The sequence below is a fragment of the Onychomys torridus genome, chromosome 13, assembly GCF_903995425.1.
Source record: "Onychomys torridus chromosome 13, mOncTor1.1, whole genome shotgun sequence".
Lineage (NCBI taxonomy): Eukaryota > Metazoa > Chordata > Mammalia > Rodentia > Cricetidae > Onychomys > Onychomys torridus.
In genome coordinates this window covers 48,978,413-49,119,992 of record NC_050455.1, presented here as the reverse complement: position 1 = coordinate 49,119,992, position 141,580 = coordinate 48,978,413, and the positions used below count along the sequence as shown (strand labels likewise).

Below are 141,580 nucleotides of genomic sequence, written 5' to 3'. Positions count from 1 at the left end.
ACCTAGTTTACAGTGAGTTCCAGAGTTCCAGGCCAGTCAGGAACTATATAGTGAGATCCTGCCTAAAAAAAATAAAAATAAGGGGGCTTGGAGAGATGGCTCAGTGGTTAAGGGTACCAACTTCTCTTCCAGAGGACACAGATTTGATCCCCAGCACTCACTCACGTGACAGCTCACAAGTATCTGTAACACCACTCCCAGGAGATCTCCTTAGCCCTCCACGGACACTGCATGCGTGTGGTGCACAGGTACACTTGCAGACAAATACTCATACACATAAAAGTAAATAAAATCTAAAGAATTTTATTTATTTATTATGTATACAATGTTCTGCCTGCATGTATCCCTGCAGGCCAGAAGAGGGCGCCAGATCTCATTACAGATGGTTGTGAGCCACCCTGTGGTTGCTGGGAATTGAACTCAGGACCTCAGGAAAAGCAGCCATTGCTGTTAACCTCGAAGCCATCTCTCCAGCCCCTAAAGAAGAATGTTTAAATGTGTGTGTCTGTGTATGTATGAGAAGGACTGAAGGCTTAGTGGTGTGCCTGGTGCCTGTGAAAGTCAGAAGGGGGGGGGGGCACAGCCCATGGAACTGGAGTTATGAAGGGCTGTGAGCCAACTGAACTGGGTCCTCTGCTGGAGCTAGAGCAAGAGCAAGAGCAAGAGCAAGAGCAAGAGCAAGAGCAAGAGCAAGAGCAAGAGCAAGAGCAAGAGCAAGAGCAAGAGCAAGAGCAAGAGCAAGAGCAAGAGCAAGAGCAGTAAGTGCTCTTAACCACTGAGCATCTCTCTAGTCCCCCAGCCTGAGAATTTTAACACAGACTTAAACCAAGCTAATAGAAAGCTAGGAGTTCAGGGAAATGGAACACAGCCAGTAGATGTGTGGCTTCTCGGGAGTCAGCCCTTTGTTTTGCTTGTTTGTATGTCTTAAGTAGGGGAAGCTGGTCCTGAACTCCCCATCATCCTCCAGCCGGCTCCAAGGGTTGTAATTACAGGTATGTGCTGCCTTGTGTAGCTGAGACCTCTCTTGAAGGATGGGTTTGTCTTTTTGCATCTTTTCCACGAACTGTTCATATTCTTTAAAGATTAGGAGTCTTTGGCTCTCGGGTAGCTCAGTAGAGGGAGTATGTTAGCGGAGATGAGGGCTATGAAGTGAGTTCCTGCTTCGAGTCTAGACTGTATGAAACAATGCTGTGTGCCTCTGGGAGGGAAGGCTCCATGGAGGGAGCAGGGATGAAGGCAGCCTACACAGTCACCCGAGCTGGGATTACATGCACGCACCACTATCCTTGGCCCTTAACCTCTTACCTACAAATCTTCCCATCTTCCCTGCTGAAGCCACCTGCTCTCATGTTGTTACCAGGGCCTGTGAGTCTCCCCAGCCACTGTCTCAGTCTCAGGCCCTAGATGACCCTGATCAAAACCAACAGGTGCGGGCGGTGGTAGCACACGCCTTTAATCCCAGCACTCGGGAGGCAGAGGCAGGCGGATCTCTGTAAGTTCGAGGCCAGCCTGGTCTACAGAGTGAGATCCAGGACAGGCACCAAAACTACACGGAGAAACCCTGTCTCGAAAAAGAAAAGAAAACAAAACAAAAGATGGCTTAAAACCAACAGGCGGCGTGTGGACTTTAACCATCCCTTGGTGAATATTCCATTTGAACGCTTAACCCATTGCCCCACCATCTCCATGCTGTCCCCCATGCTCTGGACATTCCTCCAGCTGTCCGGCTTCAAGGACACGCTCAGTCACAACCACCATTCTTTACTCTGGAGAAAAATCACAGCGTCTAACATCTGCGCAGTTGAGGAGAGGTCTGAGGGGGAAGAGACGGCAGAGGGGCCTCCAGCGCCCACTCCCCCATCCCCCGGGACTAACATGTACCACGGGACTAGTGAGTGTGTCCAGTGGGTAGCAGTGGGAGCTGTCCCAACCCTCATTGTGACCAGTGACTCATCTAACCCAGCTTTCCCAGTCACCAGATGAGGCAGGTTTTTTTTCATTCCTCTCGTTTTGCAAACTAAGGCACAAATAAAATGCTGCAACGCTGTTGTTGTTGTGGCCCAGGCTTTTGGTCCAAGTGCTTGGAAGTCTGAGGCCAGTCTACTCTACACCGTGACCTCCAGGCTAGTCAGAACGACACAGCAAGACCCCTGTCAGAACAATAAAAAGAAGTGTCCCGGACTCTCTGTGTGCTGCTGATTAAATATCGTGACAGAAGCCACTTGAGGAGGAAGGTTTATGTCGGTCCACCATCCAAGGTCTAGTCCACAGAGGTGTGGAAGTCACAGCCACAGGAACTTGGTTGAAGCCACTGGCCACATCACATCTATTATCAGGAAACAGAGAGCAATAAATGAACGCATGTTACTGCTCAGCCGCCCTCTGTACTGATCCAGCCCAAGGTCCCCAAGCCCAGAGAATAGTGCCACCCCAGTGAGAAGGTCTTCCTAATTCCTGAGAGTCAGAGGCTGGTGGATCTCTGTGAGTTCGAGGCCAGCGTGGTCTACAGAGTGAGTTCCAGGACAGGCTCTAAAGCTACACAGAGAAACCCTGTCTTGGAAAAAAAAAAAACAAAAACAAAAAACCAACAACAAACAAACATAAAAGAAATCTCTCATAGCCAGGTCTGGTCATGCAGGTCTGTAATTCCAGCACTTAGGAGAGGCAGACAGATCTCTAACAGTTCAAGGCCAGCCTGGTCTACATGATGAGTTTTAGGTCAGCTAGAGCTATATAGTGAGAGCCTGTCTTTAAAAGGAAAGAAATCCTTAACAGACACACTCAGAGGCCCTTCTCAGGTGATTCCAGGTGGTGTCAAATTGATGATTAAAACTAGCCATCTTAACTCCACCCCTTATCAACCTGACACACACATATCACTTTAAACTATTGCCCCTGGTCCCCATAAACTCATGGTCACCTTATAATCCAAAGTACACTAGGCAAACTTTTAAAGTTCAATACCACAGTCATTAAAAGTATCACCATTTTAAAAGTCCAAAGGCTCTTGGTTCCTATAAAATAAAACACAAGTTTCACCCTTCCAACATGGAATGGTACAGAGTACAAATTCCTGCTCCACAGCAGAAGAACCAGGATGTAGGAGGGAATGTTAACACCAGAGCAAACCCGAGTCTGTGAGGCAGATGCCAAGTCCTGCAGCTCTGTCTTCTGGATCTGGGGCTTGGAATATAATCACCTGGGCTCCAAAAAGGCTTGCATTGTCTCGCCCTCCATCTCTTTTATACATAGATTCTCTCCCGGGTTAGGGCCATCACATGCAGCTCTCAGTGTGTGGTCCAGGGGTCCTGGCATCTCCAATATTGTAGGGTTGCTGCTGCGGCTTTAGGCTTCCCTTGACAGCTTCCCACAATAGCTTAAGGCTTCTCACCAGAGCCTCAATACCCACCCCCAAATCTTGCAGCTTTCATGCCTTCAAAACCAAGAACACCTGGATATCAGATCTAGCACAGTCCCCTTGGACCATAGCTGACCCCAAGGAAACACTTTCTTGTCCCAGTACAGAGCACCAGGTTTTTCCTTAAGAAAAAAAAAAATTACATAGAGGATGGGCATGGTGGCGCACACCTTTAATCTCAATTCTCAGAAGGCAGTGGCAGAAGGGTCTCTGTGAGTTTGAGGCCAGCCTGATCTTCCTTTTTTTTTTTTTTTAAATCCTGGCATGATTGGATACTGGACAGCTTGGGAATTGAACCAGGCTCCTTTAGGAACATCAGTCAGTGCTCTTTTTTTTTTTTTTTTTTTTAAGATTTATTGGGCTGGAGAGATGGCTCAGAGGTTAAGAGCACCAACTGCTCTTCCAGAGGTCCTGAGTTCTATTCCCAGCAACCACATGGTGGCTCACAACCATCTGTAATGAGATCTAGTGCCCTCTTCTGACCTGTAGTCATACATGTTGTATACATAATAAATAAGTCTTTAAAAATAAATAAATAAAATAAATCTTTAAAAAAGATTTAATTTATGTATGCAGGAGAGGGTTCGAGATCTCATTACAGATGGTTGTGAGCCACCATGTGGGTGCTGGGAATTGAACTCAGGACCTCTGGAAGAGCAGTTGGTGCTTTTAACCTCTAAGCCATCTCTCCAGCCCCAGGTTTTTTTGTTTTTTTTTTTGTTTGTTTGTTTGTTTTTTGCCAGAGCTGAGGATCGAACCCAGGACCTTGCACTTGCTAGGCAAGCACTCTACCACTGAGCTTAATCCCCAACCCCCAGTCAGTGCCCTTTACCACTGAGCCATCTCTCTCCTCCAGCCTGGTCTTGATAACAAGCTCAAGGACAACAAATACTACACCGAGAGACCCTATCTAAAAAAATGACATTAAATTGATATGTGTGTGCACGCGTGTGTGCATGTGCATGCAGATACTGTCATGGATATGTGGTGATTAGAGGACAGAGGTGCTGGTTTAGTTCTCTCTTTTCACCATGTGGGTCTCAGGAACTGAATTAAGATCGTCTGGCAGAAAGATTAGATGTTATCTCAAGATGGAGAAGAAAGGAATATAGAGCAATGATTTCCTAGGTACAGAATCTCTGTTTTGTGTGATGAAAAAGCTCCACAAATGGACAGTAGTATCAGGACATAATATCATGAGTATAATAAATCAGTAAATTGATATAATTAATGAATATCATAAATATAGTTATTGAATGAATACTGCCAATGTAATCAATAAATACCACAAATATAATTAATATCATGAGTGTAATTATTGAATATCATGAGTGTAATAAAAAATAAATAAAGGGGAAAAAAAGATAGTCTGGCTTTGGCATTACTCCCACTGAGCTGTCCTGCCAGCCCTAGATTTCTCTCTAATGATGCTAATCTCCCTCTCTCTTTCCTCACCCCTCTTTGAGACAGACACTTACTATGTATCCCTGTCTGTCCTTGAACTTGCTATGTAGATCAGGCCAACCTCAAATCTACTGAGATCCACCTGTCTCCGCCTCTCAAGTTGGGATTAAAGGCATGCACCACCATGCTCAGCTAATTTTATTTTATTATTTTTTCATATAAGATCTTTATTGACAGATAATTCACATAGTATATAATTTGCCTGTTTGCACAATTTGATAGACTTTAGTCCAGCATCCTCATAGGCCCATTACACCATCACCATTTCCTGTTTTAGAACATCTCAGTTAATTTTCTATTTAATAGTTACAGCTCTTTTGTTGCCTCCATTTTCCTTGTCTGAAACTTTGAATTTACCTATGCCCTCCTTTTGTTGAACAAATTAGTTTATTATATTTATGTATTTGGTTTTTCGAGACTCTACGTAACCCTGGGTGTCCTGAAGCTCGATCTGTAGACCAGACTGGCCTCAAACTCAGAAATCTGCCTGCCTGTTGGGATTGAAGGGGTGTGCCACAATCCACCCATCAGTTCATCATCTTTGTATTCAACTTTACTCAGTTTCTCAGGACATGGGCAAAATGAAGTCAGATTCTTTCCTAAAACATCACACAATATTGCCTCTCACTTGGTTCCTGATACCATCCCTGTGCTCCTCTGAAACGGAACCAGGAGCCCACCATCCAAACTTACGTCAGCATTCTTTTGTTTTGTTTTTTTTTTAATGTGTATTGGTGTTTTGCCTGCATGTATATCTGTACGAGGGTGTAACTGCCATTACAGAGAGTTGTGAACTGCCATGTGGATGTTGGGATTTGAACTCGGGACCTCTGGAAGAGCAGCCAGTGTTTTTTGTTTGTTTGTTTGTTTGTTTGAGACAAGGTTTCTCTGTGTAGATTTTGGTGCCTGTCCTGGATCTCTCTCTGTAGACCAGGCTGGCCTCAAACTCACAGATATCTGCCTGGATCTGCCTCCCGAGTGCTGGGATTAAAGGTGTGCGCCACCACTGCCCAGCAGCAACCAGTGCTTTTAACCACTGAGTCATCTCTCCAGCCCTCTGTCAGCATTCTTTTTCTTTCTTTCTTTCTTTTTTTTTCCCCCAGACAGGGATTCTGTATAGACTTGGCTGTCCTGGAACTAGCTCTGTAGACCAGGCTGGCCTCGAACTTATGGAGATCCACCTGCCTCTGTCTCCTGAGTGCTGGGATTAAAGTCGTGCACTACCACTGCCTGGCCTCTGTTAGTATTCTTACCTTCCAGGCTCCCACCAGAATGGCCAATCAATCTCTGCTTCTAGCATCAATTGCTTTTCTAGTCCAGTGTTCCAAACTGCTCCTCATTCCTCCCCAAAACAGCTCCAAAGGCCTCAAAGCCCTATGGTCAGGTTTATCCCAGCACCCACTGCTAGTACCAATTTCTTAGTTTCTTTTCTAGTTGCCGTAATTAAAATACCCTGGCCAAAGCACCTTACAGGAGAAAGGACTTATTTCTTCTCAGAGTTCAAGGCATGGTCCCTTGTGGTGGGGACACTAGGAAAGCAGACGTCTGAAGTAATTGATCACATCACACGTACAGCAGGAAGCAGAGGACAATGAACATGTGCATGCTCGTGCTCGGGCCCCTTCACTACACTACACAACCCAGTGAGGAACCCAAGCCCCCGCCCGGACCCCTGCCTTGACAATTCTGCAGCCATGACAGGCTGTGGACAATACCCAACAGAATGCAAGCCCCTGGTGCAGCAAGATATGTCCCTGAGCCCCCAACCTTGAGCCTAGCTCTAGTCACAGGAAAACCCCACCAGATGTCCTCATACAGTAAAAAATGCCAATTAAAAGTTACAGGAAGCAGAGTCATGATGCCAATTAAAAGTTACAGCAAGCAAGGTCAGGATAAAGAAAATATGTTGTAGCCACAACTGCTAAAAGAGAAAAGAGTTTTCTTGCAGCTGCAAACTGACCAAGGACTGCTCCTCTGAATAGGAGAAAACATCAAACCTGAGTCTGCTCCTATGTAGCCAATAGACCCCAAACTCCCCTTGCTTCACCCCCCCCATGGCTCTACCCCCTATAAATACCCTGCCCCCTGGCTACTCGGGGTCTCTTCGGCTCTGCTGCTGCATCAGATGGACGGAGAGTCCCGAGTTAACTTGTAGTAAAAAGACTCTTGGCTTTTGCATCGGATTCTGTCATTGGTGGTCTTTGGGGGACTCTGGTTACAACGCCCAGAATCCCCAAGCCCAGGGAATGGTGCCACCCTTAGTAGATGAGTATTCATATGTTATTTAGTATCATTAAGATACTCCTCCACAGACACTCTCAGAGGCCCTTCTCCCAGGTGACTCGGGTTGATGATTAAAATTAACCACCATACAAACAAAGCGAAGCAGGAGTCGCCAGCCAGAGGAAGCAAGATGTGAAGACAGAACTGAGAAAAGGGACTGCTACCTAGCGAGGCACTGGTCCCCAAGGAGGCTGTCAACTGAATGGCAGGGCTCTGTCTGCGGGCGGCTCTGAGGTAGCGTCCCCTCCTGGCCACAGGGCGTGTTGCTCTGCGTGGCTGAGGTTGGTGCACCGCCACACCTCGTCCAAAATACCAGGGGGCGCAAGCAACTGGGCTTTTGGGAACAGGGTGAGGGTGCCAGCCCCGAGGAGCCCGCCTGGCATATGTGCCCAGGAGTGGCGTCAGAATCAGCGTCCTCCAATCCAGACGAGTAAACTCGTCGTTCTCCCTGCCCCGAAACTCCGATGGACAAGGGAATACAAGCTACTGAGTGAGTAGCTGCTGTGTGCTAGGCAGAAAACCCCCACGGGAAAGAGCGCAAGCTACCCTTACGCATGCCACGACAAGCTAGCCCAGGTTGTCAATCAATTACCAGGGATCCACAGAGAATGAGAACACTGTTGCTTTTTTCTTTTTTTCTTTTTTTTTTTTTTTTTCTGGAGCTGAGGATCGAACCCAGGGCCTTGCGCTTGCTAGGCAAGCGCTCTACCACTGAGCTAAATCCCCAACCCCACTGTTGCTCCTAATGTCCCTTTTGGTCCAAATTCCTTTTGCTCTCCCTTGCTATATACAGTATAGCTATGGATTGGCCGTGCAAACCAAGATCCCTCTCCCTTCTGTTTGTAAAGCATTTGCCCACTCTTAAATCTCTAAGCCAGTGGTTCTCAACCTTTCTAATGCTGTAACCCTTTAACAGTTCACGCTGTGGTGACCCCCACCATAAAATTACTTTCGTTGCTACTTCATAACTGCAATTTTGCTACTGTTCCGAATCGGAGTGTAGAACTTTTTGGAGACAGAGGTTTGTCGAGGGGGTAGTGACCCACAGGTTGAGAACAACCTCTAAGTCCTCTGATCCTGCTCTCCTTCCTCTTAGACTCTTGGGCAGCCCCCACCCCGACCTATCTGAGACACCTACTGCGTCTTGCCCTGTGTTGCTTTGAGAGGTCACTTCCGTGAGACTAACATCCCACTACTAAAGTGTAAATTGTAGCTCTTAGCACTTAATAACCATGTGATAAATAAATGAGAGGCAGGCACACACACATATAAACACACACACAATATATAAATAAGTAAGTTAGTAAGTAAGTAAAAAACAAAGCAAAACCAAACACAAGCAACTGTAACTTGGGCACCAGGATCAGATCTTTCAGTGTCTGAGGATGTGAGACCAAAGACTGAAGGCTGGGCCTGGAAGACACAGGACCAGGGCTTCTTGCAGGCCCTTAACTGCAGCTCTGAGTATTGAGCACAGAAATTCTGGCAGTGACTCTTGCTGTTGTGTGGGTTCAGACACCGGGGTAGGAAATGCCTGTTCTTGCCCAAGAACCCACTAGATGGCGCCTGGCTCCGTGACGGACCCAATATTGGTCTCAGCCTTGGAGTTTATCCATCAGGGAATGGTACACACTCCAGCCAGGACGTCTCACTCTCGACTTGATGTGATGTGAGCAGGGCTATAGAGAAGCTGAAACAGGAGAAAGCCAGGGCAGTACCCAGTGCTATTTACCCGCTTCAGAGCTGAGCAAGTGGAGAAATTTTGCATTCATACCTTTGTGTCCTCTGCCGAGTCCCAGGCTACCTCGCAGAGGACCCACCCTTCTGTGCTCTCTCGGCGGGAAGAACCACGCCCATTGGGTTGTCTGTGCTGGAGTATATAGCCCAGGCCATGTATTCAACACGTACCTTCAGGGAACCCTCATTATGATGAGTGAAGAGAGCTATCGAATGTGAGTGATGACAGGGCACTGTGCACGGAGACTAGCCATGGTCGTGTCCTTACAGATTGCAGTAAGTGCTGGGAAGGAAGGTGACCGGACAGGAGGGGACCACTAACCACTATGCTAGAAGTGGGCAAGGACTGTCACGGCCAGGAAAGCCTTGTCAAAACGTGACAAGGAGGAAGAGTGAGTCAGGGGAGGGAATGCTGCGATGGATGGCAGTGAGAATTCTGGGAACCAAACCCAGGTCCTCTGCAAGAGAAACAAGTGCTCCTAACCACTGGGGCATCTCTCCAGCCCTAATCAGTGTCTTTATAAAGTCTGCTCTGGAGGCTGGATATGTAGTTCAGTCCGAAGAGTGCCTATCTAGGACATACAAAACCTTGAGATCAATCTCAATCGACGCATAATCCAGCCTTGTTGGTGCAGGGCTGTGTCTCAGCAGTTGGGAAGTAGAGGCAGGAGGGTCTAAGGTCCAAGGTCATCCTTAGCTACGTAGTCAATTTGAGGGTAGCATGGGCTATATGGAATCCTATCTCAAAAACAGATAGATGGACGGATGGGGATAGGTGGGTAGGTAGATAGATGGATAGATGGACAGATGGAAAGTAAAGTCCTCATTTTGTCTGGAGAATCAGTGTCAGTTGAAAGAGACAGAAGAAGATGGTTGTGTAAGGAGAGATCCCAGTGCCTCAGACCATGACTGCTATGAAGAGGAACAACACACAGATTTTTGGGGGAGTTAGAGGGGAGGCAGTGCTTGGCGCAAACCCAGAGCCTCACAGGCAAGTGTTCTATCAACAAGCTACACCCCCGGGGGCAATATCCATATTTGAGATTCATTTTGGAAGCAGACTCTAACCTTTTAAGATTAGTTGGGCCCAGGGCTGACAATGATTCAGCCTTGAGTGATAGGTGAAGCTAAAACCATGTGCCAAGGCGAGGAGGCCTGGGGGAGGTGCTCCTTGGGTGAAGGGGCGCATTAAGCGAGGCCCTGCCGTGCTTGGAATCATCTATGTGACACCCTAGTAGGAAGACAATGGCCAAGCAGTTAGAGGTTACCAGAAAGATTGAGGGTGCCAACATGACTTCAGCAGCCTCTAGATTACACTCCATTCAGGTGTGTGTGTGTGTGTGTGTGTGTGTGTGTGTGTGTGTGTGTGTGTATGTGTGTGTGTGTGTAGGACACCTCTTCAAACACCCTATAATCTAGATAGCCAAGGGGTAAGAGGCAGTGAGGGCCATTATTGTAAGTGGGAGAGGCTGGCTGATGTTGGTCAAGGCTGCTGGAGGGAGGAAGCTTCCCAGACTGGAAGTGGAAGGAAGCCACCCAAAGAATGTCAGAAACCCCGTGACTCTGGGGCAAAGTGGAGGAGTTGGCCACACTTAACTCTAGCTCTTTGTCTGCTTAGATCCTCCTTTTTCGGTGGTCCCCTCCCCCATTGCCATATGGCAGGGCCCAGCTGCTCACAGATTCTGGGGAGAGATGGAGATGGGGCAGCCTCAGGCATGGGGCTGTAATTTCAGCTGGAGGCAAGGCTCCTGCATTTCAGCCTTCTGCTTCACGTTCTTTGCAGCATCTCTCATGTGACTATCTGGGCTGTGAGACTCCCCTCCCCACACCCGCCCCCCAAGCTTCTCTTTCTCTCTCCAAAGAGGGCCAGGCCTAGTGGGTGCCACCTGCTGACTCCCACCTGGAAAGACGTTGAGTTGAGCGACACAGCATCCCTAGGGACAAGGGGGTGATAGAAGGGGGCTGCCAAATTTAATTAGTGGTTGTGAGGTGTTGGAACCTGCACCTGAAAGTCCCCACACAGCGTCTTTCATCTTCAAAACCTCCCCCACCAGGCCGGATGAAAGGGCCAAGCAGAAGCCAGGCATTAGTAATAATTATTAGTTTCACTAATAAAGCGAAGAAGTGGGATTATCACCAAGCTCAGTTCCTCTGGCATTGGCCTTTTCTCTCCTTCCTGTTGCCCCTCCCCCTCCCTCCTCTTGTCTTTTCCAACCCTTCACTCTGTTCCGATTCTGTTTCAAGGCCTGGGGCGCTGGCTCTTGGTCTCGTCTGTGCTGGGGTGTGTGCTAGGACCTATGGAGAGCATCCCTATGCTAGTCTGGCTGGTAGAGACAACACAGAAGCAGAAGGAGACGTGGGACGGAAGGGAGCATGTTTTTGAGTATCTGTGTTCTTTCACTCACTGTTACACAGAACTTATGTGAGACAGAGCCTTGCAATGAGATCCTGACAGAAGCTCACTACTATGCGAACCGGAGGCTGGCCTCAAACTTGCCCAATTCTCCTGCCTCTGCCTCCTCAGTGCCGGGATCACAGGCTCATTGACCAAGTCATTAAGCACGTAGTACGGCAAGTCCTCGGTTGGGCGCCAGAGGACTGGGTCACAAGCCAACATTCTAGTCGGGAGGAGGGACAATAAACAGTGAGTGGCTGACACAAATGATGTCAGAGATCACCATGCACTCACTCTGTGAGAGGAGTGAAGAGTGCGCGCTTCTGTGGTTTGGTTTGATTTTTTTTTTCCCCCAGTGTTGGGACTTGAACTCAAGGTCTTAAGTGAATGTTAGGTAAGTGCTCTAATACCGAGCCAAACTCTAAATAGAAATTCCAAGGAGGAGAGCGATGTGGGCGGCTTCTTTAAATTAGGGAGCCGTGTCGGTGACATTTAGACAGAGACTTGAATGATAAGAAAGATCAGTTATGGGGGAAAATTGGGAAAAAGCATCCCAGGCAGGAAGACTAGCTCTTGCAAAAGTCCTGAGGTAGGCACTTGCCCTCAGTGTGAGGGGGTCAAACAGGGCTTCTCAACCCTTCAGTGCAGTTCCTCAAGTTGTGCTGACCCCACCGTGAAATTATTTGTGTCGCTACTTTGTAACAGTAACTTTTGCTACTGTTATGCATTGTACTGTAAATATCTGTGTTTCCTGATGGTCTTAAGTGACCCCTGTGAAAAGTCATTCAACCACAAAGGGGTTGAGATCCACAGGCTGAGAACCACTGGTGTAAACAAAGGATGAGGGCAGGAGAGATGACTCAGTAGTTAAGAGGTGTTCTTGCAGAGGACCAGAGTTTGGTTCCCAAGAACCCACACTGGGCATTGCGAAATCACCTGTAACTTTGGCTCCAGGGATGTGATGGTGCCCTCTTCTGGCTCATTAGGTACCTAAACATATGCACACACACACACACACACACACACACACACACACACACACTAATACTACTAATAATAAAAATTTTCTTTTTATGTTTTAAAGATTTTTTTTTAATTACATGTCTGGAAGCTACACACATTGGGGCCCCCTGGAGCTGGAGTTATAGACAGTTGTGTTGGTTCTGAACTTAGTTTTTTTGTTTAAACTAAGAAAAGGCCCTTTCCCTCTATTTTTCAGGACTGATGATTTTGAGTCAGGGTCTCTCCAGGTAGCCCAGGCTAGCCTTGAGTTTGATGTGATCCTCCTGCCTTGTCATGCTTGGGATTATAAAACTGATTATAGTTCCTGGCTTGAACTGGGCTCTGCAAATTATGCAGTTGCCCATAGTAAGAAAAGCTGGCAAAAGAAGTGGGTGTCCATGCATAGAAGTGTGTGGGCCAGTTGGCTGGTGTTTGATGAATGAATGAGTGAATAAGTGGGTGTATGATTTCATGGGAAGCTTATCTATGAGGCTGTCAGATCTGGCCACATAGACCAGAGGATGCTACTCTGTTGAGACCTTCACCCACAGACACTGCCCCTGTTCAGTGGCTCCCAAAGTCTGCAACATTTGTTACATTTTTCAGGGCCTGCTGTGGGCTCCCAGGTCTGTGGCCCTGTCCTGAAGCAGTGCAGTGATAACTAGGTAGGGATCAGGTTTGCTAGGCCTAGTTCTTGTCTGAGAAACAGGGTAACCCTCACCATGATGGTGGTGGCTGTATCTTGCCTAAGAGGTCTGAGACTTTGGAGCTAAGCAATCTGGAGTTTAAAATCTGACTTTGACACTTTGAGTGGATGATTAGAAGCGTAGGTAGACACTGTATAGGTGAATTACTTCTCTGAGCCTTGATTTCTCATCTGTGAAATGGGGAAGTAACAAAAGGAAAGCGCTTGCATTGAGAGCCTGGCAAAGATTTGAGAGTAATGAGATTCTTGCCGGAATGTGGCTCAGTTTACAGAGAGCTTCCCTAGCATGCAATAGCCCTGAATTAGAGGACTCCCCAAACAAACAAACAAACAAACAAACAAACCCTAGTGTGGTGGCACAGGTCTTGTAATCCCCAGCACTTGGAAAAAAGAAGCAGGAGGATCTGCAGGAGTTCAAGGTCAAAATAAAACAACACAAACAAAATAAAAACCCAAACAAACAAAAACAACAGCAACAACAACAATAACAACAACAAACAACCCCCAAAACCAGACCAGTTATTGTTTCTGGAGACCTGGGCAAACATAATGTTTACTGTTAAATGTCTATGTAATTATGAGCAAGTCCCTTAGTCCTCAAACCTTTCTTTCCTCTTCCGTTAAATCAGGGTCATCACAATCTAACCCATGTCTAATCTGTGTGGCCGGATGATCTAACATCCTCTCTATGAAACGTCTACAAATTGGGAACATACATAAGTTTCACACATGACCAACCTCCACCTCTCCATTTTGGGACCGGCTTTTTCCAGGTCTTCCCACTCAGAAAGAAAATTGCATTTCCTGTCAGCATCTAGAACGCACTCCCTCACTCTGAAAAATGTGCCTGGGAATGAGCCTCAAGCTCCAAGTTCATAGCTGGGCAAGAGAGAGGAAGGTCCCGAAGTCCGGGCAGTGGGAGGATGAAAAGGGAAGACAAAGAGCTGGAGCCAAAAATCCCCATGGCTCTCTTCCCGCCTCGCTTTGGGGCAGGAAGCTGGAAAGCTGCAGAGAATTAGTCTGACAAAGGGCCTACTTTGTCTCCCACATCTGCTCCCCAGAGGTGGATCTGCAGCAGCCTGGAAAACTCTTGAATGCTGAGGAGTGCCCACCATGATGAGCCTTGTTGGGCAGGGCTCACAGGCTCTTCAGAGCCAGCCCAGAGTGGAGAAACATTAGCTTTGGGGTCAAGCTGGTCTAAGTGTGGTTTAGGCTGCAATAAGACCTCAGGGTTACTCTCTGTGCCTCAGTTTCCCCGCCTGAAGCACGACTATAATAGTCATGCCTTCTCATAGTGCTGTAGGAAGAACTGGGTGTTCTCAGAGCTCAGCAAGCCCTGGTGCAAAATAAGTGCTTAGAAAGGGGACTTAGTATCATGTTCTTGCAAAAGTGATGCTGTCTAGCAAGTGAGGATGGAGTCGGTCACATCTTATGTACTAGGTCAAAGACTTTCCTAATTTTTTCCCCTTCAATTCTGTCTTGCAGCACTCATGCATGCATGTATGCATTTCTAAAAAATTTAATATGCATGTAGGCAGTATATAGAAGCACAGTGTGGCAGATGGTCCCTGAAAGGTTCCTGGAAGGGCATCAGAAGCTCAGGGTCATTCTTCACTGCAAACTGTGTTTAAAGGCAACTTGGGCTATGTAAGACCTTGTCTCAAAACAAAACAGAACAATAGCTATTGTCAGCCTCCAGGTTCTGCAGCCCTCGGCAAATATTAGCTTCTGCCTCTAATTGCGCGCATATAATCATGAACAAGTCACTCACACTTACTATCTGTGGGCCTAGCTCTAAGTGCCCAGAATCTTGCTACCCTGGACACAAACACTGCAGTTAGAGGAGGGAGCCAGGCGAGTGCGCACCCCAGGCCACACAGCTCTGCACAGAAGTTCTGCATCCTTGATGCCAGGCTCCCCTCCTGCAGGTCTGTGATCCAAATCTAGATTTCGAGACTGCCTTCCTCCTGGACCCCCAGCTTTCTCTCACCCCTTCTTGCTCAGAACCAGATCCTCTGAAGTCCCAAGCTGAGCTGTTTTCTGGTGCCCTCCACAGGATCTTTGTCATTTCCTCCCTGATTCTCTTGACCACAAAGAACCATCCTGGGGTTTTCCTTGCATGGGCAAGCCCAACCTGGAGGCAGCCCATGGAGAATGCAGCTTTGGGCCACTCTGGGCATTTGTCTCCTCAGCAGCAGCAGAGCACAGGGTGCCTGGGGGTAGAGTGGTGAATCTCTTGGGATGGGTGCCAAGCCAAGGTCTTCTAGGGTCCTAGACACAGTCTCCCTCTGGTTTTGTGAGCTGAAACAAGCCCTTTGTGGGGCTCAGTTTCCCTGCCTCTAGAGCTGGCCTTCAAGCTGGGAGTTTATCTGCAGATGAAAGTTGGCCTGCCTGTCTCTCCTCTTTGGCTCATATATGGATATAATGGGAGCATGGCTAGGAAAGGCCTTGGGCCACAGAGCTGGATAAGGGGGTCAGATGGAGAAGCTGGTCACTGTTGGCAGAGACTCTCCTGTGTTAGTAGTCAGCTCTAGCTTGGTGCCTGCTCCGGGCTGGTGCCCAAGGCCTGTTGAAACTGGGCTCTGAGCTGAACAAATGCCTAGATCAAGACTTTTAAAACAAACATGTATTTATTTAGTGTGTGTGTACGTGTACGCATGTACATGTAGATAAGAAGACAGACAACTATTGGAGTCAGTAATCTCTTACTACATGGGTGCTGGGAATAGAACTCAGGTCATTGGGCTTGGAGGCCAGTACCTTTATGTACTAAACTATCACATCTTCTTCTTCTTGACATAGAGCCTCAAAACGTTAGGTAAGGACTTTCTTTCCTCCTTCCCCTTCTTTTTAATAGTCTCATGTATCCCAGGCTGGCCTTAAACTTGGTATGTAGCCACAGATGACCTTGAACTCATGATCTTCTGTCTCTACTTCCCCAGAGCCAGGTTTACAGGTATGTGCCACCATACCCAATGTATGCCAGGTTGGGAATTGAATCCAGGTTATTACATATACTTGGCCAACACTCTGCCAACCAAGCTACATTCCCAACCCTTTATCAGCTTTGAGGAGCTGGAGAGACTCAGTGGCTAAGGGCACTGGCTACTCTTTCAGAGAGGGCAGGTTCAATTTCCAGCACCTGCATGGCTGCTTACAACCATCTGTAACTCTAATTCCAGGGTGATTCAAGGCCCTCTTCTGGTCTCCATGGGCACCAGGCACATAAGTCATGCACAGACATACACTTAAAACAAAACACTCATACACAGGAAAGCAAAACAATCCTTTTGGTTCTTGGGGTTTCTTTTTCTTTTTCATTTATTTTTTTGTGAGATGGCTTCTTTGTGTAGCCCTCCCTGTCCTAAAACTAAAACTCACTCTGTAGCCCAGGCTGGCCTCAAACTCAGAGATCCACCTGCCTCTGTCTCCCAAGTGCTGGGATTCAAGCTATATGTCACCACCGCCCTCACTTAAAACAAATTTAAAAGAAAAAAACAAACTTTATTTTGAGGCAGAACTTCCCTAACTTGCCCAACTTGGCCTTGATGTGGTTCTGCAGCTCAGGTCAGCCTTAAACTTCCTCTCTTCCCGTGGAACCAGTTTTCATCAGGACATTTCTGAGCCTGACCCGAGTATCCTGCTATGACTGAATGTCTGTGTGGTCCCCCAGTTCATATGTTGGAATCCTACCTCCAAGCTGATGGTTTTAGGAAGTGGGCGCACCTGTGGGAGATGGGTAGGTCTTGAAGACTGAGTCCTCACAACAGGAGTCAACGCCCTTATCAAATAGGCCCAAGGAATTCATTTGTCTCTTCCGCCATTCGTGGAAGGACAGAGAGTCATCTATGAACTGGAGGTGGAGGTTTGTCTGAGACTCGGAATCTGCTACAGCCTTGCTCTTAGGTTTTCCCAGCCTCTAAAATTGGTAAGCAGACTTCCATCATTCACAAGCCCCTCCATCCATGAGATTTGTTCTGGCAGCCCAGACAAAGAAACATCCCAAAGCCAAGGAGGCACTACCAGACAGCAATGTGTGTGGCCTCCCCCAGCATCCTAGACATCCAGCCTTGCCCAGATTGCTCCTTGTCCTCCCCCATAGGAAGGTGGTGATTGGGACAGGGAGCTGGGGAGAAGAGCAGCTAAGCAGATGTTCCTTTGGGCACAGTGTGACACACACCTCGTGCCTAACTTAGAAAGTTAGGTGTATGTTTCCCATCTGCAGAGTGAAAGACATAGATCCTGTGACCCTCAGAGACTTCTGACTCTCCAAGCACCAAGGCACTGGCCCCTGACTTCTGTCCTCCCAGGTCCCCAGACTACAGCCTTGACCAAATGGAAGCCTATCTCTCTGTTGGGAATTCTATCTGGGCTTAACAGACCCCAGATGCTGTCCTGACTCGGGAGAAACCAAAGGAGGGAGGCAGGGGATGCCTGTTCACCACAAAGACTCGGGGCCAGGGTCTCACTTGCAGACTTATGCATAAGGATGGAGAGATGAAGAACTCCAAGGCTGGCAGAGAAGCAGGGTCCCCCACGTGGAGAGGCACACTCACCCCCTCTCCCACAGGCTGGGCCAGATGGTGCAGGCAGCTGAGGGGAGGCTCTTTGCTCCCACCTTCCCTATTGGCTCTGTAGGGAACGGGATTTATTTCCACAGGAGAGACATGTGGAGGAAAGCCTTCTTCACAAGCAGTCCTGGGGCTCAGGAAACGTTTTTAATCCAATAAGAACCACGGTTGTAGCATCAAGGAGCCTTTAGCAGGCTGGAAGAGTTTAGAATCTCAGAGGCCCAGCATCTTGGAATGTTAGAAAAGTGAGTCACAGGATTTTAGGTTTTGAAAGGATGCTCTCCAACACTGTAGCCACTAGGCACATGTGGCTCCAGAGCATTTGGAATGTGACTAGCCCATGTGTTATAAAGTGTAGAACACACAGGATTTTGAAGGCTTTATTACAAAGGAAAGATTTTAAAACAGCTCATTGGTTCTTTCTCCCTCCCTCCCTGCCCCTTTCCTCCCTTCCTCCTTCTCTCTGATTTTGAAAAAGGATCTTGTCTGGTGGTGGTGTCTGTCTCTCCTTTATTCCCGGCACTCAGGAGGCAGAGGCAGGCAGATCTCTGTGTTGGGAGCCAGCCTGGTCTAAGGAGAGTTCCAGGGTGGCCAGGGCCACACAGAGAAACTTTGTCTTGAAAACAAACAAACAAACAAACAAACATTAACAACAAAAAGAAAAAGTATCTCCTGTAGGCCTTAAACTGTGAGCCAATGATGACTTTGAATTTATGATCCTTCTGAGGCTTCCATCTCTGGAGTACAGGATCACAGGTCTGTGCCATCACTGTCAGTTTATAATTTCCCTATATTAATTACATTTCAAGCTGATGCTATTTTGAGTATGTGGGGTAAAATACTTGTTTACAACATTAATTTTACACATTTCCCTTTATGCTTGAAAATGTGGTTACTGGGCAGCGGTGGTGCACATCTTTAATCCCAAGGCTCAGGAGGCAGAGGCAGGCGGATCTCTCTGAATTCAAGGTCAGCCTGGTCTACAGAGCAAGTTCCAGGACAGCCTAAAAAGAGAGACCTCGTTTCAGAAGCAAACAAACAAATAAAGTGGTTACCAGATAACTTAGAGAACTTAAAATTTTATATGTGGGGACTGGGGAGATGGTTCAGCAGTTAAGAGCACTGGCTGTTCTTTCAGAGGACCTGGGTTCAATTCCCGGCATCCACATGGCAGCTCACAACTGTTTATAATTCCACCTCCTGGAATCTAACACCCTCACACAGACATATATGCAGGCAAAACATCAAAGCACATGAACTAAAAATAAACAAATCATTAAGAGAGTTTATATGTGGTCCGCCTGCATTATATTTATTCTTTTGTAAGTATGCAGGTGTGCATATTTGTGTGTGGGTGACATATATGTCAAACTTTTTTTTTTTTTTTTTGAGATAGGGTCTTTCATTAAACCTGTAATTTATCTGTTGGTTAGAGTGGCTGGTCAGACAAACTCCTGGGAGCCTCCTGTGTCTGTCCCCTCAACCCCACCCCAATCTTCACTGGGATTACAGGCTTTTTATGTGGGTGCTGGGATCTGAACTCAGGTTCTCATGCTTGCAAAGCAAGGACTTTACCCTGAGCCATCTCACCAGCTCCTTTTCTCTTCTATTTCTCCCTGCCTCTCCCCCGACCACCCAGGGCTGAGAATTGAATCTAGGGCCTCACAAGTGCTAAGTTAGCACTCTACCTCCGAGCTGTATTCCAGGTTGCATTATGTTTCTAATGACGGGGCCTAAGAATCCCATGGTCGAACCCAAGACTCATAAAGACATGGCATTTCAGAACTTTTCATGGGGCCATGGCCAAAGGGCCAAGAAGCAATGTACTCTGGAACTTAAGATGACAGAATTTTAGAGGTAGGTTTCCAAATTTTTATATCAGACCGAGACTTAGACACTTCATGCCTGTCACTCATCAGCCCAGTTGGCCTCCCTTCTAGGAAGGACAGAGTCCCACCTGTTCCTCCCTACGGAAGCCAGGCTGCAGGGCATCTCTCAACACTTGTCCCCAGTGGTGGACTTCAGCCCTATCCTCTGGGACCTTCTGCTTCTCATGCCCCTCTCTGCCTTTCTTTCCTCAGCTGAACTGGTCCTGGGATGCCAGGGAGGGGTTGGGGTCTTTCAGGCCTCTTCATCGATTGTCTCATTTTTTCACCTGGGTAGCTGGTTGGCCCTTTGGAATCTCTAGGGCTTGTTGGCAGCCAGCTCCAGGAAGACATGGGAAGACAGGTGATATCGGGTTAAAAATAATCATAATGAGGATAGCTATGCTGGACAAGATGCTAAGCAGTTTCCTAATAGCTCACCCAAAAGTCACAGTGATGCTAAGAAGGAAACTATCTTTGCTGTTCTTCCGTTAAATAGTAGGAACCAAGGCAAATGACTTGTAGGTGAGGGCCGATTCTAGATTCCAAGAGGACCATTTGGTCCTCAAAGCTAAGCACTAGCTGGAGGGCAGTTTGCAGGGAAAGGGTTCAGAGCTGCCGGTCCTATGTACCTTGAATGTGACTGCATGTGCTTGAGGGCTCTGTGGACATGTCAAGTCCCTCACTTTCCCCTATCTGGTCCCCAACTCTTACTCCATCTCACATCCAAGCCGGACAGGTGGAGCGGCTGAAGGAGTCACACCTTACAACAGGGGGATTTAATTTAGGGGAGGGTTGAGAAGGGGGAAGAGACTGGTCCCTGGGAACAAGAGCAAAGGCAGAGAAAGAGAACTAGACAAGACATGGGCACGGCCCACCTTTTGTAAGAAAACGTAGCACCTGCGCACAAGAGGTGCTCGTAGTGGCGGCAGCTGAGGATATATCCTGTCAGGACCCTAAGGGCAGGCCAGTACAGATGTCTGAATGCTGACATGGTCTTGTAGAGAGTCTTGGAATGATAAGACCGTTCACCTTGAAGCCAGTAGGCTAAAAACAAAGGGCTAACCATATTGCTGGTTCCAGAGCCAACTTCTCATGGGGTCTACAGTGTTTCTTTTCCTATATAGTACCTCTCCAAGGACCCAGGAATAGTGTCTAGGCTTGCTCCTGGGGGATCTATGTTCAGTAGGTACCCCCCATCCAGTCCCTGCGTGCCAATGTCCCATTCACATAGAACAGGTAATCAGAAAACCTGCCAACTGAGATCCTCCTCTGGTCTGGCTCTGGTCTGGTCTTGGTTTCTCTATTTCTTTTTCTTAAAAGTTGTTAGGCAGTGGTGGCGCACGCCTTTGATCCCAGCACTCAGGAGGCAGAGGCAGGCAGATCTCTGAGTTCTGGGCCAGCCTGGTCTACAGAGTGAGTTCCAGGACAACCAGGATTACACAGAGACACTGCTATCTCAACAAACAAACGAACAAAAAGCTTATTTTACATCGTGCATGTTTTGCCTGCATGCATCAATGTGCAACATGTGCATGCCTAGTGCCCATGGAAACCAGAAGAGGATGGGGGTACGATCCATGGGTGCGAGTGCTCTTAACAGCAGAGCTGCCTCTCCAATCCTCTCCATTTCTTTAAGGACACTTGGAGTAGTTCAGAAGTCAGAAACTCAGATGCCGATGGAGTCAAGGGGAATAATGCAGATAAATGATACGTGCCAGGATGGGGGTGTGGCTTAGCGACAGCGAGCTTGCCTGGTATGTGTGAGGCCTGGTGTTCCAAGGCTAGCACCCACTGTACAACCAAGTGAGAAAATGAGCTCTGAGGGCTGGCTGGGAGGCTAACTCAGTTGGAAGTGTAAAGCCCTGGGTTCCAGGGGATTTAGTTCCCCAGCACTCCATAAAAGCAGATGTGGTGGCACAGGCCTATATGTTAGCACTTAAGAGGTAGAAGAAGGGAAATCAAAAGTTATTCTAGACCACACAGCTAGTTTGAGGCCAGCCGTGACTGCTTGAGGCCCTGCCTTAAAAAAAAAAAAAAAAATCGTCTGCTCTAGTTGCTCCAGGGTCTGCAGCCTATTGGCTGGGCTCCTCCACCTGGCCCTGTCCTCAGGGAACCTGGAGCCACTTGCTGATAACACTCACTTAGAAACCTCTGGCCCCTGAGAATGTTTTCCTTTGTCTTTGTTAGAGTGTAATTGGAGCATGACAATGGCGCTGTTAACCGGGGAATTAGCGGATTTGCAGAAGCCACGTTTTCTTGCAGGCTTGATGCTGCTCCGGTTTTCCCTCAGTCCCACTCATCTCCCATCTCAAAACAAACCTCAGTTTCCAAAACATTCTGCTTTATATCTGCTTTCCATGGGATAAGCTGCCCATTTCACAGGTTGTCTCCATGTGCTTAGCAGGTATCAAGTTTTCTAGTCTTTGTCACTGAACAGCCTGCCTACCTCCATCTCTCCCTCCGCCCCCCCTCGGGTGGAGGTGGGGGAGGGAACTGTTACACCATGTGGTCAATGCTGTAATTATGATGACCATGTTCCCCAAACCACAGATCAGGTCACATGGCCGGACACAGGCTATTTTCTACCTCCACTGCAGTCCAAACATGAAATCATACATTCATCAAATCACCTTAAATTTCCTTTTAGAAAGCAGATGACAGGAAATTTGGATTACCCTTGACAAATCCCACTGTCTTCATAGAAAATCATTAAAACTGTGATCAGGGCCTGCACAGACCTCTAGGCAGAGCGGGGTTTCCTGGATGAAGTACTGTGGACGTTAGGTTTCGAAGGCTGAATAGGAGGTTTGCAGACAGAAAGAAGGGTGGTCAGAGTCTGCTCTGAACAGGGCCTACTTTTCTGCTTTAAAGATACCCAGCTTAGGAACCGGTGAAGCTCGTGAAAAGGCTCGGGTGTTTGCTTGCTTGTGTGAGTTTGTTTTATTGACATCTCATTTCAAGGACCTACCTAGCCCACAGACTACTAAAACACGCAGGCCTTGTAGTGTATCTTCCTATGTGCTTACATGCCTTGCTCTGCTGTAGCTAATACAGTATATTGCACCGAGGCCTTACCTTTCTTGCTCACCCTTCCTTCCCTGCCAGTACTGTGTGAGGAGGACCCTAAAGGAAGCACTGATCGATGTCTAAATGAATGAAAGAATGGAGTGCCAATGCTGGGCGGTGGTGGCACATGCCTTTAATCCCAGCAGAGCCATGCAGATCTCTGTGAGTTCAAGGCCAGCCTGGTCTACAGAGTGAGATCCAGGACAGGCACCAAAGCTACACAGAGAAACCCTGTCTCAAAAAACAAAACAAACAAACAAACAAAACAAAACAAAACAAAAACAGAAAAAGAATGGAGTGCCAATTGGTGGGCACTTTGTCAATAGACAGTACCAGCCATATGCCAAGTACTATGCAGGGCACTGGGGCTCAGCAGCATTCCAGACAAAGACCTCCGATGACCTTGGACTAGAGAGCAGAGCTGAGTAGCTGGCAGGCACCGGGAGGGTAGTGAGGAAGGAGATGGGAAATGTACACCAGAAGGCCTGGGCTGTGTCAGGAGTTTAGGAAAAGCCCAAGAGAAAATAAAAGTCTAACCTTGAGGCCTAAAGGATCACTCTCATAGTTGGGCAGTGGTGGCACATGCCTTTAATCCCAATGCTCAGGAGGCAGAGGCAGGTGGATCTATGTGAGTTCAAGGCCAGCCTGGTCTACAGATCAAGTTTCAGGACAGCCAGGGATATAGAGAAAAAAAACAACAACCCAAAAACAAACAAACAAAAACTGAGGAATGCCATCATTTAGCTCCCACATGAAGGGCCGGCCTTACATCTTTAATTCCCACAGAGCTCTCAGAAGCACACACAATTATTGCCCACACTGTAGAGATGAGAACACAGACAGGCTGAGAAGATGATGACCATGGCCACATAGTTTAGATACGGCAGAGCCCAGAAAGACAGGCTTCGGTACATTCCTTTACCAAAAATCAGCAGCCCGGGGCTAGGCTTTACCGCTCGCTCAGGCCTTTGATCCCAGCATTCTGGAGACATAGGCCAACCTGGTCTACAGAGCACACATTCCAGGCCAGCCAGGGCTCCATCGTGAGACTCAGTCTGAACATAAATAAATGGACAGGCAAAGTGAAAGGTGAAGATCTGTCCACCGAGGAAAAGTAGGTAACAGACAGACACCCAGGCAAGACACTTCTCCTAGGAGGGTGGGAAACCAAGTTGCTGGTAACTTTCAACAGGAAATGGGCATGATGAAGTTTCATTGAAAGCTGAGAGGGGCTGGGTGGTGGTGGTGGTGGTGGTGGTGGTGGTGGTGGTGGTGGTGGTAATCTCAGCACCTGGGAGGCAGAGGTGAGTGGATCTCTGTGAGTTAAGGCTAGCCTGGTGGGTTCCAGGACAGCTAGTGCTGTTGCACAGAGAGACCTTGTCTCAAAACACCCCCACCCCCCTAAAAAAGGCAAGCTGAGAGGCTACGCATCAGCACTGATGAAGGAGAAAAGGAGTTGGGAGAGAAAGAAAACAGCTTGGAGGCAGGAGCAATGGGGGGGGGGCTCATGGGTGACATGTGGGGCACAGAGACTGGACCATGTGGGCTTGAGCTCACAGGAAGATGAGGAGTGATGAGCTCAGCCTCTGCCTTGCTAAGATGGAGCAGATGAGATGATGGGATAGCAAGGAAGTCTCACGGTGGTCTCAAGAGGTCACTGGGCCCCAGGAAGGGACCTGGGGAGTGGTCCTGAGGGGAGGGAGGGGGACTAGAACATAGGTCCTCCTGTCCATGCCCTGGCTGGGCCTCCCTGCCTACCCGCCTCCTCGCCCGCCCGCCCGCCACCACACAGACCCTCACAGGCTGCAAGGCCCAGCTTATGAAACCATTTTGAAGATTCCAAGGTAGGAAATGCTGTCATAGACATGGGGTTGATTACCTAACTCCCAGGCTGACCCTCTGAGTCTGTGTTGGACATGCCCTTGACCTGACTGGCTCCCTGCCATCTCTTTACCCATGAGAAGACTTCTCTTTCCAGGAGGCCCCTCAGGATTAGGTTCAGTTCAGGCTGGATTCAGCGGCTCCCGAGGCTAGCCTCAGCGCCTGACACCCCTCAGTCTTTTCTGACTCAGCCGTTCCTTCCTGCTTCCTCTGCCATGCTCCACACAGCTTTTCCAGAACTACTTCCACATGGTTCTGGTGAATTGTTCCTTGTACCAGAAAAGTCCATCTTCCTTTCCCGAACCCACCCTAGCTGTTCATCTGATCCAGCTTACCGGCTGACTCCCTGGAACTCCTTTGTTCCTTCAGTCTTGAGAGCCATCCTGACCCCTTACCTCTCTCCTGGCTCACTTTGGCCAGAATAAGGGGATGGATGGGGGAGCACATGCCCACTTGAACTCTTTAAACACCTCGTTCCGTTCCTATTGCTTCTGCTTCCTTCTCCTGAGCGCGGTGGAATTATAGGCACGCACCATCTATGCAGTGTGTGTGTGTGTGTGTGTGTGTGTGTGCGCGCGCGCGCGCGCGCGCGCATCCTGCATGCTAGGCAAGCCCTCCACCAATTGGGCGATACCCTCGGCTCAGAGCTTGAGCACCAACTCCTGTCCTTTTCAACTCTGCCCCTCCCACAGTGTCTAGAATACAGATGGTGTCCACAGGCCTGATGGAATGGACCTTCTAAACTGCTGTCCAGGGGCTTGACCTGCTCAAGCCTCAGCCCATTTTTCAAGGACTTTACACTGCCCGGTGTGGAAACTCAGATTGCCAAGAATTTGCTGGTCTATGCTGTTTTCCCCCCCGTCCAAGTGGTGGTGGCTGCAGTATGTACTTGGAAGTCACATCCTGTCCACACGTGGCCGGCAGTTGTGGGCTGTGGCCCTATCTTCAGGTTCGGTCCTGTTTTGACTACACCCTACCAATGGTGTCACCTGGGAACATACAGGAAGCAGGAGCCTGATAGTTTCTCAGCTCCAGACCAGCACCTCTCTGTGTTTAGGCCTCCATGTCCCCACCCCTTTGGGAGACACAAGTAGGCTGCTGACCAGCAGGGATCCCACTGGGGAAATCCTGAGGGCCTGTCCTGCCTCCCAGTGCCAGCGGCCTTCTCTGAACTTTCCACTCTGCTCCAATTGTTCACATGTTCTTTTTTTTTTTTTTGCTTTTTGTTTTTATTTTTTCAGTACTGTTCCTACAGTGAACAGTCCTGAACCTCCGATGGTGTGAGAGTCCAGGATGTTGCTCCTTGTGTTTACAGTGGCCTCAGTCTGTCTGTCTGGCAATCTGCGAGGACCTTGTAAGGGTTGTTAATACCTACCCTTCCACCTGACCCCACCTTCCTCTCCCTTGCAGGCTTCCTGGCTGGCTGCGGGATGGCTAATCTCTTTGGGCTGGGAATAAATTTTAGCACCAGCTGTTAAGGGCTCCCAGTAGAGGACAGGAGACTCAGTGTTTCCGTCTGCTTAATGGGAGGAACCTCGTCCAACCTGCAGGGTCTTTGAGATGGGTGGGAACTGCTGGGGCTGGAGAACAGGCCCGGTGGGAGAAAGTTTTGCTCTCGAGGCCATACACCTCTTAGTCGGCCTGCCATACGCCACAGAGAGGACTGATGAGGCTGGGAACAACTTGTTGAGGGAGATGACACCTTAGTAAACAATGAAATCAGTCCATGAATCAGATCCTCCCAGTACAGGGAAGACAAGTGTGTTTCAGTCCAGAGAGAAGGCAGGTGGGTTTAGGTGTGAAGTCCCGCCCTGGAGGGGTCACACTGACAGGTACCTGTTGTCGAGAACCTGTCTGAGCAGGCCCTGGAGGGTTGTCACAGGCCAGCGGGGGCAGAACCCGCAGCCTCAGGGCCCAGCCAGCGATTCTAGGCCCCTAAAGTCGCGGCGAGGGCGCGTCTTTGTCCCCCTCCTTCCCTCCGCCGCTTTCTCCGACCCCCAGCGCCAGCCAGTCCCTCTCCTGACTCCAAATAACTTGTTGGTTTCCCCAGGGCTTAGTCTGCTGCTCGGGGTCATCGCCTCCGGGACCCTGGCCGGGGCGCACCGCCCTCGCGGGTCCCGCGTCTGACACCCCCTCGGGCCCGGGCCCCCGCCCCCTACCCGCTCCGAGACCGGGGTCAAAGGCAGCCCGCGTCACGTGGTTCGCCGAGCAGCACCGAATCGGCCGGGAGAGCCGAGGGAGAATCCGGGTGGAAGCGAGAAATCCAGCCCGGCTCGCGGCGCCCGGTCCCGCCCCGGCGCCTGCGGGGCCCCCGCAGCGTGCGCGCCCCGCGCCGCCGGATCGAGCCCCACGCACGGCCACGGCTTGGCCAGGTAGGCGCGGGCCGAGGGAAGGAGGGAGGGAGGGAGGGAGGCGGGCGGGCGGGCCGGCGGCCCTGTGCGCGCTCCCCACGGGCGGGGGCGCGGGCGCGGGCGCAGCGCGGCCAGCAAGGGGTTAAGCCGGCCCGCGGCCCGCCTCGCGCACGCCCGGGACCCGCGGCCGCGCGGCCACCCGCGCCGCTTTTCCCTCCCGGCTCTGGCGCCCCGGCCGAGGCAGGTAAGAGGCCGGCCGGAGGGCCGGGCGGAAGGCCGGGCGGCCGGCGTCCCGGGCCGAGCGTTCGGAAGCCCGGCACGGCGTGCAGGCCGCGCGGGGGGCCCGAGCGGCCCCGGGCGCAAGTTTGGTGCGCGCGGGCGCCGGGCGGGCGGTGGGAGGACAAAGGGGTGGGGGCCTCGCGGGGCCGGGCGGGCCGGGGTGCGGGCCGGGCAGCGCGGCAGCTGTAGGTCACGGATAATGTCACCCACGAGGAATGCCCCCCTCCCCCTCCCGGGCTCCCGAACAGGGGAAACTTTTGTCTAGCCTGGGAAGGGGCTAGAGGCTGGGTCCCGGCTTCGGGAACCGGGGAAGGCGGCCCGACCGGTTTTCTCCGGGCCCTGAGAGGCCTGGTCCCTAACTCCCCTCCTCCCTCGGGTTCCCGGGAGCTGGGACTCTAGCATTTGACCAGCCTGAGGAGGGGACGCCTGTAGGACGCGGGGGTCTGGGAGCTGCCGGGAATCTGAGGACTCATCCATCACCTGGCTTGTATGTGCCAGGATCCCTACAGACCCTACATCCCACGGTTGGTCGTCTCTCCTTGCTTGGGGGACATTCTAGGGGCAATATTACCCCCTGGATTGAGGGTTAGACAGACCTGGGTGTTTGTTACTTCCCAGCTGTGTGACCTTGAGCAGGTTCTTTACCTTTCCTAGCCTCTGTTTCCTTACCTGTAAAATGGGTGTATGAAGCCAGGGTGTGGGACCTGGGAAAATGTTGGCATGCTTATATTCAACAAGTGTTCAGTGCATGTTGCTGTGTGCCAGGCCCTGGGCTAATTCTGTGCTTTCCACGGTTTCGTTGACAAAATACTCCCGCATGACTGTTAGGCACATTTTACAGAGGGGAAACTGAGGCCCAGGATGGAAAAGGACATGAAGGTAGGAAGTGGGAGCTGGGATTTGCCCCCTCTCTCAGTCCTGTATTATCAACTACATATCCCTGCTAGGCCTTTTGATGCGACTGGGTTTATAGTTTCATTTTCAGTTGAATCATACGAACTGCCTCCCTGCCCCATCACCCTTCCCCAGGTGAGACACCCTTCCGCGGGGCACTTGCCTGGGTGAGGTCTTGTGCCTTTGCTCTCGTTAGTGTGGCAGCTGGTGCTGGAGGGGGAGGTCAGTTGGAGCTGTGATCAGAGCTTCATGATGGTCCAAGTTCCGTTCCTTGCTGGCTGGGTCCTGGTAGGAACGCTCTCCCAGTGTGGGTGGTGTGGTTCAGGGAGGAGTCTGTCTCCCTGGCTCCAACTGGGGACAGCTGGTGGCATTGTCAACAGACTTTTCCTCAGCACCCAGGAGACCTGCAGAGCTTTTTATCTCCCTTTAGACCTGTCACTTTCAGATCAACAGGGGGTAGGAGGTTGGGTTCCAGAGTAGAACCCTTGGGCAGATCAGGGACCTAAGGCCAAGGATTTATGTCCCAAGTGTCTTAGCCGCAGGGTCGGTCATCATTGCCAAACTAAGAGGCAAGCCTTGATACCCTAGCCTGGAAGGTCCTTGGAGCTAGAATGAAGGACGAACTTTGAGCCAGCAAGATTGCAGAGTCCTCATGGAGATGCATGTCTTGGTGTGTTCTAGAGTCCATTACTGGGCACCTTGTAGTCCTTCAGGAAAGACCCCCACCAGTGACTGTGAAGAGTGGTTCAGATTCCCACTGGTTTTTCATGAGCTAGGTGGGCCCAATCTTTTGGGGTGTGTGGGGTTAGGGTGGGGAGGGATATGATTACCAATCAAGCTCTGATTGGGGGTTTTGAGCAATTACTTAAAAGATGGAATACAAATTGCTAATTAATGACATCTTAAAACCTTGGACTGAGGGATAGTGTGGTGGGTGTGGTGGGCTCTTGGGGGAGGGAGGTTTGTGCACACAGCTCCAACTGCTCCAAGGCCCTCCAGCACAGAGTGTGGGGTTCCCAAGGATTTGTATGCTTTCCTTGGGCCCTGGGAATAGAGAGCTCTCCCGGGCTGACATCACTGTCAGCTTGTAGGAACAGGAGTGGAAATTCCACCACTTAGCTCTGAAAAGCCAGGGATTAAGTAGAGGGTTGGAAGGGTCCTGGGGGCTGGGGGATGTCTATTATGTGGTCAGACTCCTTGTTTGCCATTGTGATCAGAGCCGAGAGGCCTCTGGGAAAGTCAACAGGTAAAGGAAGAAAGTCAGGGAGAGAGATGGAGAGGGAGAGCCTCCTGTCACAGGGGGTGTGCAAGGGAGAGTCTTCAGATTGAGAGATGTGGTCAGGGAGAAAAAGGACAGGAGCCAACAGAGAATGGGAGGGATGGTCTCAGCGGCCCAAAGCTCTCTCTTCCCCGGCCTTAGGGACCCGCTTTGCCAGTGCTCTGGGCCCATGTGTCTGTACTTCAGAACCAGAGCCAGACTTAGAAATCTCTAGGGCTTGCACAGACTTCTACTAGGTTGGAATTTGTTTTGAGTATGGCTTGAAATAACAGGACTATTTGGAGGACATTCCTTGCTTGAGATGTGAAGTTGGGGAATTTTTCAAATTCATATGGAAAATTTCTGCGGCCAGGGGTGGCAGGAGACTTGAAGTGGGCTGAAGCGCCTGCTGGATTTTGACTAGAGAGGGCAGCAAGGATCAGAGGAGGGATGGCCATGAAGCAGGGTGTGATAGGGTGACCAGCAGTAGGTGATGCCCTAAGGACAGCGGAAGGAAGAGCTCCCTGGTTGGTAATGTCAGCGAGGGTTCCTAGAGCAGGAAGTATCCGAGGGTTCAGGCCGTCAGACGGGACGGTGGGTACCAGGCAGCATTGTGGGGGCTTCCAGCATCCTGCTCCTGAGTTAGGGTTTTATGCAGTACCCGGGAAGACAGAAGGTTGTAAGCAGCTTGTTGAGATGGTGCCTGTGACTGTGCTTTGTGCCAGGCATGGTGCCAGCCTCCTTACAGACACCCATTGACTTCTCACAATACCCTGCAGAGAAGCTGCTGCTGGTCACCCCACCCTGCCCTATTTCTAGGTGGGGGAAATGGAGGCTCAGAGGGGTAGAGTCACTTAACAGTGCCAGAGTCTGATCTGTTTGTGTGCCACCAAGTTGTCGTTCTCAGGGTCGTTTTGGCCAAAGATTGTGGGGCAGGTGTGACAGGGTTGAGACCAGAAAACTCATTGATCGTGACCCAGTGGACCTGGTCAGCTCAGGCAGACTCAGGCAGAGGCTGATGGCTGGAAAGGGTCTGCAGGATCTTGTAGCTGCCTTGGGGAGTGGCCCAGGTTTGGGGAAGGATCTCAGCAAAATCACTGCGTTCGAATCCTTGGACAGCTCCCTAGGGCAGATGTCCTAGGCTGGTCCCGTAGGGTGTTTTGAGGTCAAAGACAGCAGTAGACCAGGGCATTTAACCTGGGAAGAAACTGCCTGAGGACAAGGGGAGGACCTCATTCTAAGTGCTGGAGAGTGGAGAGTTGTGGGAGAATGTAACCACAGGGTCAGGTTTGGGTGACAGCTTTCAGTTCCCATTTTGCATGAGAGCTCAGAAGTTGGGTAGCGCTCAGTCCACTTCCAGCCCCACTGTTCTCATAGCTCTTGAAGTGGCGTTTCCTGTGGGCCTCAGGAAGTTCTAATACCCAGTGGCCTGCCCAGCTCCTCCTAGGACACCCCCTCCCAGCGCAGCCTTCTTCCAGTAATACTGATTTTCTTTTCTTTCTTTCTTTTAAAAACTGTTTTCTGGTCTTTGTTTTTATTTTATGTGTGTGAGTGTTCTGCCTGCTTGTAGGGCTATACACTTCATGTGTGTGTTGGATCTTCTGGGATAAGAGTTACAGACCATTACCTCTGGAGCAAACCAGAGCCGGGCCTGCAGGAGTTGGTTCTCTCCTTCTGCTAGCACACAGTAGGTAAAGCTGGGTATCTCTGTGAGTTCAAGGTCAACCTGGCTTTCATGGTGAGTTCCAAGACTAAGTCCTTCAAGTTGCCACCTGACCTGCACACATGCCACAAACACACTCACTCTCACACTGAGATCTCACGCATTCTAAATGTAAAAACAAACAAATCAACCAATCAACCAACCAACCCCAAGCTCCTGTTTTGGAAAAGATGGTTGATACACAGCACCCAGCAGGTAGGAGCTGTTCAAAGTAGCAGGCTGAGGAGACGAGCCCTAGGGCGGAAGACGGTTCATGGCTCCGGTAGCTGTGGCTGTATCTTGGAAACTGGACAGGATTTCCTCCGTTATTGGTACCTCTGCTTTCTGCCTGCCTTCCTGTCATCCCAGTTAAGGGACTCAAGTCCCACAGGCCCAGTCTCCTCCCTGGTGACCATACTGGGTAGTGTCTAAAGCTTGTTCCAGGTGGCGTGGGCAGGTGGCCCGATGGCTTCTTTCCCGACCCATCTCTTATGACCTGGGCTGTGGGCTTGGAGCTTCCAGGAGGGAAGGAGGGATGAATGGTGCCAGGGAGAGGTGATGGGAACAGGGAGGAGGGGCCTTAACCTTAAGGGAGTCGAGAGGTCCAGATCAAGTCAAGGCGAAAAGGAAGAGCGGGTGTGTGGCAGACAGGAAGTCCCTGCTGTTACTTCTGTTTATGGAACCTGGGCAAGGGGTTTAGCTCTTCATCTGTGCAAAGGGACTGCAGTTGTCCTTACCTTGAAGCATTTTAACTCAGACCGTGTGGGGTCAGTTTTGGTTACTTATGATTATTGAGACTGGCATTGTTATTTATCTGTTTATTCATTCATTCATTCATTTATTTATTGGTTTTTTTGAGACTGTTTCTCTGTGTAATAGTCCTGGCTGTTCTGCAACTCACTCTGTAGCCCAGGCTGGCCTCCAGCTCACAGAGATCCACCTGCCTCTGTCTTCTATGTGCTTGCACCACCACCACCAACTTTATTTTTTATTTTTTTGAGACAGGGTTTCTCTGTGTAGCCCTGGCTGTCCTGGAACTCACTCTGTAGACCAGGCTGGCCTCAAACTCAGAGATCTGCCTGCCTCTGCCTCAAGTGCTGGGATTAAAGGTGTACACCACCACTGCCTGGTGATAGTTATTGTTTTTGGTGAGACAGGTCTTACTGTATTGCCTGGCTGGCCTATAACTCATTATATAGGCCATGTTGGCTTCCTACTGTGCCTCCCACGTGCTAGGTTAAAGAAATCCCAGCACTCGGGAGGCAGAGGCAGGCAGGTCTCTGTGAGTTCAAGGCCAGTCTGGTCTACAGTGTAAGATCCAGGAAAGGCGCAAAGCTACACAGAGAAACCCTGTCTCAAAAAAACAAAAACAAAAAACAAAACAAAACAAAAAGATGTGTACCACCAAGCCTAGCTTGATGATTATTCTTTTTTTATTTTTATTTTTATTTTGTTTATTTATTATGTATACAATATTCTGTCTGCATGTGTCCCTGCAGGCCAGAAAAGGGCACCAGATCTCATTATAGATGGTTGTGAGCCACCATGTGGTTGCTGGGAATTGAACTCAGGACCTCTGGGAGAACAGTCAGTGCTCTTAACCGCTGAGCCATCTCTGCAGCTCCTTGATGTTTATTCTTGACTGAGGTGCTCGCTTCATTCTTATGACAGCAGTGGGAAATGGAATTAGTATTACTTTTTTTTTTGTTTTTGTTTTTGTTTTTCGAGACAGGGCTTCTCCGTATAGTTTTGGTGCCTGTCCTGGAGCTTGCTCTGTAGACCAGGCTGGCCTCGAACTGCTGGACCCCAACCTGGCTCTGCCTCCCGAGTGCTGTGCACCACTGCCACCTGGCTAGTGTCACCTTCTTTAAGCAGATATGGCAGCCAAGGTTTAGAGGGACCAGTGGCTCCACCTGGAGCTTAGACTCAGGATCACAGCCCGTGTTTGCTGATTTCTAAAGGGCTCCTCTGGCTAGCTCCTTGTGAAGCACTGACAGGTTGGCGGGTAGATATACCAGAGGGGACTGATCTCAACTATGTAATAAGAAAGCAACATATCACAGCAGGCCAAGATGGCAGTGTTTGTTTCTGGAGGGAGAAGGCTCCATATTTCTGGGAGTGCAGCTCAGGGCTGGAGAGACGGCTCAGCAGGTAAGAGCACTGGCTGCCCTTCCAGAGGACCCAGGTTCAGTCTCCAGCATCCACATGATGGCTCACAACCATAATTCCAGTCCCAGGGGATCTGATACCATCTTCTAGCCTTTATGGGCATTGTACATAAGTAGTGTACAGACCTACATTCAGGCAAGCACTCATGTACATACAATAAAAATAGGTAAAACCTTAAAAACAAAACAAACAAAAAACCTCCAGAGCTTATGTGATTAAAATATGGTGGGGATTCTGGTCTTTCAGGCTTGAGGTTTGGCTTCGTGAGGAAAAGCCTGGGTTCTCAGCACCCTCAGGCTGGCCAAGGACTGGCTTGTCTGGACAGGTCTCCAGGTGGCGGAGGGTGGGGCTTTGTCATAGTCCCTGCTCAGTGGCAGACACCTCTGGTCCGTACCCTCTTCCTTGCTTGCACATAGCTACCTGCCTGGGCAGATGCCCATGAGAAGAGAATGTTGTTGTAGCAGGCCCTGTACTCAGGTTGGGTCCCTCCGCCTGCATGCCCTTCCTCCTGACCCTTGTGGCGTCCTGCTCATGCTGTTACAGGAGTAGAAGCAGCAGGTGCTGTCCCCGCTTCCCTGCAGGTTTCAGCCAGCCATTTTCGAAGTTGGACCATTGGCATCTCTGTCCCCTGGGAACTTGTGAAATGTGCGGGTGATGGTTCCCTAACCAGACCTACTGAGTCAGATGCTGGGGTGGTTGGGGCCCAGCAGTCTGTGTTCAGTTGCTCTCCAGGTTCTGATGTACAAGACCCACTGATTAGGTCACACAAAGATCAGTGCCTGTTTTCTGTTTACTCAGCTTCCCAGCACCCAGACGAACCCAGGAAAGCCTAGTTCCTTTCTATGTTTTCAATGACCACTGGGCCAGGTCGTTTAAAAACAACAAATGCTTCTTTCCTTGGACTCCTGTTTTAGCATATTCAGACATGGAACGACCATGGGGATACCCATGGAAAGTCTAGTTTCTCCCCACTTACTCTCTTTCTGTCTCTCTTTCTCTTTCTTTTCTTCTTTCAAGGGGTGGAGGTCTCATGCTCACTGAGTAACCCTGGCTAGTCTGATACTCTGTAGACCAGGCTGACCTTGAATTTATAGAGATCCACCCCTTTGCCTCCTGAGTGCTGTGATTAAAGGCATGCACTACTATACCCACTGTCTCCCATGTTCTGAAGGAGCTACCATTTTGGACGAGTGCCTCTTACCTCAAGAAACAACTTCATGTGCTGGGCGTGGTGGCGCACACCTTTAATCCCAGCACTCGGGAGGCAGAGGCAGGCGGATCTCTGTGAGTTTGAGGCCAGCCTGATCTCCAAAGTGAGTTCCAGGAAAGGCACAAAGCTATACAGAGAAACCCTGTCTCCGAAAAAAAAAAAAAAAAAAAAAAAAAAAGAAACAACCTCATAAGACCGTTGGGGTACAGCTGAACCCTGTGAATCTAAGAAGGAATATCGGGACAATTTGAGGAAGACAGGTGGGGGTAGGAAGAGTGAGGGAGAGATTGTGTTGACTGAAGTGGTTATCAAGAGGCCGAGCAGAGTGGCACGCCTTTAATCCCAGTTCTTGGGAGACAGGGGTAGGAGGTTCTCTGTGAGTTTGAGGCCAGCCTGGTCTATAGAGTGAGATCCGGGACCCCTAGAATGACAGAGAGACACTGTCTCAAAAAACAAACAAACAAATGGGTGTCAGGAACAAGCCAGCTGTGTTCTCTGCCTGGGGCCAGAAAGTGTGCGTTCTGCTTTAGAGAATTGTGCGTGTTAGGGATGTGTGGGCATATCCTATGTGTGATTCAGTGGCCAGATACGGGTCCGAGAAGCCTTAGCTGTCACCAGTCTGTGGTTTTCAGCATCTCAATAATTCTAATGATGATCATAATTGTTACATCTATCGACAGTTTATCAGTGCTTGCTAGACATTTCCATGTCATCTCGAAGCAATCTTCAGAATATCCCTCTAAATTAGGTGCTATAGTCACTTGGGTTTTTTTAGATGGAAGTACCTAGGCCATGCATAGCCAGGAGGACTAGATTTAGAAATGTATGTTTGTTTATCCATTGAAACAGAGTTTCACTGTGTAGCCCTGGCTGGCCTGGAACTCACAGAGATCTTTCTGCCTCCGCCCCCAAGCAGGGCCCTCTACTACAGATACTGTTACTCTCTGATCTGCTCATGAGCTCAAGGCCCCAGAGTAGGGAGAGGTTAAATTTGAGAGGTTTAGTGGGTTTCCTTTGGTTTTGGTGGGAGAAGGGGAGGGGTCAGATCAGTCTACTGGGGGCTGGAGAGATGGTTCTATTAGAGGACTAGATCTCAGCACCCTTGCAAACACCTGTAACTTCAGCTCCAAAGGGTCTGAGGTCTGCTTCTGGTCTCTGCAAGGGAACACACACACACACACATGCACGCACACATGCACACTCGCTCGCTTGCACACACATACATAAAATAAAATTTACAAGTCTGTCTACCATCTACCCTGTTCTTCCCTGCCTGTGTCCTCAATGTACTTTCTAGGGGCCCCAGGATTTCCCTGGAGGCATAGGAACCTTTGGTCTCGCAATTGAAGGACCAAGGCTCAGCCAGGAACAGGGCTCCCTCGGGCTGTGTAAGATGTCAGAGTCACTGAGGACCAGAGCTCAGAACTGTCGCTGTCCTTCCTAACCAGGGAAGGAACGGTTTCTCCTTTAAACTGTCGTCGTCCCCCCCCCCCCCCCCCCCCCCCCCCCCGACATCTAGTCTTTGGCAGGTTATGTGGCCATATCCTTACGGTGGCCTAGGGCAATTCTGGGAAGAGAGATGAGGGTGCCCTGGAAGACAGCTGCCAAGAAGGGGTGGGACAATTTCCATGCGGAAGATCACCAAGAAGCCCAAACCCCAGGCGGAAACCAACTGTATTTTCTAGGTCCTGAGAGGATATTTGGAACAATGGTGGTAGGATGGGGGAGGCTGGACTGGAAAAAGGTTTCTTGATCTCCTTAAAAAAAAAAAAAAGTTGAGTCTGTAGGTTTGACTTTTGTTTTTCTGAAGGATGTTTATGTAATTTCCCAAAGGCAAGATCCAGAGCTCTGTGAAGTTGTCAGGCCTGTTGTTTATAGATTCAGGCCTTTAGAGCTGGGCAAGACTTCCATTAGGGGCCTTCCCATCTGACTAGCAGATTGAGAGGTGTGAGGGGCTCTCAGAAATCGCCCAGCGGGAGGCAGCAAAGGACTTGGGCCAGAATGGGGTCTTCTTGGCCTGCCACCCCCAGATCTCTGATTTGTTGGTGATGGCAAAGGACATGGGGGGGGGTGTGGGCTTTGGAAACTCATTGCTGCTGGGTTTGGAGAAGGCCAGGTTGGTCTGCAGAGAGGTGGTGGGCAGAAGGCTGGATGGAGTACTGGCTGAGACCACCCTGTCCAGATGCTGGGCCTACCTGTACACCACCTACCCAGCAGCTAGGGACTCTGAGTCAGAGTGGGGTACAGTCACAGGCCATGTGTATCCTGATTCATTCTGATCTCCAATTCTTCAGGGATGACTAGGCCCTCCCTGGCCTTGACTGTGCCAATAACTGTGGGTGAAGGGTCTTATTATTATCTCAGTGCCTACAGATATGAGAGACCCCAAAGGGCTATGAGCATCCTTTCCTTCTGCTCCTGGTCTCCTGTCTACAGGGTACTCTGTGGTCATAACCCACCTGTTCTCCCCAGTACAGGAGTTTGTGAGTCCCTGAAATCTGATGTGGCATTTTGAAGCATTTCTGTATACTGTTTCTCTCTCTCTCTTTTAACATAATTTTTTAACCTATTTTATGTGTATGAGTGTTTTGCTTTTGCTTGAATGTATGTCTAAGCACCACATGCATGCCTGGTATTTGTGGAATGCAGAAGAGGGTGTCAGATTCCCTGGAACAGAAGTTAGGGATAGTTGTGAGCCACTATGTGTGTGCTAGGAACTGAATTTGGGTCCCCTTAAGCAAGTGCTTTTAACTTCTAAGCTTCTCTCTAGCCCCTGTACTGTTTCTTTAAAAAAAAAAAGGGGGGGGGGGATTTAGTTCAGTGGTAGAGCGCTTGCCTAGCAAGCCCAAGGCCCTGGGTTCGATCCTTAGCTAAAAAAAAAAAAAAAAAAAAAGAAAAAAGAAAAAGAAAGAAAGAAAAAGATTTATTTACTTTATATATATATGGATGTTTTATCTGCATGTACATCTATCTGTACATCAGAAAAGGTCAACTCATCCCATGATACTACAGTTACAAGTGGTTTTGAGCCACCATGTGAGTGCTGGGAATTGAACTCAAGACTGGCCAAGTGCTCTTAAGTGCTGAGCCATCTCCAGCCCTCTGTACTATGTTTAAGAAAGAGTCCTGTCAGTTTTGGCAGACTGACAGAGCGATAAGGTATTCCTGTGATGAGCAAGGGCCACATGCACTCTAGGCTGGAGAGAAGGGGACATGTCACACTGATGTTTCAAGTGTGGTCACAGAGGTGGCTGTCAGATCTGAAGCCAGCTTCTCCAGTTAGGATCTGTATGACCTTGGTGACTTGGTGTTCCAGGTTCTACATATATAAAATGACAATAACAGGGATGCTTATCTGTTTAATCAAAATGTGCGTGGTGGGGGGACTCCCCCAGTGCCTGGTACAGAACTGTAATTTGAGGAGACATGGCTGTCCTTGCTGCAGGTCTGTGGTTTGGCCTTCTAAATCCCTGCCCCAGGTCTGTGTCTCCTCCCTATCCCTGGGCTCACCTGGCACCTGGGCCACAGGGCAGGGTCGTAGAGCTGCAGGGGTAGGCAGTGAGGGTAGTCTTCTCTGCATTCTGGGACTCCCAGCCCAGGCGCTCCCACACTTTGTCCTGAGGCAGGCTTATGTAACAACCTAGCCTGGCCTGGCAGGACATGATTCTCAACCTCATTTTGTCCCTCCATTGTCTCTTCCCCTCCCTTCCCCCACAGAGCTGTTGTTAGCCAGCTCCCTCAAGCTGCAGGTCTGAAATCGGACCCCTGCTATTCTTCTGCCAATTGATTTCCTCTGATTGATTTCGTCTGCAGGTTTGTGAGGCTGGCAGCCTCTCCTTTCACTGTCCAGGGCCTGTGCTTGCTTTGGAGACTGGCAGGCACCTTGGAATTTGGAGGAAACGTTGGCTCCTAGGTGGCATGGGCCCCTGGTGTGACCTGCCAGCCCATAAGGCCAGAGGCTCATGTTTCCTAGTCCCCGTTCTGTGTTCCCTCTCTGAACATCCCCCACCTCACTTTTCAGCCCAACACCTCTCTCTCCCAGGCAGCCTTCCTGGTGCAGAGAATTGGCCTTTCTGACCGGCCTCCACAGTACTAGTCACAACTCCTTTGCTGAACTCTACAGTGAACTCAACATTGTGTCTTCTGTCCTTTTTAAGAGAACAGAGGTTATAAGCTGGCAGGCCACATATGCCCTATGGGCAGATTTTGTTTGGTCCATGCCAAATATTGAGCCGGTAGTCAATAGGACATTTTACATTAAAAAAAAAATCATACTTCTTGCTTTACTGCAAAAACTGGAACAGCAGGCTGGGCATGGTGATATATGCTATTAATCCCGGAATTTGGGAGGTAGAGGTAGGAGGATCAGGAGTTGAGCCAGCCTTGGTTATATGAGACCCTGTCTCCCAGCTTCCCCTGGTCCCCATTAGAAGATTGAAAACCTCAGGCCTGCCTTCTCCTGCTTGGCAGAGTGCTGCCGGCCTGTCTCCTGTGGCTCTTTACGGGCAAGGAGGGTGTGTTATCTGTTCATACCTGTGTCCTGGAAATGAGCTTAGGCTCGGGACTGTGCATACAGCAGGAGCATAATAAATACATCCTGGGGGACTGAAGGAGTGGTCGAGGCTATCCTTTTGCCAGCTGTGAGTCAGCCTGCCCTGGGCCCTGGGGTCCTCCCTCCAGACAGGCTGCAGCTGATGCAGCTTGTTTTCGGTAACCAAGCTGTCCTGGAACTCAGAGCAATCTTCTTGACAGACCTTCTCAGTGCCGGTTAAAGCATGAACCGCCGCCGTGTCTGGCTTTCTGATGCAGGGAGCAGCCTCTGAGAGTGCTACTTCACCTGTCACAGCACACAGTGGGTGCCTTTTCCCAACAGTGGTCCATCACATGCCCACCGAAGCCCAAGGGGCTCAGCAGTTCTGAGCAGTACCATGTATCGGTCTGTCCCTGTGCATCCCGGGGCAAAGGTGCGGGTGGGAACAGTGTGCACAGTTCTGGTGTCCAGTATGCTAGGCTCACTTGCTCGCTCTGTGCTCTAGCTATGCTATTTTATTGAGCCTGCAGCCCCTTGTCCAGCTGTCTGTCCATTCAAGGTTTATTGTTTAGCCCTGGATGGCCTGGGGCTTGCTATGTATAGATCAGGCTGGCCTCAAACTCATAGAGATCCACTTGTCTCTGCTCCTGAGAAGTGGGATTAAAGACTTCCATGCCAATGAATATGGCACCTTCAAAATGAATATGGCACCTTTGCTGATAGATCACAATTGCCCAGTAGGCAAGAAAACTCTGGGAAACCTAGAAAAATTGCCTATAGATTTCTGTCCCGTGTCTCTGATCTAGGCTTTTTTTCTCTAAAGTATCCAGACACGGAGAGCGAGCTTCAGGCCACACTTTGAACACTGTGTCTAGGGCACAGGGTCCAGGGCTAGTAGAGGACCCCAGAGTGACTTTGACAGGAACACCTTCCCTGCCCCACCCTGGCTTCTCTTTCCCCTCTGGGCCAGCACTCAGGGCTCCTCCCTCTCGTCCTGGCTTTATATGCTTCTTGAGCAAGTCTTCGAGGATAGCACATTAGGCAGCTTTGTGGGGTGGGGTAGAGTCCTGTTCCTGCCTTGGCCAGGCCCAGAGGGTTTCACTTCACATGGGCTGGCAGCTCAGGAGAAGGGTACACTGAGAGAGGTGTGTTCTGTCTGATCCAGAATCGAAAGAAGCTGGAAGTCTGGCCCTGGGCAGGTAGGTGCTAGGCCTCTGCTCTCAGGCCTTATAAGAAATGCCTGGTCTGCTGAGGGCCTGTGGCACATAGGCTGAGACATTAAGTACAAGACTGAACGAGGCATTTCCAGCTGAGTGAACTGAGGTTCGGAAGGGAGGAGGCTCTCCAAATGGTAGCCATGAGTATATGAGAAGTTGGGCTGCAGTCTCAGATCTTCTCACTCCAAGCTAGTCTTTGCTTCTCTGTTCTCAGCTCCCTCTGTACAGTTAGTGGCAGATCATCCAGTGGGGACAATCAGTGGATTGTCTGAGGGGAAGGAGTTGGGCCTGAAGCCTGAGCAGAGCAACAGCACCCTGGAGGCATGAAATGGGCTGGGTATGTGAGTGACCCCTAAACATCCTGCATCCTGCTTCTTGGTCTTCGATGGGCCAGCTGTCTCTGTGCCCACTTATGCCTGGCACTGGCTTTGTGCTCTTTCTTCTGAGAACAAAGCTAATTCCTGACAGTCTTCCTGCAGACAGAGACAGGCAGGCCAGGCCCTGGCTTCCCCCTCCACCTGCTGAGAGCATTTGTGGGCTGTTGGGAAGGCCGTGTCAAGGCTGCTTCTGGTAGCCCAAGTGTCAGGACCTAGAGCTTCACCCCAGGGGCCAAAAGGCAATAAATAGGCAGAGAGAAATGGAATGTTGTATCCAGTGGTCACCATCGGAAATTTGGCCAGAACCGATCACATGAAACCCTAGAGGTTTCATTAAGGCCCAGGTGTGGTACCACCCTTCAGGTCTCTGAGACTAGATGTGTCTGACTGAGGGAGGTAGTAGTCACAGTCAACACATTTTTACAGAGCACCTGCTTCCTTTGGGCCCTTTTCTAGGAACTGATACAACAGTGCCCAGAATAGGCCAGGACTCTGTTTTCCTATCACGCCACCAGTGGGGCAGAGCCAGCAAATCAATACAAACGTTGTTTGTGCCAAGTGGTAAGAAGTCCCGAGGAGAGGAGTCAAGCTGGCCTGCGGATAGCAGGTGTGACTGAAGGGCCTGGCTGTGCCATGGCAGCAGGGTGTCTCAGGAGGGAGGCAGGATGCTGGTACAGGTTTGGAGAGGAGCATGCCTGGCAGAGGGAACACCCAGGCCGAGTCTAGGGGTTAGGCTTGGGCACATAGGAGGAGCAGCAAGGTGCCTGGGCGGGCAGAAGGGGGGAGGGTGGGTGGGGAAGGACTTCTTGTCCCTTAGGAAGACTTTGCTGTTCAGGTCTGAGTAAAGGGGAAGCTGCTGGAAGGCTTGGGACAGAGGACTGGCCTGTTTAACCCTTCCTGCAGAGGGGTCACGTGGCTACCTCCTGGAGAGGGAGCGGAAATGTGAGACGATGTCAGAAGGTGACCATAGCCCCCAGATGAAAGACGGTGGTGGCTCAGGGGCAGGGAGGGTAGGGGCACCGGGAGTGGCCTCGGGATTTATCTTGTGGACGAGCTGACAGATTTGCTGAGGGATTAGATGTGGGTGTGAGAGCAGAGCGTTGCTGGCTGGAGGAACCGGAAGGACATGGTTGACACTACCAGACCGGGGAAGGCTGAGGACAAGCAGGCTCGGAGAGAGAAATGGTGATTTCTGGTCAGTTGTGTTGGGGTGTGGCACACACTGATGGAAAGTACCTGGGGGCCCTGAGTGCTGTCGGGTTGTGAGGTGTGCCTCGTCCTCCCCTGCTTCAAGAGTCTGTCTGCCCTGAGACAAATCCTTAGCTACCCCAGTTCTGTCTGCAAACCTGCCTTCCCCTTCCTCCTGACTGAGAGGACAGTAGGTCCTGGGGAGGTCCCAGATCCTTTGTGTGGCATGCCTCTCGGGCAGGAGTTTTGGTTTAGTGAGCCTAGGGGAGCAAAGAGGCGGCTCAGGCTCTGACAGCTCTGTTTTGGTGTGCCCTGTGCAGCGTGGCGGGAGTTCTGAGGGCAGCAGGGGCATTGGAGGAGGTAGCAGAATACAGTGATAGGAATTTGGGCCTAGAGTCAGGTAGGTGGGCAGGGAGTCCTCCTCCCTCTGCTCTGAGATTTGGGCAAATGAAAGAACATCTCCAATCCTCTGTTTTGTCATCCGTGTAGAACAGGCCAATCCCAGCACCTGCTCCCAGGGTTACTTTGAAAGCCAGTGAGAGGTGTGCAGGAAACACTAAGGCGGGATCTGACACCACACTCATTTAGAAGAAGCTGTTAGTAGCAGTGACCTGCCTGATCCATCAGGATAAGAGATTTTTGCCTGGTAGGTTATGAGAGCGTGTCGGTTTTTCCAGCAAGAACACATTTGCTTGCTGGGGGGCAGCTGTAGTTGTTAAGGTTTGGGAGAGCAGGGCTCTGGATGTTCCAGGGATTTCCCTTTGTAGCTGAGTGAATTGTGGTATGGGTGGGGGGGGTCGGGCAAGATGCTTAAGCAGTCTTGGAAGGAAACCCCCCCCCTTTTTTTTTTTGGTTTTTCGAGACAGGGTTTCTCTGTGTAGCTTTGCGCCTTTCCTGGAACTCACTTGGTAGCCCAGGCTGGCCTCAAACTCACAGAGATCTGCCTGGCTCTGCCTCCCCAGTGCTGGGATTACAGGCGTGCGCCACCACCGTCCAGCTAAGGCCCCTTATGTGTCACCTCCTTTTGTTCCCAAGTGTCTTGCTCAGAGTCCTAGCAAGCCCCTGCTAACTTCTGCCGCAGAGTGAGAACAGGGCTGGCCCAGGTGAAAGGTCCTTGGCTCTGTTCCTTCCCCCTGTACCTCTGTTCCTTCCCTCGCTGAGGGTCTTCGTTCCTGGGCATGGCAGCACAGGTCTCAGGGAGGAGGGTGGTACTTTTCCTTTTCCGGGGAACTCCTGGTCTCTACCGTTCAGTGGCCAGCCTTAGGGAAGTGTGAGTGAGAGGCTTGAAGGGCAGGTGGCCTTGCGGGGACTTGGGACATTCCAGACATTGAGTTAGGTGTGGCGGTGCATACCTGCAGTGCTAAGTACTCTAGAGGTTGAGGCAGGAGGATCACTTGATCCCAGGAGTCCAAGTGTGGGCACCACAGCATTTGAGGCCCACCTGGGCTACATAGTAAGATCTTGACTAAAACAAACCAACCAGTTAGGGCTGTAAACAGGCCTGGCTGTGGGGCAGGCTGGGCTGGAGCGGCATTCCTCTGTGCACTTGGATGTGGCCTTAGCTCCTGGTCTGGGTCCAGGCAGGGTGGTGCTTGTTTCAGTGGAGCCACGGAGAGGTTGATAATGAATGGAATGTGGCCCCCTAAGGACCCACACACACTTCACTGGCCCAGGCATGCTAGCCAGGCCCTTTGCTCTGTAAGCCTTTTCCGGCGGTTGGCTTGTGCCAGGACAGCCAAGGACATTTCAAAGTCCCTGCGGCGACACCGGGCAGTGTTTGTTTTCTCAGGGTCCAAGGGTCTTTAGGTCTGTGGGAAAGGGTCTGGAGATACTCCAGCAGCTTTCCTCAGCATCTGGGTAAATTGAGGTCCAGAGAAAGCAAGACACTTGACCAAGCTCTCACATGGCCTCCCCGTCATGTCTGTCACCTCCTTCTGTTCCTGGGTCCCTTCTCAGACTCCTGGCCTCGTGCCCAGACAGACGTTTATTTCAGCCTCCCCCTTGAAGCTCCCCACGAGCTTTGTTTGTCCTGTTATCATAATTTTGCCATGCCCTGCCAGACACTCGCACCGCTTGATACGACTGACCCCTTGTTCCCTTCTAGTGTCTGCTTGTGATGGAGCCTGCTAGACAGGGCTATGCAGAGCTGTGAGCTCTAGGCCTCCCGCTCTCGAGCCGTAGCCTGGGTTTGAGCCATTCAGCTCTTTTCTCTGTATGTAGTATCGGGATAGTGGGCATAATGGCCCCCTGGAAGCCTCGGCATTCTGTCTACACAGTAAGATCAGCCGAGGCCTTAGCTTGCAGGGTTGTTGGGGGATGGGCAGCTGAGAAGACAGGTGGTGTGCCTGCAAGACTTAAGCTCTCACATGTGTTCATGGCTATCGTGAAGGCCGGTTGGCCGGTTGGCCGGTTGGCCGGTTGGCTTGGGAGGTTGGGTGTGTGGTGGACTCAACTCTGCACGGGGAGTGGGCTTCGAGTTTGCCATCTCCTGTGTGCCTTTAGGGGAGGTTGTGTGTCCTTGAGAGTCCAATTTCCTTCTGAGGATGGAGGAAGAACTCTTCATTATGGTTTCCCAAAGCTGTCATGTGATACGAAAGCAATGATGTGAGGAAGGGTTGCCTGAGAGTATGGTTCAAAAAATGGCGGCCGTCGACTGGTGGCAAGGAGGACGTTAACTGTCGCGGTGGACAGCTGGCTGAGTGGCAGGCTGGCCACTCTGCAGAGTTCCCGGGGCCCACATGGATTCCCCTCTCCACCTGTCTGTTCCCAGCCACCTTGCACTTTGGTTTTAGCATTGTGTACCAGGAAATGTAGGAGGCGCAAAGATCCCGCAGCATTTCCCAGGACTTTGTGGGGTTGGGGTTCCCTGGGGCCCGGGCTTCAGAGTCAGGAATTAAGAGCCAAGACAGGCACTGGTGTGAGTGTCAGCTAAGTATTTCCCCACTGGGAGTCTGAGCGGTTAGCTTAACCTTCGTGAACCAGTTTTCTCATTTGCGAAGTCAGCAATGGGCGTAGGGAGGGCAGGGGGTTCTGGGCTGTAGTGAGCTGGGACATTGTGCCTTTAGGGGGAGGAGGTGGATGTCAGTTGTACCTGAATCTCACAGTCAAAGGTCAAGAGAGTCCATGAGACCATCTAGTAACATTTCGTTTACAGATGGAAGAGAAAGCCTAGAAAGAGGAGGTGCTTGCCTGAGGTCCCAGGCTGGTTATTCTGAAGCTGGGCCTCCAGTGAGGTATGGAGGAGCCGCCCTCACCCACTCCTGTGCCATCTTTCAGCTGTCCCCACACCTTGCTTGCTTCACTGAGCAGAGCCCTGGGAGTAGTGTGTGGTGTATTTATCAGGAGCCTTTTGGGGTGCCCGGTGACCCTGTCTAGAGTGCCCTCAAACCTCAAATGGATTCTGTCTGAAGTAGGTTGGGTGTACCCTTTGCTCTGGTCTCTGCTCTCCAGAGAAGCCAGGTCCTCCTTCGCCAGCCCCTCCCCACCCTCTCTGCTAGCTGTGTCTCCTGGTGACTGCACTGAGCCCCCTCAGGCCCCAGGTGTATTGGCAGCAGGCTCCTGTCATGGTGACAAGCTCCAGCAAGTCTGAAGGGACAGACTGCTTTCATGTGGGCCTTCAGGAAACATCCTTTGTCTCAGCAGGCCTGTGTCGTGCCCACCAGGCCTTGAGGAGATTAGGGGCTTCTGTGGCTCCGCATCTCCCAGCTTTTCTTGTCTGTCCGGAGTCGTTCTAGCCACTGGCTTTCCTCTGTGCTGGTTTTAGGACCTGCAGGCTTTTAGCTTCCCTAGCCAGGGCTTTGACGTCCTTTGGGCTGGCTGGTTTTAGGAGACTCTTCTGGCAGTTCTCATTGCTGTCCATTGTGTAACCTATGCTGAAATCCAGCTCGCCATCCTCTTCTCTCGTCCTTCCTTCTTAAGAGGTGGCTAAGGCTGTTCATCTCTTGTAGGGGTTTCTAGGGTTTACCTGTAGCTGACAGGACCCCTGTTGTCCTGTGCTGTGACCTGAGAGGCCGGAAGGTTAGCCCAGTGCCCGTTCTGGGGCCCCCCAAGTGTGAGCACACCATCTTTTTGGTTCCAGTGATGCTCCTGGGCCCGAGCTTCTGCTGTTAGTGAAGTGCTTTGTACTTTTTGGTGTCCTTTCTGGTGGACACTTCTGAGTGTCCCCAGCTGGCCTGACTTTCCCAGCTTGCTGTGCGACCAGAGCCTGGTTGCTGCTTCTCTCTGGGCCGTGGCTGTGTGTGAGCTTTGCTGCTCTAGCATGTGGACTCTCACAGGACTCTGTCGCCCTCCACACTTCTGCCGGCACCCTTCCTTCCTCCTCTGTGGGGCGGGACAATGGGGAGGGCCTGTCAGCCAGCTAGGGCGGGGTCGGGAGCCAAAAGCCAACGTCATGGATACTTTGACTTCCAGATGGTAGGTACCAAGAGGAAATATCAATCTTTCCTCCTCTTCTCAGGACAGGTAAGAAAACTGAGGCTGGCCGGGGAGGTCACCCGGGAAGTCAAGGACAGCTGGAACCGTTTTACACTTGTTGCTTGCAAGGGTTCTTTCCACTGCTCACTGCCACCTTTCCTGAGAGGGACCAGAGAAGCCAGACTCTCCTAGAGCTGGGGACATGCTTTTCTTCTCGTATGGAGGGTGCTTCCAGGTAGCTTCTGCTGGCTGTGGGTGCCCATGGGCCTTGCTGGACCTGGGGGGTCCCGGAGTCAAGGCTGGCTGCCTGGTGAGGGAGGTAGTGAGAGCAGGAGGCTTCCTGGAGCAGGGTTGTTGGCCCTGGGTGCCCTCGCTCCAGAAGGGAGCTAGGCAGACAGGGAGCCATTTGTCCTGGCTCTGGGATTAGGTGCAGCTCTGTGAAGTGGTGTGGTACCCTCGAGAGGAGCAGTCAGATGCAGAGCCTCAGAGCAGCCACAGCCTGGACTCCCGAAGCTCTGGTGGGTCCTGTCATTCCTGCCATGGTTCCCATGTCTGTGCTGGCCTTCTCGGTCCTCTTGACTATTGTCTTCAGTCCCTTGCCCTGTCCAGTCTGAATGTGTGTTAATGTGCAGTGTGTGTGGGGTGTGTGTGTGTGTGTGTAGAACCACACAGCTGGGGCCTGGGTGTGTAGCAGGCTCCTGAGACTGGCATGGGGTTCTGTCTGTCAACAGTCAGGAGGAGAAGCAGGTTCCATGGGTGTCCTGGCAGATTGTTGAGGTGGGGGAGATAGAGGAGTGTGGGAGGAGATGGTGGTTGAGGGTGTGAGGGGGAAGGGTTTAGTTCTCCTACAGCTTCCTGGAATAGCTAGGGGAGGCAACACCTGAGGCAGGCAGACTGAGGAGCTGAAGGTTTCCGTCAGGGCAGTGGGGACCCTGGAATGGTGATCTCTAAGGTCACTCAGTTGTTAGATATGTGGCTTGAGTTCTGTCAACCCCTGACTAAGAGCTAGGTGACTTAGTCACTGTTCTCTTGCTGTGAAGAGACACCATGACCATTAAAAGAGAACATTTAATTACTTGGCTTACAGTTTCAGAGCTTAGTCCATTATTATTATGGTGGGGAGCACACATGACTGGAGAAGTAGGTGAGAACTTTATATCCTGATCCATGATAGCAGGCAGAGAGACAGACAGACAGACAGACAGACAGACAGACAGAGACACACTGGTCCTGGTGTGGGCTTTTGAAACCTCAGAGCCTACGCCTAGTGACACTTCCTCAAACAAGGCCACACCTCCTCCAGCAAGGCCACACTTCCCAATCCTTCTAATCCTCTCAAACAATTCCATACCCTGGTATCTAACGAGTATGTGAGCCTATGGGGGACATTCTTATCTAGTCCACCACACTGGGGCATGCCAAAGACAAGGCCCCTGGAGCTCCAAGTTCTTAGCTTGGCTTTTGGTGGGGACTGGTCATGACCACCCTGAATTTGTGGATCTGGTGAGAGTCTGCTAGCCACTGTCATTAGCAGACTGCTTCTGCTCTGGTACACACACCACGTCATAGTGTGCAGCTGGGGCAGTGCGCTCAGCGGAGGGACTGTCCAGATCTCTTCCTGCTTTGCTGCTGTTCTTGTCTCTGACCTTCTAGTTGGTGGAGGGGACCCTGCCCTCTCTTCCCCCAAGTTTAACACCTTGGGAGGGCTGGGTGCTGATATGGCTCACACTTCAGTGTGTGAGCCTTTGTCTCAAAACCATAGGGGAATGTTTAGCAGCCTGGAAATGTAGAAGGGGATGACACTTCCTTCTTTCCCAAAAGGAAGGCAGACCCAAGAAGTTCAAGGCACAGACTGATTTCCACTGGGAACAAGTGACAGGATGGTCTGCTTTGATCTGAGCCCCTCTTCCCCCTTTGTTAGGGGAAGCCTCTGATTAGAGTGTACATGGATTCATGGATTCCTTGTTTCTTTCTTTCCTCTTTTTTTTTTTTTTTTTTTTTCTGAGACAGGGTTTCTCTGTGTAGCTCTGGCTGACCTGGAACTCACTTTGTAACCCAGGCTGGCCTCGAACTCAGAGACTCTCCTGCTTCTGCCTCCCAAGTGCTGGGATTAAAGGCGTGCGCCACCACGCCTGCCCTGTGAATTTCATGTTTCTTAGTAGGGCTCCTCCGGGAATGGGGAAAGATAAGGTTCTTCTGTCTGTGGACCTGGCTGAGGAATGGTCCGGAATGCTGAGCAGGGCACTCCAAGGAACTTATGAATGGACACCATGGTGGGCTGGGAAGGGTCATTCTAGCCCCATGTCCACTCAGTCACTTGCCTTCTCTGAGTCTGCACTTCCTTCCTATACAGTGCACCCCAGTGACCCTGCCCAGTGTGGGGACACAGCAGGGATATTCAGCACAGCTCCAGTGAGCTTCCAGGAGCTCCCTCTGGGTTAGTGGATGTCTGCAGGGGAGGCCATTCTTGTATGGAAATGTCCTTTTCCTTTGAGTGTCTGGGATCAGAACCTAAGGAAAATAACTGAGATGGTTTTGATGGTCCTAGGAATGTTGGGGTGAGCAGAGAGCCCTATTTTGGAGAAGGGAGCCCTAGTCCTCCATAGCTGGTCCTGCCTTGGCTTGTTATCCACAGTGCCCATCCCCCACTTGTTTGCTTGGTAAACCTTTTTTTCAGAGCTGGTACGGAGATAAATTTTCAACTCAGGCCCGGCTGGAAGCAAGGCATTAGCCACCCACAGTCTTGGGCCTGCCTTTGCCTGCCGGGAGGGGACTCAGAACAAGTTCCCAGGCTAAGAAGCAGGGTGAGCAGGGCTGTTTGGTGTGCTTGCTGATGGAGGGAGGGTGTGTGGGGCTCCTTCTAGAGGGAGGTCCCTGCATGTGAAACACAGTGTTCAGTGCAGCAGAAAGTGGAGAGGCACACTGTGTTGGGCACTAGCAAACACCAGCTGTCCAGGTGAACTAAACTAGAAGAGCCTGGGCTTGGTGCTGACATTCCCAGCCTGCTCTTGGGAATAGTGGCCACCAGTACAGTTGCAGTGGGGTAATCTCACCATGTGGTGGCCAGGAAAGGGAAGTGGCTGTAATTGATGTAGCTGGCTTGAGATGCCTGCCACAGACTGAAGAGGAAACCAAAGCTTCCTTGCTGTGAGTACCCATTGGAGACGGGAAACCCCTGTGCCTTGGGAGGCTGTGGAGAAGTAGAGGAGCACTCATCAAGTGTTCCCAAACCCCGCAGTCGACTCCTGGCAGGACCTGGCTTTGTGGGAGGGTGGGCAGGGTGAGAAAAGGGGGTAGGGCACTCCTGGTTGGTACAATTCAAAGAATCCTTTCTTTTCCCCTCTCTGGTCCTCGGTACCCTGTGTACTCACTGCAGGTGGACTCTGCCCTCGTGGCCCTGTGAGTCCGATCTAAACCACGCAGAGTCTCTGTCTAGTAGTGACTGTGGTAATGGTGAGGTGACCGATAGGCAGCAGCTTGGCCACAGGCCAGTCAGCACTGGGGGATGGGATTGCTCCTGTCTTGGGGAGGACTTAGAATGTGGAACAAGTCTCCCCACAGCTGGAAAGCAAATGTGAGGACTTTACAGCTTTGGAGGGTGGGGCAGGCCAGGCTGGGTGGCTGTGGGGTGTGTCTCAGCTGCAGGGTGTGTCTGGGCGGTGGGTGGTGTGTGACTGGGTTGAGGGTGTAATGGCTGGGAGGAGCTGGGCCAGCTGTGGGGCATGGCTCTGGATGCATGTGGGACTAGTGTCTAGGCCTACAGCTGCCACCACCCTGCCCTCCCCAGTCCTTGGCTAAGTCGTTCCATGTAGACTCCTCCTCAGCTCTGTGTCTGTGTGGCCTGGATGCCCACAGTGCTGCCGCTTAACACGCCTGTGTGTGTGAGTGTGCCCATGCATCCAGGTACACAGGAGCTCGGATGTGTGTATTGGAAGGCGGGTGCCCCAGTGTTACCAGGAATGGCTCAGATAGGAAATAAAATATGTGCTGGGCTGTGTGGACCTTCCCTCACTCACCCTGAAGTGACATTACCCTGGAGACTTAAAAACCATGATTTCTGAAGCCCCAGAAACCTTCCCTGAGGCTCTGGGTCACCACTGCCTCATCCGTGCCTGGTGCTGTGCCTGGCACCTCATGGTGTGTGACAGACAGACTGAGGGAGAAGATGACACAGGCCATTGCATGCTTCTAGCCCCGAGGGTGATGTCAGACTGCTGCCCTTTCCTGAAAGCTCTGTCCCTGCTCCTCCTTTCTGGCTTCATTCTCTTGTCTCGCATCTTCTAGACCACAGATCCTGATTTGTTTTATTTTGAGACAAAGTATCAGTGTGTTGCCCTTGCTAGCTTGAAGTTTATTGTAGATCAGTCTGGCCTGGAATTTACAGAGATCTACCTGCCTCTGCCTCCTGAATGCTAGGATTAGAGGTGTGTGCCACTGTGCTTGGCTTCAATTTTTTTTTTTTTTGAAAGCTCATTTGGAGTTATTTTAAAATTTAATTAATCAATTAATTTTTGTTAATTCTATTACTAATTTTTAAATTTATGTGAATGAGTGTTCTGCACGAATGTCTGTGCACCACATGCATGCCTGGTGTCTGTGGAGTCCAGAGAGGGCATCAGAGGCTCTGGAACTAAGTAACAGACAGCAGTGAGCTGTCAGGTGGGTGCTGGGAACTGAACCCGAATCCTCTGGAAGAGCAGCCAGTGCTCTTAATTGTTGAGTCTTCTTCCCAGCCCATTTCTTTTTTTGAAATGTGTTGTATAGGTTTCTAGGCTAATATTAAAAATATAGGTTACAAAGATCGATCAAAAGAATCCTTTGCAAAGTTCACAGGAAAGTTAAGACGTATGTTTTGATGACTGTGATATGGTTCATAATCTTGCTTGTGAGAGTTTTTTCCCATCTATTTATTTATTTATTTGTTTGTTTGTTTGTCTGTCTATTTATTTAGTTTATTTGTTTATTTGTTTGTTTATTTATTTATTTATTTTGCTCTTTATTTTTAAGATAAAGTCTGGGGCTGGAGAGACGGCTCAGTAGGGTGAGGGAATTTGGAGCCCCAGCCTCCATGTCGAAAGGTAGGCATGGCCAGTAGGCAGGCTCAGCCCCGTGTGTTGGAGAGTGGGGCAGAGATAGGAGGATAGCTGGGGCTTGCTGGCTGTCAGCCTGGTTGAAAAATGGCAAACTTCAGGTTCAGTGAGGGACTGTCTCAAGGGAATAAGGTGGAGAGTTATAGAGGAAGATAGCCAGCATCTTCTGTCCTTTTCACATCTTGATTGTGAGCATTGACATGTGCACATACCCATAAACTATACATAGCACACACCTGTGTGTGTGTGTGTGTGTGTGTGTGTGTGTGCGCTAGTGCAACTTAAAAAAAAAAGTCTCGGGGTTGGGGATTTAGCTCAGTGGTAGAGCGCTTGCCTAGCAAGCACAAGGCCCTGGGTTCGATCCTCAGCTCCACACACAAAATAAATAAATAAATAAATAAATAAATAAATAAATGAAAGTCTTGAGCCAGGTGGTGATGGTGCACCCTTTTAATAACAGCACTGAAGAGTTTAATCCCAGCACTTGAGAGGAAGAAGGGAAGTGGTGGGTTTCTGAGTTCTAGGCCAGTCTGGTCTACAGAGTGAGTTCCAGGACGGCCAGGACTGTTACACAGAGAAACCCTGTCTTGAAAAAACAAAACAAAGTCTCTCTGTAGCTCAAGCTAGCTTCAGATTCTCAGCAGTCCCCCTGCTTCAGTCTCTTGTGTGCTGAAATCACAGGTATAAACCAAAGTCATTCCCCCCAGCCGTCCATAGCATAGAGAAGAATATAACACAACTACATTTTTCCCAGCAGAGGAAGGGAAACTGAGGTTCAGAGAAGTTGAGAGATTTGTATAAAGGTCACAGGCTGGTAAACACGGAAGCCGAGACTCCAGCTTGGCAAGCTGCCTTCAGCCTGAGCCTTGACTGCGGCTAGCAGGCACTTTGTTCGCTTCTGTTTCTGATGTGTTCAGGTAAAGGAAGATGAGCACATGGCACTTTTCAGGACCTGCTGGCACACAGTGGCACACTTCACCCTTGTTTGTTCTGGGAACTCTCGGTCTCGATCCTGGAATCCACCCTTTTATCCGAGCCAAGTTGCTTGCACCTTCTCTTGCTGCCATGCTCTGAACAGCTTGCTCTATAAGAAATCTTCCATTTCCTATGGGTTCCAGGGTTGTGGAGAAGTGCTTTGAGGTAGGGATGTAGGGTAGAGAGTGACTTTCAACTCTACAGCAATGGCCTCAGTTACTGTGGTATTTCCCGAAAGTGCTGGGTTGCCATGGTGTCTCTATGACGACCAGAGCATCTCATTCATTATCTCCAGCACCTTGGCAGGGAAAGCTAAGGCTGGGACTGGGAGAGTGCAGTGAAAGTCAGGCTAAGGACTAGAGGCTCCTGTGGCTGTGGTCCTTCTCAAGCTGCACAGCTAAGTGTCTCCTGTGGCTGTGGAGCATGCCTTTTCATGGGGTCTGGGTTCAAATCTCAGCTTGCAGTGGACTAGCTGTGTGATTTTTGGAAATGACAGTCTCTAAGCCTCATTTTTCTCAACTGTAAATAAGGATATTGACATAATGTAAGGATTACATGAGATAAGGTATAAAAGGTGCTAAGCACAGTGTGAGGCTCATAGTGAACGCTTCATGAGTAGTGTCAATACCAGTTATGGTGATGATTATAATTGTAACTGTTTTATGATTATATTAGGGGAACCTCTGGGCTTCTGAAGGAATGAAAGACAAGCTCAAAGTCAGGAAGAAGCAGTTTTGAATCAAGATTTAGTGATTTTCATGTGACTGTTAAAGAACCTTGCCCGGGAGCATTTATCGTATCTGGAAACATCAGGATCTGAGAAGAAGTGGGAGCTTCCATGATGGCTAGTACCTGGTCCTCACCTTGATGTGATACCCAGGGCTTGGGGAGATGAAAGGAAGCACAGTTTATTTTCTAGGGTTCTTTGAAGCCAGCTGGATGGCAGATGTAGGGATATGCACCTAATTGTAACTAGAACATGCTCTCTCCTCTCTCTCTCCTCTCTGTGGTGTGGGTATAGATATGTAGGCATGTGGGTGGTCACATACGGGGGAGTGCACATGTTGGGTGTGGAGGCCAGAGGCTGATGTCTGGTTTCTTTCCTAGTTAACTTTCTATCTTCCATACTGAAGCAGGGTCTCTCACCTCAACCCAGAACTCCCTAGTTGGCTAGTCAAACTAGAAAGACTTCTGGGGGATCTATCGTCTTTGCTTCCCGAGCACTGGGGTTACAGGTAGGCTGCCACGGCCACCTGACGTTTGTGCAGGTGCTTCCGTCGTGCTCACGTGACAAGTGCTTTCCCCACTGATCAGTTATAAAGGTTCCGACCATTAGAGGAAATCTCCTAAATGAAAGAGAAACCAGAGAACACACATCTACTCTCTGGCTCCAGAGTTGTATTTCCCACCCTCCAGCAAGGGGTGGGAATGTTAAGGGATAGGCCTGGGGTGAGAATGGGGTGGTTGGAAATGACTTCAGAGAGGCCGTGACATTGGGATTGGGATGTGAAGGATGATTAAGTGTCTCAAGAGGTTGGGGGAGGCTTTTCTGGGGATGGGAACATCATGAGCTACCTGACTAATATGGTGACTGGCTGGGCCAGGCTGTGGTTTATGGGAAAGAGCCCAGATTGCCTCAGCTGTCCTGTAGCCTTGGTGAGTCTAGAGAGAGTAGATGTTCCCCAGTTCTTTGTTCCTTTGGCCACTGGTGTCCTCTAATGCAGAAGGTGAGAAGGGCTTTTCAGTAGGTACCGGTGGGTGACCGTGGGTACTCTGTGCAGAGTCTCCCTTCTGGGGTGCCGGGAAGTCAGTGCTTTGTTTACAACGGAGCCGGTTATTTTGCTCTCTCCCACTTGGGAAAAGCCCCAGACTCCACAGATGGGAATTCTTGGGGGAGGAGGAGGAGGACATTGGACTAGGCCAGCCCCTACTGCATGGAACAGGCACGCACCCCACTTCTGCACTTGCTCTCCTCTGTGAAATCAGAGCTTGCCCCGGCTAGATTCCAGGGCTGCCAGAGAGATGAGCTTTGCATTGCTGTGAACTAAGCTGTTGTCCGTGCTGTGAAGGATTGTTGTGAGCATGTTGAGAGGCAGCAAGAGCGAGTGGTAACAGCAGCGGACAGCCCAGTGCAGCATGCCAAGCGAGCTTCTGAGCTCCTCCATTTCCACAAACCCAAGACATAGTATGTACGTGCTTGCTTGGCTTACAGATGACGTAACTGAGGCCCCGAATAGTAATTGTCCAAGACTCCACAGCTCCTAGATAGTGGGGCTTGATTGTATATGATGCCACCTGGCTCCAGCTTGTGTGTATAATCAGACAGTCCCTTGATGTAGGACTCTGGGTCCTTGCTTGGACTTGGGTACCTGGCCTGAGTTCTCTGGAACTATTACATTTACAGTATATGTACATGTATGTATTTTTCAAAGTTAAAATTATTTTTATTTTGTATTTGAGTGTGTATGGGAGTGCCAATGGGTGCTAGAAGAGAGTGTTGAATTCCCAGGAGCTGGATTTACAGGCTGTTGTGAGCTACCTAACATGGGTGGAGGGAACTGAGTTCAGGTCCTCTGGAAGAGCTCTTAACTGCTGAACTGACTCTCCTTTATTTAAAGGACATTTTTGCTTTCACAGTAAAACTGATAGGACAATAGTGTTCCCTGCTGTACACACAGTCTCCCTTGTTATTGATGACCCCTACTACAGTAGTGCAGTGTTACAGCTGATGGGCCTGTGCAGAGCCCTGATTTAAAGTGCGTGTGCGTGTGCGTGTGCGTGTGCGTGTGCGTGTGTGTGTGTGCGTGTGTGTGTGTGTGTGTGTGTGTGTGTGTGTGTGTTTATATCTGAAAAATTTTGTCAGATTCTCACCAGGTCCCTTGACCCTGAGATGCTTGAGACCATGAACTGCATTATTAACAAGCAGAAAGGGATGTTCCTGGGATGGATAGAGGCCAGTGTCACACACCTGAGCTCACCACTTCCCCTTCTGTGGGGCCAGATGGATGGTGTGGGCAGGGACCATGAGGGCAAACTCCACCCCCCAGCCTTGTGCTCCTGATGGCATGGTGCGGGGGCAGGCCTGACCATGGCTGTGGCTGTAGATAGCGCCACACTGGTAAGTGAGATGCTGGTCACTCTAGTTCCTGCCTCTGCCAGGACACCTGCCCTTTCTTGTTCTGCTCTCTAGAACTCAGGGAGTCCTGGAAGCATCACATGCTTCGTGTCTCCAGGAGGCTGCACATGTCATTCTTTCTCCAGTTCTTGGTTAGGCCTTCTTGCTCTAGCCTGCTCAAGGACCACTAGCCCCAGGAAGCCCTCCTCCATCCTCCTGGTCTGTCTCCAGAGGTGAAATGCCTCTAACCTCTTCCAGATACCATGTTGCTTTCCACCACCCACGCTTGCTTACTCCCGGCATTGCAGAGGTCTGCTTTGGATAGGCAGCCTCTTTCCCAGCTGCATGTAGTGCAGAATGTCAGGGATGGAAGAGTCCCAAGCCGCCTCTAACAGGCAGGAAACCCAGACAGGGACAAGGTATACGCTCAGGATCACGGTGCCTCATAGCACAGAGGGGACCAACTCCTCAATTCATGACAGGAAAGCAGAACATGAAAATCACCAGCGATACCAGTGTTAACGTGTGTGTGTGTGTGTGTGTGTGTGTGTGTGTGTGTGTGTGTGTGCGCGCGCGCGCGCACGCGCGCGCATGCTTTAAATCCGAGCACTGGGGAGGTGGAAACAGGTATATCCTTGGGGTTTACTGGCCAGACAGCATAGACTACTTGGTGAGTTCCAGCCCAGTAAGAGATCTTTATCTCAGAAAAAGGTAGACAGTATCTGGAGAATGACACCTGAGGTCTGCTGGCTTTTACACACACACACACACACACACACACACACTGGCAGATGTCTGTCAATATCCTTCGTGTGCTATGTTTGCCTTGGATCCTATCATCACATCAGGCTTTCTGGTTTGTTTGGAGACAGGGCCTAGCTGTGTGGCTCTGCCTGCCTTGACCTACTACACACAGAAGGTTGGTCTCAAACTTGTGGTCATCCTGCCTCATCCTCTTGGGTGCTAAGATGGCATGTGCCACTATGTCTGGCTTGCATTATGATTTCTAGAGAATACCCCCTTGTAGGGCACTTGCCTTTATAAGTTGCACTGGGATTTGGATTTTTATAGAGAAATCTTTTTTAAAAAATATTTATTTGGCTCGGCAGTGGTGGCTCACACCTTTAATCCTAGCACTTGGGAAGCAGAGGCAGGTGGATTTCTGTGAGTTCGAGGCCAGCCTGATCTACAGAGTGAGTTCCAGGACAGCCAAGGATACACAGAGGAACTCTGTCTTGAAAAACAAAAACAAAACAAAACAAAATTTAAAAAAGCCATTCTGTGTTTGTATAATGGTGTGTGTGGATGCTAGTGTGCGGGAAAGCAGGCTTGTGCATGCCAGGGCCTGTATGTGGAGGTCAGGGAACTTTGTGGAGTTGGTTCTCATCTTCCATCTTGCTTTCCTTCCTTGAGGCAGATGTCTGGTTGTTGCTGTTGCTTCGCTGCATGCTCTAGGCTAGCTGGCACACAGCTTCTTGGGGCCCCTGCTGCCACAGCCCCCTCCCTCACCGTAGGAGTGCTGGGACCAGGCTCGATTATCAAGCACTTGGACCCGATGAGCCATTTCCCCAGTCCCTTCTTAGTGTGGATACAAAATGATGGGTTTCATATATCTGTATATTAGATTCTATTCTTGACATGATTTTTAAATTTTTAAATTTATTTATTATGCATGTGGGTATTTTGCCTGTATGTATGCCTTTGTACCACGTGTGTACCTGGTGCCCACAGAGAGTCCAGAAGAGGGCATTGGACCCCTGGAACTGAAGTTACAGATGCTTGTGAGCTGCCGTGTGGGTGCTGAGACTAGAACGCCGGTCCTCTGGTAGAGCAGCCAGTGCCCTGAGCCATCTCTCCAGCCCTTGCACTTTCTTTATTTGTTCTCCTTTTCCTTCCCCACCCTCCACTCCTTCTTGCTTCTTCCATGGGATCATCTTTCCATGCTTCCGCAGTGGTCCCATCCAGGATGAATTCCTAGAGGTAAGGCTCTTGCTGTCTGTCATATGGTCCCCATGCTGAGCACATCAGAGAGTCTAGGGCCTAGGAAGAGATTAGCGGTCTTTATCCATAAGGCCAACCCCCAGATTCCCAGTTCTCCATCTGGTGCCACAGCCTAGTCTGTTCACTTCCGAGACTGCTGACCCACATGGAGAGCTTTCTAGTCTGCAGGGTGCCCTGTGGGAAGGTGCATCTTGGTTTGGTGGTTTTCCCTCATGTAATGGGGGCTGGAGGGTGGTGTGTAGGCTGCTGTGGGCACATGGGAATTGGAGCCTATGTACTGTGTGTGGTCTCTGCTTACTATTTCCAGACAGAGATGGGTATTCTGGCTTGGGCCCCCTGGTGGGGCTCAGGCTGGGGAAAGAGCTAGAATCTAGAGTTCTGTCTGTCTGGGTGGATAAGGCCCAATGTAGAGGAAGTCCTTGCCTGCCCCATTTGGTCACCTGGTACCCAAGGTCGCCAAGCATGTACCTGAGGAAGTGAGATTCATGGTTGCATCTGGGGAGATGCTTACCACCCCTGTTTCTGAGTGTCCTTGCATCATACCCCTCAGACACATTGGTTCGTTCCATCAATCCTCACCACAGCCCAGCGTGGAAGGAACCTCAGGATGAGTTTACTGACGCTTCAGTGGTAGTGACTCCCCACACAGGCTTCTGTACACAGCTCTGGGTTGGAGTCCTGCTCTGGCTGCTTCCGTTAGTGACTGGGGTTGCTGGGGTCACTTAGAGGAAAGGCTGACAGAAGGAAGGACAAGCAGAAGGTAGGAAGCAGGAGGGCAGTGGACAGGAGGATCAGGAGGATGTGCTGTTTGGTCCTGATGCAGATACTCTTCCGGGCCTCGCCACTGTTCGGTGTCACATTTTGTTTCTGGATTTTTTTAAAGATACTGTATTTTTTTTTTTTTTTGTATGTGTGTGAATGAGTGTTTTGCCTGCATGTATGTATGTGTACCATGAACATGCCTGGTGCCTGTGGAAGTCATTGAATTCCCTGGAACTGGAGCTGCAGGTGGTGGGAACTGAATCCGGGTCCTCTGCAAGAACAGCCATCTTTTAACTTTTAACCTGAGTACTGAAGTTATTCTGAGCCATCTCTCCAGCTCTGCTTCTGGATTTTTCTTGCCTAGCTTGGCCTAATAATAATGAAAACTAGCAGCTACCATTGGTGGATGCCTCTTTAAGCATACTCCTAGTGATTTGTATACATTGTTGGCCTTCATTTTCCAGCTCTTCATGGTATGGTTACCTTTGTTGTTGGCTTCATTTCACACATGGGGAGACTGAGGCTCACAGAGAGAAGAGTGTCAGGTTGGGTGGCAGTTCTTGAACATGAACCCACCTTGTCAGGACCCGTGTTTCTGTGGTCATCTGGCTCTAAAAGCCCTTCTCTAACTCTCTGCTTTTCTCCCCAGCTCTCCAGCCTTCACCCTGTGGGTACAACTCAAGAGAGCGGCATGCGGCACCCCCTGGCTGGCCCACCATCTTCTGACCTGCTGTTGACCACCCCCAGGAGGCCCTGACGCCCTGGGGCACTTCTGCTCTGCACAGGACCACGCTGGGGTTTGCCATGGTGACATAAAGGGGTGTAGGGGAAGGAAGGAGCAAGACCAGCCTGTAGACTGTGCCCCTGGCTGGGAGAGAGGGCCAGGGGCCCGGATCCTTCTCTCTGCTGCCCTTTGAATGTCTTACTTCTAAGTGTCGGAATTTCTCAAGTCAGTGGACAACTCTTGGGCCTCCTGTGTGAGGCCTTGCGGGGGCCAGGCCAGGCTGGGCCTCTGCTGGTTGAGGTCTTAGGGGCCAGGATGCCTGCCCTGGCATGTCTCCGGAGGCTGTGTCGGTACATGTCCCCACAGGCTGTGCTTTTCCTGCTGTTCGCCTTCTGCCTGTTCAGCGTCTTCGTCTCTGCCTACTACCTGTACGGTTGGAAGCGGGGCCTTGAGCCCTCAGCAGATGCCTCGGAGTCTGACTGTGGGGACCCTCCACCTGTGGCCCCCAGCCGTCTCCTGCCAATCAAGCCTGTGCAGGCAGTTGCCCCTTCCCGAACAGACCCACTGGTGCTGGTCTTTGTGGAGAGCCTCTATTCACAGCTGGGCCAGGAGGTAGTGGCAATCCTGGAATCTAGCCGCTTCAAGTACCGAACAGAGATTGCACCCGGAAAGGGGGACATGCCCACACTCACTGACAAGGGCCGTGGCCGCTTTGCCCTCATCATCTATGAGAACATCCTCAAGTATGTCAACCTGGATGCCTGGAACCGGGAGCTGCTGGACAAGTACTGTGTGGCCTACGGCGTGGGCATCATTGGCTTCTTCAAGGTATTCAGGGAGCAGGTTTCTAAGCAGTTCCCAGCACTGTCTCTATACTTGTTAGCCAAGCACCTACCAATTCGCATTGTAAATGAGTACAGTGGTAGCACTAAGCTCCTAGGCTTCTGATGAAGGTTAAGTGGGTTCCTGTTTCTTGCTGATGAATGCTTAGTAAGTATTTGGAGGCAATGTCTACTACACATGGGGCTCAGTGCACAGTAGGCACTTGCCTGAAGGAGACTTGGGCCGGGTGCAAGGTGGGAAAAGGCATACTCTGTTAGGGACTCTGAACCTGCCACGGCAGTCATCTCAGATGAGCAAGTGCAGGCGCAAGAGGGTTGTTACTCACCTGAAGCAGGTTGGCTCTCCATTCACTGTCTAGAGATCGATAGTGGGGGTGAGGTTTGGTTTCCCAAACCAGAGCCATTTTGCACTAGGAGAAAGGAGAAAGAAATCCCAGTTTGCAGGTGGGGAGCTGCTCTGGGCTTTGTGGTGTTCCCAGAACCACCCCTGGGATGGGGGTAGGAGTCTCATTGCTTAAAGCTTGTCATGGAAGGTTTGCCCTTGACGGGGCAGGGACAATGGATATGTGGTCGTGACAGATGAATGCAGGCGCCAGCTGGGGCTTGGCTTGGGGGCTTGGGGGGACAGTCGTTTACTGGATGCTTCCAGGGTCCTGGGCCCTTGCTAAGTACCAGTGCATAGAGTAGCGGAAACGGACACGTCCCTGCTTTCACAGAGCTGACATTTTAGCATAGTGGGGATGCAGTGGGCTCCTGGGAACAGACGCAGTGGCAGGTGTGAGAAATGTAAAATGAAGGGGAGCAGAGACGGTGTTCGAGAGTGGGTGTGGGGCCAGTCCCATAGGCTGTGGTCAGCCAGGAAAGTTTTCGCCTGTGAGTGGCCTGAGGGGGCTGAGGAGGGCAGAGGGCTGCTGCATCGAGCCAGAAGGTGCTGTGTCCCAAGCCTCCTCGCACATTGTTCCTTTGTTCGGTGCTGGGAGGGGCTGCTTTAGCCCAGGCTTCCCACAGCCTGCTCTTTCATGCACTAATACTGCAGGAGGCTCTGCCATTGAAAAGGGAGAGGGAGTCAAAAAACCAAAGGCCCGCAGAAATCCTGCGGTGGGGCGGCCTGTATGATTTGTTTCTCAGCCAGCTTGATCTCTTTCATAGAGCACCCTCTGGGGAACACTGGCCTGGTTTATGGCTTCACAGAAGCAGAAAGTTAGGCTGGCTCCATTGTCTCTGTGCTTTTTTCTTCTCTCCTCTACTCTCTACCCTTTCCTGGCATGAACTTCATTAAGGTGGATTCAGAGCCCCAGGCCTGAGAATCATCAGAATGGCTGACGTTTATTGAGAGCTCCTTCAGTGCGGGTGCTGCCTGCCTGCTTCACAAATTAACTTACTTCACACTAACAAGTCATTTTCCAAGGCAGGCAGAGGGTATGGTGATTCAAGAGAGAGGAAACTGAGGCAGAGAGAGGTTAGGAAATGTATTCAATGCCAGATGGTAGTGGCACACGCCTTTAATCCTGGCACTTGGGAGACAGAGCCAGGTCGATCGATCTCTGAGTTCAAGGTCAGTCTGATCACAAAACGAGTTCTAAGCCAGCGAAGGCCACACACAGAAACCCTTTCTAGAAATAAACAAAAACAAAGACAACAACAAGAAATGTTTCCAAGCTCACACTCCTACCAAGTATCATCCAGGACTCAAGTCCAGAAAGCCCCAAGCCAAGGCTTGGTCTTTCTAAGGTTTGATGAATCTAGGAGCTGACTATCCTTCCTCCTCCTCCTCCTCCTCCTCCTCCTCCTCCTCCTCCTCCTCCTCCTTGTTTCTTTCTTTTTCTTTTTTGGTTTTTCGAGGCAGGGTTTCTCTGTGTAGCTTTGTAGCCTGTCCTGGATCTCGCTCTGTAGACCAGGCTGGCCTCGAACTCACAGAGATCTGCCTGGCTCTGCCTCCCAAGTGCTGGGGTTAAAGGCGTGGGCTACCACTGCCTCCTGGCAGGAGCTGACTATTCTTTACTTGATGGAAGTCAGCGTCAGAAGCCCTGTGTTGTGTACTAGACTCTTCTAGGCCTGGGGCATGTACATTTAGCTTAGTTAAAACATCAGAGCTCGGATCCTATGTAGCCTCAACTCCTTGTGTACAGTGGACATGAGGCCCATTAAGAGCAGGGACATGCTTACTGTCTCACTGGGGTCCCTGGCAAAAGCAGCTCTCCCTACACTGTTGCCTCAAGGCGAGACTCCACCTGGATTTGAGCTGGGGCTTGTGACTGTTGGGTTAGAATGCACGCCTCCTGGTGGTTGAGGCACACCACTGCTCTTCTGCAAAGGCTGGCTTCTGTGCTGTGCTTGGTGCTTTGGCCCAGTTCCCTTCGATTGCAAGGCAGGGTGAGATCACGAGCTGAAAAGTCCAGACTCTAGGTCAAATCTTCATGAAACTTAGAAGCAATGTGACCTTGGCCAGGTTGTTCAACTATTGAGACTAGTTGCAGTTCCTGCCTCTAGACCATGCTAGAAGTAAGACAGTTGAGGGACACACTGAGGGCGAGGCCAGCACCTGGAGTCACTCCATCAGTGGCAGCTGGGGTGGTGTGTCTACTCCAAGTTCAGCAAACACAGCAGTTACACTTGGTCTGTGGCTCTGACACTGTGCCCCTGAGAAGTCCTTGAGGTGGGGGTCGGGTCCTCACCTCTACCATTCCTAACACTATCACACTTCAGCCTTGCAGAGTAGATGGTCTGCATTCAATGCACTCGGAGGGAGGGCCGCGAAGGCCACCTGACTTCTCAGTGCCCAGCATGTTGCTCTGTCACATAGAGTAGGCACTTTGTTTTCAGATAACGTGACTCAAAAACTAAGTGGCTTTACCAGAGTGACATAGTATGCCACCCAGCCAAGATTTGACAACCTAGCGTATTGCTTCTAACTGGATGACCTCAGAAGACCGCATAGGAACAAACTGAGCCCTGCAGAAGGGATGTAGGGTTCCTCAGGGCGGCTTGCCAGTTCATAAGGAAGTCTGAGCTAGGGCCCCATATCCCAGTCCTTGCTCAGGCTCTTCCTTAAGTCAGGGTGACCGTCTCCTTAGTGCTGAGGAGTAGGAAGGACCCTACTCTTATGTAAGGTCACACTCTATGCCAATGCTGACTTAGGGTGGTGGGGAGCAGAGAGCCTGAGGACGGTGTCTCTGAAGATAGGTCTCAGTCTCTTGCATCTCAGCATTGAGGCTGGCTAAGGATGGGGACTTGGCAGGCACTCCCTGCATTCTGCATTCGATGGTCCAAAGTGGCTCCTTATCACAGTTTACAAAGCCAGGCCCCTGCAGAGGCTTTGTGGGAATGAGAAAAGGCCTATTAAGATTAGTAAACAGCCTTCACTGGGCAGGCTCAGCTCTGCACCTGGCAGAGCTTGGACTAAAACCTACCATCTGCTTTCTGTTCAGCACCTGCCCAGGCACGGTGCTCACCAGGGCAGCCCCACAGGTATCCTGTAGGTGATCCTCTTTGCTTCTCCAGATGCAAACCAGAACCTGTGCCCTTGTTCAGAATCCTTGGGTAGAGTCTTTGACAGCTCCAGGGACCTGTGGGTTTGGCCCCCAATGGCCTTTCTGCCTCTTGTTCTTTCTTGATCATTCCCTGGCTCCTTGCTGTTTCTTGATCATGCTGTGCTCCCTCCTGCCACAGGGCCTTTTCACTGGCTATTCTTAGGACTTGACCTCTATCTCCTCCTAGGTGATCACTCATTCTGTAACAAGCTCCAAAGACCCTTTCTCCAGGAGCCTCCTGAGGCAGCTGACTGCCCAGCATGTGCTGGTCTGCAGCTGTGACCTTTCCCATGTAGGTAGACCATGTTTTATTCTTACGTGGTTTTGATGGCTGTCTCCTTCCTGCTTGACTCAAAGGGGAGGGTCACATCTGTTTTTCTTACTTTACACAGTTTCCTGTCTGTCTTTTTCTCACTATATCTCATTAAATACTTACTATAATGTCTGCTACAGTGAGTCGCTGCAGACTGATAAATTAACCCTGGAACCTACAGCTCTCAGGTGCTAGGTACCAATAGCTATCTGTTCCTCTTTCATTCTTAAAAATAGTTACTCATCAAATGAATGTGTGTCCCTGCTGGGTGTCAGGGATCCAAAGTAAGAAATACAGCCTTGTTTTCAAGTAGGCACAGGCTGGTCAGAGGGAGGCTCTGAACCCAGTGCAGCAGCTGAGGCTTTGCCAGGGTCCCAGGGAGGCCATTGCAAGAAGCAGGTATATGTCTTTGGTTTTGAAGGATGAACAGGAGTTTACTGGTCCCAGAAGAGATGATAGAACCAGTGTAGGAGCAAGGACAAATGTATTGTATCTAGAGCCAGATGTCTGGAAGTGTGAGGGAGAGCATGACAGAGTGGGGAGACCAGGACAGAAGAGGGCGGGTAAAGATCGTATCCCTGTCAGTGGTGGCTAGTGGGCAAGAGAGAGCTCCCTTTGGGAGCTGTGTGGGAGGGTGGTGTGTGTGTACGTGTGTCTGTGTGTCTCTCTATGTGTGACTGTATATGTTTGTATGTGTGTGTCTGTGAGCGTGTGTTTGTCTGTGTCTATGTGGATCTGTGCCTATGTATAGTTGTGTGTGTGTGCACACCAGTGTTGTCTATGTGTATGTGTGTGTGTGTGTGTGTGTGTGTGCACACCAGTGGTGTGTGTGTGTGTGTGTGTGTGTGTGTGTGTGTGTGTGTGTGTATGTGTGTTTGTATTGAGTGAGGGATACAGCAGCTCTGGTGAAGCTGTAACTGTTGTTGGTGTTACTGTTTTTGGCTGTACCTGACAGCTCTTCTCCTACCCCACACTGCTGTAGGCTAATGAGAACAGCCTGCTGAGTGCACAGCTCAAAGGCTTCCCTCTTTTTCTGCATTCGAACCTGGGCCTGAAGGACTGCAGCATCAACCCCAAGTCCCCACTGCTCTACGTGACGCGGCCCAGTGAGGTGGAGAAGGGCGTGCTGCCCGGCGAGGATTGGACTGTCTTCCAGTCCAACCACTCTACCTATGAACCAGTACTGCTGGCCAAGACGCGCTCCTCCGAGTCCATCCCACACCTGGGTGCAGATGCGGGCTTGCATGCCGCACTGCATGCTACTGTGGTTCAGGACCTGGGCCTCCACGATGGCATCCAACGTGTGCTGTTTGGCAACAACCTCAACTTCTGGCTGCATAAGCTTGTCTTTGTGGATGCTGTGTCCTTCCTCACAGGGAAGCGCCTCTCACTGCCTTTGGACCGATATATCCTGGTGGATATCGATGACATTTTTGTGGGCAAGGAGGGTACACGCATGAAGGTGGAGGATGTGAAGGTAAGGAGAGTCTTGGAATACCTCATCGGGCCACACCCCCATCTGTGCCTCCTGTGCTGTTATCTGCAGACCCATTGCTCCCCCCTGCCTTTCAGCCATTTGCTGTCTTGCTGTGTGCAAGAGGCATTTCTGAAGTGTTAAATATGGAGAGATTTTGCATGTGTGTTCTGGAGCTCAGGAGGAAGAGACCCAGGCAGAAATAAAAAGCATCTGGCCAGGAAAATCTGCCTCTTAACCTAGATGTGATTTTAACTCTTTGAAAATGTTTGTTATTACCAGAGCTCCCAAAGATTCTTCAGAATAAGACCCCAAGTCCCATGCACAGCATGTTTTAACAGCTGTGTATGGATAGTGGGATGCTTACGTTGAATTCTGACACCATTTACTGAATTGTGGGTGGAAGCTCCTTGCAAACACAGGGTTGCATCCACACGTGAGCTGTCAAGAAAGAAGCCTGCCAGAGGGCAGTCTTACGATGCAGTTGTCCATTAGTCATCGGTCACTGGAGCCTCTGCAGAGGAGACAGCGTGCTGGAACGAGGGCATCAGTGTGGGTTGCCACCACAGAGGGCAAACACAACAATAAAGGAGATGGAGACAAAACAGGGGATTAAGTCCCCAGAGCTGCTGCCTGCTGACTGGGTGTCCTCTCTCTGGAGATTAACAGGGCTAGAAATGTATTAGCACCAGACACAGAGCTCTTTGATGCTGCAAGAGGCTTTAGACAGTGTGGCAGGCACTCTTCCCTGGGCAGTGCAGACACATTGGCGTTGTCTTCCTGAATTTGACACCTCTGGCAGGGCTGGCCCAAGGTCTAGAAGGAAGGTCCCACAGGGTTGTGGCCTTGTCCTGCTCAGAAGTGAACTCTGCAGAGAGGAGCATGGTGATTGGTATCGCTGACTAGGTGACTTGGGGAAGTCTCATCCCAGCACTGAGCCTGAAGTAAGGGGGAGTGCCTGGGAGGGGCTCGGGCTGTTTGCTGCATAGTGGTGCCTGCCTGGGGTGGGAAGCGCATGTCCACATGGTCAGGCACCTCTTCCCTCCCCTACTTGCCACAGCAGACCTAGGCAGTGTTGTTCCTGACACTTGAGTTCTCAAACGTTCCTCTGTGGAAGATTTTAAGCCCACTCCAAGTTGAGCCTTCCTGCCAGCGTCTTCGTGCAGCGCTGTGACCCACCCCAGCAAAACAGAGGACCCCGCGGCTTGCTTGGTCACTCCTCCAGTGGCCCAGGCTTCTGTCCTTTGTAGTCTACTGTGGTCCAGGGTGAGGCCTCTAGCTACCCAGGCTCACCATGTCCTTTGTGCGCCATTGATCCGGGGTTGCATACTGTAGCCCAGGTTAGCCCGAACTTCATTATCCTCAGCCTCCTGAATACTCTGCCTAGCTTTTACCATCCCCCCTTTTGTTTTCTTTTGGATACAGTCTCATGTAGCCCAGGTTGGCCTTGAACTCCTGATCCTTCATCCCTCCCTTTCTTCCTGAATGCTGGGGTTATAAGCATGTGTCACCAGGCCTGACTCCTCTTCCCTATTTCTGAAGAAGAGGCAGTGCAGCTGCAAAGAGCCCTGCCCGTGGGAAACAAATCAAGGCCGCTGTCTTCCACGCACCAGCTCGGGGCAGGGTGCAGGGCTTCTTTGGCAGTCCGCCTTCCTTCTCCTGAGCCGGGGGAAGGGCAAAGCGGTTTCCGATTTGGTACGAAGCATGGCTGTCAACTGACTCTCCCTCAGAGCCGTGACGGTCACCTCATTGGCTTGTGTCATTCTGGCCTACAGTACACTTCCCGTAGTCCAACAGAGACTGCATACTGGGTTGATGAGCGCAGGCTCTGTGCGCAGCCATCTCTGTGTGTTACCTCACTGGATCTTCACAGCAGCTGGTGAAGAGGTGGGAGTCCTCTTTTACAGAGGAGGCCACTGTGGCTCGGAAAGATGGAACAGCTCGCCTGAGGCCACATGGCTGGACCCTGTGTCTGTCAGGCAGTGTTTAGACTTGCTTAGATGCCCGAGGTAACGTACTGCCTGAAAGGGGGGGGGGGGGCTCCTGGATCTTTCCTCAAAGCCTGGTGAGCAGTGCAGCCCTAACCCAGGGGTCAGCCCCTTCCATGGACTTCCATGGGTGTTAGATGTGTTCACCACAGCAACACTGGCACACAGAGCGCAGAGTACATCCTTGGAAGGGCCAGGATCCTTTGCTCTAGTCTTGCATTCCCCCAGGAGGAAACTCCTCCACGGGAAGACATCGGTGCTTGTGTCGTCGATGACTGCAGACGTGACTCTATATCTCATTCTTCATTGCTCTCTTACCACAGTCAGGCAGTTTTACAGACCGAGTCTCACTTGTCTGAAGAGCTCCATGAGAACAGCGACTGTCTGGTCCCCTTTTGCAGTTAAGGCCTAGAGAAATTCAGAAGCTTCTCAGGCATGCATTGCTGAGCCGAGTTGGAGCTCAGGGCTTTTCAAGCCAGATAGAATCTGGTGTCGGAGGTGGCAGGGGGCTGGCTTCTTAGGTGTGCAGCCTGGGCCGCCTCCCAGGCCTTATGCTGAGATAGTTTCTATGTGGCTGAGCCCTGCTGGCATGGCCAACATTTGCAACTTGGGGTACTGTGCTGGAGATGGAACCAGGCCTCAGGTGTGAGGCAGATGCTCCCTCACAGAGCCACACTGCCAGCCTTGTATCGGGTCCTGAGATTTGTAGCTGGTCCTGTTATAACAGGAACCCCCATCAGATGCTCAGTGGGAGGAGTCTGACCTGACCTCCCCTCACTGCTGCCTCTCCTCTGCCTGTCCTAGGCCCTGTTTGATACACAGAATGAACTTCGTGCACACATCCCAAACTTCACCTTCAACCTGGGCTACTCAGGGAAGTTCTTCCACACAGGTAGGTGGTAGTTTGCCCCTGCCCTCAGCTTCTCCCAACCTGCCCCCCAGATTGCTGTTATGAGGGCACCAGGTGTGTGTGTGTGTGTGTGTGTGTGTGTGTGTGTGTGTGTGTATGAATGTATGTATATACACACACACACACACACACACACACACACACACACACACACACATATATATATATATATATATATATATATATATATATACTGGGTGAGGGTGGGGAGTGACTCCAGAGTTCATGGTCCACAAGGGGCCTCCCAGCAGAGGGCGCTTGGGGACAGTAGTAACAACAACAAGGTTCCCATATGTCTGGCAGCCTGTCCGGTCTTAGGTTATGTTCTTCTCCTGTCTCCTCCTCACTCTTACCTTTCAAAATCACTTTCAGAGTGATTTCCACTTATAAAAGCTGTTAGTTGAATTAAAAAATGCTTAGCCAGATGGTGGTGGCTCATGCCTTAATCCCAGCACTTGGGAGGCAGAGGCAGGCAGATCTCTGTGAGTTGGAGGCCAGCCTGGTCTACAGAGTGAGTTCCAGGACAGCCAGAGCTACACAGATAAATCCTCTCAAAAAACCAAAAAAAAAAAAAAAAAAAAAAGACTTTTATTATATTTTTATTACTGCATGTATATATGTTTGTGTTCATATGCCATAATGTATGTGTAGAGGTCAGAGGACAATTTAGGGGTGTTTTTCTGCTTCCCCTGTGTGGGTCCCAGGGATTGAACTCAGGTTCTCAGGCTTGGCCATTTCATTGCTGAGCTATTTCAGAAATGGGTTGAGTTTTAAGAACGTTATAGAAGTTGTCAGGTGGTGGTGGTGCACGCCTGTAATCTCAGCACTCGGGAGGCAGAGGCAGGTGGATCTCTGTGAGTTCGAGGCCAGCCTGGTCTACAAAGCGAGTTCCAGGAAAGGCGCAAAGCTACACAGAGAAACCCTGTATCAAAAAAAAACAAAACAAAAAAACAAAAAACAAAACAAAAAAAATCCCCAAAAAACAAAAACAACAAAAAAACCCAAAACAACAACAACAAAAATGTTATAGAAGTATACAGCGTAGAAAGTGACAGCACAAATGACTGTCCCTCCCCACCATGACCCTCACTGTCCTGTGTTTTGTTTGCAGTAGCAGGGATGAGGTTGAGGGTTCTTCCAAGTTCCTCACATGCCGGGCAAACGAAAAGGAACCACCCTGAACTGGTGGGCTGCAGTCCTCAATGAGGATGGCTTCTGGAGTTCTAGGCAGGGCCAGCATGTCAGCGATAGGTTGAGGCTGAGAATGTGCAAGATGGCCCAGATGTACCCAAGAGCGCTAGTGATGGTGTCTGCATTTTGTGTCCCCAGCACGTCCGAGGTGGCTGTAGTCGGACCTCTGAGACAGAGGTTTGAGAGCCCTGAATCCACCCAGAACTTCTGCAGGCTAGTGGGCAAAAGGGCATATGACCCAGTTTGGATCAGTGGAACGGGGCAAGAGCAAGCATGTGAGGGGTGGAAGAGACACTTGGGGTTGTTGACTTCAGACACCAAGAACCCACAGAGGAGATGGTGTGGCCAAGCCGCTTACTGAGACAAGGGCAGTCCAGACTAGACTTGGGTCCCTCTGGGCCAAAGCTCGGTTCACTCTTCCACGCAGCTAGGTGGCCCGTGGCTGAATATCCCACCTGTAGTCGGGCCAGGTTGGAAGGAGGGCTGCGTGGCCAGCCTGTGCTCTGTCTGCTGCTGCCGTAGGTACTGACGCGGAGGATGCTGGGGATGATCTGCTGCTGTCCTACGTGAAAGAGTTCTGGTGGTTCCCCCACATGTGGAGCCACATGCAGCCCCACCTGTTCCATAACCAGTCTGTGCTGGCTGAGCAGATGGCCCTGAACAAGAAGTTCGCTGTCGTGAGTAAGATTCCCCATGGGACAGAACTGGGGGGTCAGGGCTGGGCTGGGCTTCACTGGCCTCTCAGTGCCATGGCAGTTCAGTCTGATAGATCTGTTTCTGTGCTGGGGCCTGGGGTGAGCTGCCTTGATAGCCACTGTCTCCTCAAGAGGGGTGTCCCTCTTTATAGACAAGAAACTAAAACTCACTGGGCCTGGTGGTACAGGCCTAGAATTCCAGCCGTTGAGAGGCAAAGGCAGGAGGATCAGTTGCAGCCAGCCTGGGCTACATGAGATCCTGTCTCGAAACAACAAAACCCAAAAACCTGAATTAAAGAAACTGAGGCTCAAGAGGTCACCAGTGGACTCATGCTGAGGCCTGTTCATTTCCTGGGCCCAAACTCTTACCTTCAGGCCGGGTAGAACCTTTGCAGAGCTGGCAGAGGTATGTAAGAAAAGAGAGATGCAAAAGCCCAGTGTGGACACACTAGCCAAGCAGGAGACAGCAGGGATGGAGTCCTCTGAGCTAGGTGCCAGGCGTGTGGATGGAGGAGAGTTGGGAGACTAGGTTCTAGGCTCGTTTCTGCTAGTCACTTGTTTGAGATTCTGAGTCCTTCCCTTTCTGTTCCAGGCCTCAGTTTCCCCATCCGCACCTGTGGGCTTAGACCACATGCCCTACCATTCTAGCCTTTGTTTTTTGTCTTGTGTTCTAAAAAAGAGAAACAGGGTCCAAAGGGAAAGACCCTATTCTCATCCTGCCTGGGTCATCCTCCCCACCAGGAGCACGGCATTCCCACAGACATGGGGTATGCAGTGGCGCCCCACCACTCCGGTGTGTACCCTGTGCATGTGCAACTGTACGAGGCCTGGAAGCAGGTGTGGAACATCCGTGTGACCAGCACAGAGGAATACCCCCATCTGAAGCCCGCCCGCTACCGCCGTGGCTTCATCCACAATGGCATTATGGCAAGTGGCTGGGAGGGGCGTGGTGGGCGTTTTCATTATGGGGCTGCACACTCTGCTGGGAGGCATGACTGCAGGTGGCTGACTTAGGGGTTTGCGGCCTGTTTCTGCGGCTGTTCTGCCCCGGAGACTCCAGAGGGAGGGCAGATTGGCTGTCCTTCTTAGCTTTGGTGATAGGATCAGGAAAGCTTTCTTTCTTTCTTTTTTCAAGTGTATTTTCACTGTGTGTGTGTGTGTGTGTGTGTGTGTGTGTGTGTGTGTGTGTCCCCGCCCCCAAGAGTGCAGGTATCTGCAGAGGTCAAGGAATCAGATCCTCCTGGTACTGGAGTTACAGGTGGTTGTGAGGTCCCTGGTGTGGGAGCTGGGAATCAAGTGCAGTCCTCTGGAAGAGCAGTAATGCTCTCCACCGCTGAGCCATCCAGCTTCCAGCCATGGAGAATATTATTTCAAGAGAGTTTGACGAAGATACGGGACAGGGCTCTATCACACTCATCTGCATGTTGGTTTGACCACTCTCTTGAGTCTCTGCTGTGTGTTTGTCCGTCCCTACTCTGGGGGCTAGGAGACACAGAAATGAAAAACCCAGCCAAGTCCCTGACCTGTGGACCTGCCATTCCGTAGGGAGAGGCAGACAAGGTGGCCACGAGCATGGGAAGCTTACAGTGGAAAGATGGGAGAGAACCCTGGAGAGAACCCAGCAGGAAAGGCGTGTAGTCAGTAATTGTCTTCAGGGGTGGAGCTTGCAGGACTCAAGGCTGAGAAAGCAGTGGGTGCGAAGGCCGAGGGTAGGGTGTGATTGAGGACCAGGCAGGGGCAGATGGCAGTGGATGACCAGGTGGAGGCTGGCCGTGACGGACTGGAGTTTTAAGCCGAGATGGAAAGGCTTTGGGTGGAGCATGATCTAGTTCGTTCATTCTGCCTGTGGTGCAGAGCAGAGTGTAGGGTCCAAAAGTGGAAGCAGCAGACCAGCAAGGAACAGAGAGTGGGGGTCTCCACATGAGAGTGGGGGTACCTTGGTCACAGCACAGGTGAGAACATGATCATATGCTGGACTTAGAAGGTAGAGTTGAGTTGGACATAGTGTCTAGGAGAAAGGAGAGAGGTGGGGGCGCGGGGGGGGGGGATGTGGCTTCCTGGCTTGAGGCACTAGAAGGATGTGTTGTCATCAGCACAGGCAAGGTTTGCATTTTACTGTCCGTCCATCCGCCCACACATGCGCCTACCCACACACTTACCTACCTGCCTCTTCAGTACCTGGGACTTTTTATTCATTACATTTTTTACATTTATTTATTTTTATGTGTGTGTATGTGTGTGTGTGTGTGTGTGTGTGTGTGTGTGTGTGTGTGTGTGTGTAGATCAGAGGACAACTTGCAGGAGTCACTTCTCTCCCTCCACCAGGAGGATTGAACTGAGGTCATCAGATTGGTGACCAGTACCTTACCTTCTGAGGCTTCTTGCTGCCTTTTCTCTCTCTCTCTCCCCCTCTTCCTCCCTCTCTCCTCCTCCCTCTCTCCATTTATTTATTTATTTCGAGACAGGGTCTCATAGCCCAGGCTGGCCCTGGGATTCATGTTAACTCTGGGTGTGAGGTAGTTATGAGACATGCTCATTCCCTGTTCCAGAGCCTGGTTTCCAGAAGGAAGACATGCAGTTCCATGAGTTCATGACTACCAGTTCGACTAGCTGAGGCTCTGACATTGCAGTGCTGTGTTAGAGGGTCAGAGACCATCACTGCAAACGGCACACGTTTCTAGAAACTCCCATGCTACTTTTGGACCTGTTTCTGTTGTGTAGGGAATAGCTGTGAAGCATAAGACAAAGGCAGTGGTTCACCTGGGGAGCAGAGTGGGGGCTGTGTGACTTCGTAGGGGAGCATCTTTCCGAGGAGGTCCCAGCCCTTCTCCTAAGGAAGCAGCCTTCCTTTCTGGACCATGGCTGGAGATACCATGGCCCCTCTTCTGTTTCCTCCCAGGTCCTCCCTCGGCAGACCTGTGGCCTCTTCACACACACCATTTTCTACAACGAATACCCTGGAGGATCCAGTGAGCTGGACAAGATCATCAATGGGGGCGAGCTCTTCCTCACTGTGCTCCTCAATCCTGTGAGTGCTCTGTATCCCAGGGCTGGTATAAGGAGGGGTGCTGACAGCCTGTGTGTGAGCTAGGAGGCTTCCTGAGCTCGGGGAGAGTGGGCAGGTTGGCGTGGGGGCCTGGAAACTGGGAGGTCCACTGTCCACTTTTGGCACTGGCCTCCTCGGCTGTGTGACCCAGACAAAAGCAGTGTTGTTTTCTCTTTGTAATTGTGCACTCCTATATAGAGACATGTTAGCACTTCTTGTTTATGTTCTCTTTCTAGTCTTCGTGTGTGTATGTGCACATTCACGTGTACACCACACACATTTCACTTGAACCTTCATGGGTCTCTCTTTTCTCATTTGTAAGGTGGAACCACCTATTCTAACATTATAAAATGAGCAGTGTGCATGTTATTCTCAGCCTTGGGAACTGCATACTCCTCATATTTATTCTGTGTACACTCCCTGTCCTGATTTATAAAGCAATGCAAATAGCTTCTGCTCAGGCCAGCTTCCTACCCTAGGCCTGTAATGTTAGCAGTCAGTTAGACCTGGGTTTTCCTTGGCTGAACACAGCCCAAGGTCACCCAGTTTGTTGATAGTCCCAGTGTACCTTGCCCTGGGTGTCAGTGGCCAGTAACAGGTGGGGATCAGGTGGCGATCAGGTGGCTCAGAAGCTGACCCAGCCTCACCTCCCTCTCCCTTCCCTGGAACAGATCAGCATCTTCATGACACACTTGTCCAACTATGGAAATGACCGCCTGGGGCTGTACACCTTCAAGCATCTGGTTCGCTTTCTGCACTCTTGGACCAACCTGAGACTGCAGACACTGCCCCCTGTGCAGCTGGCCCAGAAGTACTTCCAGATCTTCTCTGAGGAGAAGGACCCACTTTGGCAGGTGGGCAGAGTGGCAAGATGCCTTGCTACAGCAACATGCCTTCTCTCCTCAGGCATGGGCTCCAGGCATAGGTTCTAGGCTCAGCCATCACATGTCACATTCCCTCACCAGTGTGGGCACACTCCTGGGCATGCATAGGTGCAATATATGTATACACTGTATATGCCCCTACCCTACCCATAAACTTGTGTGCATACACACTCATACACAGCCTTGGAAAAGAGCCTTTAGGAACTGTGGGTAAGGCTGGAGAGATGGCTTAGTGGGTAAGAGCACTGGCTCCACTTCCAAAGGACCCAGGTTCAATTCTCAGTATCCACATGGCAGCTCACAACTATCTGTGACCAGTTCCAGGGAACCTGGCACCCTCATACAGATATATATTGGCAAAACACCAATGCAAATTAAAAAAAACGCAAACAAAAACCTTAGGGTAGGACTAGTGTAGGCAAAGTATAGAGAGTGTCGGTCTGCCCTGCCTGGTGGCCACTCATGCCGTTCCCTTCAACGGCAGCAGGCTCTGAGCCACTGGTAAAGGGGCTGAGGGAAGGGTTAGGGCAGTCTTTGGGAAAATCTATACCGGGACTACTGAAAACCAGAGGTAGAAGCTGGACTCAGGCCAGAGATCCACACACTTACTCCCGGGCCAAGTCTGGCATGTGGTCTGTCCTTGTAAAGAAAGTTTTGTTGGCACCCAGTCACAGTTCTTGTGTGTCTGTCTGTGCCACTTTTGTATGCCTGCAGCAGAGACCAGAGAGTACTGTAAGCCTACAGTGTTTACTAAACATTTCCCAAGAGAAAGTTTGCTGAACCCTGGACTCGGGCATAGCTTGTGCAGCTGAAGTCAACAAGTCCTTGTGAGTTCCTGGTAGTGATGAGCACAGAGCTGGCCGTTGGCCAGGCTCGATGGGATTAGAACACTAGCCAGCAGTGGTCCCTATCTGTCACGAGGGGTGTTGGGAGGTGAGGATGCAGCAAGAGCTCGGAGTGGGTAAGAGCCATGTAACTGCTGGGTGCGGTGGCGCATGCCTTTAGCTCAGCACTTGGGAGGCAGAGTCGGGTAGAAGATCTCCGTGAGTTTGATGCCAGCCTAGTTTACATAGTGACTTTCAGGCCAGCCAGTGAGACCCTGGTTTAAAACAAACAAACAAACAAACAAACAAACAAACAGACATCGCCACATATGGAGGGAGATCACTCATGGATCTTAGGCCTCCCTCACATCCTTTCCATTGCTGTTTTAGGATCCTTGTGAGGACAAACGCCACAAAGACATCTGGTCTAAGGAGAAGACATGTGACCGCTTTCCAAAGCTTCTCATCATTGGCCCCCAGAAAACAGGCAGGTCTCTTGACCCTTGACCCAGCTTCCCCCACTGCCTGTTATCTCAGCCACAGAATTCTGGGGACCATCTTGGTCAGGTCTCAGTCTTAAATATTCTATCTCCTTTTACCAGAAATGGGAGCAACATGGGGACCAATAGGAATTGCCTGTCATTGTGGGGGTGGAAAGCAGAGGGAGACGTGGCATTTATTTTGAACCACAGCCTCAGAGAACACCCCGACATCCTCCTAGGAGTCTCCGAGACAAGGCAGGAAGGATGTCTAGATCACCTCCTTTGCAAATTTGAGCAGGGCCAGGCAAAACTGGATCAGCACAGAGGACTGTGATCAATTAGTCATGTCTGCCAGGAAGACGCACTGGCAGGATTGTTGAACATTTGCCATCCACTCAGTTCTGTGAGGATAGGTAGGTGTTCCTTTTTATAGGCAAGAACAGAGGGTCTGGGGAGTTAAGTGACTTTCTGCAACATAGTTGGGAAGTGATAGTTCCAGGTCTTGAGACCTGATCTGCGACCCTGAAGCCTCACAGTCACCAAACGTTACCGTCTCTCCCTGGGTGTACTGTTATACAGAGAGCACTCGAGAATGAACCAGAAATCCTCTCAGAGAGGAGGAAGGTCCAAGACAGGGGGGCACCAGCAAGGAGAGCTGGTGGGCCTGGGCTTCCTGGCTTCTGGAGAGTTTCATACCGGCTGCATGTGCTACATGCCTATAAATCCCAGCACTCAGAAAGACTTTGACGTAGCCTGTGCTACATGTCAGGACACTGTCAAAAAGCAAAGCAATCAAACACAAAACAGCAGTAAAAAGAAGTGAAGAGAACAAGAATTTCCCTTTCCCGTGAACAGACCTGGAGGGTCATTGCTTCCTTATCCTTGGGCTATTCTCAGGTTCCCATGGACAGAGACCCAGAGCTAGAAAAGGGGCAGGAAGCACCTAGTTCTGAGGCTCTGAGGAGACAGCAGGTAACTGGGCTGGTAGTGAGGTCGAGTCCCTGTCTAGTGATGAAGAATGCTGTGACAGATGCCTGGTATCTGGAAGGGTTACAGGAACCAGTGGTCGTGTGTAGACCTTATGGTCTGCAGTTAGTGCGTCTTTTATTATACTCATGAGGGAACTAAGACTCCAGAAGGGAAGGGATTTTCCCAGCCCCTCCCAGTGACTAGGGAAGACAGGCCCAGAATGTATTCTTGTCTTGTTGTTGGAGGCTGGGCTGAGGTCTCAGCTGCTCCCACTCTCGTAGGCACCACGGCCCTCTACCTGTTCCTGGGCATGCATCCGGACCTCAGCAGCAACTACCCCAGCTCCGAGACCTTTGAGGAGATCCAGTTTTTTAATGGTCACAACTATCACAAAGGCATCGACTGGTAAGTGGCCTTCTGTCTCCAGCAGGGCAGGAAGGCCATTGTGGAGCCAGCTGGAGTGGCCATTGTGGCCACAGCAGGAAGCAGCTGGTGCTTGCTCACACGCAGCTGAAATTCCTGTAAACAAGGACAAGGCGCAGTGACTGTTGAGTCATGTCACAACAGTGTTGTGACAAACAGGACACTGGATGAGGAAGCCCTTTGCCCAGGGTCAGAGGTAGTAGCTGGAGTGGGCATCCAGCCCCTCCCTGACTCCACAGAACCAGAGTCCTCAAGGAGGGAGGGTTGCACCCTGTGACAAGTTGCCAGTGATAGCAGCATGCTCTGACTGGCTTTTCCTCCGCCATGGCCAACTGCAGGGAGAGGGGTTCCTGTGGGTCTGTCTCTAAGAGCTCTCTGGGGGCAGCAGAGTCATACTTCCCACCAGAACTTTCCCAAGAGGGAACCGTATAGGGGCTAGCCTGGGCTGCTGTCACCCCTAGTTTCTCCATTTGTGTCTTTCCTACCTTTATAAACCTGTGTGAGCATGTTCTACCATTATGCATTATTAGTTAGTGGATCCCCGGGTGCAGAGGTCACGGGCCTCTGTGTTTGCCGTTTGCTTCACATTGTTTTCTTTCACTTGCCATGTATCATCTGTCCATGTCTATCCATCTTTCAGTCTATATTTTTAACAAGTGTATCCTCTTACCCAAAGCCCCTTGTGGCCAGATGTCTTAGTGCAAGCCAGTGTGTTTGGGATTTTAGGAAGGAAATGTGGATGAGCTGTCCCTGTAGCAATACACCCCCTTCAGCCTGGGTTTCAGGGTGCCCCGCCACACATGTGGGTAGCGGGCAGCTGTGGGGATATTTCTGCCAGGAAGGTTAAGGAATTGGTTGCTGGACACTACAAGCGTAGGAAACAAGTTTTCTGTTTCCTGAGCTTCCTCAGCTCAGGTGTTACAGATGGAGAAAGTCGGTCTCAAATGAGAGAGGCTGATGTCTTGGCCCCATTCCCAAGACTTTGGCTTTATAGGTAGGTCTGGGGTGGGGGGTGAAGGCCTGATAGGTCCTAGAGGATTCTGTTTAAAGGTCATTGGTACCACTGAAGAAACTTTGAGTTAGGCTGTACTCTGTTTCCCCTTCACTGTCTCTAAGGGGATCTGTTCTGTTGGGTGGGAGGTGGGGCAGGGCTCATCCACGGAAGTCTAGGGAGGGGGTCTGAGTGGCAGAAGGTGACTGGAGAACACTACCCCAGGTCCAGAGGTGGCAGTGGACATCCATCTCCTTGAACTTGTCCTTTTTGGATGGGTCACTCTGAGCCTGGCTTGTCCCCAGAGACAGAGGTCAGGGCCAGCAGGTTATCTGTGGATCCGTACTGTCCCCTCCCCAGGCCCCACAACCCGCAGCACACTCCTAAGACTCTCCAGAGTTTTGATTCTGTGATGCCCACCAGGAAAGAGAGGAATTTGGAAGAGAAGTCTGCCAGGTGGCAGCTCCTCCCTGAATCCCCATCGGAGGCGAGTCCTTGCTGGTTGGGCCAGGACATCTTGCTTTGTTTTTAGGAAATTCCACTTCCAGGGACCCCCAGCCTATCACACTACATTCCTGGGGCCTCTGGCTTATGATATTTGGCCTTGAACGCTGCCTCTGGGCTTCCTACAGGTACATGGAGTTCTTCCCTATTCCCTCCAACACCACCTCTGACTTCTACTTTGAGAAAAGTGCCAACTACTTTGATTCAGAAGTGGCACCACGGCGGGCAGCTACCCTGTTGCCCAAGGCCAAGATCCTCACCATCCTCATCAATCCAGCCGACCGAGCTTACTCCTGGTACCAGGTGAGTAGGGTGTGGACCTGCATGACATTTACTCAGCCAGCACTGAACAAGCACCTCTGTGTTTGGCCCTGGGCTCATCGCCTGGCCTGTGATGGCTGAGAGTAGTCTTGGCTCTGTGGTGCTTCTGGCGTGGTGGTGGTGACAGGCAGAATGTCCTCTTCTGTGTACCTGCCCACTCCAGGCTTCACATGGGTCCTGCTTTGGACTCTGATAGCCATAAGAGGCAGACTCAGAGTGGACTTAGAGAGAGCCTAGATTCCCGAAGCAGCCATCTGGGTCATCTTCCTATGCTTTCCTTCCTGTGAGGGGTAGCTGGCAGCGGGGACTCAGGCAGAAGGAGACCCTCCCTCCTAGAAGGCTCTAAGAAGGCAGCCCCTACCTGGGCTGCAGCATGAGCTGCAGACAGAGACCTCCCCTGTTGGTGTTGCAGGTGTGTGTTCCAGGGCTTCCTGAGTTTCTGTGCCTGACTTGACTTCTGCATCTCCTCCACTGTGCTCGTGGAGAATGCTTCTCACCCTGGCATGGGCTAGGAGGGGTCTCCTCTCCTGTCTTCTGGTCTTTCTTGGGAGTATGCCATGCTGCAAGCACTGTATCTGAGTGGCCTTGGTGCATGAGGCTCCTTTTCTGGCTACCTGCATCAAACAATCAGACTGGATCTGACCTTCATGCTGTGGGTCAGCTGGGTCTCTCAGCCTTAGGTTGCCTGAGAAGTACATGCTGTCCCAGCCTGGGAGGCCTAGCCACTTTGAGTGGCTCTTTGCCACCTTCTGAACCTCCTCACCAAATGCTGTGGTGGCTGCTTCTTGGGGCCTCGCTGAGTCTTGTGTGGTGGACAGGGTTCCTCTTTTCTCTGGTGTCTTAGGACCCTCACCTCGAGCCTGCAGTGGTGGGAGCCCTTTCTCTTGTTCTCTGGGATCCTGGTTTATACCTTGTCTTGCCATCCCAGGTGTGTCGTCTTTATGGGAAGCCCAGAGTGCAGCAGGCAGCGTCTCTCTCCTCTGTGGGTACACTTGTGTCCAGCAAAGCACGGATGGCCAGAGGACTGCTCTCATGTGGGGACATGCCGGGGCTGAGGATGCTCTCCGGAGTCCAGTCAGTCCTGTCTGGTAGTCATCCCTTGAACTGCAAGCAGTTCTCTAGAAAGCAGACAAGGGTGTGTGTGTGTGTGTGTGTGTGTGTGTGTATGTGTGTGTGTGCGCGTGCGCATGGCACTGCTTTACACAGGTTTCATGTGTAGTGGAGTTCTCTAAAGGGACAGAACCTATGGAATGAACATGTAGAGAGGGTTTATTGGATTGGCTACATGGTAGAGTCTGAGTAGTCGAATAATGACTGTCGCACACTGGAGTGGTTGAGAACTCTGCAGTCCCAGTCTCTCCCTGAAGGCCTGCAGGTTCCTGGAGAGCTGCTAGTCTCCAGTTCACATCTGGAAGCCAGAAAGAAGTTGAATGCTAATCTAAGGGAGGGAATGCTGCAGCAGCAGCAACAGCAGCAGCAGCAGCAGCAGCAGCAGCAGCAGCAGCAGCAGCAGCAGCGTAGATGAATTTGGCCATGAGAGTGAAAAATAGATATACAAAAGCCAAGCTTTGCTCTTCTACCTCTTTATCAAGGCTGCCACTGGGAGGTGCTGTCCACATTTCGGGTGGGTCTCCCCACTTCAGATAACCTGACCAAGAAGATCCTCATGGGTATCCCTTGCACCTTGCCTGTTAGTTGATTACAGATACAGTCGAGTTGACAACTAAGGCTCACCATCACATGTGGCATTTTGAATGCAGGTCTTATAAACCTAAGGCCTTATTCTTTGTCCTGTCCATGATCAGGGGAGTCAGTGCCATAAGGAGAAAGGCTGCTTTATTCCAGGAGGATTTGAGAAGGTACTGGGAAGAGAAGAAGGGAACTGGGCTGACTTCAGAAAGTCAGGAGGAGCAGAGATTGTCCTATACATTTATATACATTACTGCCCTGCCCTAGGCTATGCATGATCCTCAGTGATGAACAGGGTCAGTTAGCATGGGCAAGTCCCTGGCCTCTGACCTAAGAGATGTGCTGATGGCTTATGGCATTACAGGTTGGTCAATCTCCTTCTGTGATTTCTGTCAGTCCATCCAGTGTCTATCAAGGACAGACACTCATGTCCTTTCTAGTAGGTGACACTCTTTCAGCAAGGATGGGGGCTTTGAATGAAGGGCTTGGTATTTCCATCTAGCTGGTATTTGAGAATATGGTTGTGTTTTTTATTTTATTTATCAATAGCCATTTCCTCTATGTAGCAACTGATTCTGATTTTCCATTTTATAAAGGTGATGTAAACAGTTTTCTTCTTGTTTAGGTTTTAGGAAATTGTTGTAAAAAGGAAAAAATGAGGGCTAGGGTAGAGCTCAGTCGTAGAGTGCTTGCCTAGTGTGCACAAGGCTCTGGGTTTGATCTCTGCACCGCACAGAACATGGTGACACATGCCTGTAATCTCAGTGCTTAGAATGTAGAGATAGGAGAGTCAGAAGTTCAAGGTCACGAGGCCGTCCTCCACTGTACATAGTGAATTTGAAGCCAGCCTGGATTATATGAGACTATGTCTCGAGAGATGGGAGTCAGTGTGAAGAAAGCCACATGATGTTGGCACTTGCTGGCTGGCAGGTCCCTGGAGTGTCAGGAGTCTCAGAGACTGTGCCAGTGAAGAGCATTTGGAAAGCTGGTGTAGTGTACCCTACCTTGCAGAGATGTGGAACCTGGGGCTCTGGAGTTGATGCCTCTTTGAGGCTGAAGGGATGAGGCTGAAGCAGGACATCAGCCTGCCCCCCCTCCTTGCTTCTCTTCTACCTGTGGTGTACCTGTCTTCTTCCCTTGTCTCAGCACCAGCGAGCCCATGATGACCCAGTGGCCCTGAAGTACACCTTCCATGAGGTGATCACTGCTGGCCCTGATGCATCCTCAAAGCTGCGTGCCCTCCAGAACCGTTGCCTGGTCCCTGGCTGGTATGCCACTCATATTGAACGCTGGCTGAGCGCCTTCCATGCCAACCAGGTAGCTGTCCGCCCTGTCTCTTGTAGTTTAAGGGGACCTGGAAAGTCATGTGAGGGACGAGGAAGGAGGGGGAGCCAGGGTGTGGTGGTGGAGAGGAAGCCTGCATGGAGGGTCAGCAGGGTTAGCTCACAGGACGTCTTTTAGAGAAGCCTTGACTGGAGCAGGAGGACAGTGTGGGCTGGAGACTTTGCAGGAGGCAGCAGCAGGCGCACTGCAGGGTGTGAGGAGCAGGGATGACGGCTTTCTGATAGCTTAAACTCTGGGAGAGAGTAAGGTGGGAGCTGGCCGTGAGCAGGGCTTGAGCAGGGATACCTTTGGTAGAGGAGGAGTAGGGGCGAACTCTGGGTGCGCAGGGCCCTGTGCTTACAGCCAGGCCATTCCCTCTGCAGTGGGCCTGGACAGTTGGCCCCTGGGAGGAAAGCAAGTCCAGACAGCCTTTTTTCCTTTTCTGTCTCCAGATCCTGGTCTTGGATGGCAAACTGCTGCGAACAGAACCTGCCAAAGTGATGGACACAGTGCAGAAATTCCTCGGGGTGACCAGCACTGTTGACTACCACAAAACCTTGGCGTAAGTGTTAGCTTGCTCTTTGGCCGGATTCGGGGCCAGGGAAATCAAGGCTCGGATGACTAGGACAGATCTGGGGTTGACTCAAGTTAGTAAGAAAACATGCAGCTCTTCCCTGATGGTGACTCTTTAGCAGAAAGCAAGGGTTGGAAGGGTTGAAGTCCTGTCAGAGCGCCTTGGTCTTAGGAAAAGGGAGTGATGGATCTCCTCTGCCCGCCCGCCTTGGAGGCTTCTCCTCAGTGCTGTCTTGGCTCTTTTGTCTCTGTGAGGGAGCTCCCCCAGTAAGCGCCAGCCTGGGTTGTGGGGACTTGCGACTGGGAGAGGCTGCCTTCCAGCACTGTGACACACACAGGTGGCAGGTTCAGTCCCAGAGTCCCAAGAGCAGGAGGAATAAACTTACCCTCCTTGGCTGTTTTCTTGGGAGTAGTCCCTCCTCACTGTCAAGGATATTGGAGATGGAGCGGAAGGTGGCGCCTCCTAGGGAGGCAGGAAGCCACAGCACTCCTGAGCGCAGGCGGCTTTATCACTGGTATTTGCTGAGGACCAAGTAGGACCATCTTGTTTTGTTCCCTTCATCTCTGAGTCCTGTGACGTGAAAAGTCCTCTGGGTCTTGGAGCTGCCATTTGTAATTCTAGGGGTGGAGATGAGGAGGATTACTCCTGCCTCCTAAGATTGACCAACTGAGTGAGAAACTATGCGTGGTGCTCTGGGCTCCGTTCTTGGAATGGAGCCTGTGTTTTCTGTGTGGCTGCTACCATCTTGAAAGTTGGGGGTTAAAGAAATCTTGGGTTCAACACAAAACCAAACAGAAAACCCTGTTGTACGTCATTAGGGATTGCTCAGAAAATGTCTTGCAGGATTATGTGGGACTGGAAAGAGTCCACAGGGATTATGGGAGGAGCTAGAGCTGCTCAGCCTGCACCAGAGTGACTTAGAACATGGAGGTGCCTTTTCTGGGAGGAAGGCAGTGTACCCAAGGCAACACTTGGTCTACCGATGGCAAGTGTCAGCCTGTGTATTCACACTGTGTGAGTGGAGGAGACTCCCTGCACACTAGGACAAGGACATGGCCTTGAGGATGGAGGCCAGACCGCTTACCCATGGCCTTCCAACCTCTTCAGGTTTGACCCAAAGAAAGGATTTTGGTGTCAACTGCTTGAAGGCGGAAAAACGAAGTGTCTGGGCAAAAGCAAGGGACGGAAATACCCAGAGATGGACTTGGATGTAAGTGGGGGATCTATTCTCACAACAGTGGGCTAAGTGGGAGGGGGTCCCTCTCGGGGGAGGCCTTCAAACCTTTCCTCTTGACGATGGCACTGGTTTTGGGACCTCTTGCACAGTAGTCATTCTCTAGCGAGGAAAGGAGAGGCCGGGCCCTGGAGGTCAGCATTGCTTTAGTCAGGTAAGTGTTTATCACCTTTTAGCAAGGGTAGCACTGCGGGTTCCATAGATAAAGCAGATGCTGTGCCTGGCCTCCTCACACAGGAAGCAGAGTCCAAAGCAGGGGTGCCACACAAGGGGTGTGGTTGTGGGATAGAGGGCATAGAGTTAGAGGCCATGCCCCAGGATCTGACCCTGTGAAAGGGAGGAGTAGGCCACCCTGCAGGGAAAACACTGTGCGGAAGCACGTTGGGACGGCCACAGTTGGCACGTCCTCGTTCTCCTCTTCCTTTCCGCCTTTAGTTTTGACGAACGCTCTCTTCTCTCTCGTGAGTTTGACCTTGGGTACTGTGATTTGGTGCTCCTCCTCCATGAGTATTTTCTCTGGAGGCTTCTTTTTAGAAGAGCATTGGGACAGGACAGTCTGGTGTTATGGGGGTCACGCTCACGCTGGCACGTCGTCCCGACCCGGGCTTTCTTCTATTGCAGTCCCGAGCCTTCCTAAAGGATTACTACCGGGACCACAACATCGAGCTCTCTAAGCTGCTGTATAAGATGGGCCAGACGCTGCCCACCTGGCTGCGGGAGGACCTCCAGAACACCAGGTAGCCTCGGCTACCACAGCCAGACGGAACGCTTGTGTTAGCAGGGGTGTCCTGCCTCACACTGAGCCAGACTGACCTGCCGAGAAGGGTGCTGGGCCCGGCCAGCCGAAAGCAACGAGCAATACTCTGCGAAGGCCCGTGGGGCCGGAAGCCCAGGCAGGTCTGCAAGCGCCTCAGAGCATCCTCCGCTGGATGTGCGGCCGATGGGGCCTCTCCGATACCCGAGGTCCATTCCGTTCGCAGCTTCCCTGCCTGGGGAGACCGCTTCCTGCTGGGGGAAGGTCATTCCTGGTGGGGGGAGTCCTGGAGACTCTCCTGCCCCTCCTCACTGTGCTCTGCCCACCCTGCCCTTCCCTTGGTCCCCTCAGTATTAGCTGCCATATCTCCCTGTCCTCCAGACAGTAAAGGGGAAAGAGTGCAGCCGGGCCCTTCGTCCCCAGGGAGAAAGCCTGGGCACATCCTTGAGGGGTTTGAGCCAGGCTCTGTCAGGGTTCAGCTGGGCACCCGGGTGCACTCATTGGATTGGATGTGAGGGTGGCCATCTTGAGAGGACTTATGACCTCTGCATTTGGGTTAATATTATCACATCTCAGCTCTCCTTTGGGGGAGAGACTCTCTGGTCCCTATAGTGTCCACCTAGTGCTCATGGTCTCTTGTAGGCCCTGGGCCACTGCCATGCCACTGGGCCTAGAGACATGGGCCTTGGCCCTGTCCTGTGCACCTGGATGTGACTGTGGTGTTTCCTGTGGTAACGGCTGAGGCGAGTCAGGAGTCTGCCAGTATCCATGCTCCCGTGTACATACATCGTTTTACAGCCACTGCCTCGGCCCAGCAGACATGGCAGAGCTAGCAAGACTGCTGTCCACCGCTTTGCCCAGCAACCTGTGGCCGAGGGTCCCCAGAGACCCCTTAACCTCCCAAATACTAAGAAGCTAAAGTATTTTAATATTTTGTGTTTTTTTTTCTTGGTGCCAGAGTTTATACCCTGGGTGCTGGGGTCGCACTGTGTTTTATATATATATATATATATATATAATGTGTATATATATATTATATTTTTTTTGGTTGGGTTTGTTTTTAATTCAGTCATATATAATGGTGGCAAGCCCTAACCTCAAAGGGTGTCATATCTTAATGCTAGAGAATGAGTTGGGAGGGAAGGCAAGTGTTTCGGTAAGAGTCTAGGCCTCAGGGAGATGGCTTGTCCCACAGAGGGAACAGAGATGGTAAGATGGAAAGGAAGACCAACTCTCTCCAGGAAGTCTGGGTTTACAAGCCTAGTGGCCCTGGGGTGTTTGTGCCACAGGGAAAAGCTAGGCTGGGGTGGGAGACCCCTGGGCTGCCCTCCCCCGTCACATGGTGCTAGGTTGGGGACTGCCTTGGCGTGGGATGCCCACAGAGACCCACAGAATTGTCTCCAGTCCCTGCAGACACGGGGCCTCTGGCTGTTCTCTGCTTGGTTTCTGTTCCTGCCCCCCTTTTAACAATGTGAAGTGACTGAGGTTGGGCTGCCTTTCTCTGCCCCGTCCCCCAACTGCCAATTCAGTGTCCACCAGGCGTCCAGGACATTCTGGCATCCTGGGCTTGGAAGGTCCCAAGATGGGCACCAAGTGGGTCCAGGAATGTAAGGTGGCCATGGTCAATGTCACAGAGCCATTGGAAACAATACCGAGAGCTAAGTTCAGGCCCCTGATTCTGAGCCCTGTGTTCTTCCAGTACCACACTGCCTCGGAGCCCGTCCTTGGGACCCTCCAGTGTTTCAGGTTCCCGTCTTTCCCTCAGTCACAGCTGTGGTCATTCCAGGACATGGGGACAAACCACTCTTTCCCAGCCAGGTGCCTTTGAGCCTACTCTTTCCCAGACCTGCATGCTGCTTTTCCTGCTGTGTTCTCTTGCTTCATCCTGCTGGCTGGGGCTGTCTTCATTCTGAGCTGGCCTCTCCTTGAGTTCTCCACTGTTGTGGAGAGTGTTGGATGCTCAGGGGAGCCTGCATGCGTGGTTTTGGTGTGCAAAGCCATGTCATGTCATGTTTCTCATTGGGGTCTTGGAGCCTGTGGATCCTGGTCACTACCCAGTACCTGAGGACAGGGTTGGGTATGCTCAAACGTCTTGCCAGCAAGCTGGAACCAGACCCAGAGTCGGTCAGGGTGCGTGTCCTTAGCCTCACTTCTCACCCGTCATGAGGGTGGCTCTTGTATTCTGAAAGTTGCTTCCTATATGAGAGGGACACAGAGAGCTGAGTTAGGGTGGTTGGAATGACGCCTGTGTAGCATGCAGCTCCCTTAGCCTCTGCCTCTGGCCTCAGGTGGAAGCAGGCAGGTTGGAGACCCTGGCAGACAGGAGATACTCTCTGGGGTCTGTTTCCTTCTCAGACCCTGGGGACTGCCATCTGTTCTAAGCCTGTAGGTTATTGCTGCTACTCTGTCCCTTCTTGCTACTGGGCCCAGACTCTGGCCACGTTGCAGATACTGGGTCTTGGAAAGTAGCTAAGTTTGTCCTAGGATCTCTCAACTAGAATGACTGGAAGCATTTGGAAAATCAGAATAGTTGGAGGGAATTCGCTTCAATTGTTTAGGCCACTCCCTTGTCCCTTCTGCAGTCTCCACCAGAAGCCTTTGCCTTATGGGTGCAGATCATCTACAACTGCCTCAGTCATTCCTGGTTCTGGAGCTTTCTATGGGGCAGGCACCTCCGCAAGCATGAGGTTAAAATGGACCTTTTCACAGCCTGATGGATGAGCAGTGGATGCTTCCGAGTCTACTGATGGCCAGCAGAGGAAAACTGCTGGCCTGTCCCACCCTGGAGCCCCAGGGATATGTCAGTGGGAAGAGCAGGTTCAGAACCGTCTCACCCAGCATTGGCCTGTGAGTGCCAGCCGTCCTCCATCTGGACTGAAGGAGGCCAGCATTTGCCAGCTTGTCTTTGTTCTCTGTACGTGGACGTGTTGTCAAAGTAAGTTGCAGGTTCCATGATACTGTTTATTTCTGCTGTTGCCCTAAGAGGTAAAGGCCTTCTGCCAGACCAGCCAGTGCCACAGCAGATACAGCCACTAGCAGCTGCTGTCTAGTCTGTACCCAAAGGTTTCCCCCCCCCCCCCACAACTCCTGGCAATTATACCCCCTTTTAGTATTGGACCCAGTCAAGGCAAGAACATTGTATTTTATTACAAAGTTCCTTTGAAAGCTAAAAAGGCTTCCCTTTGCCCATCTGATATATATATATATATATATATATATATATATATTAATGTTTGGTTTTTGTTTGTTTGAGACAAGGTCTCATTATGTAGTCTTGGCTAGCCTGGAATTTTCTGTGTAGACCAGGCTAGCCCTGGAACTCATAGAGATCCACTTGACTCTCAAGAGCTGAGATTAAATGTGTGCACTTATCAGGTCCAGTCCAAAATAGTATTTTGTTTGTTTTATTGAGACAGAGTCTCACCATGTAACTCTGGCTGTCCTGGAAATTGCTGTATGAACCAGACTGGCTTTGAACTCAGAGATCCACCTGCCTCTGCCTCCCGAGTGCTGGGATTAGAGGTGTATACTACCACTCCCAGCCCCCAAAAGGTATTATTTTTAAGGCCAGAGGGTCTGTTGTCATATAGAAGTCCCACATTCCAGATCCAATTGTTTCCTTAAGGATGATTTTGCTTTTTATGCTAATGTGGCATTTCCCTCTGCCTAAGGTGTGGCTCCTTCACTACCATCTGTAGCAAAGGACCAGCCCAGCCTGGAGGAAGGGCGAGGGCTCCCTGAAGAGGCAGCATCACATTGGGAGGGTCTGAGGGTACTAGGGGGTGGAGCGGACTGTTGAACTGCCCCAGGGAGGCCAGGCTGGGCATGGAGTTGTCAGAATGAGTGCTTACAGCTTGGAGGAGCTAGGCTGCCCCATGCCAAACACAGCATCCATGTTTCTCCATTTTTCCTCCTCTGTCTTTGCTCTGGCTTCCCTGCTTCTGTTCTGGGGTTCTGGGGTTTCTTCACTTTCTAGATGGTCCTTGTGCACAGGAGCAGAAATAAGACCTGCAGCTATGACGGGAAGATGGAGAAGTACCTCCTCTAGGCTGTGGTGTGAGGAGCACGGGGTACAGTGGGTGGTCATGTGACAGTCTTCCTCCCAAGGCCTCGGCTTCCCCTTCCATACCATGAGGAGATAGAGGCTACAGCAGGGGTTTCCACATGTCCATGCAAGAATCAACTGTGCTCTGTGTGGAATGAGGTTAGGAGTTTGCCCATCACCCCTCACCCCCAGGCCTTCCGTGCAGTGCTGGGGTCAAGGTTGTCTGGCTCTGGGCTTGACACCTTTGCCAGCGCTGAGCAGGCTGGGTACTGACTGTGTGTGTCGACTCTGCTGAGGGCCAGTGTGAAGGCCAGGGGAGACTCCCCACAGTGTTTCTGCCTAAGAAGTTCACTTCTCCCTCTTCTCTCCCTGGCCTGGAGGAGGCTACCAGAGGAAGGGGGTTTCTATGACTGAGCTAGCTTTTCTTATGGGCAAGAGGGCTCTTTTTGTAATTTGTGCATGAAATTCATGTTATTTCCTGGGGAGAGAAGAGGGCCAACTGAGTGGGGTGGGGGGCACGTTTGGGGAGCAGGGAAGGGGTTGCAGAGGGCATGCTCCCCAGCTCACCTGAAGAGGGCTCTTGAACCAGCCGTTTTGGGTTGTGTTAAATGTGGGAACTTTCCTCCATTAATGTACAATCTTGAACTAACTGCTAATAAAATGGGATTCTGTTTTTACATATTGTTCCTGTGTTTGTTGTCTGACCTTTGCCTGCTAGAGAAGGTGGAGATAGGGAGGTTTTCATCATGGTCCACATTTGCTCAGTTTGCATCCTGGATTGGCCAAGACAGACCATTTCCCCGGCATTCTAGATGGAAACCTTCTCAGTGCTGTAGAGGCCTGCCCCAGGGCAGCCCTGGGGTGTCTCAGGTACCAAGAGCCTTTGGGCGTAGTGTTATCAGAGTACTAGGTGTCGTCACTGTCCCCAGAGGACCCTCAGAGGCTCGAGATGTTCCTGCCATTCATTTCTTTCATGACTGGGGACACGCCACTTCGACTTTTTGATTGGCAGTTCTCTTGTCTTTTAGGATGTGAAGTGAGTTGGACTTAGTGGCCTTACCTAGAGAATGTGCTTGGAATGCAGGCTCCAGGCCCTGGCTTTAGAGATTGACCTCCAACAGGTATGGACAGGGCATTTTGAGCAAACTCTTCTAGGGATTCAGGCTCAGACAGGTTTCATAAGTTTCTCACTATCCAAGAAAACCTTAGGTAAAATGAGTGATTGATTGTCAAGCTGTCAAGCACCCCACCACCACTACCACCACCACCATGTAACCCCTGCCAGCTTACTAAGGACATACCTTGAGAACATCCTAGTGAGGACCAGAGTCTAACTAGCAGAGAGATTTTGTCTTGATGTCTGCAAGGCAGAAGTCTAGGCCCAGTCCCAGAATCCTTTTGGGAAGTGGGCATTCCGGGTGCCTTGTCCAAACCACTCACCCAGAACTTCTAGTAGTAAGATGAAGCAGTGTGTATTCAAGAAACTGATGCTCAGAAAGCTTTGGGAACATTAAGTCAAGTTCTCAAGTCTATACCAGAGGCCCTCCGCTCCCTCACACACCTTGAAAAGAGGACAGATGTTCTGGACATACTTGGGAGGAGAAGGGAGCCCAGGTTCCAGGTGAGCACATCAAGCTCCAATTTGTAGAAACTTCTTGGGTTGGCCAGCAGCAAGTGTGGCCTGGGTCACGAGGCACCACTGTCCAGAACTGCTGGAGTCTGTGCTACCAGGAGTACACCCGAAGGGATGGTGCAGATGGAGGCGGCTAAAGGCTGCAGGCGTGCCCTGCTGGGAGCAAGGGTGAGGTTGATTCTGAGCAGCTCGGCTCATCCTCACGTTTTTCTGGAATTCTAAGATTCCTTGAAATAGAGAAACCTTGGCCAGCTGTTTGCAGAGTAACCAAGAGTTGTACAATATCAACAGCCCAGTGAGTGGAAGTCCCTCAGATCCTCTCCCCTTGACTGTGAGGCATCCACTCGGGATACCAGTTAACCAAGTGCCCCAAGCTTCTACAGGACACAGTTCCTTAGGTAGAAAAGCCTTTGGGTGGTTTTCTAGTTTGGTTTCTTTTGCTTCGATAAACACCATGACCAAAGGCAACTTTGAAGGGAAGGGTCATGTCAGCCCACCTTATCGTCCATCACTGAGGGAAGCAGGGCAAGAAGTCACAGTGGAGTGACAGGGGAGTGATCTTCCGGGCTTGCTTGGTCTGCGCATATGCCCCAGGACCACTGGCCTAGTGGCAGTACCTACAGCAGGCTAGGCCCTCCTTCCACATCGAATGTCAATTAAGAAAATGTCCCACAGGCTTGCCCATAGGCCCGTCCGATAGGGGCCCTTTCTCAGTGGCGGGTCCCTTTTCTCAGATGATTCCAGTGTGTCAAGTTGGCAAAAGGAACTAACCAGCCGACACAACTGACCCCTGAAAACTTGACACACAGACACATCCCTGTTCAGTCATAGCCTTTCCTTTCTTGTCCCGAAGATGTCATGTTAATATTAATACCACAGTATAAAAACGTTTCAACATTTAAAAGTCCCAGAGTCTTTAAAAGTTCAGTCTCTTTAAAAGACCCAAAGTCTCTAAAAAAAAAAAAGAGAGAGAGAGAGAGATGTTCTCTATCCTTAGATAACTCTAGCTTGTGTCAAATTGACAAAAAACTAACAGCACAGGTAGTGTGTTTCATAAGAGCACATCAGGAACAATCCTTTAGAGGATCCGTATAATGTGACAGTCAAGCACTGGGACCCGAGTTTGATCCTCAGAACCCATGATTTAAAGCAAACAAAACACAAAGACCTGCTCATGGTGGCATATGCTTGCAATCCCAGTGGTGGGGACACGGACAGGCGGGTCCCAGGGGCTTTCAGACCAGCCATTCTCCCCTATTTGACCATGAGACTAATGAGAGACTCCCCCAAAGACAGGGCGGCTAGCAGCTGAAGAACACCGATACTGTGTCTGGTCACCGTACACACGCATCTGCATACACGTTGGCACACGTGCACTCTAACTGCCTCAGCCCCAAATCTTGGGCAGTTTCTTTGTGACCGTTTGTATAACACAAGTGTTAAGGGTGTTTTCCCTGGGAATATAAACGTGTCCCCTACCAAGACAACCACAGTGGCTACTCTGGAGGAGGGAGAGTAAACTTGGGAGAGGAACGTTTTCTAAGGAGACTTTAGCGTCTGCCGAGATGTCGCTTGTGGAATCACAACTCCAGCAGAAGCAGGAAAGGGGTCTCGAGACAGCTTGACTGGGGATGGTGTGCTGGGGGCCAATGCTGCTCTCCCCCCCGGCCCTCAGGCTCCTAAGAAGGTTCTGAGCAGGTCCAGAGTGCTGGTAGAGGACTTAAATCATTTGTCCTCAACACTTGCCAAGACCCCTAGGCTAAGAGCCTGACTGAGTACAGGCAAGCCAGCTCCCCTTAGCATTAGCTCCACTCTGGGGGGCTGAGGGGGGGGGGGCATGGGCGTGGCATCAGAGTCACCAACATTGGAAAGACTGACATTGTGTGGCTCCTGGTGAGCTGCCCTGGGAACCTGGCTTTCCACCTGTGAAGTCACCATTTAGATTCCAAGAGGAAACCAGGGATAGGCCCTTATCAAGACATTTTGCCAAGTAACTATCTGAAACTCTAATCTGGGCAAGGCTGAGTAGTGGCTCGGAGACTGAAGGGTGCTGACCTGCCACAGACAACCCCAGAAATGAACCTGGACCATTAGACAATTAGCTGTGAAGGAGAATTTGTGAGTCTGGAATGTGCACTCAAGGGAATAGTGTTCTCTCAAAGTTAAGCTCTCTTGAGTTTGGCTATTATACTGGTATTCAGGAGTTGGTCATTGTTAAAGAGTACACACCGAAGCTGGGCGTGGTAACTCATATCTGTCACACCTGCACCTGGGAGCTGAGGCAAGAGGATTGTTGTGAGTTTGAGGCCGGCCTGGGCTACATAGTAAGTACACACTGAAATAGTTCGTGTTTAGGGGTAACAGGAGGAAAGCAAGCTGAATTGTGGTACGTGTAGGATGCAGTCTATAATATACCCACCAGGGGGCACTCTCAGCTCAGTTTCTTGAAGACTGTTGGCGCTCCTCACCAGACGGGGCTTGTAGTTAATGTGAGGAGAAGCAGCATGACACTAAGTCCGACAGGACATTAAGCAAGTAGGAAAATAATAAAAGATGCTTCCCGACTGCTGGCCAGGCACTGTGCTCCTGGGAGCTCCTCAGTAGCGAGGCCTTGAGGAGGATGTTTCCTCACCTTTCTATTGCAGATGGAAAATCTGAGGTTAGGTAACTGCAAGGATGGCTAACTGGTCACAGTCCGTGGTTCCCGAGACTCCTCAGCCCCAAGTCCCTCTGTGGTCCAGCCTCCTGGGGCTGAGGCTGGGAAACAGCCCTGGCCTTCAGAGAAGACCTGTGCAGTGTCCTTGGGACAGAGTGGACCAATTCCCTGTGCTCCGCTCTGTTCCTCCCAAGGCTGGCCAGGCAGTCCTGGGATGGGCCGGCCACCTTGGGTCCTTAAAAGTATATACATTCTGGAGCCTAAAATAAAACCAACAAAAGCTTAGCAGGACCCCTGCTTCAGTGCAAGCCCACCATTCCTGGCTTTGTAGATCTTTCCAGAATTATTTGACATGTGTGAAGAGCTAAGTAAACAGACATCCCCCACTGGTTTGTGTTCTCCATGTTATTTTCCATTCTTTTTCACAGAGCCCCTGGGGACTAGTGCAGGGCAGTCTGCTGCCGGGCAGGGAGGCGGGTGGAGGGGCTCCTGTACTGTAGGTACCCAGGGAGGCCCTGCCCTCTCCACCTTTAGGAGCATGGAGAAGCTGGAACCTGCCCTCCCGAGACTTTGCCCCGTTTAGGGGATGCTTACTCAATCCTGTGAAGGGTAAGCTTCTGGTATAGCCATCAAAACATTGCAGGAGGGTAGATCTAATCTCAAATCTGGGCAGATATTGGCCATGTGGCTTAGGGCAGGTGACTCCCCATTTGTAAAATGTGTCTTGGGCAAGAGAAGCTGAAATCGCCTTCTGGGAGGGGTGAGGCTTCCGAACCTGAAGAACTCATTGTAGAAGCCTGCTGTGTAGGAAGTGTGCTAGCGAGCCTATTCTAGTTCTTGGTCCACACAGCCCCGTGTCTGAGCCTGAAGCAGACTGCCACTTTTGTCCCGAGAACCCATCCTGCCTAGGAACACCACATTTGACTGCTTTCTCCAGGGCCCTTGGAATCGAAGAGTTTGGTGATCTGGGCCTCTGAGAATAATCCTTCAAATACAGATGCAGCTGCTGACCAGCACAGACACCGAAAAGGAGCTTGGGAGTCTGCAGGAACATGACAGCTGCTCATCAACACACTGGAGAGCTCAGGTGAAGGGCACAAATTCCTAGAGATGCCCAGAAGCAGTGGGTCATCTAGTAGACAGAGCCAGGAAAGAGAACCAGAGATCAAAATACTCCCAGCCAGAGCCAGGCACGTCGGCATATAACCCAGAAACAGGCAGGAAAATTCCCATGAGTTTGAGGCCCACTTGGGCTAAATAGCAAGACCTTCTCTCTCTCCCCTTAAATCTGTCATCCAGCCAGCCGGCCAACTGACCAACCAACCAGACAAACACTTGGTCTTAGCCAGAAGGCAGAGAAGAGATTGTTTTCATGTTTCTTTTAGATTGAGGCTCAACAATTCTTGCTGTCCTTGAGCCGTCTATCTTAGGGTGACCTCATCCCTCTGATCCACCTACCTCCACCTCTCAGGTTCTGGGATTGCAGGTGTGCCTCATCACACTTGGACTTTGCCGTGCTAAGGAACTGAGCCCAGGGCTTCATGCTCCAGAGGGCTCTACCAGCCGAGTTCCATCCCCAGTTCACACTCAAACCCAGCAAAGCAAAACATCCTAAGACCTCCCAGCAAAGAGACGCTGAGTGCTTCTCCCCAACATCCGAGGAAGCAGCAGTACCAGCCCCTGTCAAACACTTAGAAAAAGACGGAAACGGTAGGAACAGGAAGGGACTCATGCCCCGAGGTCAGCACCATTCAATAGTAAGGGCAGACAAAAACTAGTGGGGCTGGGAATGGAGCGCAGTTATTAGATGCTTGTCCAGCATGTGCTAAGAGCCGCGTCCCATCATCTCTAATTCCATGTCTGTTCTCTCCTCCCAACATGAAACTATTCCTTCCCTCCGCCCTCCCTTCCATACTCCCACACACCCTCCCTTCTTTTTTTCCTTTTTTTTTTTCTTCCTTCTGGAGACAGGGTCTGTCCACGGAGCCCAGGTGGACTTTGAACTTGGGGTTCTTCGGCCTGAGCCTCTGGAGAGCTGAGACAGGAGTGTACCACATGGCTAGCACTTGCTGTGTGTGGGGCTTGTTGGCACTGGACATTTCACATGAATGGAATTCTATCTGATGTGGCTTTTGTGCCTGGTTTCTTTCACTTAGCATATTTTTTAAGTTTTTTTTTTTTTTTAAGTTTTTAGTTTTTAAACTTACTACTTTGTGTGTGCATGATGTATAAGTGCAGTTGGTCCTCTCCTTCCTTAGGTTCCACGGATCAAACTAGAGTCATCAGGCTTGCATGGCAAACACCCATGGTGTTTTTAAAGTTCGTTTATTTTGTAGCATCTACCAAAATCTCATTTTAATATAGTTTTTAAAATAAAGTATTGTTTCGTTTTGTTTTTTGCCAGACATGGTCGAGCATATCTTTAATCCCAGCACTTGGAAGCCAGAGACAGTAGAACGCACCCCCCCCCCATCTTTTTTTGTTTGTTTGTTTTGGTTTTGTTTGTTTTTGGTTCTTCAAAACAGAATTTCTCTGTGTAGCTTGGGGGCCTGTCCTGGAACTCACTCTGTAGATGAGGCTGGCCTCAGACTTACAGAAATCCTTTTGCTTCTGCCTCCCGAGTGCTGGGATTAAAGGTGTGCGCCACCACTGCCTGGCTGATGCTATTTGATTTTACTGCTGAGGATGGAGTACAGGGCCTTGTGCTTCTAGGCAAACACTGCATCTGTGAGCTCTACCTGGGCCCCTAGCTGCCGCTGCTCTCAGGTCCCTTGTACCCACTCTTGGGCTGCACTGCTGAGAAACTTGCAGCCTCTAGCACTGAACTCAGAAGGCTGTCCTGGAACCCTGGTTACCTAGTGAGCTTCCCAGGGGCTCCCAACTCCATCAGGCCCCAAACATGGGACGGTTTCCAGCTGCCTGGCATTCACTGTTCCCTGTGGTCAGAGGATCTGACTTGGGCAGAATCATGGGTAGCCCTCTACTCCACAAGCCATCCACAGATCAGAGGTTCCCAAATGCCCGCCATGCCAGACATCTTTCCTCAGAACCCAGCAGGCGACTGCTGCACAGTCAGATTCAGGTCCTGCTGGCAGGGCTGAGATGTTCCAGGTTGCATGCTGTGAGTTAGGTTTTTACCTCACTCTCCAAGGGTTCTGTTGTGTAGCAGGATTAGGAGCTCCCAGGGCTGGTGAGTCAAGGTCATTTTATTCCAGGGTGCTTGATGAATCTCTCCCAAAGAGTCCTAGGAAAACTCTAACCCTCAGATCTCTGTTACCTGACACTAGGAGCTTTTAAAGGTTTTTATCTGCCTGTCACTCATAGGCCTTATATCTCCCTTCCTACAGGAAGTCCTCCTGGCTTGTCTGTACATACCCTCCCATCACATACCTGGAGATGCTTATTATATCAACATAGAAAAATAATAATGAGTAAGCCAGGCTGTGATGCTGCATGCCCATAACTGCAGCATTTGGGAGGTAGAGATGCTGTCTCAAAATTTTTTTAAAAATAATTTATTTTAAACATATAGCATATGTTTATGTTGTCAAATTCTCATATATACTTAGTATAGTATATAGACAAATTATGAGCATTTATGCCTAGGGCATTGACTTACGAATTATTCATAATGTACTAGAGCTCATGACCATCTAGTCTGTTATGTCCTTGCTTCCCCATTTTATAGACAGGTAAATTGTGGCCCCAGTACATAGGTAATACAGCTCAAATTATGTCTCCATACTTCTCTCTTGGATGTGATTTCACCTAGTTTAGCCCTCCAAGTCTGTGACTCTTGGTAGTTCATGGTCTAAGGAGGAGGCAAAGGGCATTTGTCATGACCAGCCAGTTCCCTCTGGTCCCAGTGTGAATGAGGGCCAGGGCCCATCTGCACAGCTGGAGTCACTTACCCAGATGTTTATGGGCTTCTGCCTGTGTGTTTATAGTTCTGTCTTTTGGATCTGCTTTGAGTCTCCAGTAATTGGAACAGTATCCCAGGAGGCTATGTGGGGTGGTGGGCGCCCACTGGATAGGAACGGTGGATTGGGCCCAAGCCTTGTTTGTCTGGTTCCAACATGGACTTCAGATCTTTTATAAGGACTTGGGAAGGACAGCAAGATGGCGTAAATTGAAAGCAGGTGTGAACATAAGTGAGCGAGAGAGTGGAGGCAAGGAGAAACCTGGAAATGCAGTCTGCCATAACTGAAGCGCTTTTAGCACAGGCAAAACTTGAGCCAAGTCTTTCCTTTTAAGAATATGCATGCTCACATATGTGCATGTTAATCCCCAAAGTTATAAATAGCCATTATAGAAAACATAAAACATACAGACAAATAAGAGCACGTTAATGTCCAGATCCTACTGCCCTGAGATGACCACTGTTCTCTGCCTTCTGCTTGTAGGCAGAGTTGTTTCTGTAAGAGAACATACGCTATATTTTTTTAAAATAAAGCTTTTTTTTTTTTTTTCTCGGAGCTGAGGATCGAACCCAGGGCCTTGTGCTTGCTAGGCAAGCGCTCTACCACTGAACTAAATCCCCAACCCAAGCTTTTTTTTTTTTTTTTTTTTTTTAAGATTTATTTATTTATTATGTTTACAGTGTTCTGCCTGCATGTATTCCTGCAAGCCAGAAGAGGGCGCCAGATCTCATTACAGATGGTTGTGAGCCACCATGTGGTTGCTGGGAATTGAACTCAGGACCTCTGGAAGAGCAGCCAGTGCTCTTAACCTCTGAGCCATCCCTCCAGCCCTTAAATAAAGCTTTTAAAAACAATTTATCATTATTTAGTTCTTTGTGTGTGCCTTGCCCACATGTGTGCTGGTGCCTGAGGAGGCCAGAAAAGGGGATTGGATCCTCTGGAGCTGGAGTTACAGGTGGGTGGTTGTAAGCCATCTGACATGGGTACTGGGAACTTAAACTCAGGTCCTCTGCAAGAGCAGGATGTGCTCTTAACCACCGGACCATCTCTCTAGCCCCTAAATAAAGCTTTTTAAGATAACACGTTTATTCATTTATTTATGTTGTGTGGGTGAAGGAGAGTGTAAGTGGAGGTTATAGGACAGCTTACAGGAACTGGTTCCACCTTTCATCACGTAGGTTCCAGGGACAGAACTCGGGTGGTCAGGCGTGGCAGCAAGTGCTCTTACTTACCTGCTGAGCCTTCCCACTGGCCCCACCCACTGTTTTTTGCAAGCTTCCTTTTAATCAGAATACTTGTCTAAATCTTTGCGTAACATTAAATATTTTTTCTACCTCATCAAACGATGTTATTCTCATTCCATTGTAATGCAAGCTTGTTAAAGAACTACGTCAGTTCTAAATCTCAAGTATAAGGGGGATGGAGAGATGTCTTAGTGGGTAAAGCGCTTGCTGCATAGCATGAAGGCCTGCTTGGATCCCCACCACCCATGTGAAAGCTAGGTATGGCTGTGTGCACCCAGAATCCCAAAGAAAACACGGATTCCCGGGGCTTGCTGGAACTGGTGAATCTCAGTATCAGTTAGAGACAGTGTTTCAAAAAAGAAAAAAAAAAAAAAAACCCTCAAACAAACAAAAATAAAAGGTGGAGAGTGATTGAGGAGGACACCTGTGGTCAACCTGTAGTCTGTACACATATGTTCACATGTAGCTACAAAATGTGCACATACATAAACACAGTTTATATAAAAGTGCTACACCTTCATTGCAGATAATTCTGGAAGTACAAGGACACAAACATAAGGAGATAAAAATGACCCACCGTGTGGGATCAGAGCTGCTCACATTGGTGTGCGCATTGGGTTAGTTCATGCCTCCCGCACTGCTCATTATGGTCAGTGTACATTCACCAACCAGGCATTTGCACTTTCCCCATTTTGCAGGTGGTCCCTAGACTTTAGCATCTGGTAGATCTCCCAGAGTCCCTGGCCTTGAGGTGGTGGATCTGCCTGTGGCCTCCACCACCCCCCTCACCCACACACACAACCCCCTCTCACCCCTCTCTTTACCCTTTGCTTCCTTTACAGAATCCCCTGGAGTCAGCTTTTCCCATGAACTTTATATTCTTAACGCCTCCCCCACCTCATTTGGAGACACATTGTGACCATCTCTTGGTGTCATATAACACCCTCTTTGTGGGATTAGGTTTTGTGAAGGCACCAGACTTTAACCATTGACTGTGTGGGTGAATTTAGATTTTTCTGGATTGTAAACAAAGGCATGCTGAACATTCTTGTGGTCAAGCCCTCGAGTGTGTTTGCAGTTATTTCCAGAGATGCTTTCTTTCCTGGCTTTCACTGACCCATCGCATCAAGAGCCAGGCAACTTGGATGTGCCCCATTCTTACAGGGCCACCACGACCAGAGGGATGTCCAAGTCATGTAGAAGAGAGTGACACAATATATTCTTTCAATAGTTTCTCACTGAGCTTGGAGACCCCTGAGAGCCTAAGACCTAGCTGACGCTCAAGGGACATGGGCATGTCACCCACAGCTTGGCTGCTGCTGGGTCAGAACAGGTACAAGAGAGGCCAGTCTGTAAAGGGGGCATCTCTTCACTGCTGGATGGAAGAACAGTTCCTGCTTCTGCAGAAATGGATTCTGGATTTGGGGAGCTCCGAGGAGTCGCAGGCTCTGCTACCAGAAAGAGAAACCTGTGGAACACAGAGGGGCATCACCCAGTCAGAACATTGTAGTTGGTTGTTTATTTTACTCTTTGCTCTGTGCTCTTTAGGGGGGCCTGCCACCCAGCTCCCAAATAAACACACAAAGGCTTATTCTTATGAATGCCTGGCCTTAGCTTGGCTTATTTCTAGTCGGCTTTTCTTAAATTATCCCGTCTGCCTTTTACTTCTGGGCTTTTTTTCTTCTTTTTTCTTTTTCTTTTTTTTTCTTTATTATTATGTGTTTTAACTTTCTCTGTTTCTGTATATCTTTTCTTTACTTCTTACTCCGTGGATTGCTGTGTAGCTGGGTGGCTGACCCCTGATGTCTTCTTTCCATCTCTTGCTCCTCAAGCCTCCTTTTCCTCCTAGTTATTTTCTTTGCCTGCTGGCCCTGCCTATCCCTTCTCCTGCCTTGCTATTGGCTCTTTATTAGACCAATCAGGTGTTTTAGACAGGCAAAGTAACACAGCCTCACAGAGTTAAACAAATGCAACATAAAAGAATGCAACGCATCTTTGCATCATTAAAACACATGTTCCACAACATAAGCAAATGGAACACAGTAATCCTAAAACAGTATTCCACAACCTTGACCGTCAGGTATCACATTGCATGAGGTGCTCAGCTGGGCCTTGAAGGGCAGTTAGCAAGGGTGGAGGGGAAGCTAGTGGGGCCCACTGAGCCAAGCTTGGAGGTGTGAGCTCGGCATCACGGCTTAGCCGCATAGTGGTAACTATGGGAAGGCAGAGAGGGACATGAGGAGCTGGGGACTTGCTGAGCCTGTAGGGTGTGGGGGGCATGGAGCCTGTACATCCTCTTCCAACTCTGGCCCAGTAAGGAGGGATGCTGTGAGGTTCGAATCTTCCAGAGCCTTCCCCTCCCCACTCCCCTAGTTCCCTATTAAATGCCCAGGACTCCCTTCTCTACCAGGCTATGGGATGCTAGGGTGAGATGGGAAGAAAGGTACAAATCCATGGCCCTTGGCCTTTCCATGGGAAGCCCTGTGCACAGAAAGGAGATTAGGCAGGGGTCCCAGTGAGTAAACAGTCTGCCATTGGAGGTCCACAGAAAAGGCATCCTATACTCACGTGTGTGTGTGTGTGTGTGTGTGTGTGTGTGTGTGTGTGTGTGTGCAGACTCGATGCTCCCTGACATGTGGGTAGTGCTCTGGGTATCCTCCAGGCTGTGACCAAGTTGCTTACCTTTTTTTGCGTTATCATATGTAAGAAGAGCCGATGGTCAAAGATTTAAGGTGACCCGAGACAAGGGCCTAACATGGGTCTTAGTTCACTTTCTAGTGTGATACAATGTCATGACCAAATGTGACACCGGGAAGAAAGGGTTTATTTCATTTAGATATCTCAGGTTGCAGGCCACTGAGGGACACCAAGGCAGGAACTCAAGGCAGGAACCGAGACAGATGCCACAGAGGAGGATCAAAGGAATATTACCGGCTTGGTCCCCAAGGTTTGCTCAGTTTGTTTTTTTTATGTAACCTAGGACCACCAGTCTAAAGGTGGCACCGCCCACAGTGGGCCGGGTCCTCGCACATCAATCATTAATCAAGAAAATGCAGCACAGGCTTGCTCATAGGCCCTTGGGATGGAAGTGTTTTCTTAATTGAAGTTTCTCGTCCTAGGTAACTCCAGCTGCTCAAGCTGACAAAAGACTAACCAGGAAGGGTGGGTGAAAATACTGCACCCAGGAAGTAGCCACAGACATTAACTCCCATCACCTAAGCTCTGGCTGCAGCAGAGGAGGGTAGCTGGCCTGTCACCGACTGAGGTCTCTTTTCACTAGGCTTTGGAAGTGAGCAAGGGGCTTCAGGGATGGGGGGCCTTAGGGCCAGTGGAACCCCAGAGGTAGCTGGAGCCCCTCTGCTCCCAAATGCCGCTCTACTTTCCTGACCTTGCTCTAAGCACCACTTCCCTTAGTAAAGCAAGTCTGTGGGTCCCCCTGCCCCTGTCCTCCAACATGTTGGCCTGGACTCTAGGTGTGAAGGGCCTGCTCTGTGCCAAGTATCACTTCTCACAATGCTCACAGCCCCGCCAGGCACTCTCTTCAGTCCTGTGTGCCAGGGTGGGGCCGAGGCTCAGAGGTTTCCTGAGCTGCCTAGACACAGACTGTGGGTGGCAGGGCCGGAACTTCACCCCTCTGTCTGAACACAGGCCCTGGCTCGTAACTCTTGTGCTGCACAGTAACATTGCCCTCAAACGCCACCCTCCCTTCCACAGCTGAGGTCTCCTCACACTCCACCCTCCCCGAGGCTGCCTACCTGGCCTGGCCTGCCCTGCCCTGCCACAGAGGTGAGCCCTGTGGCATTTGCACAAGGTACTATTCATTCAGGCAGGCTACTGATTAAAACCATGTGTGGTGTGCCTGGCCCTGCTGGCAGCAGCTCCGGAAACCAGGCCTGGCCTGGGGCCTGGGGCTCTAAGGGCTGGGGGAAGGGGCTGGTGACCCACGGGCCTGTCAGGCTGAAAATGCACTGGGACAGGACTGGAGCTCCTACCCCCTGAGGCATACCAGTGGTACCCTGAGCTGGGCTTTTGGGGTCAGGCTGGGTTGTGGGAGACAGGGGCCCTCTCCAGGTGAAGGCGGAGACCTGGGCTTAGAATACCTCAGGACCTTGCAGGGGCCTCTCCCAAGCTGTCTGGAAAAGGCACTATGGGCAGGCTCTGGTTCCCAGGAACGGGTGTGTATGTGTATGTTGAGATCTCCACACAGCACCCCAGGGGCCCTTGACCTTAGGATTTCTTCAGGACTTTAAAGGGCATTCGGGTGCAGTGGTTAATACCGTGGGCTTTGGGTACACACGGATCTGGCCTTGTTTCTGCTTGGGTTGCTCCCAGGCTATTTGGCAGAGGTAAGGGGCTCATCTTCTCCGAGCCCCCTCTCTTCATTCACCACACCATGATTGGGACCTGTTCGAAGTGGCTGAACCAAGGTGGAACTCAACTGGCTGAAAAGAAGGCTAGATAGACGCTTGCAGCCTGCTCTGCTGACGCGACAGCCCTCATCTCCACTCAGGACCCCTGTCCTGACCTCTGCGTTGTGGCAGGGAGCTCGGAGGTTGTTTGGGAGCCCATGTGATTTGTGGGGGTGAGTAGGGAGTGGTGTAAGGTGTAGCTGAATTAGCCAAGAACACAGTGAGACATTGTTCACGGGGCTGCCTCCCCTGGTGCTGAGGCCTCCACCGGAAGGGGTGGGTGGTTAAGCCAGACCACAGCCTGCCCTGACCACAGGCCTGGCTGCACCTAGACCCTTCCAGTTGAGTGCTTAGCCTCAGAAATTGGCCTGGTTTCTTAGGCATGCAGATCCTACTAAGTGATCTTGCAGCCTGAAGCTAGTAGGCACACATAGTGATTTGGGATTCGGACCAAGCAGGATCAGCACCTTCTGTGGGTGGGACTAGGCCATAACAGGAACTCCCGGGGACAAGGGATCCCGCATGCCACACTGTGCTCCTAAGCCAGACGGGTCCTTCAATGTTAAACCCAGCAGAGAGGTGCCCTTCCTTACACAGGGCAAGGCTGAGTCTGGAGGAAGGGCCGTGCTGTGTCATGCAGGGGAGAGGGCTTCTGTGCTGTTTTCCTGTGTGATGAACTGCTGAGGTGAGGTAGAAGGCAGATGGCTCTGGGGAGGCAGGGACAGGGGTGGACTGGACTCCTCTCTGCTGAATAACTGGGGTGACCACCTACCCTCTCCAAGACTCCATATCCTCTAAAGCCAGCAAGAGCATCCTGCCACAGAGGGCGGTGTGATTGGAAAATGAGTCAGTAGCACGGAACCAGCTATGGTTTAAGAGGGTGCCCTGGAGGACCTGGGTTCTTATCTAGCTCTTCTCCACAATAGCACTGTGACCCTGGATGGGTCAGAGTCTTCTAGAACAAAGAGCCAGATAAATCTTCCTTGTGGGGTTGTTGGGAAAAACAGAGCAGTTGCTCTGGGCTTGGCACCATGCTCACACATATGTTATGCGTTATGATGGTATGTTTCTGGCCAGGTTGTAGACCCAGGTGTTGGGTCGGACAGTGATACAGACAGATGATCTGTGAGGGTACTTCATGGATATGATTAAAATCCAGAATACATTTGCATTAGATAAGAGAGGTGATTCCAGATGATAGGCACAGGGCTGTCTTCATCTATCCGCAAAGCCGAGGTTTCCTTCAAGAAGACAGTTGACTTGTGTGTGCCAGCTTCACCCTGTGTTGTTCCCAGTGTTCCCAGTCTGCCCTTTCTCAGGGCCTGTTCCTCTGTTAGGTAGGCTTTCCCAGAGACAGAACCAGCAGGGTATGTATGAGCATTTCTGCACACATGTGAGTGTGTCCGTGTGTGTGTTTGTGTATTTGTATACATAGGAACGGATTTCTTACAAGAAACCGGCTCTTGTGCTTATGGAGGCTGACCATTCCCCCAGATCAGCAAGCTGGAAAGCTAGACAGACAATAGTTTGGCTCAAATCTGAAGAAGCAGATAACACAATTCCAAGGCAGCTGGGCAAGAAGAATGCTCCCTTACTCCTGGGAGGGAGTCTTTTCCCTCTTTTTGTATCTGACTGGTTGGATGAAGCCCCCCGATCCCCAGTGGTGAGGCTTTAGTCATCCCTTTGATTCAAATTCAATCCCATCCAACAACAGCCTCCTGTAGCAGAACACTATTTAACAAAATAGCCAGGCACTCCTTAGCCCGGTCAAGTTGGCCCATAAATTAACTCTGGATTTTTTTAGCTGACCTGTGTAGATCTTGCCTGCTGGACCTGGGATCTGAGGACCTGAAAGAACAGGACGGACTACAGTCTAATGCTGTAGACAGCCTTACTTTCTTTTTGGTGTACTCTTATACATGAATGTAACAAAGAAAACAATGATCCAAGGAAAGTTGTTTGAGTTCAGAAGAACATGGTCAGAAAAATATGATCAGAAAAACTTGTAAATAAAGGTCAGTGAGCACATAATAAATATTAACAGAGTAGCCCTTTCCCAGAACTTTCTCAGGTCAGACCAGTTTGCGGACACAATTGCTTGGCACGTATATAAATTATATCTGGGAAAGCATGACGTCATGGCAGAAAGTCATACCCAGGTTCAGGGTGCACTGATCTGATTGGGTTCTATAGCTGTGTTCCAACATCCAACAAGAATAAATGTCTTATAAATTGAATGTAAATTTTTGTCACAAAATCACATCCAAGAGCAACCCAGGAACTAACCGCACCTGAGGTAAACGGCCCTCTGCCTTTTTTCCTGGAGCTGCTCTCACGGTTCCCCTAGGCACTGTTCGCCATGCATTGTTCTTTTGACGTGTTGTGATATGAACCATCACACTTGTGGAGTTTGGACTTGCCTATGTGATGGTTGGTTTTGTCAACTTGTTGTAAACTTAGACATACCTGGAAAAAAGAAATCATAACTGAGAAAATGCCTCCATGAGATTGGCCATAGGTAAGTTTGTAAGTCATTTTCTTGAATAATTGATGTGGATGAGCCCTACCCACTGTGGGCTGTGCCATGCCTGGGCAGGTGGTCCTGGATGGTATCAGAAAGTAGGGTGAGCAAGCCAGTAAGCACCATTCCTCCATGGCCTCCAGGTTCCTATCCTGACTTCCTCTGATGGTGGGCTGTGCAAAATAAACCCTTTCCTCCCTGAGCTGCTTTTGGTCATGATGTTTCATCACAGCAATAGAGGCCCTAAGATACCCAGCCAGGCCCTACAACTGTGAAGACCCCGTCCTAGCATTAAGTAGCCTAGAAGACGTCTCTTCCTGGTTGGGTTTCTCTGGCTGAGCTCTGACTGACACATAGTGTGCTATGAAGTAAGCATAACCATCACTTAGATTATTATTTTTGTGAATTTCCAGCCACGGGTCTGCACACAATACACTATTGGCAAACACCAAAGAGACCTGTCTTATAAGGAACATAATTCATGGCAAGTTTTCCATAACTCCAAAGGGGTCCAAGCAGCTAGCCCCCTCTGAGATGCTACAACCAGATATTCTACTGGCAGGTAGGCTTCTTTCTCTCGGTACCACATGTGCAGAAGAGGAACCACTCACATAGCTCCATTGCATGCGAGTCTTCTACCAATGAACTAACTTGGTCCTCGCAATAGCCCTCTGAGGTTGCTATTGTTTTTCCTCATTTCAAAGGAGGACCAAGTTAACAGGGAAACTCAGAAGCCCATAAGTAGGAATTGGAGTATTGTAACCTCCATCTGAACCAGGTTGCACAGCTATGGGCTGCTGCTTGTAGACTGTGGAGGAGGATTTTGAGTGGCATGATGGGTCAGGTCTAGATTTGCCCTCTATACAAGAAGAAGTTTGAGCCATTGAGGGAGGTAACTCAGTGGTAGAGCGCTTGACCAGTGTGCATAGGATCCTAGGTTTAAGCCCTGGTAGTGGTAATATAAAAAGGAAAGGTTGGATGTGGGTCTGCTTGGGTTTTGATCTCAGTTTGAATTCCAGCTTTGACTCTTTTTGAAACATTTGGTTTTTATTTATTTTTTATTTTTAGTTTTTCTATTTTAAAAAATTATTTATTTATTTAATTTAATTTTTTTTTTTTTTTTTTTGGTTTTTCGAGACAGGGTTTCTCTGTAGCTTTGGAGCCTATCCTGGACTAGCTCTGTAGACCAGGCTAGGCTCAAACTCACAGAGATCCACCTGCCTCTGCCTCCCAAGTGCTGGGATTACAGGTGTGTGCCACCAACGCCCGGCAAAATTATTTATTTTTATTTTATGCACATTGGTGTTTTGCCATGGGTGTTGGGTTCCCTGGCACTGGAAGTACAGACAGTTATGAGCTACCATGTGGGTGCTGGGAATTGAACCTGGATCCTCTGGAAGAGCAGTCAGTGCTCTTAACCCCTGAGCCATCTTTCCAGCCCTTGGTTTTTATTTACATACATGTATGTATGTGAATCTGTCTGTGTTTGGGTACCTGCCCATTAGTGCGAGCAGCCAAGCAGACCAGAGAAAACTGAGATGGAGGAGTCACAGACAGTTGTGAGCTACCTGATGTAGGCGCTGGGAACTGAACTGAATTGAACTTGGGTCCTCTGCACTTTTAACTGCTGAGGCATCTCTCCAGCCCACAGCTTTGATTCTTGCATATCTGGTTCATCTTTGTATTCTGAGTACATGGGAGTGGGTACGTGACGAATATCAATCATCGTGTTTCTCTTCCTAGGCCTCCACTTTCTACGTTATGAGCATCTTAAAGCAAATTTTTTTTTTTTGGTTTTTCGAGACAGGGTTTCTCTGTGTAGCTTTGTGCCTTTCTTGGGACTCACTCTGTAGCCCAGGCTGGCCTTGAACTTACAGAGATCTGCCTGCCTCTGCCTCCCGAGTGCTGGGATTAAAGGCGTGCGCCACCACCGCCTGGCTCATTAAAACAAATTTTTAATGTTTCAAAAATTCTTCGTTTTTATTCTGTATGTGTAAATGTTTGCCTGCATGTGTAGATATGTAGTATATGTGTGCCTGGTGCTCCCAGGAGCCAGAAGAGGGCCCCTGGAACTGGAATTACAGATGGTTGTGAGCCACCATGTGGGTGCTGGGAACAGAAACATGTCCTCTCCAAGAGCAACCAGTGAAAGGATCTGACCAGTGGACTCCAAGGATCTACCTACCTCCATCTCCCATCTGGCCATTGCTGGGATAATAAGCAGGTACCACCACACCTGGCTTTTCCATGGGCTCTGGGGATCCAGATACCACCACACCTGGTTCTTCCATGGGCTCTGGGGATCCAGACACCACCACACCTGGCTTTTCCATGGGCTCTGGGGATCCAGACACCACCACACCTGGTTCTTCCATGGGCTCTGGGGATCCAGATACCACCACACCTGGTTCTTCCATGGGCTCTGGGGATCCAGATACCACCACACCTGGTTCTTCCATGGGCTCTGGGGATCCAACTCACGTCTTTTGGTTATAAGGCCAGCACTTCACTGACTGGACCATCTCGCTAGTCCTGATGGTTTGTTTGTTTGAAAATCTTACTGTGTAGCCCCAGTTGGCTTGGAATTCCCTGTGGAGATCTGGCTGGCTTAAAACTTGTGGGAATCCTCCTGCCTCTGTCTCCTCAGTGTTTGGATTAGAGGCATTCGTCTGCATCAGCATTCAGCGTTTCTTCTTTTCGTTGTCACGCTCTGTGAAAATGCACTCCTCTCTTGTAACACCTTCCCCCGTCCTGGGTGGGCAGGGTCAGGGGAGAAAGATCGGAAGCATAAGAAAGCGAGGGGAAAGATGTAGGGCAGGAAGCAAAGGGCGGGGACAAAGATGTCCACTCTTAACCCTTCTGCCCATCACATTCCAGAGGTGATTCTACTCAGGGTGGCTAACCAGTAAGGAATAAAAAAGCATTCAGACGGAAAGGTTCTACCTTTATACAAAAAGCGTATGCTTTAGACTTTTTATGAAGTGCTGAAGATTAAACCCAAGATTTTGTACATGCTAAGCAAGTGTTCAACCACTGAGCTGCATCCCCAGCCTGACATGATCTTATCTTTGGAAAGTCCCAAGGCAGCTGCTAAACAACCACTGGAATTGTTGAGTTCAACAAGAGTGCTAAGGGGTTCAGCAGGTGAGAGATGAGCAAGCAAGCCCGATGACCCGAGGGGGATCCCTGGAACCCACATGAAAAGGCTGGATGCTGAGGCCTGAGTCCGAAATCACAGCCCTCCCATGGTGAGTGGGAGACAGATACAGGAAAGTGGACCAGAGTGCAGATACACAGTGCGGTGGTGGAAGCCGAAGACACCACATCAAAAACAAGGTGGGAAGAGAGAACCCATGCCTCAAAAGTTGTCCTCTGATCTCTGTACGCATGTCATGGCACCTATGTACCCACAGTCTGTCTGTCTGTCTCTCTCATAAACAAATTAATCTTATAAAGAATAAGTTGAAGCTGAACAGTGGTGGCACACACCTATAATCCCAGCACTTGGGAGGCAGAGGCAGGTGGATCTCCGAGTTCAAGGCCAGCCTGGTCTACAGAGTGAGTTCCAGGACAGCCAAGGCTACACAGAGAAACCCTGTCTTGAAAAACCAAACACAAACAAGATAGAATAAGTTTAATATGGTACAAGATGAACATAGAAAGTGAGGTGTATTTTCTGCATGGTCACAAAGAACGATCCAAGATTAAGAAAACAACTACTCACAGTGAAATTAAAGAAGAACAAAATACATAGACATAACGTAACAGAGGAAGCACACAACTTATAAAGCTATAAAGCTTTGGAAAGAAATACCTATATGTAGGTGGAAAATACCATCTGTGCATGGGCTGGAAGACACATTACCCCAGTTAAAACAACAGTACTTCCCAAACCAGTGACCTAGTGCCTCTAAGCTGAGTTTCTCATCTGTTAACATACAGGCAATGAGAGGACACTCCGTTCATGAGCAGCGACATGCAAGACGCCTATGTAAACTGCTTAACAGAGCTGGCCCCTGGGGCAGGTCTGTGGGTAGGGTAGGGAAGCCTGGTCAGGACATAGGAGTGAACATTAGGGTCCCATGCTCTTCCAGGTCCCCCGGGGGAAGGCAGGCCTGATAGAGCTTGAGTCTGCAGACCGGGCTTGGCAGAGCTCTGTGGGCTGATAATAAATGAACAGGAAAGGAGAGTCCATTACACAGGAATGTCTAGGGAGGGGGTGGGAAAGAAGTCGGCTTCTCTTCCAGCACCAGCTAGCTCTACAGCCTTTGATTGATGTGCCTTACACCACGGCAGCCTCCGGGCCTGGTGGAAGGAAGCCCCTTGCTCACCCCTCCTGAAGCAAGGCCAGGAGCCAGATGTTCCCAGCCTCTGGGGAACTAAGGAGGGGGCAGGGCAGGCCAACAGTGAGCCGAAGGGCAGCTGCCCAGATGTTGGGCTTCTCTGTCTTTTCTGGGCTGAGGGAGCTTTGGTTCTATGGCTGGTTTTGGCCAGTTGCCCCATCACCCTGGGGAGGGTAGTCCTTACTCACCCTGTCCTGGTCAAGGCGTGTAGCTGCCCAGGAAAGAGCTCTCAGCACCAGAGAGAATCTGACTGCCCCAAATCCTTGAGTTGTTCTGGGCCGGAGCCACAAGGGACACTGTGATCAGGGCCTGAGACTTTTGGGAATGGGCTGACCCAGTTGAGGCCCCTGGATTTGTTTGTTGGAGTATAAATCTAAAGGCAGATTCCAGAATGTTCAGCGGTACCATGGGAGAGCAGAGTGTATGGCTCCATAATCTCGTCTTAAGCACCAAGATCTATCTATGGTCTTTTCTGTGGTTTTAGTATTGAACAAACAATAACTAGAAAAAAGCATATACACAGACACAGACACACACAGAGAGACACAGAGAGACACAGAGAGAGAGAGACAGACAGATGGACAGACATAGAGACAGAGAGAGAGGGAGAGAGAGAGAGGGAGAGAGAGAGAGAGAGAGAGAGAGAGAGAGAGAGAGCAAAAGAACTAAGCATCACCTGGAGTTATCACATATGGCTGAGGATGTAGCTCAGTAGTAATGTGCCTAGCATTTTTGAGAGCTTAGGTTCAACTTCCAGTAAACCCAACAAAAAGCAAAATTCAGGGCTGTGGATGTGACTTAGTAGGTAGAGTGATTGTCTAGAATTTTCAGAGTCCTCAGCACCACATAAGCCAGATGTAATGCCTCATATCTGTAACCCCAGCATTTGAGAGACAGGAAAATCAGGAGTTCAAGGTCATCCTTGGCTACCTAGTAAATTCAAGGTCAACTGAACTATATGAGACTCTGTCTCAAAACAAAAGCAAAACCAAAACAATAACAACCCCCCCCATGTAGCTTAATTTACTGCCAGCAGGCCAATACAAATTATTATTATTATTATTATTAATTATTATTAATTAATTAATTAATTTATTTTTTGGTTTTTCGAGACAGGGTTTCCCTGTGTAGCTTTGCGCCTTTCCTGGAACTCACTTGGTAGCCCAGGCTGGCCTCGAACTCACAGAGATCCACCTGCCTCTGCCTCCTGAGTGCTGGGATTAAAGGCGTGCGCCACCACTGCCCAGCAATACAAATTATTTTTTAAAAATAATTTATTTGTATTTTATGTGCATTGACGTTTGCCTACATATATGTCTGTGTGAGGGTGTCAGATCCCCTGGAACAGAAATTATATACAGTTGTGAGCTGCCATGTGGGTGCTAGGAATTGAACCCAGGTCCTCTGGAAGAGCAGCCACTGCTCTTAACCTCTGAGACATCTCTCCAGCCCCTAATACAAATTCTTATATTCAGTCCTATACACGTAAATGTTTAGGTGTACATAAAACATAGGTTCATCTTTGCTGCTTGTCCTTGTGAACTTCCTGCCTACTCCACAGTACGCTGTAGACTTCTGCTGGTGTAAAGAGATGCAAATCTGCAGCACTCGGTTTGGGGCTTTCCTTGTGTGCCTGGGCGTGTGTGCCTTCAAAACCATGCCAGTGTAGACAGGCGGCACTGAGCATGCGTCTTTGCAATACCTGCATTGCTCCTGTATGACAGATCCCACAAAGTAAAAAGCTGCCAAACCAAACCAGCTGAGCTCATGTGTGCAGACCTCCATCCTCAGCTCAGCTCAGCTGCTTCTTCATTCAGTGCCCATCATGTCCCAGCCCCACCTCTGGAGGAGGGTGGCTGGTGGCTGAGGTGGCAAAAACCCACCTGGGGGCCCAGAAACATGTGCCTCCCACTGCTCTAGAGGAGCCCACAGGGTGGGGAAGTCCTGAGGACTGGAGACACTATGAGTCATTTTGGTTTACACTTGCCCTTTGGGGAGCTGGGGAACCCGGGTCACTGTTCTGTTCACACAGCCTGAATGACAGGGGTTCCTTGACAGTCTGGCCTGGTCTGCAGGCACTCTGCAAGCACTTAGGGATTGTGGCAGGCACAAGGCAAAAATGTTCATATCACGAATCCTTGCCCTAGGCACAGGCTTATGCAGGGGCAGGCCAGCTTTCTGCCATAGAGCCAGGAAGACTTGGCCAAGGTAAGCGCAACCCAGCTTAGCCTAGGGAGTGGGTGACTAAGGAAGACTGGATGCCCCTCTTTGGGGAGATGGATGGGCTGTGCTACTGGGAGGAGGTTGGAGGTGGGACTTAGACTGGGAGATGGTGGTTCAAAGCTCCTCGGAACTCAAGAATCCTGAGAACTGTGTGGAGCCAGTTCCTTTGTGATGACGTCTGCCTGCACACACTCTCCTTTATCTGCACACAAATCAACCATTGTCAGCAGCTTCTCTGCCCTACATATACGCAAGCACGCACACACACTCGCCTTGCCTCATTGCGCACGTCACCACACTCAGACAGCACAATAGGAACACCGCTTTGAGTAGCACATTCCTCGGTTTATTGTGCACTTGCTGAGTGCCTGACCTTTCCGAGGTTTTGTTTGCTGCTCCCATTGTGAGCTCTACCGCCCCGCACAAATCGGGAGAACTGGCTGGGCTAAGTGTGGAATGAGGGAGCCCCGCCCTACATGCACACCACCTCTCATCCGTCCACTCAGACACACCCTGCCCCCTTGGTCTCCTTACCTGCCTCCTTCCATTCAGTTCACAGGCTGCGTGCTAGCCACACACCGCCCCTCATGCCTCACCCGGCCCTTGGTACACAGCTGAACAGAACTGGCTTGTCCACATCCAGGCAGCTAGAGACACAGTAAATCCAGGCTATAAACCACCTTCTTAGTTTCTTGTGTAGACACAGAGGTTATTTATTTATTTATTTCCCAGCTCTGAGCTTAACTGGAAGGAGGCAGAGGCTGCTGCCACAGGCTGCTGAGTCTTTTCTCTTCCTGACTCGCCCCTGTCCTCCTTTGCCCTCTCAAACCAACCTCAAGGACCTGTCTTCTGTGTGCCTGGCACCAGGCTTGGCCCTGGGCTATGGAGAGGGTCTGGTCTCCTGGACCCAGGAAGCCACTAGCTCATCCAATCATAGGAGGTGCAGAAGGAAGGGGTTTGTTCAAGGTCACACAAGGACCGAGGGACAGAGCCAGACAAAACAGTGAAAGCCCCCTCTGCCCAGGTCAGTGCTTTGTCTGGGAGCTCAGCAGGAGAACCAGGGACCCAAAGTGGCACATGCTACCTTCTAGTTCCAAGGCTGAGACACTGGAGACCGAGTTCAAAGCACCCTTGACATTGGCCAAGGCTCCGAAGCCTCAGGCTCTTTCTACGCATTCTCTCAGTTATCACCCTAATAACCCGACAAGCTGGTGTGACACAATTATTTTCTTCTGCTATTTTGTAGCCACAGAAGGGTCACAGTTGGCCACCGAGACTTGAATCTGTGCTACCAAACCCAAACTCTCCCTCTAGGATGGTCTGCCTTGTTTGAGGAGGGCTTTGGCAAGTAGCTAGGAGTGAGTGGGACTTGAAGAGGATGGGAGGAGAGGGGAGCATTCTGCATGGTGGACCTTGTTTGAGCAGAGGTAGAGAGGCCAAAAAAAAAAAAATGCCTGGGGAATTCTGGTACCAGCCAAGGACCTGTGTATCCCCCAAATCCCTTTCTTTTCAAAAGAGGTTCCAGCAAGTCAGTCTGGTTCTACGTCCCCAGGTCTGGGAGCTCATTAGACTCTGCTAGTGACTTCAGAGACTCTAAGCTGGGCAAAGGTCTCTTTAGCATCATAAACCAGCCCACATGGAAGGAGGAGCCACGAGAGCCTCCCTCAGTGGCCATGCTACTCTGAAGGTCCTTGGTAGGCATCATCAGCATCACGGTCCTTGGCATATGTGATGGCTGCTGGCCAGTGCTCCAGGCCTGCAGAGGTGAGTTTAGGCAAGATTGCCCTTGGCTATGGTGGGCTGAGGGGACTGTGGACTGGGAAATGATACAGGAGGAGGAAAACCCTATTGTTACCTGTTGTCTTCAGAGGGTGGAGCCTGAGAGTCCAGTACTGTGATGTGCTCTCTTAAACCCCCAGAGTCAGTAATTCAGGCAGAAGCATCCTGATCCTCTTCCTTAAAGTGTCCAACCCATGACTGCCTGCTCAGGCAAGACTTCCACCATACCTGTTCTCCTTCACAGACACAGGCCACCTCCTCAGCAGCCCTTCTACTGCCTAGGCTTCTTATGCCTCAATTTCTTTTCTTTCTTTTTTTTTTTTCCTTTCATTTTTATTTATTTATTTATTTTTCTATTATCAGTTTGATACAGTACAAATTCTTATCCTAATAGTGAAATGTTTCATTGAGGCTTGCCCAGTAATTGAGTAAAACCTAAACTTATTATAAGCCACAGTCATCCTAGGACCCCCCTGCTATATAGCCTCCCTGGATCTGTGAGTTGCAGTCTGATTATTCTTTGCTTTATATCTAGTATCCACTTATGAGTGAGTACATACCATGTTTGTCCTTCTGGGTTTGGGTTACCTCACTCAGGATGACATTTTCTAGTTCTATCCATTTGCCTGCAAATTTCATGATATTATTGTTTTTTACTGCTGAGTAGTACTCCATTGTGTATTTGTACCACATTTTCTTAATCCATTCTTTAGTTGACAGGCATCTAGGTTGTTTCCAGATTCTGGCTATTACAAATAGTGCTGCTATGAACATAGTTGAGCATGTATCTTTGTGGTATGATTGAGCATTCCTTGGGTATATGCCCAAGAGTGGTATGGCTGGGTCTTGCGGTAGATCGATTCCCACTCAGTTTCTAAAGAGACCCTGAGCTGTGGTATACCTAGATTGATTTTGTGTCCCTTGTGGTTAAAAGTTCTGGGAAGATGGATGTGCCTCTTGTGTTCCCCAGAGTATCCTCAAGCCTTGGAGTATGATAAGAACCCAAGAAATACTTGACGAACAAATAGCTGGTAGATGTGTAGATGGATGTGGGTAGATGGATGGATAAATGAGTGCGTGAGTGGGAAGCTGAATGTGTGGGAGGATGGTGACTGGGTCAGTAAAAAGATGGACACACACAATGGATGCTGGGAAGGTGGGTGGGGAAATGGGAAGGTAGCAGAAAGTTATGAGATCAAGGACTTAGACTGGCAGCCACTACTAAGCATGAAATTCTAAACTGCGAGAATCAGATGTTTCTTTACTGGACTGCTGAAATAAAGCACAGGTCAGCACCGTTATCAAAAGGGACATTTATGGAGCTCAACTCCCATGTGCTCTGAGACGTAGAGTAGATTAGTCCGAGCTCACACAGCAAATTAGGTGAGTCTACTGCTTTCTTACCACCTGCAAAAAGGCCTCTGAGGACAGGGTCAAAGTTCTTGTCTCAGCTGATCTCTTCTGAGTTTCTGGGTAACCGGGGACAAGCTATTGGGATTCTATTTTTCCTTTGGAAAAAAAAAAATGTTAGAACTCTGCTGGGGCCCAAATCTAGCATTTCCTTTGCTTCTTGAGAAGTCGTACCTTGTTGGGTGTTTTAGACCTATTTCAATGACCTTTTCCCACCCCTTTCCCAAAGACCTAGGGAGCTAACAAGGTGGATCCAAACCCCGGAGTGGAGGAAAGTCTAGAGTGGGAGGACCAGCCGTAATCTCTCTCTGGAACCATCCTGGCCACCTCCTGTATCTCCATCTTAGGAACATCCCAGATGTATTGGTGGAATTATTAAGGCCACTCCACGTAGTTAAAAGGGAAGTTTATTTTGTGGGGTAACTTACAAATGAAGGGGTAGGTCGCAGAGTCTGGCAAGGTAGAGGGTAGTCCGGCGGCGGCGTTCTCTGGAGAACTCTGCTCGGTCCACCTCTCGCGTCCGGCGTCCCGGAACCAAGAGAGTGAGTTCTTCCCGATCCTTCGTCTTCTGCTTCCTCCTCTGCCCCGCCTTGTGGGTGTGACCATTACCGAAGCCTCAGTGGGGGTTGGAACTTCCAGGCCAATGCTGGGATGCCTATCCACTACACAGATGCTATGTTGTGAAAGTCCCCTTAGTGGGTTTCTGGCTCCACGTGCCATGCTTACAACATGCTCAGTGCCCTGGACTCCTGCAGCCCTCCAGCCCCTGCGGCTAGGGGACGCCTCTCCCAACCAGGGTGGGGGAAAGGCTGGAGTGTAGGTAAGGAAGGGGTCTCTGTGGTGGCTGGGCAAACAAGTAGGCCTTAAGATGTTTCTAAGTGCGGTGTGGTGGCGCACGCCTTTAATCCCAACCCTCGGGAGGCAGAGGCAGGCGAATCTCTGTGAGTTCAAGGCCAGCCTGGTCTACAGAGCGAGATCCAGGACAGCTAGGGCTGTTACACAGAGAAACCCTATCTCGAAAAACTGGAAAGAAAAAAAAATAGAAAACAAAAAATGTTTCTGACTGCAAACACAGAGGACTGTGGAGTCTGGCTGGAAAGGGGATTTTCTGCTGACCATGTGGGGGCTGAGGAGCCACATGAGGACAGTTGTGCTAGACCAGGGTGCAGGCAGGGAAAGAAGGAGAGGTAGGGTGGTGCTTGCAAGGCCATAAAGCAGGCTGACCTCTGGACTTTGTCCTCCACAAAGGAGAGAACTATGTTTCTATAAAAAGCTTTCATGTGCTTCTGACATGAGCAAATGCGTATTGTATAACCACTGCAGAAGGAAAATAAACCCAATGGTAAAACACCGATTGTAGGTGCCGGTTAGAAATAATCCTTAAAGCGCACGTTAGGCAAAATGGTGTGTATAATATGCTACTGCTTGCAAAGTGGAGGGGTGGAGCTCAGTGGTAGGGTGCTTGCCTAGCACAGGCAACGTGCAAGTGAATTGGTAATATTTTTGGTCTTTTGCTTCCTTCCACAAATGGCCCTGCAATGGATACCCGCTGGTGCAACCATCTTGGAGCATATGGCTCTGTCCATAGGCTAGGTAACTTCCCAGAACTGTTATGGCAGACCAGGAGGGGCGTGCATCACTTCAGTAGACACCAGCAGATCGTCATCTGCATGGGCTAGTTAATTACTGCTAATACCTTTGGCAAGGAGTGTGAAATTCAGAGCCCCAAAGTCTCAAGGGGCTAAAGGTTCTTCAAGTGAGTTTATTCTGAGACCCCCATTAACCCTTTCCAAGTCCTGACCTCTGGTGTTGTCTGTAATGCTTTCTGCAGCAGCAAGAGAGGAGTCCAGTGGATAGATAGAGTTCCTCTGTGGCTTGGAGAAGTCCCCGCCCCTGGGCTATGCAAGGACCCACATCATCCAGGGGGAGAGGACAGACTGCCAGCAGCTGTGAGGGGCTGAGTTCAGCCAAAGCCCACACGGAGGGCTGCCAGCAGTTCCTTCTTTTCATTTTTCCAAGACTTGCGCTTTGGGCTGGGTCACAGTGTCATCCTCATGTTTCCTATTACTCTTCAAGGCTCTCTTTAAAGCACCCGCCGCACAGGCCCTTTGATGTCTGGGCCGAGCCTGCCTCCGCCTAGGGGAGACACATCTTGTCAAGGATAAAGAGGGGTACGCGGCTCAAGATGGTCCCCAGCCCTTTCCCCCCATGTCTTCTCCAGGATCCACTCCAGCTGAAACTGTGGGTTCCTGGCTGAGTTGAGAGGCCCTAATGATAGAGCTTAGCATGGGAAGTAGAGCCAGTAAAGGCAAGGGGATGTCCCAGGCCCCGGTGTGAACGGGAAGAACATGAAACTGCCAGTATCATATGAGCCTGGCAGCTTTTATTACCTTCAGTCTCTCAGTTTCCTTACATCACTTCCTGGAACTCTGAGCACTGATGCCCTGTAGCCTGAGGGTGGTGGTTATCTGTGGGTGTCGACAGTCACCCTACCTAGGTCCAAACCCCCGAGTTCTGTCCCTTGTATATAGCTAGATGGCCTAGGGAAAATAATGAACACACTAGGTCAGCCCCAAACTTTTTTTATTTTTATTTTTAAAGAAAAGGGCAATCCCCACCTTGAGCATTTCTGTCATGGAGAAATAGCGAGATCATGGGATGTACTGCGCAAGTGTCTGGTGTGTGAAGAGACTCAAACAAAGCAGCTTGTGACCGTTGATGATGACAAAGACGTAGTGAAGGGGTTTCTGAGAAAAAGCTACCTAACTGCCTTCTCCACTGGCACCGTCTGAGGACTCCCTGGGGCCGTTGGTGCAAAAGGAGAATTAACTCCTTCTCTGGCCCTCCTCCTAACCTCCCGCCTCTAATTCCACAGCCCACTGCTCAGAGCCCCAAGCTTGGAGGGGGTGGGGAAGGAGAAGGAGAAGGTGCCAGGCAGGGGTGGGGGGCAGGCTCTGTCTGGGCCGGAAGGGGCCTGGCTAGGTGGGGGCAGCATCTGGAAGCCTGCAGCCCTGACTCTTAGAGGCAGCCCGCCGCCGCCGGAGTAGAAAGGGGGTGGGGTGGGGTGGTTTCCTGGCAAAACTGAAAAGGTTTGGATTTGACTTGGAAACACTGTGAGAAGTGCCTGGCGGCTGCCTCCAAAAACAGTCTCTGAAGTCAAGCTGGCCAGGGAGGGCTGTTTTGTATAAAGGGGCTCCAGGGACTTGGTGATGGAGACTAGGCTGGGACCTCGCCCCTGCAATCGGGAGAGTGCAGGCTCTGGCACTTCCTGCAGGCCTCCCAGACCTATAGCTTGAATGTTCCCTGGAGCCCGAAGACCAGGGTCCCTGCCTCCCAGAGGAGAAGCACCTTCACAGAAGCCTTGCTCTCTTGGGCTTTGCTTTATCCTTGCTTAGCCTGTGACATGACTTATGTAACATTTTCCTTTAGACTGAGTCACTTAAAACACCTTGAATACACATCTTTCAAAAGAAACGTTCTGTTGCTGCTGTAAATGGAAGGCTCTAGGCTCCTAGTACCTGGCAATTACATAGGTGAGATATAATAAAAACTTAACAATGCTGTTAAATGTTACTCAGCGCCCGAGATTCCCTCCACTCTGGTTGAAAACAAGGAGATCGACATGCATGAAGGCTGTTAAAGACTGAGAATCCTCTCCATTATACCTGCCAGGTAAAAACGCAAGCTATGTAGCTAAACTTGAATACTGGAACATGATGAATTTTTATTAATCAGGCACAGAGAGGCCATCAGAGGTGGTGAGCTCCATTGCTGGAGACAAGACCCCATCATTAAGGGACAATGATTCATTTCTTATTGTTGGTGGTGTTGGAGATCAAACTTTACCTGGGCCCTTGCCTTCTAGGTAAGCCGTCTACCACTGAACTAGACTCCAAGCCCAATAACAAATACTTATCGTATAAGTACATTTCAGATAACTCACACTGGCAAAAATGTCTCATTTCAGACTTAATGGGGCAGCTGTATTTTTACTTGCTCTGTTTGGCAACTCCACCCTCAGTGAATGCAATAAAGTTTTAAAAATTACTTTTTTAGATTTATTTATTTTGTGTACGAGTGTTCTGCTTGCATATATGTATGTGTGCCATATGTGTGCCTGGTGCCTTTAGGAGCCAGAGGAGGGTGTTGGATCTCCTGGAAACTGGAGTTATAGATGATTGTGAACCACCACGTGGGAATCAAACCAGGGTCCTCTGGAAGAGCAACACATGTGTGCGCTCAGTCACTGAGCCATCTCTCCGGCCCCAATAATAAAGTATTTAAAGGAACAACTTTCTCACGGCTGAGAAGTTGGATGTTTCCATGTGGTGTTTTTTTTATGTCATCAAAAACAGTTTTGAGAAAGCGTGTTGTGATTCAAGGTTGCGTTAGACCACTGCATGCAGCTGTGAGAATTTGAAGGTAGGAAAGAGCTCCAGCTGGGGGAGTTTCTGAAAGGCATGTGGGGGACCAGGCGACACTGGGGCTGGCTCTGGAGGTCAGCTGGCCTGTGGACAGAGGACAGCCTCAGGGAAGATGGCTTGACCCAGCTTTCAGAGGACAGAGGGCTTGTGTCTGAGTGTTCAGTTCTAAAGCATGGGTGTTAAATATTTGCCCCACACAGAGCCTCCCAAGACAGAAAAGACCTTTGAGGCTGTTTCCTTAAACATCTCCACTCTGCCTTGTGCACCCTTTTGGGGTTGGGGTCTTATCTCCGGCCATGGAACTCATCCTCTCTGGAGGTGTCTCTTCGAGTGGGGGGCATCTCTACTGTGTGAAAGTTCTTCTTGGACTACATAGAAGTCGTTTACTGTAGACTCACTGAGCACACTGTACACCTTCAGCCCCAGTACCGACCATCCTTATGATTCAGTTTTGGGATGGGGTCTGTGGCAAGGCCTGGAGCAGCCCTGCAGCATGTGATGTGGGGAGCAAGAAGAGGTTGATGTACTTCTAGAAGAGGCCATGCCGGGGAGGGAGCAGCCTATCTTGTGATGTGGCAGTTGCAGGCAGAGCTATGGAGTCCTGGGGTCTGTGGTTGCTTGGTCGCTGGTTCTTCACTTTTCTGCATCTTTTTTTAAACGTTCTCTGAGTGTCCTGGCTGATCTTTCTGAACATGTCAGTTCTAACTAGTTAGTACTGCTTAGAGTTCAGGGATGGGAAACCATCCTAGGCAGTGTCTGAGTTCAGAGAGAAAACAGGCAGGGTGGCCAGGGGCTACATGGGTGCCAGGAGGAGGTGGGGGGGAGAGGAGAAGAGTGGAGGGGAGGGCACTCCAGTGTTGGCACAGCAGGGAGTTGTTGCTCAATTCAGAGGCAAAGCAGAGTCTGCCTTTGCTGCTTCTGGCCTTGCCTTCTGCCATCCAGGGCACCACACACAGGAGCCACTCAGACAGCTGGAAGACACAGGCGCTCTGTGGAGTCCTGTGCACAGGCTGAGACCTGTGGCCTGCAGCAGGCGGTTGGCTGGCCGTGCCCGGGGAGCGGGGACAGAAAGGTGTTTATCATGGCCCAGAGCTGGGCCTCGCTGCCACATAAAGAGGCTTTCTCCTCATTCCTGTGTCTCAGGGCTAGGAGCCTGGGCCAGGGGAGCCGAGACTCTAAGTATCTCAAGAGGGTCGTAATGAACCTCTAAGTTGTGTGGACTCCCTAAATGCTGGCCAGGCCCTTCCCCACCCTGTGGATAGGATTTCTGACAGATGGCTCTTGCCCTGACCCTGCTTCTGCTGTTGACCTTTGCCAAGTGCCCCGCCCTCATCTCCAGCCTGAGTTTTCCTAATTATAGGAGGAAGGGTTTGACCAATGGCCAGCAGAGAGCTTCCTTAGTCTCATATTTACAGACTCTAAGCTCTCCATAAACATCACCATTGTGCTTTAGGATTGCAGAGTACTTTCTATTTTCCCCCTTTAATCGACACAATAATTACATGTATTTATAAGGTAAAGGACAATATTTCAGTGGGTGGATATGATCAGACAGGGTAATTAGCTTATCCATGTCTCAAACATTTATCATTGCATTGTGTTAGGTATGTTCACAGGCCTCTCTTCCAGCTATGTGGAGTTTGAAGTTCATTGCTATCAGCAACCCTATCCTCTAAGTACGTCCCTAGAGAGTTTTCCTCCCGATCCCCCAGCAACTTGGAGAGGGGAGCCTGGCGAGCTCAGCCCTTGGTGATAACGTCACAGCTCAGAGAAAAAGGTACTATCCAGTCTGTAGATGGCCTCATCTGGCCTCATCTCTGTCCACTGCACCTAAAGTCTTCAAGGGACATCAGTGGGTCCCTGGAGGCTATAGAAGGGAGCCAGGGGGCCTAGAAGACAGAATGTACTGAGGATGGGAGAGGCAGAGTAGGCACTGTGTTTCAGTTGCCTGTATGGATTCTCGTGGAAAATCTATCTTGAGGAAAAACAACAACAACAACAACAAAACTTGTGCCTAAAAGATGTTGCTGGCTCTTTGCCGCTGCAAGATTTCTCACAGGAGCTGAGAAGGACCCTCTGGTGAGTCACACCAGCTCAGGGCGCAGAGCCTTCACCAGAGCTTAAGTAAGTGCTTCAAAGGTCTCATGGGAGAGATAGGGACTTGAAAGCTTTAGACTGTAGACATTTAGTCCGTCAGGATTGGGGTGGAGGCTGGAAAACTTCAAAAAACACACAGAATGACAAACTATGAAAATGTCAGAATCACAAAGTGTTAATGCTGGAAAGGTCTCTAGACACCATCTGCTGCATCCCTCCCTTCCTGACTTTTAATGAAGAGAAACTGAGACCCAGACAGGGGAAAGAATTTGGCCTGGGTCATTCAGCGTCAAGGACAGTGTGGCAGGATGAGAAGGTGAGTCTCTGCTTTGCTGACAGTTTCTACACAGGCTGCTTGTTGGGGAGGCGCGATGGGGATGGGGGGGGGGGGTGGGGCAGAGTGAGGGTGGGAGCCTTGGGACAGGCAGGCAGACAGAGGTATGTGGGGCCCAGCTGCCTGCTGATAAGAGACCCCCAGTGCCATTCCAAAGGGATGTTTAATCAAGATGTATTTTTTCCCTGCTGCAGACATTATTTTCTTTCTTGTGCAGACTGTGCCGGCCTTCACGATAAGGCGCCTAGACATGTTCACACTAAGGCAGCCAAAACATGAGGCAGGAGGCAAAAAATTCCCTTCTCGATCCCCCTTACCCACTCCCCCTTGTTTCCTTTCATTCTCTCCAAGTTCTCATGCTCCCCCCGCACTCCGCCCCCCCCCCCCAGCTGACTGGCTTCTTCCTGTCTTCCAGTAAGTCAGCCCAAAGGAGTCAGGAAGGTATGTGGCCCAACGGAAGTCAAAAGAGAGACACAGAGAGTCCCCGAGTCCCCCCTGAAGAAAGGGCTAGGCCACAGGCTCCCCCTAACTACCTACAGGGGTGGATAAAGGGAGAGGGTATGTCATTTACAGCCTTTTCCTTCATGCGATCCCTATAACCCTTGCGAACGGAATGCAGAGTATTCTCTGGTTTGGAGGTTCAAGCTGGAGGTGATTAGAGCTCCCCTAACCACAGAGTCTCCACTTCCTGACCCCCACTCCTGCCTTCCTAATCCAAGGCTCCTTGGGGACTTTGGGGGGAGGAGGCTATCCAGCCAGCTTCCATTTAAAACTCCCCAGACATAAGAGTTGCTGCCAGAGAGAGCTGGGGTCCTGACCCACCAAATCTACCTACCCATCACCTGGATCAGTCCCTTACCTCTCTAGGCCCACCAGGGTTAGACACAGAGAACCTGGCTTTGAAATCCCTCCCTGGATTTTTGCAGAAAAACGAGGCGCTACCTTGGGCTTCCTGGGCACTGGCAAGCGGGCTGCGTGGCCCCCACATATCAGTACACCACCCCGCTCTGCTCAGGAAGTCACCCCACCCTCCACACATCTGGATGGAATTTACCCCCAACGCAACCCCATGGCTGTGATGTGATCAGGACAGCTCATGTGTCAGAGAGGGCCTGGTGTAGGCTGTTCGGCAGGGGTGAGGGCTCCTGGTTCCTCTCACCGCTCCAGTGTTTTCTTGAGGTCTCTGGGGGAGATCAGGTCTGGAGAGCAGTGTCCTACTGAGCAAACAACAAAGACCCAGCAAGGCTTGTACTTTCTGCCTGGCTCAGGTACCCAATCCCCAAACCAGGTAAGGCTGTAGAAGCCGGAGGGACGTGGAAGCTGGTTCATGGATCATGCCTACAAACCAGCGCAAATGGGATTCTCCTTGTCTCTGTTCACATCCTGAACCTGCTAGGGGACCTTGATGGTTAAGCTGGTGTTTGCAAAGCTGTGACAGTGAGGATTTTAAGGACATTGGACTATGTCTTAGGATCCTTCTTTAGGGAATCAAGATAATTCCTACTGTCTTCCAGTGGGTTTTGCCAAGTTTAGTGGGACCAGCGGGCTCTGGAGCTCCCTGTTGCTCAAACTCTCCACTGGAGAGCCCTGTTCAGAGCCTATGGCTCAAGGCTACTTTCCTGGCCTTCCTACCACCACCACCACCCCCCACCCCGCCTCTTTCTCCACCTCTACCTACACATACAACAAGATCTGAGCTCAGGGGTTCTGGGCACAGTGCACCCTCAAATTAGGGGCTCCATTAAGTTTGTCATCACTGTGGTGACCTCCTAGTGAGGGACCCCCAGGGTGCCTAAGGAAAGAGGAACAGGTTTGGATAAGAAACAGCAGGTAAGACCACTCAGTGCTCATCAGTAGCGGCATCACGCCTGTGAAGATCACAGCCCTCTGGGTGAGATAGGCCGCAGGCTTATTACAGGTTCCACATGGGCCACATTAACTGCACTCTGCCCTGCCCCTAAGGACCTACTCAACGCCAGTCAAGTGGAGAGCTAGGCATGTTCTCATGATACCAGTTCAGATCAAAGTCCTGTGCTCAGTTCTGCTGCTAGAGAAAGGAAAGTCTGAGGCCGCAGCTCCCTGCCCAAGGGGCTCGCATGTCAGAGGGGCTAGAGTCTGTTGATGTAATAGTGAAGAGCCAAGGCTGAAGCCGGTGGCCACGCTTGTATACCTGCCCTGGAAGGGACAAGCTAGGGCCATTAGGCTTGAAGCTTAGCCTCATCCCAGCTTCAAAAAACTGCCAGGAAAGGGATAGTGCTCACAAAACACTTCCCATGGTGCCAGCCGGTGGGGCTCTGCTCGTGGCAGGATTATTGTTATTGTGTGAAATGACTGTAATCAAGACAATTGCTCCTCACCTAGAAGATGTCCTAATGCAGAGCAGCACAGAACTCACAGAAAGCCTCTTTCAAAAAACGGCTCTGAACTCCAACTGGGTTCTTTCTGTGCCTGGGTCCAGAGCTCATGGACTCCTCCCATTAGAGAGCTGTGGACAGTGGGATGGTGGGCATCCTGGAGACCAAGGGGGCAGGCAGCTTGGGGTGGAGGGTCTGAGTGGGGAAGAAGGAGGGGACTGAGGTGGGATCTCAAATACACCTCCTCAAGTACATCCGTTCATCTGGGGTGACGAGAGCTGCTGACTGCTGGGATGTAAAGATAGAATGGTTCTTTAATAGACTGACGCTGTGATGGCCGAAGGTTACATTGAGGACCACCCAGCGGCAAAGAGACCAGTTAGGGCCTGTTGGGACCCAGACAGAATTTAATGCCAGGATCCAGGCACAGCATGAAATTCCAGAGAGGGAAAGCACCATGTAGGTAAGAGTCCCTCTCATACCCTCTATCATATAATCTTTGTCACTCAGTGAGATGGTTCTATCTACTTCGTTCATGAGGGGGGAAAAATGTCCCTAGAGGGGTTCTTGCAGGTCACTGATGGCAGGATGAGGCTAAAAAGTCAGACCTCCCGTTCTTAGGCCGGTGTCATTTTCCCACAGACACCTTCGGCAGACAAGCCCACACAGACTTTATTAAATGAAGAGATTCTCAGTACTGTGGTGATGGTTCTGCAGTCTCAGGACCAGAGCTGGGCATAAGTGATGAGTGAGGGATGTGAGAGTCACGGTAGCCAGGTCTGAAGTCAGGAGACTCTGGTTGGAGGCCCAGGCTTGCACTGACCACCCATGTGACCCAGGGAAGGAGCAGAATTCCTGAGCCCGAGTGATTACCAACAGAAATGAGTGGCGGAGTCTACTGCAAAGCATATCTTTGAAGGTCTCTGAGCTGACACTTGGAGGCTGAGACCTCTCTGTACCGAGTGTGTATGACTGCTGCAGAGGCATGGTGGTGGATGGAGCCCACTGAAGGATTCAGACAACCTCATAACTATGTGTGTTCATTGTGGGATCTTAGTGTCGTGCCTTATGCTAGCTACTTAGATAAATGGATGAGTAGACAGCTGGTAAGAAGAGCCTGGGCTCTAACAGGATAGAGGAAACTGAGCACTGTGGGATCCTTGTGTGGCACCGTGCAAGGGCTTGCCTGAGGGAGCTGAAGATCTGTTCAATTGCACGGTGGTGCAGCAAACACAGGCTCCAGAGGTCAAGCTTCTACTTCCTGGCCTGCCCACCATCTTGCTTCACCTCCTCCGAGGCCTGGCCCTCTCTGGGCCCATTTCTTATCCTGGAGGACAGAAAGAAGGCGCTTGAGGTGTGGAGCTGAGCCTTCACAGAGGGAGACTTTCTCGCACCTGAAGCCTCCAGGCCTGTTGGGATCTGCCGGCCTGAAGGGGATTTCCTGGGGCGGGCCCTGTTCCTAGCGCTGCTGACGGTGCCCTTGGATGGGTGCCCAGAACTGGTGTGTGTGTTGGGGGGCAGAGCTCAGAGCAGCGTTCCAGTGGGAAAAAGAGGCGGGCACACTCCCAGTCCACACGCTGGCCCTGCCTCCAGGTCCTGGGGTCTCCCCACCTTTAGCCCCGAGGTGAGGAAACAGGGCATCCCGCCTGTTGAAGGAAGCAGAACTGCCCCTTGGCCCAGGATCCTGATGTGTTTGCTGTGTGGCCTCAGGCAAGTCCCTGCCCATTTCTGGGCCTTGGCCCGGGTTTGTACAGTGAGGAAGGCAGAGATTTCCAAGTTCTTTTGGAACTCTGACACTTGAGATCTGGCTGGGGGCTTGGGGGGTCCTGGGAAAGGGGACAGGATGGGGCTGGATTCCAGGGACCCACCTCCCCCTATAGAGTACAAGGTATGGAGACGCAAGGATGAGTGATGCAGGGGGGAAGGAGCCCCAAGGCTTCAGGTGGCTCCAAGAGGGGGGCCGGCAAGCCCCAAGACTTGGGAACATGTTTATTCTGAAGTGTCTGGTGTCACCGGGGCTGTTTCTTTGGGGTTTGAAATGCTCCAGAAGTCAGTGCTCTGCATGTGTGTGTTTGTTGAGTAGAACATGGGCTGTATTTATTCATCCTTTAGCCCGAGCCCTTAAAAATATAGACGGCTAATGTCTTCAGTATGTATGAAATATCCCATATGCTCAGAAACAAAAGGGGCTCTGTTATTAAAGCTTCATTTCCACACGCCCCCTCCCCTCCCTCCCGCCCGCCCCCTGACACCCTGCCCTCCTCCCATCCAGCTCAGCCTGCTAGAGACGACAGCAGAGAGAGGAGGCAGGCAGGCGGGTAGGCGGTGGGCAGCGAGCTGCTGTGGACAGAGGTTGGGCACAGCCAGCTTCTTCTCCAGTGTGTGCAGAGTCCAGTTCCAGGTGAGGCGGTCACAGTGGGAAAGGACTGCAGAGTTCTCCAGAGGAGAAAGGTCCCTGGGATGTCCAGTGGGGAGTGGGAGCTGAGGTGGCCCTTTTTGTGGGCTCCTATGGAGCTGGGGCCCTGGCAGGGTCCCACTGTCTGGGACGGAAATGCCCGCTCTGCTGCTAACTGAAACCACATGTGCCTCCCAGGCGGCGGGACAAGGATGTCGCCTTGGCCTGAGGCTTGGGACTGGGGGAGAAAAGACGTAGAGTGACCTGCAGTGTGCTCCAGGGTAGGTGAAAGGCTGTGCAGGAAGGAGAGAGGGAGAGGGAGAGAGAGAGAGAGAGAGAGAGAGAGAGAGAGAGAGAGAGAGAGAGAGAATGTGTGTGTGTGTGTGTGTGTGTGTGTGTGTGTGTGTGTGTGTGTGTTGGGGGCCATCAGAGTGCAAAAGGATGTCAAGATTCTGTGTGTGTGTGTGTGTGTGTGATGTGCATGCATGAATGGGGGTGTGCCCATCTCTAAGTTGGAGTGTGTTGACTCACAGGGCTCACACGGCCTTTTTCCCGGCCCAGTGGGTATCCTTACTTCCCGGGGCTCCGTTCTGCCCACTGCTCTCTATTCCGCACCCACATTTCATCTTCTTTCACTTGTGGGGCCTCTTCCCATTTCCCAGATGAAACAGCCGAAGACAGGGAGGGTGACAGCAGCCCCCTTTCCCATCTGTTTCCTGTTCTTCATCGTATTCCTTAGCCTTTAGGAGCTTGGCATTGTCCCCATGGCCCAGGAAGGTCAGGAAACCAACCAGGAGCCAGCTTGCGCATGGCTATCAGGAGGACTGGGGTATGGGCTATCCAGACTTGGGCAGACGGTATGGGTTGGCTGGGGTGAGGACTTAGGCTTGGGGAAAGATAGGGCCTCCCTTCTCCATTCTTTGGCCAGTGGGATCATTTCTGAGGGCCAGGTAACCGGAGTCCAAGGACATTTCTCCCTGAAGAATTGAGCCTCGCAGGGACCTAGCTTCCCATTCAGGAGGTGCTGCACAGGGCCCCGCCTATCCCCTGGCCTCAGTCTTCTTGTGTACAATGACATGGTTGGGCCAGGGCGGTGCTTCCAAAGCTCAGCATGCATTCCACTGGCAGCTCATGCCACAGTGCCCTGTGTACCGCCCGCCGTGCATCTTAACAAAGAGTGTGTGAGTGTGTGTTAGTCTTACTCATACTGGGAAAAACATACAAATAGCACCTCAAACTGTGAGGAGATTTACTCTTCTAAGGTGCATGCAAATCAGGACTCAGTAGAAAATCCTTTAGGTCCTGTCCTTTTGAGCCGTGTCTCTTTTTAGGCTTATAGCATTGAAACTGCTCTCAAGAATGTCGCTTCTCAGACTGAGTTTGTAGCTCAGTTAGTAGAGTGCTCATCTACACGTATAAGGCCCTGGGTTTGAACCTTATTACTGTATAAGGGGAATGGTGGTGCGTGTCTATAATCCCAGTAGCCAGGAGGTGGAGGTCATCCTCCAATATATATCGCTTTGAGGCCAGTATGGGATACATGAGACCCTGTCTTACACATAGAAAAAGAGTGTCATTCCAGCGGTTGAGAGCCAGATGTGATCTGCTGTGGAGACTTTCTTTTGGTCCCACAAATGAGCAGCACTATAATTCCATGATTTCAGAGGAGAAAGTCCAGTTGCTACCTCGTGTGTGTGTGTGTGTGTGTGTGTGTGTGTGTGTGTGTGTGTGAGCAAGGGCCAGCATGGGCAGAGGGGGAAAGACCAGCCCATTCTGTTTTTGTTTTTTGAGACAGGGCTTCTCTATGTAACAGTCCTGGTTGTCCTGGGACTTACTCTGTAGACCAGGCTAGGACCAGCTCACTCTTAATGGTGGGTTTGGTGTCCAAGGTCAAAGGCAGGGTCTTGGGAAAAAAGAATGTCCCCTGCGTGGCATTTCAAGTGCTTCCTCTGGCCTCAGCCTTCCTTTGAATTGCTGAGAGGGTCGGGCGGAGCTGTCCCGAGGCCACCATGGCTCACGCCTTTCCTGCCATTCAGTCCTAGCTCCCAGCCACTTGACTGTGATTTAAATGCTGAGCCAGGACTTATCCCAGGTAGGGAGTGTTGGGGGGACTTGCTGGGGTTGAGGGGAGCCTTAACAGCATCCTCATCACTTCTCTAGGCTGAGCTGGTCTAAGATGGCATCCTTGAGGACATGCCCCTCCTACATGAGTTCACTGTGGCGGCTGCTGTAGCTTGGCCATTGCTCATACGTGGGCTTCACTGGGCACTGTCCTATCACCAGCCCTTGGGAAAGCCTTATCCTGCTTTATAGAATTATATAGAACAGCAACTTCTGGGACTATTCTTTCTTGTCACATCCTTTACCAAGCAGAGGGCGCTGAGCATCCTTGGGTAGGGAGGAATTCATGACCCCTTCTTGAGGAGGCAGCAGGTAGAGGAAGGAGCTGAAGGCTGGGTTCCTTATAAATTTACTTACACTGAGATGTTGCATGACCATGAACTAGCTCCTTCCATTCTCTTTCTCTCCTCTAACCCAAGAAATCATTGTCTTTGGCTGGGCCTAATACCCTGTGATGGAGCAGTAACCCACTTCTAGAATGTTCTTGCTCCTCTAGCAGGGCGCTTCCCCTGCAGAAGGTGGATGGCTTCCTCAAGCAGGCTAGCTGGGGGAAGCCATTCATCTTTTGCAGGCTGGCCCAGGTTTCTCTGGTGCTGGTGGTAACCTTTTCCAACTCCGAGGAAGCAGCCGGCCAGGGTCAGGGACATAGTCCCTGCCTGTGGAACTCAGCACATTGACCAGGCCTGCAGTGGCCTTGTGAGGCCTGCTGAATACTCACAGCTACTCCACTGCCAAGGCCAAACAGACCTGCCCTGGGCTGCTCCCTGGGAGTCATGGGGATCAGCTTGACTGAGGCTCTGCTCAGTGGGCAGGATGTGAGCTGCAAGACCAGCTTTTCCCCAAAGAAATGTCCTCATTTAGAGAACAGACCTGCTTCTGTTGCGGTGGTCAGTGACGGAGGCATAGGATTAGCGCTCCACTGAGCTCCCCGTGGCAGCCATGCCTGGGCTCGCCACCTCCTTCGGCTTTCTCCTCGAGTCCTTATTCTGGGTTTGTTAGAAGCAGAGTGGAAGCGGGCAAAGCAGTTGATCTGTTTGTTGCACCCAAGCTGCTCGTGACCATTTCAACCTCAGGCAAGGGGAAACGGAGGGCCGCAGTTGGATTAGGAAATGGAGGACAAAGCCAGGGGGCCTGCATGGGTCATTCCTGCAGCTCCTGCTGGGGTCGCTAGATTTTTGTGAGAATCTGGGATCTACTTCCCTGATCTGTAAGATGGGTCATCAGAAAGCGACCCAGAAACCAGGACAGACAGCCACGAATACACCACAGCGGGCACTAAAGACATTATAGTTCCATAATTCCACTGACCTAGAGAGGGGTGTCCTCATCCTGTGACAGAGAAGACGGGACACTGAGTCTGGGGCCTTGAGGTGTAGGACCAGCACCAATTCTTCCCCGGGCTGGGTTCTAGTCCTAGCCTGTGGCTCTGTGACTTCAAGCAGGTCACTGAACTCTGCTGGGCCACATTTCCTCATATGAAACAGATACAAGGACAGTGTCTCCCTCATGGTGGCTATAGGACCCCCTCAGCTCTTCAAGCTCCTGGTACACAGTAAGTACTCGGATGATGGAGGCCTAGAGGCCTTGCACCTCAGATGAATCCCCTCCTGCAGTCCTCTCCTGCTCTGTCAGATGACAACCCCCGCATAGTCAGTTGGCTCACTGGCCAGCGAGCGGTTTCAGGTACCTTGCCCCAAGGTTCATCTTAGACTTTGCCATGAACAATGCCCAAAGATTGCTCTTGGAACGTCTCCCTCCAGACTCACAGGATGGGTGTGGTCAGCAGTAGGGTAAGGACAGGGAGGTGGTTTCACACCTGAAGAATATTAAGTGGGACTCACTTGGGAACAGAGGCTTTGAGAGGGAAAGGGCTGGTGTGGGTAGGTATGGAGAAAGTGAAGGAAAGGAGAAAGAACCAGGCGAGCCTAGACCAGGCTGCCTCTGAGCTCCCCTGGAAACAGGAAAGGGTTAAAAGAACCAGAAAGCAGAGGAACCCATATTCAGGAGAAAGCCTAGAGCACTGAGATGGGGTTGTTTAGGTCTGGCTGGCTGATCAGCCTCCTGGACCACTCTCAGGGTCTGCAGCCCCCACCCCATCCCCCACTACCCCACTACATGCACATGAGCAAAAGAGCACACACAGAGATCTGTACATCAATGGGTGTGCACCTCACATGTGGAAACAAGCATACAGTGACCTGTCAGCATGCAGACACACAGAGGCATATGGACGTACAGACACACACAGACATAAACACGCACGCATGCACACATACACACACACACACACACACACACACACACACACACACACACACACACACACACACACACACACAAGCAGGGAAGCTCCAAGCTGGAGGGCAGGCGCCCGGATCAACCTCCCGCCTCTCCTCTGCCCTCTCTGCAATGTTAGTAACTCTGGCCATGTACGGAGCCAGACTCTGCCCTAAACTCTTCCATTACCGAGTTCAGCCCTCACAGCGCCCTGTGAGATAGGCACTGTCACTAGCCCCGATTTGCATATGGAGAAGTCCAGTCTGAGAGAGGAAGAGCAGCTTGCTGGAGGTTGTGCTTTGTTTTAGTAGCTATTCCAAAGCAGACCACCAGAGTGCAGAACCTCAGCTGTCAGCTCCCAAACCATGTCCCAGCCGCTAAGGTCCTACCATGGCTCGGGGGATGGGCGTTCAGCTCTGCACCCCCACCACGGCCAGGCCCAGGGCAGCAGCCATAGGAGTTGGCCCCTTTGTAGGCCTAGGCAAGGAATGCCATGCTCCTGTTGGAAGAAACAGGCTGATGAAGAGCAGAAACAGTGAGGCTGGATCATCACGCTCCTAATTCTTGAGCATCTTCCATCACCCCCTTTTCCTTGGCCCACCCCATGCCTCTCTCTCCCACCCACCCAGCCACTGCCTCAGCAAGCATGTTCCATGCTTCCTGCTATTTGTATTTCCCCTCTATTATTCCGTGTCAGCCAGCATGTATGATGGGGGAGGAGGCCGTTATCTTCTTTTAATAGGCTTATGTCTTGGCTCTACCCTGCCTCCAAGAGTCCGTGTGTGTGTGTGTGTGTGTGTGTGTGTGTGTGTGTGTGTGTGTGTGTGTATGTAACTACAATATTTGTAATTTTGTCTATTGGGCTTAGAGTAACAACTGTGCAGGTATGGAGTGTAGGACATGTGATATAAACAGGTAGACAGTGAGCGTAAGATCAAGCGGCGGTTGAAAGAAAAACATCACCACCCTGGTTTAATGTTCCTCTTTATTGATGTAGGTAGGTTGCCTAGAGTGGTGGGGCATGGACTTTCCATGTTCCTGATGGGTCTGGGTCTGGTTTTCTGCTTCTGAGAAATGATAAAATGGGCTCACAGCAGGGAGGGTGGGCAGGATGGGAAAGCGTCTGTGTGTTCTTGCAGGCCTGGGATGAAGATTAGCTGCATAGGAAAGGTGTGACATCCTCAGAGGACAGAGATCAGTGGTGGCAGCAGTGGTTTGAGGTGCCAGAAGGGAGGTCTCAGTTCTGTAGGAAAAGGGTTCTGAAAATTAAGAATATACTGGCTTTGGGGGGAACACACCCTGACACCTTGGACATTCCAGCTGAGGCTGGGTGCCCAGTGAAAGGGGATTTGGAAATCATAGAGATGGGTTGGAGAGATGGCTCAGTGGTTAAGAGCACTGGCTTCTCTTCCAGAGGACCCATGTTCAATTCCCAACACTCATATGGTAGCTCACAACCATCTGTAATTTCAGCCTCAGTGACCTGATGTCCTTTTCTGGCCTCTATGGGTCCCAGGTATGGACTGTGGTTCACATGCAGGCAAAACACCCATGCACATAAGACGAAGTAAGCAATTAAAAAATATGTAAGGACTCCAGAAATCACAGAGAGGTTAGCCCCCTCAGGGCCAACATTTGACTACTGAAATTAGTGTCCCCATGACATTGCTGTTACTGTACTAGGTGCTAAAGATGAGGGTCCCTCAGGGAGACCTGGACATGTCCTACCTGCTCTGGGCACTGCATGCTGGTACAGCCTCATGTTCAACCCCACTCCTTCCAGGACCTAGTGTCTTAAGTGGAGGGGCACAGACCTACCAGAGTTGAGGGAACCATTGGCAAGCACCTGGAGCAACCTTCTCACTTAGTGGAGAGGTAAACTGAGGCAAGCAAGGACAACTTGTGTGAAGTCGGTGGGCTGTCTACAACTATACCAACCCGGATGCACTTGTCTAGTCTGAAATCAGTGGAATCATAGGAGGTAGTGGATTATAGTTCTAGCTCAAGCGTGTTTCCAGCCCTAGGCTCCTATGTCTCCAGCCTGCCAGGCCAGTGATGGACTAAAAATGTCCTTATCAGAGCAGGCCTCCTAGAGGAGCCTGCATGCCCTTCACCACAACCCATGGCACTTCTGGCATGGGATATGTTTGTGTGTACTTACTTAGGCCCTGTAGATGGCACCCATTGCAGTAGGTCAAGAGATTTGATGGCTGCTATGCAAAAGGAAGGAACCGTCTCCTCCCGACTTGTCCCCTACAGAGCACTTGCCATTTCCTGAAACTCCCTGGCATGTTTTCTCATTGCTTTTTCCACTTTGCTCTTCTGACCTCACTCTCAAACCCAGGATAGTCTCTGCCTGACTCCTAGTCCATAGGGCAAGCTTGATGTACAATGTGTGTGCAGCAGCTACGTGTCAGAAGCATGGTGGCTGTCTTAATTAGGGTTTCTATCGCTGTGAAGAGACACCACGACCACAGCAACTCTTATAAAGAAAACTTTTAATTGGGGCTGGCTTACAATGTCAGAGATTTAGTCCATTATCCTCATGGCAGGAAGCATGGCAGCATACAGAAAGACATGGTGCTGGAGAGGTAGCTGAGAGTTCTATATCCAGATCTGAAGGCAGCAGGAAGAGAGAAACACTGGGCCTGGCTTGGGCATCTGAAACCTCAAAGCCCACCCTCAGTGACACACTTCCTCCAACAAGGCCACACCTACTCCAGCAAAGGCACACCTCTTAATAGTGCCGCTCCCTATGAGCCTATGGGGGCCGTTTACATTCAAACCACCACAGTGGCACCTGCCTGCAATCCCAGCATACTAGACACAGAGGCAGGAGGATCATTACAAGGCAGCCTGGTCTACATAGTCAGTTCCAGACCAGCCAGGACTGTATAGAAAGACTGCCAAAATAAAATGAGAGAGACGGGGTGGGGGAAACTAGGTGGTGGCTAATACTTGTAACCCTAGCGTTTAAGAGTCTGAGGGAGTTGGATTGTTGTTAGGCTAGCCTGGGCTACGTAGTACTTTGAAGGCTAGCCATGGCTATTGGCTATGTGATGAGCCCTTGTCTCAAAAAAAAAAAAAAAAAAAAGAAAGAAAGAAAGAAAGAAAAGAAAGAAAGAAAAAGAAATTTATCCTCCTAACCCCCCAAAAACACACCACATAGAGTGAATACACAGTGAGAAAAGCTGTCAAGGCCCCAGAGTGAGGACTCCTAACCGGAACCCTTCCTGAGCCAGGCCCTGCGCCTGGCATGGTTACAGAGTGTCCCTCCTGGGTCACCTCATTTCAACCCCACAACAGTGCCCAGGAGGCCCTGTCCTTGGCCCTATTTTGCAGGTCAGCAAATTGAGGCTAAGAGGCTCAGCTGCTTCTACCCCTTGTTGTCTCCTACCCCGTAGGACTCTCAAGCTCCCGCCTCTTACTCTTGACTCCTGCTGCCTTCCCCTTGTCCTCCCACAGACAGCGTCCTGTGGAACCAAGTCCAGGGGCCCCTCTGGGTCCAGCTGGGCTGACTGAAAACTGGGGACGGGAAAGGGCGCACACCTCTCAGACCTTTTTCTGAGGGTTCCCTCATCTAAGGTTGTTTATACTTTTTTTCTGGAGAGGCCTGCTAAAGAGCTTCCCAGACCCCTTGGCTCCCTACCACTGGTGGGAATCTCCACATCTTCTGAGGCATATGATATCCAAAAAGCCACTTAGTCCAGAGCTGAATTTTCCCAGCTTGGTTACTCTTCACTGGGAAATTTCTCTGTGCAGGATTTGCTCAAACGCCCACCATAGCCGTGAGAAGCACATACTATTCCCCCAGAGAAAGAGTTTCTCTGTGTAGCCCTGGCTATCCTGGAACTCACTCTGTAGACCAGGCTGGCCTCGAACTCAGAGATCCACCTGCCTCTGCCTCCCAAGTCCTGGGACTAAAGGTGTGTGCCACCATGCCCAGCTACACACGTGCTATTCTTATCCCAGGCTGTTGGGTTTCTCTTTTCCTTTAAGACAGGGTCTCACTCTGTAGCCCAAGCTGGCCTGGAATTCACTGTGTTGTCCAGGCAGGCCTCCAACTCTCAATCCTCCTGCCGTGACCTTTTAGGCGCTGAGATTCCAGGTACGCACCACCAGGAGACTGGCTGATATTATCCCAGTTGACAGATGAGGAAATTGAGGGACAGATACATAATTTGCCCAAAGCCTCTGAGTTGTTAAAGTGGTAGGATGCAGAATGTAGTCTGAAGTCCAGAGGTGTGGCAGTGGAGGCCATGCCTTTTCAGACTCAGGTTAGGGCTGATCAGAGAAGCACATGTGTAATTTTATAATGTCTGCAGTCACACTGAAAGAAAGAAAGAAAGAAAAAACTCAAAACACTGGTGCAAGAAAGATGCCAGTGAAATTATTTCTAATAACTAACTTACAAACCAGGTAGCGCTATTTTGAGACATTCTTTCTTTTTTTGTTTGTTTTGTATCATATTGGGAATAGTCTGTATTTTTTTTTTTTCTTTTTGCTTAGTGTATGTGCCATTCTGAGTGCCCCATCACATCTATTCAGAAGCATTTGTGGCTAGTGGTGGCCAATTTGGTTAGCACAGCCTCGTAAGGGCTTACCGTGGTATCTCTGGGTCACAGGAAGAAACCCATAACCATTGCACTCCAGCATGATCATTTTTATCATTAGCTGTTGTTTGTCCAAGAAGAGGCTGGATGAAACCACAAGCCTTTGGCACAAGCTGCCCCCTGATGTCTCTATTACCAGCCTTCTGAGCCTGAAGCTTGATGTCTCCCGGGAGGAGCCACCTTTGCGAACCTTTGGCCTTTAGGTTAGGACGTGGCAGCTTGGAGAGGAGAAAGGGCTGGCTGAGAACCCTCCATCCTCCTGGCTGGCCAGCTGGGTACCACATGAAGTGAGGCCTCCTGAGGGTTGATAAGCCTGCGGCCCATCTGCTCGGGACGTGGTAAGTGGCTGGGTTGTAAAAGAGAAGGCAAAGGAAATTCTGCCTCCCAGGTTCCTGTGTGCTTTCAGCTGTGAGGGTTGTAAGCCAACAACTAAAACTCATTCTCCTCCGCACACGCTTTTCATGAAACCCCATGAATTATTAAGTGGGACAGGGAGAGGGGTCTGCCCTACTCCCTTCCCGCTATTGTCTGGGAACAGCTAAATGAGCGCTGGCAAAGAGCAGTATTCCCAAACTCTCTGCACACAGGAATCACTGGGAAAGATAAAAACTTTCAGATGCTCCAGCTCTACTCCTAGACACAGAGGTCATCCGTCAGGGCTTTGGCCAGGGATTTGGAATGGCTGAAACATTCTCAGGTGGTTCTAATGTAGTGGCAAGCTTGGAAACCAGGTATTGCCTCTTGTAGGCCTGTGCTCAGGGCATGTGCCCAAGCAGCCCGCACAGTGGTCATAGCACAGGCGTGGTTTCAGGGAAAGCAGAGGCTCACCGTGACTGAGGAAACGTGGTGTAGCGGAATTTGCCGGCTGTGCCTTTAACCAGTTCTGGGGTGATCAGTGCTAAACAGTGGGTTCCTCTATATGGGGAAAGACCCTGGTTTGTAACATCTTCCTATTTCCATGTTGTAGCCGCTCCCGCCACAGTCCACTTCAAGCTATCTGTTCTCCTCTGTAAGGGTATAGAGGTGGCGAGAGATGTGCACATTTCTGGTGGGGGAGATGGGGGTGCGGGGTCTGGGGATAAGAGTGCTTGCTGCATAAGCATGCAGGTGTGTGGCTGTGCTAGTGACTCCAGTGCTGTGGGCAGAGACAGAAGGATCACTGGGTTTTTTTTGTTTTTTGTTTTGGCCATCAGCCTAGTGCCAGGTTCAATGAGAGACCCTGCCTCAAAGGAATAAAATGGAGAGTGATAGGATACCTGTCCTGACAAAACTCTGGGGGAAGAGGGAGCCCATGAGTGGGAGGGAAATGGATAGGAATGCTCTGAGTTTTTAACTTCTTTTACAAACTGAAACCATACCACACTAATTTTGTTCAGTCTGGACTTGTCCTGTTGAGTCCCCAGAGCAAGGCTAAGGTGGTCAGAAAGAACAGCTTTAGGGCCAAGCACCTGGTGCTCTGGCCTCCTCTGGGCCCTCCATGACCACAGGACCTTGGGGACGCTCCTTCCCTTCTTGGTCTTCGTCTCCTCTTGTGGCCAGGAGGGGACATGTGGCTTCCCAGGCTGGTCTGATCCGGCCAGCAATAACCCTATATTTATAGCCATGACTTCAGTCTCTCCAGTGTCATCAGAGCTGGTTCCTTGGCCCATGTACTTGTCAACCCAGCATGGCAGAAATAGGCGTGATGTGCAGGGGGCTTAGCTGATTTGGTGCAGCCTGGATTTGCAAGTCCATTTAGAACAGACTTGGCATCTAGGACCCTGAGTTGCCAGGTGCCGCGGGCAATCCAGAGCTGGAAATGGGCTTTGAGGCTCAAGCTTAGGGGTCACTGAGGACCAGAATGGAGAGCTGTGGTTAAGCCAGGACCAGAATGAATACCTTTTATGCCGTATGGCACATTCCTCCCCTCTTGGATCCCTCAGAGGACCCTAGTGACGACTTCATGCCCCAGGGACCTGTCAGGTCCCAGCTCGGCCATCCCTCTACTCATGAACCATGGTCAGAGACTCCTCTTTGCTGGGCCTCTGCTTTCTTTTATTAACTGGGAAGAAAGAGTAGCAGGTACTTGGAGGAGTAGCAGGTGCTGGCCTCAGTGGACACGGTGGCCAGGATAGGCCCTGCACAGAGTCAGTGCTCAGCAGATGGTGGTTCTGGTTCTTACGACACCCACAGGCATCCTCTCACAAAACAGTAATTACAGTGGCAAGGTCTGCCTTAGGGAACTCCTTCACAGGTTGCCTTATTTAATCCTGCCAAGGACTATCCAGAATCACCACCATTATTCCCAGACTCAGTATCTGTTTTTCCAGGAAGAGGAGGAGGCGGCATCCTATCAGTTTCATAACCTTGAAACACTGTGTTCTCAGATGAAATAATACTGATATATGAAATCAAAGATTTAGCTACAGATTGCGAAAAATATTCTGTCCTAAAAGGTAGTCATAGTCATAGGGGGATGAGCAGATTCTAAAACAGTGCGTAACTGAGTCATCAGCACAATAGCATGAGAACTGCACCTCCCAGAGCTTCTGCCATTTAATGTTGGTTTTTATGCTTTTTTTTTTAAGAAAAAAATAATTGCATATGAAAATCTAACACCATCATGAACTTGAAATACATATGCCACCCAAAACCCAGAATAGCATCTGTGGAGGTTTCTCTCTGCTTGCTCTATCTCGACTCTGCACAACACTCCCTGGCTCTCTTGCCTGCCTAGTTATGATTCCATCCCATTTAGCACCATCTGATTCGCTTACTTACTTATTTATTTATTATCTGTCCACCCCGGCCAACATGTGAGCTCCACGTGGGTAGGGTTTCTCTCCCTCTTGTTCACTGTGTGCCACCAGCGCTTAAAATAGCAGGCATTCGTGAATGCGTGTTGAGTGAAAGAACAGAGAAATGAATGACTGAGCCTCCGCCCTGCCAAGAGGGCACCAGGGATTCAGAGGCAATGTGACTCATCTGAGGTTATTTGCAGTCTTGAGGCTTGGCTAGCACTCACCTCCCTGAGGACCCCCGGTCCCTCACTGCCTTCTCATGCCCGGGATTTCCTGATGCTTCTGGGTTCTCCTAGCCTCACACCACACCCACTCAACCCAGGCTCCTTCTCCCCGAGGGACAGGTGGGAATGGAGGGAAGGAAGAGTATCAAGGAAGAAGGAAAAGCCATAGCAGGGTGAGACTCTTGACTCGGCTGATGGGACAGAGATGAAGGAGGCCAGAATCCTTGTCTTTTCTTCAGGGCCTAGGAGGAGGGCTGGGAAAAGGGCAGTCATATTCCACACCCCCCCCAAAGGCAATGGGACAGGGGAAGTTCAATGAAGGGGTCCATGCAGTATCACCCCACTGCTTCTGCTCCACCAGCCACACTAGCCAAGACCTTTTATCAGCCCAGGGAAAGGAAGTAACTTCTCCAAGAATGCGGGACAGAGCGGTGACAAGTGCCCCAGCCAGTCTGAAGGTTGCAAAAGCATGGGACTGCTTTGATGTCCCTCTGCCTTGGTACCCAGGAGAGAGGCAGACAGAGCATCTTCTTAGCTCAGATGCTTGGGGACAGTACAGGCCCTCTGCTTAACGGCAGGAAGACCGACCTCAGCTCTAAACAGGCCAGACACCTGTTTATCTGCTCTGAAGCTGAGGGTACTTCCAGATAGCAGTGGTCTGGCTGCCCACTTTCCCTGGGCTACCCCATTTTTAGCATCAGCGACATATATAGTCAATCCCTTGGTTACCCCATATTCATGTGTTAAGGGGACTACCACGTGCCAGGTGATGTAGCAGGCACTGGGGGGAACCTCCCATCCTGTCATCTTCTCCTTCGTTCACCCATTAGTTCATTCAGTAACTATTGACACTGCTGAGGGAGTGCAGCCTCGTGGATGAGCCTTGATGTCCAGAGTGAGACTTTTGGGGTCGGAACCTGATGTAGCTACCAGGCTGGCTGTGTGAACTTGGCAGGTCCTGGAAGCCCAACTTCTTTATCTATGGAATGGGGTTAATAATAACACCTCGCCCTTCTCTGGAGGAGGGTCAGATGAGTGAGGTGTTTGGAATAAAACCTGATATAGAGACTACGCAACTGTCATCTCTTATCACCTATATTGTTTGCCTGTGCCTGGTGCAGAGCCACAAGCTGAGGAAGCCACTCCAAAACATTTCTAGTCCAGGAACCCTGAATGCCAGTCCCGGTGCGGTCTTGGCCTTCTGCTCCAGCTGTGCTGCCCTCAGCCCCATTCCACAGAGCTGGCCCAGCAGCAGTCCTACAGGGTTGCATCCACACTGATGGCAACTGAGGCCTGTCACAGTCTGGCCCTCTCTTTTCCAGCCTCCCCTGCCTAGGCCCTTCCCAACATGCTCAACCTTGGCTTATCCAAACCCGTATGGGTTTCCAGATCTGTCTCCAGGGGTCTCTCGCCTTCTTGTCTTTGTGGGGCCTTGATGGATCATCTCTCTTAGGAAGCCAAGAACCATGGATCAGATCCTATAGAGTAGAGATGCAGAAATAGACTGCGGGGGAGCATGGGGTCAGCTAGGGAGAAGGACATTTTAGGGGATGAGGGTCCTATCTTCCTGGGATATTAATTCCTTCTCAGATTAAGTTAGTCCTCTACAGAATCTCAGCACCCGGGTGGGGGTGGGGAGAGGCAGGAGGATATAAGTTGGAGGCTAACCAGGGCTACAGAGTGAGACTGTGCCACAAGAAAACAAGGGGTTAGGGGTGGTGCTGGGGAGATGGCTCAGTGGTTAAGAGCATTTGCTGATTTTGCAGAGGACCCAGGTTCAGTTCTTAGCACCCACATGATGAGTCACAGCCATCCATAACTCCTGTTATGGGGGATCCAACACTTTCTTCTGGCTTCTGTGGGCACAAGGCATGCACGTGGTGGACATATATACATGCAGTAAAACACTCATACAGATAAAATTAAAAAAAAAGATTTTAAAAAAGAAAAAAGGGGCTAAAGACGTGGCTCACTTGGTAGAGCGCTTGCACACCATGTACAAGGCCTTTGGTGTAACCCCCAACACCATATAAACAGCTTGGTGGTATACACCTAGGAGGTAGAGACAGGAGAATCATAAGATCAAGGTTATCCTTGGCTACATAACCAGCTTGAGGCCTGTGTGGGCTAGAGATTCTGTCAAAAAGAAAGAGAAGAGAGAGAAGGGGGATATAAATAGGAAAAAGAAAAGGAAGGAAATAGGCAAAAAGAGAAGCCCAGAGCCCGTACCGACTCTGGGAGACTGAGGACAAGGACCCCATGCCTGGACTCTGTTGTGTGCCTCTTGGTGTGACCCATTGTGTATCTTCGGCAGCCCTCGCTTCCTCTCTTCTGGTCTTCCAGTCATGTAGCCTGTGAATGGCAGTCACTGGCCCTGAATGCATGGCCTGCAAGCATCCACAGAGCCTGGAGAGCAGCCGGTGGCTGAAAGCAGTGAGCTTGCACTCTGTCTACAAATCCCTACAACCACCCTGGGAAGAACAGGAAGCTGGCTCAAGCCAGGCAGCTCAGCGCTTGTGTGTGCGTGTGTGCGTGTGTGTGTGTGTGTGTGTGTGTGTGTGTGTGTGTGTGTGTGTCAGAGACAGAGAGAGTGAGACAGAAGAGACAGAGACAGAGAGACAGAAAGAGACAGAGATGGAGACAGAGACAGAGGAGAGAATTTGAACCAGGATCTGACTCTAAGCCAGCACCATTCTTCACCATGCAGAGGGAAGTACAAAGGGCATAAGACCTCCGGGTCACAGATGCTGGACTCTATTTTCAGAAGCTGGCAGCAGAAAGAGCCTGGGATGCTGGGACTGCAGGGCATCTGACGCTCAACTGGGCTGTGGGGCTGAGATTGGAGCTTTCAGGTGCCTGGGTTCAATTAGGACCCGCCCCCTAACCTGGGCTCCAAGCTCCCTTTGTGTGTGTGTTGGGGGGGGGAGTGGGCTCTGTAGGTTCTGATAGCTCTGCCTGCCAGAGCTCAGAGCTGGTAGCAAGATAGAGGCAGTGTGTGCATGAAAATGCCTTTCAATCTTGGGAGGGACCCTTTCCATCTCTGCTAAGCAGGACCATCCTTCTCCTGCCCACACAGATGGCCAGCCACATGGGCTCAGCATCCCTAGGGGCTGTGTGGTCCCTGGAGCCAGTTTGTAGCTGCTAAAATTGGTAGCTAAGAGCACTGACTCTGACAGCCTTGGTTCCCACCCTCTTAACCTTCTTGCCGAAAACTCTAGACATGGTATCAAGCTTCAGGCTCTTCATCCCCAGACCACACACTCCTCCACCTTCCTGGAGAATTATGGGTAAAGGTCTCAGACCAGTACCTAGGAGACACTTAGGAGGCTGTGCCTGCTACTGTGACTGTGAGTCCCGTGGCTCTGGAGCATCCCAGGGTATTTCAGAGCGCCGGCCTGGTAGGACCCCTGCTGAGTCCCTGCCTGGATTGGAACGCCTGCCTCCTTGGGAGGGGTCTCTGAACTGGAGTGTTCCTGCCAACCCCTCCCTCTCTCGGCTTGGCAGCCTGAAGACAAAGCCGGCCAAAAATATTTGTGTGGGTGGCGGAAAGTTAACTTTTCCGCCTCTCTCTTCTTTCCTGGAAACCGTGGCCACTGTCAAATACAGCAAAACAGAAGCAGGGATGGAGCAGGCGAGGCCCCCACGGGGAGTCAGAGAGCTCTGCCCCCGCCCTTCACCCACTCCTCCTGCCTCCTGCCATCTGGTTCTGTGACAGGGTAGGGGTGGGTGGCTCTGAGTCCTAAAAACCGTGGCTCTGGGATGCCAGAGTCCGGGGGCCCTTCTAGCACTGGCTGCCTGAGCTGCATTGTGCCCTTGGGGACAACTGACTCCAGAAGGCAGGAGGCACCTGGCCAGGCTCATGCAGAAGCTGTGGTCCCCTCCATGAGAGTCGAAGGCCTTTGAGACTTCAGTGGCAGGAGTCTGGCATCTGCTGGTAAACAAGCAAGTGAAGACCTGAGGCCACCGTCATCAGAATTGAGGTCCAGCCTCGTGGTCAAGGTGTCAGAGTGAGGTGTGATGCTTAGTTGGGTCACTTCATTGAGTGGATTCTCACTTTGCCTTCCCCTAGGATGAGTTATGAAAGCATCTGTCTGGTACTCAGGGTGATGCCTAAGTGAACACCCAGGAGGGAGTGTGCGTTCAGTCTTGGGAGCCCCCTTCTTCCCGGGC

The 141,580-nt window shown here is 50.6% G+C and overlaps 1 protein-coding gene across 3 annotated transcripts; it reads left to right on the top strand.

Moving 5' to 3' along the window:
* The first annotated feature begins 26,571 nt into the window (after positions 1-26,571).
* Ndst1 (N-deacetylase and N-sulfotransferase 1) lies at positions 26,572-84,537 on the top strand. Of its 3 annotated transcripts, none has more exons than XM_036204365.1 (15): positions 26,572-26,763; positions 58,573-59,475; positions 64,315-64,809; positions 67,599-67,686; positions 69,418-69,572; positions 70,332-70,517; positions 72,490-72,618; positions 73,308-73,490; positions 74,735-74,831; positions 76,077-76,200; positions 77,842-78,016; positions 80,870-81,040; positions 81,499-81,608; positions 82,728-82,830; positions 83,476-84,537. In XM_036204365.1, exons 2-15 carry the CDS (start codon positions 58,963-58,965, stop codon positions 83,593-83,595), a joined length of 2,649 nt encoding a protein of 882 aa, XP_036060258.1. In that variant the 5' UTR covers positions 26,572-26,763; positions 58,573-58,962; the 3' UTR covers positions 83,596-84,537. The 3 variants fall into 3 exon arrangements, with proteins under 3 accessions (XP_036060258.1, XP_036060259.1, XP_036060257.1); XM_036204364.1 differs by lacking the exon at positions 26,572-26,763 and adding an exon at positions 26,855-26,986; XM_036204366.1 differs by lacking the exons at positions 26,572-26,763; positions 70,332-70,517 and adding an exon at positions 26,854-26,986.
* The last annotated feature ends 57,043 nt before the right edge of the window (positions 84,538-141,580 follow it).

Coding starts and splice junctions, on each gene's coding strand:
- Ndst1 (XM_036204365.1), top strand. CDS start 58,963: ATGCCTGCCCTGGCATGTCTCCGGAGGCTGTGTCGGTACATGTCCCCA. Junction 72,619..73,307: donor TCACTGTGCTCCTCAATCCT/GTGAGTGCTCTG, acceptor TCCCTGGAACAG/ATCAGCATCTTCATGACACA. Junction 78,017..80,869: donor GAGCTTACTCCTGGTACCAG/GTGAGTAGGGTG, acceptor CCCTTGTCTCAG/CACCAGCGAGCCCATGATGA.